The sequence below is a fragment of the Leptodactylus fuscus genome, chromosome 1, assembly GCF_031893055.1.
Source record: "Leptodactylus fuscus isolate aLepFus1 chromosome 1, aLepFus1.hap2, whole genome shotgun sequence".
In the NCBI taxonomy this organism is placed as follows: Eukaryota; Metazoa; Chordata; class Amphibia; order Anura; family Leptodactylidae; genus Leptodactylus; species Leptodactylus fuscus.
This window is the reverse complement of record NC_134265.1, coordinates 309390848-309535026: the sequence shown is the minus strand read 5'-3', so window position 1 is coordinate 309535026 and position 144179 is coordinate 309390848. Positions and strand designations below refer to the sequence as shown.

General features: G+C 42.3%; 3 protein-coding genes across 4 annotated transcripts in view; all 3 read left to right on the top strand.

Moving 5' to 3' along the window:
- Positions 1-8395, top strand: part of TLR3 (toll like receptor 3) — a 14457-nt gene extending 6062 nt beyond the window's left edge. Inside the window, exons 4-5 of the mRNA XM_075258995.1 lie at positions 4389-6220; positions 8089-8395. Of these exons, the coding sequence (XP_075115096.1) occupies positions 4389-6220; positions 8089-8299 (2043 nt within the window). The 3' untranslated portion in view covers positions 8300-8395. The remainder of the gene's footprint in view (positions 1-4388; positions 6221-8088) is intronic.
- A 27432-nt stretch (positions 8396-35827) lies between these two features.
- FAM149A (family with sequence similarity 149 member A) lies at positions 35828-93114 on the top strand. Of its 2 annotated transcripts, none has more exons than XM_075259008.1 (14): positions 35828-36432; positions 63871-63981; positions 65634-65766; positions 68356-68498; positions 71336-71470; positions 73196-73375; positions 73973-74160; positions 75757-75911; positions 76960-77057; positions 78304-78528; positions 79712-79835; positions 80039-80167; positions 84486-84564; positions 92989-93114. In XM_075259008.1, exons 1-14 carry the CDS (start codon positions 35828-35830, stop codon positions 93060-93062), a joined length of 2379 nt encoding a protein of 792 aa, XP_075115109.1. In that variant the 3' UTR covers positions 93063-93114. The 2 variants fall into 2 exon arrangements, with proteins under 2 accessions (XP_075115109.1, XP_075115117.1); XM_075259016.1 differs by lacking the exon at positions 35828-36432 and adding an exon at positions 61312-61643.
- A 15387-nt stretch (positions 93115-108501) lies between these two features.
- On the top strand, positions 108502-131224 carry LOC142184273 (cytochrome P450 4V2-like). The gene is made up of 11 exons (XM_075259051.1): positions 108502-108700; positions 111243-111355; positions 111822-111907; positions 114007-114197; positions 120911-120980; positions 121390-121516; positions 124633-124827; positions 128929-129031; positions 129637-129771; positions 129913-130092; positions 130943-131224. The coding sequence occupies exons 1-11, from the start codon at positions 108502-108504 to the stop codon at positions 131116-131118; spliced, it is 1575 nt and encodes a 524-aa protein (XP_075115152.1). The 3' UTR covers positions 131119-131224.
- Positions 131225-144179: the final 12955 nt, after the last annotated feature.

The following is a 144179-nucleotide window of genomic DNA, read 5'->3' as shown; positions in this document are numbered from 1 at the left end:
TACCCTGCACCTCAACACACCTGCTCCTCTCTCCTACACACTCCTGCACCCTCTGAACTGGAACTGAAAAAGAGAGAGACCCTCTTCCAGTCTGTAGCTCCACCCCTTTTCTTAAAGAGATAATGGCTGTGGAACTTTGTGTATGCTAACAGGTTGACTGGATCTCACTATACCTTCACAGTACACAGTATAGATCACATAAGATGACATTTGTAGTGACCCACTCTGTGGGGCGCTACACATCCCTGTATCTGAAAGCACCCAGTTTATAGACATATAAAAATATTTCTCCCATATGGCAACGCAGTGTGGGAAAAATACGGCATATGGCAAACTACAAAAGAGCCAAACCACCGTTTTCTCACCGATTCACCTACCATAAAAATTTTAATAATGAGCAGTCAAAACTTCAGGGATAATGATATAACTAAAAAGTACATCTGCTGCGCAAAAAAGTCACATGATGCACGGAAGTATAAAAAGTTACTGGTGTTAGAATATGACAACTCCAAGAATTTTTTTTTTTTTTTTTTTGCAAAGTTTGGGATTTTTTAACTATATAAGTTTGGTACCCATGACATCCTAGAAACCCATAGAATACAGATGACATGTCATTTTCGCTGCACAGTGAATGCCGAATAACAAAGGCCATAAGAAAATTACACAAATGCTGATTTTCACCAATTCCGTTCTGAATTTTTTCCAGTTTCCTAGCACAATGTATGGAATATTTATGCACCATTGTGCAATGGGTTTGTCTGATTCCTTACAAGCAAAAAATATATATATATGACATGAGCACCATAAAGTCAATGATACACTATATAGACAAAGCTATAGGAGCCTTTATGACACTACCATTATAAATCCAAGGAATAATATGGAGTTACCCCCATCCTTGCAGCTAAAACGGCTTCCACTGTACTGGGAAGGAATGCCAATTCATCAAGATGAATCAGACTAATGTATATTAGATGAGAGCTTGCAATGTCCATTCTAATTCATCCCATAGATATTTGATGTGGTTGAAGACAGAGCCCTCTGTGGGCCAATGCTGCTCCAAACTTTACAGCTGGCACAATGCAGTCAGGCAGGTGACGTTCTTCAGGCATTAACCAAACCCAGACTCAGCCATGAGACTACCATGTGGAGAAGTACAATTCAACATTCCACAGAACTCTATCATTGCTCTAGGGTCCAGTGCTTTATACCACTCCACCCAACACTGGGCACTGTGCTGGGTGATCTAAGATTTCTATGCAGCTGTTCTGCTATGGAAACCCATGTCATGATCTTTTGGCAAACAATTTTTGAGCTAATTTGAGTGCCATTTAGCAACAGTGGCATCTTATTACAGAACTAGTCAGTACTGTACATTCAACTATATGACACAGAGAATAGACAGTACCTTTGAGGTTAAAACAAAAAACTAAGAAATTCCAAATACAAAAATACAGTTTCATTTCTGTGACTTAGTGGTTTGAACAGGTGCATTAAGTGCAAGTGCAAATTGAGGAATTACACCAATAACTTCGGTTTGACGTTTAGACTAACTTCTGCATTGAGCTTTTGGTTCACCTATAACCAGTAGAAGTAGACATAGCTGGCCTGTTAGTTCTATTTTCTGCAAACTGTAGAGAGAATTATAACTGTAGCAGCTTCTGGGGGCTGTTGGAATAGCTGATCTGTGCGGGTTCTGTGTGTCACACCCCTAGAGATTACATACTGATGCCCTATCCCAAATGAACCAGAAAACCCCATGATAGGGTTTAGATAGGCCACAAGAATGTGACTGGTGGGATTTTAGTCTAATAATGGTCACTCACTTGTTCTTGTATGTTCTCTTAATGTATCACAGTTTTACAATGCGTATATTCTATATTCAAGGGTTTCACTGAAGGGCGGATGACATATCCTACCCACAGAATAATGTACAATATTAAAACATCACTTTTATTAGGCTCATTAAAAACATCAAAAGCATAGGTTTTTGAACCTCCGCGCTCAAAGTGTACTTCAATTGTGAGGAGGAAATTAAGGGAGTGATTATGTTGTATCCTTGTATCACTCCCTAGAAATATAATGTGGCTCAGACCCAGACATCAGAAGCCAAAAGGGAGACCTATGAACAGGCTCAACGATTTGCACTCCCCCCTCTGAGGTTACTAGCCCTGTTTGTGAGGATCATTTGAGACCCCTGATGAATCTTTTTGTATAAGAGGAAACACGTAGAGTTAGTCCCTTTAGTAGTTGTGAGCGTATTTCCTGGCACAGTCCTTAGAGAGACCTGGCCCTCGATACCTCCTTCCTCTCTGTTGGCGTGGCGGTAGGCCAGTAACCTCAGAGGGGGGGAGTGCAAATCGTTGAGCCTGTTCATAGGTCTCCCTTTTGGCTTCTGATGTCTGGGTCTGAGCCACATTATATTTCTAAGGAGTGAGGGTAACCTGTCTCTTAGGGACAAATAGATACAACATAATCACTCCCTTAATTTTCTCCTCACAATTGAGGTACACTTGTATGTTCTCTTATCTTCAGCTTTTTCAGCTTTTTATGATAACTCTATATAACAGCATTTGAAATAATCTACTTGGTGAAACTTTTTGTGATCTTGCTACTAATAAATTGGTGGATATATACCCTGATTTAAAAAAAACAATGTGTGCTTTGTAAGACATTTATTGGATAACTGGTATGTACTGTAAATTCTACAGATATAGTTTGTTTGCAGTGCTTATTTCCTAAGATATGTGTTGGATCAGGAGGACAAACTCCTTCATACATATATATACAGTCAACTCCAATCTGGAGAATTGGAGCTCAGGGACTCCTTGATTTTGGATTGATGCAAAAAAAAAAAAAAAAAATCCTGTGTGGAGAGAATTTATCAAGACTGATGTTTTATTTGCCAGTCTCTATTCTCTGTGCAATGCTTAGTCTATTCACCATTCACTTTTCCGATAAATATGACCGGGGAGTAAAATAGGATTTTCCCCGCTATTCTCTGGTAACACACTGTTACGGTTCTGTATATATATATATATATATATATATATATATATTTTAAATTACAGAACCTCTTAGCTGTAGAACACTACAGCGAGGTCCACAGGCCGAATGGTGGGTGGCTGTATGTCTGAACTCAATGTGAACTACTGCAAAGACACTGCAGCCTGAACTCAATGTGAACAGTGTGTACTGTGTGACACTCCATGTGAACAAGGTGTTACTAAAATCCTGCCAGTTTAGCTCACTGGCCAGGTGCACCAGTACAAGTGAAACACACATGGCTACCAAGGGTTAACACTCATCCCAGGCCAGCAAACACACACACTTACCCCTGCGACAGCTAGGGGCCACCACAGAAGTTTAGAACATTCTCCTGCACACAGCTTGGAGTTACAAGGGCAGTTTGCATGGTCCTGCACACAGCTTGGAGCCATCAAACACCCATGCTCCCACACACAGCTAGGAGCCATACATAAAGTCAGACAGTAACACATAGGCTATCTCAGAGGCCAAGCCTGCTGCAGCTCCACAAGCTGGAACGGCGTCTACCGCTCCTAGCCCTGGTGTAGAGCTGACAGTTCAGGGCTTACAGGTCCTACCTAACAGCACCTAGATTGAAGCAGAGGAACCCCACACAGAGGCCTAGTCTGAAACCTGCCTGAGTACTGGAGCCTATCCCTGCTAACTACTGTCATTCACTCCGTGGACTTTGAGGAAATTTTAGACAAAGTGTGAGCACCCAGCGGGCGTCAGCTCACACTATTTAAAGGGAAGTCCCTGCCCAATAGGGGCGGTGGCCATGACCTCACCGCTCATGCTCAGTAGGGGAGAAATGGCACTTAGCTTGTGAGCAGCTCCAATACGTCTGAGTATGCTCAGTAAGGTGAAAGCTGGATGGTTAGACTGACCCTCAGGTGGCACTGTGCGCTATGATAGTAACCTGCGGGACCCAATCCTAACACACACGTGGGGTGGTTTACCCCTAACCCTCTCGAGTCCATGATATATGTAAATATTGATGTGACATTTTGTTATACCTTTGTATACCTATTTTCAGTGCAAGTTATCTGTATGTAACATCTCCAATGTGGCTTAGGTATCAGGTCTATCTGTAGTAAGAATAGGGCATGGACAGGTCATGTATTATGTTTTTTTGTCCAGTGGGATTTGTTCAAATACAGTGGTGCATTTTTAATTTTTTTCACCATGTAGTAGTTTTGTTCCAATAAACTTTATTTGTATTCTTGTACCTTATGTGATTATATTTTTTGACCACGTATACACCTTCTGGCTGTTTAGTTATAGTCTATGTTTTGGGTATGAGAACCATGCCTTTTGCTTAGTTTGTTTAAAACTAAACTCAATTTTTTTTTATTCCATAGATTCAATCGAACTGTTTTCAACAACTAAGCTCTCTTCATACACTCACAATGGCCAACATGACACTTGGATCCAAGTTAACAGAAGATCTTTGCTCACAGTTGGCGGACACAAAAATCAATGTCCTTATTCTGCTTAACACTCAACTTACAAGAATACATAATACAACATTCAAAGGCTTAGAGTCCACAAATCTAATACACCTTGATATTTCCAAAAACAGTTTGTCACAGATCGATAATAATTCTTTTATCTACTTGCATCATTTGAGAAGCCTAAACTTGGAAGAAAACCAAGTCAGTCATCTCATGTCCAAAGCTTTCAATGGCTTGTCAAACCTGACGTACATGAACTTAAAGAATTTTTTTAGCAGTTCAAAGGATTCTACAATTGATGACTTATCATTCCAATGGCTTCAGAACCTGCAATACCTAAACATGGAACAAAATAAAAAAATGTACTTTTCTGAATATACCTTTACTGGCCTGATAAACTTAACCAAATTAGACCTCGGAGGATGCTTGTTTCCAACTATTACAAATAAAACATTTTCATCTCTTTCAAAGTCTCCCTTAATGTCATTGAATCTGACAAAAACAAGCATAACCAAGATAGAATCTAGAGCTTTTTATGGTCTGGAGCTCCTCGAAGTGCTTGACTTAGGCATCAACCAGATTAACCAATACCTTACTGGGCAGGAATTTGAAGGCCTTCGCAAAATTAAACAGATATATCTTTCATATAACAGACAATTGACTGTAACAAGTAACTCATTTTGTAATATTCCAACCCTTGAAAAGCTGAACCTCAGGAAAACGGCCTTAATGTTTAAAAGCTCAAGCAGGTCTCCTTTTAGCTGTCTACACAACCTAACACTTCTGGATCTTGGTAACAACAACATCGCTAACATAGACGAAGATTTTTTAAGTGGTCTTTATAATCTAAGAATTCTAAGTTTACAACACAACAACCTTGCCCGATTATGGAAAAAGGCAAATCCTGGTGGTCCTGTCTTATTTCTAAAAGGGCTCCGCAGACTGGAAGTACTTGACCTGCTTTCCAATGGTTTTGATGAGATACCGGATGAAGCCTTTAAGGATCTTTCAAATTTAACTATTTTGAACTTGGGGGAGAATAATCTTTACATACTGCCGCCATCTTTGTTTCAGGATCAAAGGTCACTTATTGCACTGGACTTACATAAAAACATAATAACATCAGTGGAAGAAAATATTTTCAAAAATGTTTTTAGTAATCTCAAAAATTTAAGCATGGGCAATAACCCATTTGATTGTACATGTGGAAGCATAGCTTGGTTTGCCAATTGGCTTAATACAACAAATACAAGTGTCCCAGGCTGGGACTCACAGTATATTTGTAATACTCCCACCAATTACCATGGTGTTTTGGTCGTGAACTTTGATAATTCACCTTGCAAGGACCATGCTCCTTTTAAGCCACTATTTATTCTCAGCTTTGTTGTTACAAGTTCCCTTATGATTTTGGTTTTGCTGCTACACTTTCACGGATGGACAATAAGGTTTTACTTGAATGTTTTGGAGAGCAGAATACTTGGATTTCAAGAAACAGACCCAAGTAACCAAAACTTTGAATATGATGCTTATATCATTCATGCTAGGGAAGATGAGTCTTGGGTCCAGCGATATCTGCTTCCATTTGAAAAAGACAACAGCAATGTTAATTTCTGTTTCGAGGGAAGAGACTTTGAAGGTGGATTATCACAACTACAGCTGATTGTCAACAGCATCCAAAATAGCAGAAAGGTCATCTTTGTTATAACACATTATTTCCTAAATGACCCGTGGTGTAGAAGGTAAGTGTACCTTACTATACATAAATATACACACATATACATGTATATTACATCGCTGCCTTCTATATTACTAGTCATCAGTACAATTCAAGTAAGGCATAAACACTAGAAGTATGGCATTCCATACAAATCAATTATCTGGGTCCAAATTGTACCAATTTTATTAAAGGGATTCTAACATTAAAATCGAATTTTTTCTCATTGACATGTAGGAATAGCCTTAAGAAAGGCTATTCTTCTCCTACCTTTAGATGTCTTCTCTGCGCCATTCGGTATAAATCCCGATTTTTGGCGGTATGCAAATGAGTTCTCTTGCAGCACTGGGGGCATGCCCCAGCACTCAAACAGCACTGGGGGGCGTCCCCATTGCCATGAGAGAACTCTCCAGAGCTGCCTCCATCTTCTTCGGGAATGGCCTCTTCACATGTCTTTCTCCGGCGTGGGCGGTCAAACTTCTAGGCTTCGGGCCTAGGGCAGAGCCAACTGCGCATGCCCAAAGACCACAAGAAAATGGCGGCTTACTTACTGTGTAAGCAGCCATTTTTCTTGTGGCTGCGTACCTGTGCAATGAACAGCAGGGACACAGATGTAACAGTAGGCACTGGTGGATCCTCCTCTGCTGTTGGCTATATAACTCCTTAGGTAGTGCAGTCAAGAATCCTCATGAAGATTCACTGACATAAAAATTAGTTTTGGCTCTACATATGCAAGAAGAGATAAAAATAAAAAAAACAAAAAACGTCCTTTTAGGGATACTTTTTGTCAACCGCCAACTCCAGTTCGTTGTGTCCTTTAATAGGCAGCACTTTGCTGATTCCAGTGCCATTGGATTTTTTTCTCTATTTCCTACAGTTCCCGATAAATTGATGCAGTTAATTTTGGTGCCTGATATGCTAATTAAGCTGTCTACTGTCAAGTGGGTGGTTTTCAAAGCAGGTAAGAAGGCGTGACTCTGAGTTTTGATACTGTCTTCCTCTGATTGGACATTTTCAGAGCTCAAAATCATGTCCCCTTGCCTGCTCCTGTCTGTGACAACACACTTCACGGTACAGAGCCTAACTAGTATATGAAGCACTCATTCCTTGGCAACAGTAAGAGATGGAGAAAAAAATTACAACTGTGTCGGAATCAGTGCATCAGTACCTATTAAAGGATGCAAAAAGCTGAATTTGATGGAGGTGGTGAAAAGTCTTTGTTAGACTAACGCCCCATGTTGTGGAAGCAGCTTTTTTTGTTGCAGTTTTTTGAGCCAAAGCCAAGAATGGCTACAAAAGGAATGGGAACGCTATAAAAAGTTATACTTCTCTCTTCTGCTCAATCCACTCCTGACTTTGGCTCAAAAAAACGCAACAAAATCTGCAACAAAAAAAGCTGCGTTTCCGCAATGTGAGGCCTCAGCCTTAAGACTCAAAACATTCCAGTCTATAAGGGGTTAAATGACGTCTACCAACAATGCATGAATAAGTGCCTGGTGCATTTTCTAGGCACACTAACTTATGGTTTAGGAAGCAAATACCCTTTGTACTTTTTTGTTCATTATGTTACACACTACCTCCAATTGACAGGTACTTTACCAAAAATATTAGGCATAACAGAAATTTTATGACTTGCCCTTGCAAAATATCTTGTGTTAGGGATGATCTTTTGTTAATGGTGAAAGACTAACCATACAAAATTAGAAAACCAAGACTGCGTTTTTCCAAAATTTGAACGTCTTAGGATCTGTGCCTTATTGCAGCTCAATTTTCATTTTCCATTAAAGCAATACATGCAGATTATCAGAACTTTCTCATAATCTATCATCTAGGATGATGCCAGAATAATATATGACTTCATTTAAATAAAATATATTGTTTTGTTTCCATAAGGTTCAAGATTCAACATGCTGTCCGGCAAGCTATTGAGCAGAGGCGGGACTCCATCATTCTGTTATTTCTGGAGGACATTCCAGATTATAAACTAAATCATACCATACATTTGAGAAGAGGAATGTTCAAATCCAGATACATTCTAGAGTGGCCTGTGCAGAAAGAGAGGATACATGCTTTCAAACAAAAATTACAAATTGCTCTAGGTTGATCGAATGTTGTAAGTTAAGTATGAACTATATGCACTCATGGGTATGTCTGTCTAACAAGCTATTGAGAACAGTCAAGATATCACAGCCTATACCAGAGAAGAGGGCACGTGAAGTCGGCAGCCTTCTAGAGTGGCCTGGAGGAAACCGGCATCTGAGGGTCCCTGCGCAAGAACTGTTATGTGCCCCTTTTCTCTAACCATCCATCAGAATCATTAACCATAACGTTAAATAGGCATTCATACACAATCTAATAGATAGTAAAAAAAAAAACTGTTAAGGGGGCATTCACACTACCGTCATTGTCCGCTTGAAAAGTCGGACATCTTTACAAACGGACAGTTAAGGACAGGCACGGAGTGTAAGACAACGCACCCGATCGCCATTTAAATGAATGAAAAGTGTCACGGACACAGCTAGTGTCCGCTCCTAATGTCCGTGACAGATTTTGAACAGACACTAGCAGCGGACACTACCTGTCGGACAATGACGGTAGTGTGAACGCCCCCTTAACTTACTGGGCCCATGGCCAGCTGAATAGGTTGCACCAATCGTATGCCCACCTTGACCTAAAAAATGCTTTTTGGTCAACTAATATAGTTAAACACTTATAGACGAATAGACAGAGATATTAGTTAATTACTATTTTTGTTTTTTTTAAATGAAGAATAACAACAATAATGTGAAATGCTTCTGCTATATGTATTGACATGTAAAAACTTTATTTCTTATTCTTTTTGATAAATATTGAGTTTACATTACACTCTGACCCCTTGTGTTTACTCAATTTGCCCACGACTAAACTGACCATAAACATGATATTTGTCTTTTCTATGATGTTTTGGCTAGTAAGATGGTTTTCTGGGATGATATTGTTTTAGCGCCCTCAATGGCAATCAGAATTCCATAAAGGTGGCCACTACTGTATGTAAACATTGCTTTGGTGCTGTCTATACATTACCAGCCTTTCCATCCTATACTGTTATTTGATTTACATTTGCTTGGTGTCATCCACATTTGAGTGTTTATTTCGCTATACTTACATTTTTTTTTTCTTTTTTTCTTCTTCAACTCTTATACAGTCCTATGAAAAAGTTTGGGCACCCCTATTAATCTTAATCATTTTTAGTTCTAAATATTTTGGTGTTGGCAACAGCCATTTCAGTTTGATATATCTAATAACTGATGGACACAGTAAAATTTCAGGATTGAAATGAGGTTTATTGTACTAACAGAAAATGTGCAATATGCATGAAACCAAAATTTGACCGGTGCAAAAGTATGGGCACCTCAACAGAAAAGTGACATTAATGTTTAGTAGATTCTCCTTTTGCAAAGATAACAGCCTCTAGTCGCTTCCTGTAGCTTTTAATCAGTTCCTGGATCCTGGATGAAGATATTTTGGATCATTCCTCTGTACAAAACAATTCAAGTTCAGTTAAGTTTGATGGTCGCCGAGCATGGACAGCCCGCTTCAAATCATCCCACAGATGTTCAATGATATTCAGGTCTGGGGACTGGGATGGCCATTCCAGAACATTGTAATTGTTCCTCTGCATGAATGCCTGAGTCGATTTGGAGTGGTGTTTTGGATCATTGTCTTGCTGAAATATCCATCCCCGGCGTAACTTCAACTTCGTCACTGATTCTTGAACATTATTCTCAAGAATCTGCTGATACTGAGTGGAATCCATGCGACCCTCAACTTTAACAAGATTCCCGATGCCGGCATTGGCCACACAGCCCCAAAGCATGATGGAACCTCCACCAAATTTTACAGTGGGTAGCAAGTGTTTTTCTTGGAATGCTGTTTTTTTTTTGGACGCCATGCATAACACCTTTTTGTATAACCAAACAACTCAATCTTTGTTTCATCAGTCCACAGGACCTTCTTCCAAAATGAAGCTGCCTTGTCCAAATGTGCTTTTGCATACCTCAGGCGACTCTGTTTGTGGTGTGCTTGCAGAAACGGCTTCTTTCTCATCACTCTTCCATTCAGCTTCTCCTTGTGCAAAGTGCGCTGTATTGTTGACCGATGCACAGTGAAACCATCTTCAGCAAGATGATGCTGCAGCTCTTTGGAGGTGGTCTGTGGATTGTCCTTGACTGTTCTCACCATTCTTCTTCTCTGCCTTTCTGATATTTTTCTTGGCCTGCCACTTCTGGGCTTAACAAGAACTGTCCCTGTGGTCTTCCATTTCCTTACTATGTTCCTCACAGTGGAAACTGACAGGTTAAATCTCTGAGACAACTTTTTGTATCCTTCCCCTGAACAACTATGTTGAACAATCTTTGTTTTCAGATCATTTGAGAGTTGTTTTGAGTAGCCCATGATGCCACTCTTCAGAGGAGATTCAAATAGTAGAACAACTTGCAATTGGCCACCTTTTCTCATGATTGGATACACCTGGCTATGAAGTTCAAAGCTCACTGAGGTTACAAAACCAATTTTGTGCTTCAGTAAGTCAGTAAAAAGTAGTTAGGAGTATTCAAATCAATAAAATGATAAGGGTGCCCATACTTTTGCACCGGTCAAATTTTGGTTTAATGCATATTGCACATTTTCTGTTAGTACAATAAACCTCATTTCAATCCTGAAATATTACTGTGTCCATCAGTTATTAGATATATCAAACTGAAATGGCTGCTGCAAACACCAAAATATTTAGAACTAAAAATGATTAAGATTCATAGGGGTGCCCAAACTTTTTCATAGGACTGTATGTAATGTCATTAGCATAGTTCATAATAAAGCAAGATCTCTATGACCTTATACCCCCTGTGGCATAATGAAATGAATGAGTCACCAGCAGCTTGGGGAAGGTAGTTAACTGAGAAATAACCCAAACCAAAATTCAATCCCATTAACCGAATGATCTTGGTCGTGTCAGTTAGTTTGGTTATTATGTTATGCACAGATCTGCACCCATTCACACGGTTGTCAGGAGTCCAACAGGCAGAGCAGGGATTTCTACATTGAGTCACAGATGTTCACACCCTCACCCAGTTGCTGGGACTCCTACAGAGCAGAGCAAGGACTCCTAAGTTGAGCCACAAGCCCCTACCACGTGACCTGCCTACCAGAACTTATACACAGCAGAAACAGTGTACTTTGCCTCTTTTTACATTAAAGGGGTTTTCCTATCCCCTTCTCTCACCAGTTTGACTGCTGTCTCTTCTTCTCACTTCCTGTGTTCTTCCACAAGCTGAGTGTTCTTCCATAAGCTTTGGCTGTTTAATGAACAGGACACTATGAAAATACCTCAGTAGATATAGACATTACCTTTAAAATGAGAGTTTATTTATTATCATTACTAGAAATCTATAATAATACAGATCAAATATGCACAGTAAATGTATATTACATTACAGAGGTTTGTATAGAACTCTGCAGTAAGCTAAATGTTACCTTAGAGTTTACATTAAAAAAATGAAAGGCCAAAGCAACACAGTTAAATAGAACATGTGGGTTCAAATCCAAAAATATGTGAGAGATGGCTTCTCTGCATTTGTCCAAACAAGTAAGAAATGGCAGCACTCTGCTTGAGAAAGGTTCTAGATGGGACCAAAATGTTACTTTGGAATAAAAAAATGCTAATCACTTTACCTTTGAAATGCTGCAATTTTCTACATTTTTTGTGTGTTTACATAGACCAGTGGTCAGCAACCTTCGGCACGCCAGCTTCTGTGAAACTACAACTTCCAACATGCTCCATTCACTTTCATGGGAGTTCCAAGAACAGCAGAGCAACTATGCATGCTGAAAGTTGCCCCTTCACACGGAGTTTATGCTCCGTGTATTCTGTACATTTTACACGTGTAAAAATACACGTGTAAAATGTAGTTAGCCATTGAGTTCAATGGCATGTTCGTATAATGCACGCAAGAAGGCGCGCGTTATACGAACATGCCATTGAACTCAATGGCTAACTACATTTTACACGTGTATTTTTACACGTGTAAAATGTACAGAATACACCGAGCGCATACAGAATACATGGGTGTAAACTCCGTGTGAAGGGGCCCTTGGAGTTTTAAAACAGCTGGAGTGTCGAAGGTTGCCTACTACTGACATAGAGAGATGGCACACACTGTCTGAACCTTAATCAGCAAACTGTAATATGCCGACCTAACTGTCCATGCAGTACAGCACAGACTGTCTGTACAGCAGAAGATAAATAGAAAGAGAACTCAGCTGAGGCAGAGAACAGTGAGTCATCCTCTGACCTGTATGAGGAGGTATAGGATGGGTGCTTTGACAACGATTTGTAAACAATAGGAGGAATTATCTCATATAGTAGGCAAACTAAGCAGCATTGCTAAAGCAATGTAACTAGAAAAGTGCTTCAATTTATATAAACTAGCAGTATAGATAGGATCGTCGTGATGGGAATACCTCTTGAAATCTAGAACCCAGGTCTCTATTATGGAAGGCAGAAAAACTGAATTCAAAAATTAAAGTAGAGATAACCAATGCTACGTGCCCAGTTAATAAACAAAAATTGGAGATAGGTAGGTAACTATCAGGGACATATTTAAAATTTCACTTTTATTGATATGTATTAAAAGCTATACTTAGTACAAGACAACATAACAAAAATGTGGTATAAAATACCCCAAAATTCACAAAGGTAATGATTATGTGCAACCACCTAGCCTGTGGGGGAGTGGGACACACGTCCTCCTCAATCGTTTATTTACCCCACTAGTGTTACACTTCTTATCTTTGTTGTGGATAATGGGTTAAAGAGCAGGGCTGGAAAAACATGTGCTATAGCCGCCTTTGTTATCTATAGAGTACTGGCTGGCAAATAACTCAACTGCTATAGATTTTTCCTTCCCATAAGCTGGAGCTACAGTTAATAATTCATTTTGTTAAAACACTGAAGCTCTCTGCTGTGCATTAAAATGCCTACAAAAGAGGACTTGTTAGCAGGCTGGTATACAGAGTAACTGGATAGTAACACCTATCTAAGGCTAAAGTAGTTATCTGGGTAGAGCTGCTCTGCTGCTGATAAATCACATGCAGCTCAGACAGCTCAATTCTCCTTGCCTGCTTTAGGGCTAAAACAATAGCCGAGATTATCTTAATCTTTGCCTTTGTGATTTAGATAGTGGTCAGTTAATCTCCTGTGCACAACAAAAGCCTCTGATGATTCATGCTGACAGGGAGAGTGTTAGTATGTTGAAACGCAAAGGCAAAGATTAAGATAATCTCGGCTATTGTTTTAGCCCTAAAGCAGGCAAGGGGAATTGAGCTGTCTGAGCTGCATGTGATTTATCAGCAGTAGAGCAGCTTTATCAGCAGCAGAGCAGCTCTCCCCGGATAACTACTTTAGCCTTAGATAGGTGTTACTATCCGGTTACTCTGTATACCAGCCTGCTAACAAGTCCTCTTTTGTAGGCATTTTAATGCACAGCAGAGAGCTTCAGTGTTTTAACAAAATGAATTATTAACTGTAGCTCCAGCTTATGGGAAGGAAAAATCTATAGCAGTTGAGTTATTTGCCAGCCAGTACTCTATAGATAACAAAGGCGGCTATAGCACACGTTTTTCCAGCCCTGCTCTTTAACCCATTATCCACAACAAAGATAAGAAGTGTAACACTAGTGGGGTAAATAAACGATTGTGGAGGACGGTGTGTCCCACTCCCCCACAGGCTAGGTGGTTGCACATAATCATTACCTTTGTGAATTTTGGGGTATTTTATACCACATTTTTGTTATGTTGTCTTGTACTAAGTATAGCTTTTAATACATATCAATAAAAGTGAAATTTTAAATACGTCCCTGATAGTTAAGGCAGAAAAACTGCCAGAAAATCTACAGCTCAAAAGTTGCAAATTTTCTGTGACTAAAACCCTCATAGAAATATCTCTATATGCCAGGACATTGTATGTTTAAACAGGGGCAGGGTCACTTCCAAATCTCAGACATAGGAACTTCCTTCTTGCTTCTCATCTCAAAGATGACATTCCAATTTTGTATTTTAATTTAAAGTTGTTGGAAACTTTAGTTCCGCTTGAAAAAAGTGTGTGTACTGTACATATAAATACAATGGATAGGTACTTGTTTAATTATTAATTGGATAACACAAAACATATTCAATATGAATAGATATATTTGGTATCACTGTACAATCCATATAATATGGTGAACACAATATTTATAGTGATTGCTAAATGGTGTAAATAAATATGGCAAAATGCTTTTTTTAACTGAATAATAAAAGATAATATTTTGTGGCTGATATTGCGGGTCTGAATATATTTAGGCACATACTTCTAAATAAGCCATGTCCCTTCATAAGACCATCTCAGAATTATGTTCTTCATCAATCATCCTGTAAAGGGTATGCAAAATCCAAAAACAAAATAATAGTTCATTAATTGTATTCAAGGTAAAATGGTTAATTGATTTCAATGTAGGTCATAATCGCCCTGCCCTACAACCAGCCCGTTTCATTGTCAATTGCCTCAGTGACAATATTAAGACTGTGATATCTTCACGCACTGTGGACTCTTAAGCAACATGCACATGACGATGTTCATGTTGATGATCCACGAGTGAATGGCATGGACAACACATGGATAGCATCCATGTGCCGTCTGTGCACTGCCCGTGCTTCCACAGCACCAATCATTGAGGCAAGTGAGACAGGTGATTTGCTCACTGCCTCATACCCAGAACGTGAAAATATGCAATCATTTGTAATGGATCACAGAGAATTATACAGCAAAAACAGCATATATGCACTATACCTGGGGTGAAAGTTTAGCCTGCACCCATATAACTCTCAATCATACCAGCAGAGCATTGTAGGGTATTGTCAGGCTGCCTTTGTAGTGAATATACAAAATAATGAATATTGACTTACACTCCCTAAGACACCTACACAACATCTGAATAAGAACTGAAAGCTGTAATGTGAGACTACAGTAAAGACTACAGTAAAGGTATAAGTCATAGCCATGTGCAGGTAGCTGTGCAGTAGCACAGTAGTTCTCAACTGCAGTATGCCCCTCTAACCCCAGGGGTAGGAGACGGCATGAGAGTCCCCCCATGATGGTATCTTGTAGGGTTAACCACCTACAAACTACTATTATACTCTGGGGTTTCTTCAGGCCCAGGAATGGTGAATAAATATAAACTGTGTTACTTAACCTCCCTGTCCTGTTCGGGCCTTTTCCGGCCTCCTGAGTGATGTCAGGGACCGTTGAGGCCCATACACATGTCTTAGCAGTCTCTGATTTCTCTCAGGAGGTTGGAAAAGGCCCGGAGTTGACGATACCAGAACCCAGGAGAGGTGAGTCATTGATGGCAAACCCTCAAATGGGACACTTGATGACCACAACCCGGGATATCCAAAGGGCCTTCACTACCAATCAGAAGCGGTCTGGAAACTTCTGAATTCCATAGAGCTACCCAGACTAAACACTGACCAGATGGAGATGCTGTTAAGCCCTCTTACAGAGGATGAGGTGTCCCATGTCGTTGCTTTCTTTCACAGTCATAAATCCTTGCGCCCCAATGACCAATTGGCCAAATACTAAAAATATGCTAAAACAACAACTTGTACCTGTTCTAGTCACTTACTGATAAGTTATCTGCTCTCAGGGAACAACAACAGAGGATTTCCACAAATCCCAAACTGTGTTAATCCCTAAACCTCAGAAAAACCAGAAAGACATATGGTATCTCTCTTTACTCAACACAGACTATAAACTACTGCCAAAAATGTAGACTTTCCTCCCTGACTTTCTCTTCACTTTACTTAGCTACGTTTCATGAAGGACAGACACTCGGCCATGACAGTGAGGACTCCAATGGCAGCTACGGTTTTAGCAAAACAAACTAGACACCCAACAGCAATGCTCCTCATCTTAGATGCCGAGAAAGCAATATACTCCATTTCTTTGTGGATTCTTAACACTGTGTTACACCATAGAAGTTTTGGGGATGCTTCATGGGGCTACTCCAGTTCCAATTACTTATTAATAGACAGCTGTCTCCTCCTATTGGGTTGGGGAGTGGCACCAGACAGGGATGCCCTCTCTCTCCCCTATCCTGTTTAACTTGGCCCTGGACCCATTTTTGCACCCAACTGAGGTCAAATTGATGGCCTTTACACATGACCTACTCTTTTTTTTATTTCCCGACTATAGATTATCTTGGCCACAATCTAAAGGAGATTGAAGAGAGAGGTGTAATTCTGAGTTTTCTCAAATGCTGCCTTGTACTAATACCTTTAGATTCAAGTTGCACACTTTCTTGCTGACTTATCATGGGGTACAAATTACTAGAAACCCGGTGAAACTTCATATAACAAACCTTTACATCTTTATGAACTCCCTCAACAAGAACATGGCCACATGGGATAGCTTCACCTCTATATTTCACCTCAGACTTTAATGGCAGCTGCAGCCAGTCTTCTTCTATCTGCTGTTTTTCTCTTCTCTTCATGTATTTGATTACCAATGGTTTTAATTATTACTGGCTTAATATGTGATGATTTCCTAATTAGATTGAATGGATTAACCTTTAAGTGATACCTGCAGCTCATATTCCCCTTTTATTTCTGGGTGGCCTTTTCTTTCCCTTACAGGGTGTTCAAATGTGCTCTGTACACGTGTGAGCTGCGTTCTCTCATGCATGTCACACAAACAGTGGTAAAATGACACTGTATCTGTATCCAGAGTGACGACATGTTGTGCTGCTCAGTGAGCGATCCCTGAAGTGCCTGGAGGGATGCAGACCTATCACATGGCTTTTACAGTCTGCGAATCTGACGTATGGCGATTGTATGTCCGTCGCTGTCATAGGTCGTAAATAGAAGTGCTGATACAAATGAGTAAACACTGTTGTTTTGTCAATTGGTAGTAACACTGGGGTAGCAAATGAGATCTAATATACTGTATGACAGGTCCTAAACTCCTTGGAAGAGGTGAGTTTTATGGATACATTTTATGGGGTTTTATCTTATTGTGTGCCATACCACAACTGGGTCTAATATTAACTGATGGGGTTATCCAGTTTCTAGCATTGATGGCTTAACCTTAGGATAAGCCCCCTGAGACCTCCGCAGATCATCCGTACCAAGACAGCGCAGGTCTCAATAATGTTTATATACCTCAAGCTGTACTGTTCACTCACCCGACAGCCTGTAGCAGCAAGTGTAGGTACCGCAGTGCTCACACATAGACTTCAATATGACAGTGCTGCAGTACCTAAACTCACCACTACAGTCTGTGTGCTGAGGCAGTAGCGTGGCTTGCGGTATGTCAACATTACTGAGAGCCACGCGGTCTCAGTACAGGTATTGAACCCCCACAGATCTAATATTGATAGCCTATCCTAAGGATAAGCCATGAATGCTAGAACCGGATAACCCCTTTAATAAAAACAGCGCTGATCTTGCATGTATTTGGGATGTATGTTGTTTGCAATCATATCAAGTTCTTGTTAATTCTTTGTATTATATCTGTGTTGTAAGGAACATTAAATGGCTTCCAGTTTTGAGCTAGAGCTGGTAATGTTGATGGATATATGTGGTATAAGACTGTTTGAAACCTTTGGAGATAGTGTCACGCCCCAAGTCTAACAATCCCAGTGTAAGAATAAGAGCTTTTACTGTATTTGGTACATCTACTATACTATGTATTATTCAAGGTACATACATTGACCTACACAGTCTAAGAATCAGGTTAATATACTAATGCAGACACATTAATCTAATACAAGGCAGGGCTGTTTAGCACAATGGTGGGCCCTGTGCAAAGGTTTCATAAGTGTTTTCCCCCCATCACCACCACCTAGAAATACCTTACCTGCACAAATTTTAATGCTCCCTCGATGGCCGCCACATAGTATAACGCCCCTTAGTGGCTCTCACACGGTATAATGCACCTCATAATGACTCCTCTCAGGTTGCCCCCACAGATTCATATCTCCTCATCCCCCTGGTTACCACCACAGTGTAATTTCCTACCCCTAAAAGTTGCCCCCACACTGTTATGTCTCCTTCAGGTTTCCCCCAAAGTATCATGTCCCCCCACCCCCCAGGTTGCTTCCACAGTATTTCCCCCCACACTGTCATGCCCCCCCCCCCCCAAAGTTGCACCCACAGTTTCATGTTCCCCAGCTTTATGTACCCCTACAGTTCCATGTCCCCCTCAGGTTGCCCCCTCTGTATATAATCAAGGAAAAAAACAACCATAATACTCTCCTTTCCCCGTTCCCCATTCACTCCTCTCTCTGGTCCTGGAGTCTTTGAGGATGAACAGGTGCAATGTAAGTGATGTCACTACACTGCACCTCCTGCTCCCAGGACTCCGGGAGCAAAGACAGCGGCTGGGTGTTGAAGCAAGGAGAGGACGGCTCCTTCTACTTCATCACTATCTGCAACTCGCTGATGAGTTGGGGCAGTCAGGACCCGCTGCTGTGGAAAGCTGGACAGCAAATGTAGGACTGTTCCGCTGTCCAAAGGGGGGCTCCGCTACCATAGGGCCTGGTGCAAATGCACCGTTGGCCCTATAGTTAAATCGGCCCTGTTAGTAGATATTAGTTATCACTTGTATAGTAATGGCATGTACTATAGCTATACATAGATGGTTGAGCTACTGTCCATACATACCTTTGTGAGGAGGAGTAAGTAAAGAATAAAATATTATTGATGCAAAATGAAAAAGTTGTAATATTGATTTTTCATGTCTTTCAACTGAACCACATAACTTCCATGCTACATGGCCAAACTCTATATATGTGTTGTCTGTTGTATTATGCCACATATATCACAGGATGATATACAGTATATGGTTAAAAAACGTTTAACCATTGTTTCTACAAATACACGCAAAAAAACATCCTTTAAAAAGAAGATGTGGTATCATGTGGTGCCTTTAAGATGTGGAAGTGATTCTGTGAGGTTAGGAATTGAGTACACCTGGCTCATAATAGGGCAGATTTAGCAATGTGTTCCTGCCAGTTGCTATATGAAAACCTTATTATTTGATGTGATTTGTATAACTTGCTTTATCTGGCAGGTATAGTTTATTTTTGGTTGGACCCCAATGCTTTTTGCCTTTTTTATTATTAAGGATATGGTTCTAAGTATTGAAACGCTGAATAAATGTTGCAAAAAAACCCTGTGAAAATACAGTATGTTGCTTTTTTTCTTGTACCATTTTTCCTTGAGTTTTTGTTGTTTTACCTCTACATGTTTCTTCTCCTATTAAATCTATAGAAAAAATGCTTGTGATAAAATGAATGTGCTGCAAGCTTGAAAAATGTATATGATTTGGAAAACACAACTTTTCCAACCCCTGCAATATTGTCAATTTACTGGTACTGTAAAATGCACCATTTTTTTTCAACTCGTTTCGACAGCTGCCAAAAATGCTGTTTCCGCAATGTGGAGCCTTAGCCTAAAGTATGCTTCCAGGACTTTAATACTGATAAGATAAGACTTTAATACTAAGGCTATGAATTTGAAGTGGGTATTCACTTCAGATTCCGCTTCCTTTTCCGGCTCTCTGGCTCCTCACAGTGGTAACTGAAAATAGAGTTTCAGCTTTTTGTTGCGACTTTCCCTAACTAAATAGGCTCAGATGACAGAGTCCAATCAATGGGGCATCAATAAGGTGCAGAATTTGCAGAAGGATAGAGCAGCGTGGTTGTTTTTTCAGTGTCCTGCTTTGATCTCTTGAGAATCAGGGCATAAACTGGCGCTGCATTTGCCGCGAAACTGGATCAAAATCAGTGGCTGATTCTGCTTTCCATATTTCCAGCTAGAAGAGCCATTTTGCGATATAACAAGGGAATGTCATGTCACCATCAATGCATTATCCAAAGTAACATCTGATACAGGAAAATTAATAGCAACATTACACTAGAACTACAGAATAATAGAAGAATGACAAATGGAGCAAAGTTTAGTTAGATTTGATCAATTGTACGCAGATGGGAAGAGAAATCATAGCAGTGGGGGAGGGAGAATTTCTTTTTTTTTATGTAGATTGTGAGCCCCTTATAGGGATCACAATGTACTTTTTTTTCCTATCAGTATGTCTTTGTACAATGGGAGTAAATCCACACAAACACAGGGAGAACATACAAACTCCATGCAGATGTTGCTCCTGGCAAGATTCGAACCCAGGACTCCAGCATTGCAAGGCAGCAGTGCTAACCACTGAGCCACCATGTTGCCCCACGAGGGAGAATTTCTGCAGTGTGTTGTGGAGTCTGTGTGAATGTAGTTTTCACTGAATTTCACCTACCCTGGATAATTCACCCTTTCATTGCCAGAGAGCAATGATGCAGAGAGGTGTGACTCAGAGCTGCAATCGGTGGTGGACAGTGTCAGAGCTCAGAATCACACCCCTTGCCTGATCCTGCCTGACACCGCCCTCCTGACAGAACAGAAGCAAAATAATATATCAGGCACCAAAACTAACAGCATTGATTCTTGGGAATGGTGGGGGCTAGGGAATCTGTGGAGCTGCAACTATTAATTGATATAAAGAGATGAACTTGTTGGAGTTGCTGAAAGGTCCTCTATAAAGTCAATCAGTGATCATTACTATTTGTATATTATGCAAGCACAATACAAGAAAATAAACAATGTGCACAAGTGAATAAGGAGCAATAAGTAGTTACTTCTCTTTGAAACTCTCTTAAAACAAGCTAATATTTTAAGAGAATGTTTCTAAGAGAAGGGTTACCCCAGCAGCCTGTCTCGAGCTTTCAACCAAACCAAAGAATTATCAACGATTTCTTGTGTACAAATGTCGAAGGATAGTGAATTCAAACAGAAAAAAAAGAGGAGAAAAAAGAAAGTTTTTAGAGTGATCTCAATTTTGTTGCAACCTTCAATGTTGGACAAAAACAGATGCAACCTATACTTTACATTGGCATCTTCTTGCAATAGATGGTTATCTTAAAGAAATGTATATGTTAGGGGGGCGGAGCCTAACCGTCGGCGCGGATGGAAGCCTGAGCTAACAGCTCCGTCTCTTACCTAGCTAGTACCCGTTCCAGACCTCACCCTCAGTAGCCAAAATGGGGAAATTCGGTAGGGAGAAGACCCTGGACACTCCTGGCACCCCTAATGGGCGAAATTCGCAGGCTGAGATGCATAAATTCTTCAAAAAGAAGATGACCCGGTCTCCCGCCCTGGCTCGCAAGATGGCGCAGGAGGAACAACAAGTGGAGGACGCAGCAGACGAATCCGATATGGACAGTGTGAGCAGTGCGACAAGGTCAGATAATAACTCCTCTACTATATCTAAATCGTTTATGCGAAAGCTGATGTCTCAAACTGTAGCTCCGGTGATGGCTGAACTGGCGGCCCTACGCTCAGATATGCAAGGCCTAGGCCGCAGAGTGGACACTGTAGAACGTACTTGCACTGCCATATCAGAGCATTCTAACGCCCTAGAACAGCATGTTACCCTCCACCATCACCAGTTAAACAGAGCTTGCGATATGTTGGAGGACCTTGAAAATCGCAATAGGAGGAGGAACATTCGACTTAAAGGGCTTCCTGAGTCTTACTCACCTGATGATTTACGTACCATCATGGGATCCATCTTTTCCTCGGTCCTTGATCCTGAAAGGGCAAAAGCTATTCAGATCGAGAGGGTGCACAGGGCTGTTAGGCCTAAGCCTCCAGATACAGAGCCGCCGAGAGACGTCATCTGCGGCCTACTCTCGTCAGTCGACACTGTGGAGATATTGAATGCTGCTAGGGAAAAGAGGCCCCTTTACTATGAACAATCGGAGATTCAACTTTTTCAGGATCTTGCCCCTGCCACGCTCGCAAAGCGGCGGCTCCTCCGTCCTTTATTGGAGACGCTGAAGGAGAAGGGACTGCAATATATGTGGCTCTTTCCCTTTGGCCTTTCCATTTTGAAACAAGGGCGGCGAATAGTGATCCGGAATCCTGCAGACCTGGAGAGGGCCTGGCCCCAGCTGGACATATCACCGATACCTATCCCATCCTGGCAGTCCCTCCCAGTGGACATTACCGCCTTCCCTCCTCTCCCTGATAAAGATTGGGCAAATAGACCGCTTCAAACGAAGTCCCCCAAGGCGAGGAGATCTATTGCTCACTGACGGTCATATCCTTCTTGGTGGAGCTAAGTGGTTTTTTTTTTCTTGACGGGCGGTTCTCCTCTCTACTGAACGTTGGGACTTCTGTATTTGCACCCTCGTGGTGCAGGACGGTTCTTAGGGCCAGCCCGTAGTGTGCGACAATAGCCCACTAATATAGCTCATACGTTTTCTATTTGGACTTCGCATTTGCTGTTTCTATTCCAGTGCTGTCCACCCCTATGCCACTTTTCCATTTCCACTGGTTTGTTCTTCAGGGTGGGGGCTTGTTTGCGGCCCTGGGGCTCAGTGCTGGGTCCCGCGGCCGCGGATGACTGCCCGCCTTGGTGAGATTATACTACCTTTGATCCCCCGTGATTCCTTCCCTCTCTCCCTTCCCCCCCCCCTCCTCCCCTCCCCCCCCATTTTGCCCTTTTCTGGTGTTCGTAGGGGCTGTTTACGGCTACACCCCACACATATTGGTTTTTGTCGCTCGGGGCCCTGGGACTCCCTTAGGGTCCTGCGGCACCGAGTGACTACTCCGGTTCTGGGACAACAATTGGGCTCTCGCTTCCTTAGTGTAATTATATCGCGGTAGTTCCCATGGCTGGAGCATGGCTGTTTTGTTTAGTTTAGTTAATGTCTTAACTTATCTCATGATCTATGTTTTGCCTTTACTTGTCATGCTCGCACGCTGTCACGACCCTCTGACTGAGATAGCCTTTCATAGGTCTCTCTACTCCCTAGTGTTTGCCCCCCCCTCCCTTCCACCCCCCCCCCCCCCGTACCCCGGTCAGTCCCTCTCCTTCCACGCACTGCCCTTGTCCATTGCATTCCCTTCTCCCTTCTCCCCTTGCCGCTGACTGTTTTCTTTTGATTTCTTCCCCATTATCTGTCGCGCAAGAGTCTGGAGCGGGTATCTAGTGTTAGCGATTAGGGTCTCACTCCTACCCCCTCCTGAGCTGTCTATTGACAGTGATTAGATAGATAGCGGTTTCCAGGCTTACCGCTACTAACAACTGGTTCGACTTTTGTTTGTTCATTTTCTATAGTGTGACATTTTTCTCAATTAGCGTATTGTCGACCGTGTGACACGCAGACTTGCTTTTCCTACACCGTCTCTGTCCTTTCCCCTCCCCTCCCCATCGTTTTCTTCCTTTCATCTGCTCTTTCTCCTACCCTCTACCACTTCCTTAATTCTGCCCTCTCTCCTCCCCCCCTCGCTTTTACCCTCTGTCTTATCCTCCTTGCCCTCACTTCTTTTTTCTGTGTCGTTGGCCCCCATTTGTCTTGTTTGTTAGCCCTATCCTATTTTCCACGAGTCCCCCCCCCCCCACATGGCGAAGGTTACTGTCTCCTCCTTCAATACTAATGGGATGAATTCCCCTAACAAGCGCTCTCAGATTTTCACTATCCTGAAGAAGATCCATACCAGTATTGCGTTTCTTCAGGAGACACATTTTAAGTCTGGTTCTATCCCCAAATTCCCCACCAATGCCTACCCACTATGTTTCCACTCGACGAACCCGACCAAACGCACTTGCGGAGTCTCTATCCTTTTCCATAAATCTGTCCCCTTCCTCTGTACTCAGTCATATGAAGATGCGGAAGGGCGGATGCTTTTACTAAAAGGCACTGTAGCTTCTTGTCAATACACGTTTGCAAATCTCTATGCCCCGAATCATGGGCAGGTTGAATGGCTAGTGGGAGCTCTGAGCAAGTTGGAACTTTTTGCGGAAGGTCAGATAGTCTTGGCGGGTGACTTGAATGTCACTCTTAACCCTTCTATTGATGCCTCTTCAGGTTCCTCAGCTATCTCTCATAAATCTTTAGGCAGACTCAACCAGGCGCTGAGCTCCCTGGGACTTGTAGATATATGGCGCACGCTTAACCCTTCGATGAAGGATTATACGTTCTTCTCTAATCCTAGACTATCCTATCAGAGGTTAGATTATTTGTTTATGTCGCAGTCTCTGTTGCCTTTTTCATTGAAATCGCGTATAGAGTCTATAACAGTATCTGATCATGCCCCGGTCTGGGCCACACTGACCTTGCAACAACTTCCCCGAAAGTGTTGGAATTGGCGCTTGAACGAGTCTTTGCTGGATAGGGAAGACTATCGTTCAACGGTTAAGCAACAGTTAGACACATATTTCCAGTTCAATGCGAACCCCGACACATGCCCTGTGATCACGTGGGAGGCACATAAACCGGTTATACGTGGTATATTTATCTCAATAGCGTCTAAGGCTCGAAAACATTCTCAGCGGTGTCTTGATCGCTTACTGTCAGAGATCTCATCCATTGAACGTATTTGCAAACTGTCTGTACACCGCCCACACCAGGACAGGCTTGTCAGATTGAGGGAGGAGTTGAGAGACTTAATTAACGCGCAAACTGCAAAATACTTCCTTCACTTTCAACATAAACTTTATGCCCATGGCGATAAAAGCGGGAAACTAATGACCTCTATGATCAAAAAGCGGAAGTCTCAATGCTTCATAACAAAAGTTAAAGACCGAACTGGGGTTGCACATACCTCCACTCCGGCGATTACCTCTGCCTTCTTGGATTTTTATAGGGATCTTTATAACCTTGACAGTTCTGACCCCCCCCTTGATCAGGTAGATAAGGCGACTAAGCGAAAGGAGTTCCTCGACTCCTTGCCCTTGCCCTCTTTATCGGCAGATGATGCGTCCATGTTGTTAGACCCTATTTCCCACGAAGAGATCGGCTTGATAATTAGCAGTTTCCCTCCGGGGAAGAGCCCGGGCCCTGATGGCTTCCCCTTGCAGTATTATAAGATGTTTAAATCAACGCTGGTACCACACCTTTCCAACTCCTGTAATGCCCTTTTGGAAGGGAAAAAGTTGCCCACCTCAGCGCAGGAAGCACATGTCACCCTGTTGCCGAAGGAGGGGAAGGATCCCCTCTCTTGCGGTAGCTATCGTCCCATTTCCTTGCTCAATTTAGATCTCAAGATCTGGGCGAAGGTGTTGGCCTCCAGGCTCAAACGTCTGCTACCCACCTTACTTCATCCTGATCAGGCGGGGTTTGTACATGGGAGGGAGGGCTCTGACAACTCCGTACGTCTGCTTCACGCCATAACTTATGCTAAAAAGCGTAATTCCCAACTTGTACTTCTAGGCCTAGACGCGGAAAAGGCTTTTGATAGGGTGAACTGGGCCTTCATGCACGCCGCCCTTGAAAAGTTTGGGTTCCCTCCCCGATTTATAGAAGCAATTTTCTCCTTATACGACGCTCCGCATGCGCGACTCAAGATAAATGGTACTCTATCCCCCTCCTTTAGCATTAAGAATGGCACTAGACAGGGATGTCCCCTTTCGCCCTCTCTTTTTATCCTTATTTTAGAACCACTTCTTCAGGCTATCCGGCTTAATCCAGATATACCTGGTCTCCAAATTGGGGAACATCAGCTTCGGACTGCAGCCTTTGCGGATGATGTCCTACTCCTACTATCTGACCCAAAGAAAAGTCTGCCTGTTGTGGTGCAGCTGCTCTCTCAGTATGGCTGGGTCTCGGGATACAAGGTGAATTTGGATAAGTCGGAGATCTTGAACGTCACCTTCCCTAACTCGCAAGTCGCTTCGCTAGCAACCTCTTCGCCCTTCCCCTGGTCCACTAAACCCCTAAAGTACCTAGGGATATTCCTTACTGCGGATCCCTGTCACTTATACACTTCCAACTTCGATCCCCTTCTTGCTGACGTACGTTCCCAACTGTCGACCTACCAGAAACTACCCTTCTCTTGGTTTGGCCGGAAGGCCCTCTTGCAGACCTATGTGCTTCCCAAGATCCTCTATAAACTTCACATGTTGCCTATAAAACTTCTTGCGAGATTTTTTGCCTCGCTCAGGTCGATTTTTAATGCCTTTCTCTGGAAAGGGAAGAAGCCGAGACTTCCGTTTAGTCTACTGGTAAAACGGCGACAGGAGGGTGGGGTAGGTGTCCCTAACGTTCTAGACTATTACAAGGCTATTCAACTGAAGCGGTGGATCGCTCTCACGACTCTGTCACCTCCGTCTCTTATCTCTGACATATCTCTCTCAACCTTTGGGCCACAATCTCAGGTGGACTTGTGGCTTTATGGCTCGGACAGGCGTCATCCTGGTTCGGTGGATCAACTTATCTTAGGAGCTTGTGAGGTGTGGCGGGAATTGAAAAGCAGCTTAGCCCCTGAGGTCTCTATTGCATTCCCTCTAGGTCTCATCCCGGCCCAGTTAGGTCTTCCAAATCCACCATATGTTGACATTTGGGAACGTCTCCTTCCACATAGGGTACTGGATAATTTAAATGACACCCTACAACCTGACATAGCTGCCATAGAGACTCATGTGTCGGGCTCCTCCCTGTCTTTCCTCCATAGATATCACATTTCTAAATTGATCCAAGACTGGCTCAGGTCCCAGACTCCACGTAAATCTCTCACGTCTTTTGAGCGCTCGGTACTGGCAGGGAACAAGTTGCTCAGGAAAACATCCTTTCTGCTCAAAAAATTTGTCAATCCGCCGCGTTCGTTCAAACCGGCCTATATCTCCTCATGGGAACAGGAGCTCGGGGTTGCACTTTCGGAGGAACAGCTTGGTGCTGTGCTGAGACACTCCCAAGGTTTTTCCTCATGCGTCCGCCTCTGGGAGGGCCACTTCAAGCTCTTAACCAGAAGGTATTACACTCCAGAGCGGCTAGCCAGGTTGGGCCTTGCGTCTTCGGACGTTTGTTGGAGATGCAAGACTCAAACTGGCACTTTGGCACATATTTGGTGGCACTGCAGAGAAATTCGTGCATTTTGGGAAGAAGTTCAACGGGTACTCCGACTGCTCACTTCTCCTGCTTTTGATCTCACCCTGCCCATGGTCGTGCTATCCCTCCCTACTGCTGACTACAAACCATCCAGATCCAACCTAGTCTCCCTACTTATATCCGCGGCGAATTCGCTTATTCCTTCCAAATGGCTGAGTACAGAGGTTCCATCCAAGAGCGAATGGGTGGCCAAGGTTAACCAAATTGCCAGATTCGAGGAACTCTCCAGCTGGCAAGCCAGGAAACACCCTCGCTTTATGAAAGTATGGGCACCTTGGAAAGAGCTGAAACTTTGATTTGCGCTATGTTACGGGTCTTCTGCCTGTCCCTTACCGTTTCTCCGTCGCCCCCCCCCCCCTGACCTGCTTGTTGTCTGTATTATCTAATTCCCTCCCCGTCCCTTCACCACCTTTCTTCTCTTTCCCCTCTTCTTTTCCTCTCTCCAACTCCTACTCTGCTTCTCTTCTCTCTCCCTCCCCCCCACCCCCCCCTCTTCCCATCTCCCCCCCTCCCTCTCCTCACCTCCTTTTTTGCTTGTCTGCGTGGTCATCACGATCTTTGCTGTATCATATTGTAAAGATACGTTATCTAACATGTATTTTCATCTTCTACATTACGACTCAGGCACGAACTTGTCACTAAAAAAAAAAAAAAAAAAAAAAAAAAAAGAAATGTATATGTTATACTCATGTTATATTTAGACATGCGCCAACTATCAAAAACATTTTAGCACAGAGCAAGTTAAGACAACATGTGAAAATAAATACTATATTTGCTATAGTAATATCTCTTTTTAGAAGATTAGATAGATGGCCAAAAAGTAACAATACTTTATAGATGTTTCTCTTAACCGCAGACTAATAATACCAAGTCTTATCCCTTAGCTCCTAATAATTGTTGCTTTGTGCCCAGCAGTGCCAGGATAACTCCCTTTCCAAAGCTAAAGCAAAGTTGAGAATTTACTAATTATGTTGAAACTTAGAACATAGTTCCTGACACTTTTAGCTTTCACTTCAATGGTCAATAATTCTCATTACATGGCATGTTTCTTCCCAGTTCTGAGGAATATGAAGCTTATGAAAAATATGAGATGGTCAATAATCAGAGTAATTCCAGCTATGCCTTCCAACTGTCCAAGGTTCAGTGGGACAGTCACGGATTTTGGGTGCTGTGTCACTGTCCCGGTTGGCAGGAGGTAAATCCTGGAGTTGAGTCCTCTTTCTGCTGCTTGCTTCACCATTCAGCCCCTTCCTCTGCTCCCAGTAGGCTGGATGCGATCAGGGTCCATGTTGTAATGTCACTACATCATGTCTGCTGCTTTCTGAATCTGGGACCTGAGGAGGTGAGTATATTGTTTGTGCATTTTTTGTTGAGACCACAAGGAGGGAGGCATTATACTGTGGGGGTCACATGGACAGAGATATGATAATGTGAGGACCACATGAAGGAGGATATTATACTTTGGGAGCCACATTAAGGGGGCATTATATTGTGGGGACCACACTGAGAGGGAAATTATATTATAGAAGCTACAATAAGGAGAACATTATGCCACAGATTTTGTCCCTCTTTCAGTCCACATATTATTTAATATGTGCTAAGCAAACCTGAATATGATGAATGCTCCAGGCAGGTCGCATGGACCCTGCAGCATACTATACGTTCTCTGACCTCTGACTACTCTGGTAGTAGCTAATCTGGTCAGCTGAAGACAGTCCTAGGCTTGCTCATTCCTTCAGCCTCATCCCAACTAATGGTCTGCAAACTCCATTTAGACTGCTACAGTGGGGAAATGTCCCTCCTATATCTTCTTTAGGCTCTACCCAGCAGTGTATTACACGTGTGTGTCTCCTCTACAACCTAGTGCCTAATACCCTCCTAGGTCCTTATTCCTGCCATCAAAAACCATTTTGTGCCCTTTAATATAATTATAACAGCTAAACACGCAATAACTAATCCCACATTACAATATCACTTTTAGTGCATGGAGCTTCACCTAGATTTGCTGTGTAAGATCCTGTTACGAAGTGCTGACTACAGCAGGTTGCAACATCTAAGATGCTGTAATTGTAAATGTCTGCAGGGCAGAGGCAAACTGTGTGAATCCATTTCAGCTACATGTACTGTAAAAAAAATCCCTTGTCCTTGGAATTTGCATATTGTGACTTGTTTTTACTGAGACCACTGAATTGTCATCTTCAGTCTCAACGGGGGTCAAATCACTTCTATCTGTAAGAAAAGTCAAAGACAAACACTTGAAAATAACGTACACCGAGAAGACAAAGAAAAAAAAAAAAACTGCAGAAAATTATAAGATGGCAGATGTCAGACATAGTGCCGAAAACAAAAAGAATAGAAACCGAGACTCAAAAAAGGTTCCGAGCCATAAAAAACTGTTCTCGCAAGCAATAGTTTTGTATAGTATTTTACTATTCAAATCAAAAATATCTTTGTACCGTATTAGCCAGTGGATATGAAATATAAATCTAAAGACTCTCATTTTTTTATATTTCATATTCATATCAATTCAGCCTAAACCATGAAATGAGGCATAATAATGGAATGTCGAGCCTCAGCCTAAAAGTTTTTTTTTCCAGGAACAAAACCATATTTAAATGTTTAGACAATTAAAAGTTAGACATTTTTGTAAATATAAATAACTAAAAATTTGCAGATATTTAAAGCGAACCTGCCAGGCTGCTTGGGACCATTAATCTTCCAGTATGCTGTTTAGTAACTTTTTATACTTCCGTGCATAATGTGACTTTTTTGCGCAGCAGATGTACTTTTTCGTTATATCATTATCCCTGATGTTTTGACTGCTCGTTATTCAAATTTTTATGGTAGGTGAATCAGTGAGAAAACGGTGGTTTGGCTCTTTTGGCGTTTGCCATATGGCGTATTTTTCCCACACTGCGTTTGCCATATGGGAGAAATATTTTTATATGTCTATAAACTGGGTGCTTTCAGATACAGGGATGTATAATTTGTTTATGTTTGTTTTGGTTTATCTTCTTTATTTCAAATCTAGGAATGGTTTTAATTTTGTTTTTTAGACTGAGCCCCCAAATTCTGGAAGTTTTTTTAGCTGAAGATTTTGCTGCAATTTTTTGAGCCAAAGCCAGACTGGCTTGAGCAGAAGGGAGAAGTATAAGTACTTCCCATTCCTTGTTTAGCCACTCCTGACACCTTGGCTCAAAATACCGCAGCAAAATCTGCAACAAACAAAAGCTATGTTTCCACAAAGTGAGGCTTCTGCCTTATTGTTTTTTTTATATTTTTTTGGTACTTGCAATCAAATGATATGTTAATAAAAGAGTAAAGAGCGGGCTATTAAAAGAGTAAAAAAAAAGTTTTATAAAATATTTTTTAAAATTTAAATCATTCCACCTTCTACTTGAAATGAAATCTTTACACTGATCCTGACACAGTAGAAGTGCCAATTCTGGGTACTGAACCATGTTTAACCAAACATATCAAGGAAGATATATGCAGTCACTCATCTTTTTGCAACATGTCAGTATATTAGCCTAGCATTCACTTCTTCAAATGACACAAATTTTGAAAAATGTGGGCTATTATTTCTATAAATGTTGATTTATACAGCGTTTAATTAGGATCTCATGATCCCATTACAGGCCTCATATTACAACACATGTCCTTTTGTTGGGAGACATACCATACATAATGATGACTTACACACATACAAGTACCTACAATAAAGGCAGACTCAGAGTCTACTATAGGGCCGTGGGAAAGAAGGGCCCAGTCCTGGTTGACTTGAATGAGTGGCGAGAACAAGTACAGGGATCCCTTTTTCCCATATGGGTGGACTAGAGCACAAAAATCGGGTTGTTCAATTTAGAAAAAAGACAGCTTAGTGGCTACCTAATTTCAATTTACAAATATAGGAATGGTCAGTACAGAGAACTTTCCAGTGACAAAGGTCATCCTTTATATCTACAGGGAAAACAGGTTTCACCATAGTCATTGATGGGCTTTTCTACAGTGAGACTATGGAGGCTCTCTACTACAGAATCTTCTATTGGTTGACACATTGTATAAGTTCAAGTGGAATTGGATGCCTTTCCATTTTGTTCCAGAATCGCATGCTCTATGAAATGAGTCTAAGTTGTCTGAAGCAGTGCTGGCCGTGCGCTCAGCTTGGCTCATCTCTGGAGTAGCCAAGCTGAGCGCATGGCCAGAACTGCTACATCTCGGCATAGGAATGCATTGACCAGCGTTGATTGGCCAAATGCCATACAGAGTACAGCATTCGGCCAATCAACGCTGGTTCTGCCGGAGGAGGTGGAGTCTAAGATCGATCCACAGCAGTCTCCATTCTGGTCCGATCTTAGACTCCGCCTCCTCACAGACGAGCCTCTGGCAGAACCAGCGTTGATTGGCCGAATGCTGTACTCTGTATGGCATTTGGCCAATCAACGCAGGTGAATGCATTCCCATGGGAAAAAGTCAGCTCTCGCATATCACAAGCTGACAGGGATTCCAATGTAATACAGTGACTTGGGCATGTTAGATGCCCCCAGGCATGCTTCCGCTGCTGTCCAGTTGCATTCCAGGGTGTTGGCATCATTTCCTGGGGTGTCATAGCGGACTTGGAGTCGAAGAGTGGTTTCCCCCTAAATGAGTATTTATTCCCCATAGACTATAATGGGGTTCGATGTTCGATCGAACAGTCGAGTATCGAGCGACTACTGGAATCGAACTTCGAACATTTCACTGTTCACTCATCTCTAGTAGGGAGTGAACTGCAAATAAGCTAAAAGGGAAACACCTTGTGTCAGGAACTTTAGTGAGGTCTATCAAGTAGAAAGCAGCCACATTCTTAATTGAAGTTCATTACATTTTGTTCCAGAATCGCATGCTCTATGAAATGAGTCTAAGTTGTCTGAAAAGTTAGTGACTATTTAATAGCATACTAGCCGTCTGGTAGTCCTAAGAGCAGTCTGACCAGTTCCTTTCAAAGATTTTCTCTAATCTTTTTAGTGGTAACAGTCTTTTGTCTTCATTAGTATCCAGTGGACTTTCTATGATCTGGCACTTGACTGAAACCCAATAATGATTTCCTTATTGGGGCTGGGTCGGGTCATGCAGGGACACACAAACAGACAGGGACAAATGGGGAAGATAACCAAGCCACAATTAGCAAATCATGTTAAGGTTAGCAAAAAGCAAAAAAAAAGCAAAAAATGTGCTTATTTAAGGGTCAAACATAACAACAAAAGCTTTTGGCATATGTTGGGCAGGAAAACATGAGCTGCTATTATTTTGAACGTAACAACATTTATTACAATATCTTGGTTGGCAGCTGAATGCAAAATGCTTTCACACTGAGTAATGCTCTGCTTATTCTGACACGTAAACATGTGTCAGAGTGAGCACAGTAATACAGAATCCCATTGACTTCAATGGGTTTGGTCTTATGTGCACTACCTATTGAACTCAATGGGAGGCATTTTTACCTATTGCTTTCAATGTGATACGCGCGTATCACAAGTGAACTGTTTACGTGTCAGAATGAGCGGAGCGTTAACTCCGTGTGAAAGCAACCTAAGGGATTATCCTTATGATCACAGCACCAAAAAGATTAAAGGGAACCTGTCAAGTGGTTTTTCCACCCTAAACTAACCCCAGCTTGAGAAGCTTCAAGTAATGATGATTCCTATGTTGGCCCTCACTAAGCTTTCCATTTTTGAAAAGTTAAGTTATAATTATGTTGAGACGTTGTGTAAAACATCAATAAAAACAGACTATGATGTTTGCAAATCCTTTTTGACCTATAGTCAATTGAATACACTACAAAGATAAGATATTTAATGTTCAAACTGATAAACTGTATTTGTTTTTTGCAAATATTCACTTATTTTGAATTTGGTGCCTGCAACACGTTCCTATAATGCTATGTCAGGAACAACAAAAGACTGGTACAGGGCCATGTTTACCGCTGTATTACATCACCTTTCCTTTTTACAACGCTAAATACACTCAATAAGCGTTTGGGAAGTGAGGACACAAATTCTTGAAGCTTTGTAGTTGGAATTCTTTCCCATTCTTGCGTGATGTACAACTTCAGTTGCTCAAGAGTCCGGGGTCTCAGTTGTCATATTTTGCACTTCATGATGCAGCACACATTCTCAATGGGAGACAGGTCTGGACTGCAGGCAGGCCAATCTAGTACCTTTTCAGACTCCAGAGTATAATGATCGGAGACCCAGGGGAGGTAACAAACATATGGAACTGTGTTACTTACCTCTCCCTGGCTCCGGCGCACTCTCCACTGATTTTGGTTCAAATATGGTACAGACATCACATGAGCCAAGCCTGCGTCGCAACACGTAACAATGCCAGGCTGACCTACGTGATGTCTGTGACATCACCAAACAGGCCCGCAGACTGCCAGAGCAGAGGAGAGGTAAGTAACAGTGCTTTTTCTGTTCCCTCACCTCCCCTGGGTCTCTGATCATTATAATCAGGGGTCTGACAAAACCCCAGAGTATAATGATAGCAGTGTTTGGGGGGTTCATGGGTCCGCAGCCTCACTTACTGATCCCCCGCTCCTGATCACAGCCGCCTCAGCTTCCAAAGAAGGGGAAGCGCAGGCAGCCAAGAGCATAAGCGGGGATCAGTAAGTAAATAGAGCCCATTACCTGCTGGGGTTACTCCAGCAGATAATGGCCTATTAAAAATAAAAAAATAAAAAATCAGGGGCACGCTGGGCCACCAAATTTCTTAGGCCCTATGGCAGCTGCTACCGCTGTTACCCAGGTAGTTACACCACTGCCCTTGCCACTTACTTGCAAAGATTCGTCCAGATTCTCTGAAACTTTTGAGAATATTATGGACTATAGCTGACGAAATCCCTAAATTTATTGCAATTGTATGATGCTCCGTTTATACCCAGTCATGACACTCACTAAGTATGGGGCCACCTTTTGCCTGCATTTTTAATGAAGGCACTAGCAGCAGTAGTGGAGGTCTTATGGGCCTCTAGTTTTCCAATATCTCAGCAGAAATTGCCCCCCTCTCCCTTATTTCTCTCTTAGGCTGGGTTTACACAGGGTTTTTTGGTCCAGAACCTGAGGCAGAGGAGCCTCAGATTCCAGACCAAAAAGCAGTTAGCCGCGACCGAATGCCGTTGCAGTGCAACGGCATCCAGTCGCGCACACCACTACGGATTAGGCCCAATGAATGGGCCTATTCAGGAGGAGGGTGTGTCTTCAGGCTGATTCGCGAGGCGAATTGGCCTGAAGAATGAGCATGTCAGTTCTTTTTTCCGGCTCCTGGAAAAAAGACCTGACCGGCTCCCATTGATTTCGATGGGAGCCGTCTTTTTGGTCAGGATTTTGAGGCAGATATGGCCTCAAAATCCTGACCAAAATACCCCATGTGAACTTACCCTTACAATAATCATTAGCAATGAAGCTCATTACTTTAGGCATTTACCCACAACCTGAGATTGTAGAAAGTTGATGTTGGTGACAGACCCCCAGACCTTCTGGGCCCCTGTGCAGCTGCACACAATGCACCAGATGTACGTCCACCCCTGACTTGTAATGTTCTTGAAGGGTACTGCCTGGCTTACAGTGTTAATGGATTTACTATTTGTATGGGGTGTGATCTGTATTTAAGGTGTATTAAGATGTATATCCAATAACAATTCTGTAAAGCTTCTCTCTGGTAAATGACCAATCTGCTCATATTCTTCTCTTTCTGCTTTCCCATAACAGATATTCGCCAAGGACAACTTGCACTATGATGATAGCTTCTTAATATTTATTAACCAGTTACATTTTAGTATTAATTATATTGTTTAGTATTAAATTAAACTGCAGTAGGTTGCGCTACCTAAAGAAGAAATAAGAATTTGCTTTAAAAATATTTGCTTATTTCCTAGAAAAGTGGTAAGTACTAAAACCTAAGGGGTGATAGCTGCACAGAAATGTATTTTATAGGCATTGATATAAGACATATGATATATGATATATCCAGCAGTGGTGAGTGACCCTCCTGCACTTTAATGCCATATAGCAAGTCTATAGATGGCACCTCCCTTTGTCAGCAGAGAGTACAATCCTGTGACTAATGTGTTTTCTTTTCCTGTCTCTCAGGGTGAAAGCTTTACCTTCCAAGCCTCATAGCTGGAAAGGCCCAATTACAAGTCGCTCCTTTTTTGTTTATCATAGCAACCACCCGCCCCTTTACTCTTGTGTCAGCTGCTCCAAGCCATTGAATCTAGACATAAACAGGCAGCTTTCTCCTTTCTTCCAGGATCACAGATATGCAGTTTTCTTTCTTTGAAAAGCCTTACTCACTTTCAAATTTTTACAATTTTTTGACAAGTGACTTACAGACAGAAGACTCTTAATAAACTAAGAAAAAGACGAATGAGCCAAACCAGAACATTACATTTTTTAATATGGTCTTTTAGGCTGTGGGACCTTTTCTCGTTACCTAATAGCTTATTGATTTCCCTTTCCTGCAGACATATCTTTCCAGCAGATTTTCGGGATGCACATTTTTTTATCGACCCTTTTTTGCACTGCTGAACAATATTTGCATTGCATACATTGATCTTCTGGTTACTTCTTCACCGTATGAAGATGAAGGTTGCTGTTTTGGACTTGGGAACTGTATTTGCTAAATTCTTCAAATCATCTGTATCCCCTGTAAGTCCTGGGCCGACCAGTAACCCCTTTGCTCAAGGCTCTAATGCATTGAATTCTTCAGGAGCTACAGTCCCTTCCCTGGCTGGTAAAACGCCATTCCTCCTGCTTTCTGCACCACCATCTCCTTTGCATATCCTTACTACACCCACTGCATCAACATCTTCCCTGTCTCGTATTCCCTCTGGAAAATCATTGACTCCAAGTCCTCACTCAAGTGGTATTTCTGCACCCAGCAGCCCTGTCCATTCGGTAAAGCCCTCAAACTCAGTATCAGGCAGTGTGGCACAGCTTAAACAACTCAGTGAGGAATCATGGGCAAATCCACAATCTTCATCTTCTCCACCACCGACATCAATTCTGGTACGACCAGCACCAACAAGTATCAGTACGATAACACCAGCAATGCCGTCTAACCATTCCAGTCGGTCACCAAGGCTTCTTCAAGAGACATCTGGATGGAACACCAAATCTATGCTCTTTACCCTGCCTGATATTGGGGAGGAGAGCACAGATTATGAAGACAATTTCAACACCCATGGGTAAGTTTTCTCTGAAGAGGAAAGCTATGTATCTTTTATAATCACATATGGACAACATTTTGGTTTGTTCCAATGATAGTTAGGCCTTATGCAGATGACAGTTTAGTGCAAATTATGATGGATCTAATATCTGTTCAAAACAACAATGTATGTCCATTTTTGATGACTGCTTTGCATCCAGTTTGCATCCATTCTGTTTTTCCATTTTAGATGGCTTAGTGTCTTCCATTTTACATTTGTTTTTGATCGGCTATTAAAAAAATGGATGAATTTCATTGTTCTTTTTGACCCAACACACTGACCCATCTTTAACAGATGTAACTTGGACTTCAATCCATTTTACATTGATTAAAAATGGATCCATTGATTTCTATCAGATCCATGTGTCCATCAAAATGAACAAGGGTAGACTGCTAGTATGACACTAGTATGACCACTAGTATGACACTGTTACTCCATTTAAGGTCTATAGGACTGATGAAGATGAACAGGTATAGTACCCGACTATCTCCAGCTGTCCCATAGAATTTTAAAGGAATGGCATCACTATGTAAATGGGACCCCTATTCTTGTGATTGATGGAGGTTGCGGCAGTAGGACCTCTATTGAACAAGCACTTATCCTGCAGATAGTTGATAAGTTGCTTTCTTGGAAAACCTCTTGAATATTAAGTCTATATAAGCAATACCTAATACAATACTGAATTATGTGTGATACCAGTTATTTCCAGGTTAACATGACATGCAAAGGTTTTCATTTACAGCTGGGCTCTTTGAATTACTGATACACATGGTTCCAGGTGGTTAACACACTGCATCTTTCAGCAGCACCTAGTGCTTCAATGCAGTCCTCCTAGTTCAGTACAATAGCAGCCCAATGTGATGATAGGTGATGTAATAGTTAAATAACAGCCCTTTGTATGGTCCAACAATCAGTTTGGTTGGCTATTATGCTTTAATGTGTGCAACTAAAGTATAACTATTGTACAAAGTACAAGGTGTGGGCAACACAATGCAGTGCAATCCAATAAATGATGGTTAAAGAAGTGTGTACATGTAACAAATCTGCTTACAATCCAATTAAAAATCTAGACAATCACTTGGAAAATGTGATATAACTCAATCACATAAGATAATGACCTTGTCATATTGTAGAAACGGAATATAAACGTTTAATATCACTACAATAGGAACGGGTTTTAGTTGAAATCGTGTGTACATGGCTGAACCTGAATTAAATATGTATATCATGATGTCTCGAATTAGAAACAAAATCTTTAATTTGTGCAGTTCATTTTGTTAAGGACGCATTCACAAATCCCGTGAACCATTAATACGGTTCAGCAAAACATATGATAATTCCAAGGTTGGTGGCTGTCATTGCAACCAATCATCACATCATCACATCTCCACCTCAAGAGCCCCTACAATATTATAAGACAGAGCTCTTACTCAAATTGATGGCTTTACAAGTGCAAGTAATTCAGGCTACACCTCTGGATCACACTCGCCGACAACATGAGAAGCCGTTGAAATGTTGAGGAGGGAGAATATGGGGATGAGTTCCTTATAAAGTCACTTGAATAAAATAAGTGTAAGACTCAATGGAGAGGAAAGAAAACCACTTGTGTTGTGAGACGTCACATACATAATGATGCAACTTCGTACAGCTACATTGTCTGAGGTTATAGTCACACAACCATGTCCACTTCTCGACCACAAAAACAGACAAATTGGTCCATTTGTAACAGCTGTGCTTTCATTTGCATCCATTCTGTGTCCATTTTTAATAGCCAAGTGTTGTCCATTTTATATCAATATGTTTCTTTTAATGGACGTTTTTCTTTAAACCTTTTTCTTACTCAACCATTAATAACCCATTAAGTACCCATTGGCTGCAATGGGGGCTATGTGGTCATCAAAATGGACAAAGTACATGAACGCATTAAAAAGCAGTGAGCAATGAAAGTACACGAACCCCATAGACTATAATGGGGTCCGTGTGTTTTCTGTGCAGTGTCTGCATAAGTCATGTGGAGAAAAAAGTACTTCAAGCACTACTTTCCTCTCCGCATGATTCGTGCGGACACCGAACACCGACCCCATTATAGTCTATGAGGTCCGTGTGGTTTCTTAGCTATCCGCTTTTTAATGTGTTTGGTATTCCGTTTGAGGGGTCCCCAAGTGGACTCCCCGAATGGAATACTGAAAGCAGATGTGAACCAGGCCTTAAATTGTATGTGTTAATGTTATTATTTTAATTTTTTTTGCTACACTGTATGGTACTGTTTGGTGAAACTACTTGGAATAACATATCTTACACTAGGTTCACATTAGTGTTCAGCTTTCTATTCTTCGGTCTGCTTGGGGATACGAAAAAATGGAAACCCAATGTGCTTAAAAAGACCATAAATAGACTATAATAGGGTCCCCCAGATTTCCGACCAAAAATCCCCTAATTCAAGCGGATTAGGGAACGGAATCCAGGCGCAAATATGAACCTAGCCTAAGTTCCTTTTACTAGAAAACAAGCCCTAAAAAATTATATTTATTATTATTAAGATTAATGTATATGTATTATATCAGTTCTCATTTGAAACAGTTATTAAAGGGAGTCTGTCAGTTATAGCAGGGAGATGGCTCTTTGGTGTGATGAGAATAAGTGGCACAGTATATGATGCCAGCCAAGCTTTGTATGACATCACTTATACACAAATATAGTATTAATATGATAAGCAGGTAGTAAAAGAGACATTGGAAGAAACAAAGGGGAAGCAGCAGATTCTTCCCTGGCACACTGTTCTCCCTAGCAGAATATTCCTGCCCCCTGTTAGCTCCAGCTCCCAGCATGCAACGCCAGTGTTTTGTTCTGCACGGCTGAAAAGAATGTTGTCTGAGTCTCTTTATTTACAGCCTGAATGCAGGGAAATGGGACAGCTAAAAGTGACAGACCGTAGAATGAGACTGTACTCTGCTTCTTGTTTTACTAGAGCATAGGGCTGGAAACACACATTCAGTTTAATGCAGTATTTTGTATCCATTCGTATTTCACATATTCAGAAACAAAATTATAGTGATACAATTCTGTTAACATTTCCTCTTTGGCTTTTTTCCTAAAGGTTATCTTCCCTTATAACTGAGTTACATTCACTATCAGGTTACATGGAAACTTATTGTACATTTAAAGTATGCAAAGCCAGCCCTGTATTCCTATATACCAAATTCAGCTGAAAGAAAAGAGTCTTCACTCCAGTAAAAGTGATTCATTATATAAAGTGTTTACCAGGTTTTGTGCCACAAAGAATCTTGTGGCTGTGGGCGCCATTGGCATAAAGACTTATTGGCACTTGGAATCTTTGCGGTCCTTACTGCCCCTATGATGCCTGCCAATAAGGGCATTACACAATAAGGAAATAATCTTTCAGTTGTGTTTACTTTATGAATAGGTGTCAGAGTCTAAGATTCTCAGGAACTGCCAACTGCTATTTCCACCATCCCCACGCCCATTCTGAGACTGCATGCTTATATCAATAGAGACAATGAGACTAGCCCCTGCCAGGCACGTCTGACAATCACATATCACCTTGCAGAGAGATCTAATGTATGTGTATGTGGGAAACTTTGTACACCAGTTTGAATAAAGTCTTCAAGATGCTCCTGAATTATTTAGAGACTTCAACTTCTTGAGCTACCCAAGTCACCCCATTTTTTTGGCATGAGTTATAGTGAAATTCTTGATTCATCCGCAGCGCTTTATTGCAAAAACGGAAAAACTTGGTGCAACTTTGCCGCAAGAAAGGGCCATGCATCACAGATGCAACATATTTATACCCATCCATTAAAACTGGCATAGATGGATTACTAAAACATAAGGCACAATGTCCAAGTGTCCAGACCAATAACCTAGATCAGTGATGGCGAACCTTTTTGAGACCGAGTGCCCAAACTGTAACCCAAAACCCAATAAATTATCACGGAGTGCCAACACGGCAATTTAACCTTAAAACTATTTGGATCCACAATTGCGGACTCACAAATTACAGTCGTGTGAATTGGGCTTTACAGAGCTTGTACTGAAAGGTCTGTACACAGTACAATCTGCCCCGCAGTGGCCCCCACACACACAGTACAATCTGCCCTGCAGTGGCCCCCACACACACAGTACAATCTGTCCCGCAGTGGCCCCAACACACAGTACAATCTGCCCTGCAGTGGCCCACACACACACAGTACAATCTGCCTCGCAGTGGCCCCCACACACAGTACAATCTGCCCTGCAGTGGCCCCCACACACACAGTACAATCTGTCCTGCAGTTGCCCCCACAGAGGCCCCCACAGACAGTACAATCTGCCAGGGGGCCACACGGTGGCTCAGTGGTTAGCACTGCAGCTTTGCAGCGCTGGAATCCTGGTGTTCGAATCCCACCAAGGGCATAAAACCAACTGCAAGGAGTTTGTATGTTCTCCCCGTGTTTGCATGGATTTCCATCCCATATTCCAAAGTCATACTGATAGGGAAAAATGTACATTGTGAGCTCTATGTGGGTCTCACAATCTACATAAAAAAAACAAAACAAAATCAGTACAATCTGCCCTGCAGTGGCCCCCACAGACACAGGACAATCTGCCCCGCAGTGGCCCCCACACACACTACAATCTGCCCTGCAGTGACCCCCACAGAGAGTACAATTTGCCCCGCGGTGGCCCCCCCCCAAGGGATTATACCTGTATACTCCACAGTAGCCCCCTCTCCACACAGCATGAAATATTCCACAGTAGCCCCCTCCCCACACAGCATGAGACGGTCCTCAGTAGCCCCCTGCCCAGACAGCATGAAATATTCCACAGTAGCCCCCTCCCCACACAGCATGAGCTGGTCCTCAGTAGCCCCCTGCCCACACAGCATGAAATGGTCCACAGTAGTTCCCCCTCCCCAAACAGCACGAAATGGTCCACAGTAGCCCCTTCCCCACACAACATGAAATATTCCACAGTAGCCCCCTCCCCACACAGCATGAAATATTCCACAGTAGTTCCCTCTACCCAACAGCACAAAATGGTCCAGAGCAGCCCCCTCCCCAGACAATACACATATATACTTACCTGAAGGGCCGCCAGGCGTCCTCTCTCTCACCTATTCACTACGGGCGCTGATGACTTACGTCATCATGTCCGCACCAGTGCAGAGGTCACACTCTGTATAGTCAATGTAGGCCGTGCGTACCGCGCGGCCTACACTGACAGCTTTCAGCTGGATGTGCATTTGCACATCCAGCTGAAAGCAGCGATTGCTCACTAACGGGGAATCCTGTACCGGATTCCCCGTTACTGAGCGATCCGGGAGACCGCAACCGTGCCAGCACAGAGGGCTCTGCGTGCCCTCTCTGGCACGCGTGCCATAGTTTCGCCATCACTGACCTAGATAAAGGATAGCAATTGACAGTGCAAAGTATAACATGGCAGGAAAACTTGCCTTCATTCATTTCAATAAGTCTGGAAAGATTTGTTTGGATTTCTTCAATGAAAAGACTGAGCTGTGTGAGGGGCATCCTCTACCCCCATAAAGCAGCGTACAGCAAATTACTCGTAGCCCCATGTCCAGCCCAAACATGAATTTTGCTAAAGGATCACATTGAAATGTAAGTGCAATTGTCTAAGTAACTGGTTACAGTAATGGTTTGCATTATATGACTTTCATGTAGGACAGTGTTTTCTAACCTTTGCAGACTGAGGGCATCACTGATGTAGGAGGTCAACACCAATAAAATTATTACATAACAGATTGAGTATTTTTTTCCCAAAAAAGTACCCTAGACTAAAAAGGTTGGTGATTCCTGTGATGGATTAGAGCAATCGACATTAAATAAAGGTAGTGTGAGCCTGGCCTTATTCAGCCGTGAAGCCCATTTTCATACAAACTATAGAATATGCTTCCTACATACAATCTAATTGTTCAAGTATTGTATTGATTGTTACCATGCATAGCTAACTTGTGTGAAGCTCCAATGGGTTTACAAGATTGTATCTATCTTTAGGATAGGCCATCAGTTAGGCCATCTGTGGGTGACCTTGCTATGAGATCCTTACTGATCAGATATCAATGACCTAATCTTAGGATAGGTCACCAATTTTTAACTCCCAGAAAACCCCTTTGAAGTTGAGCAGTTCTTAAAGAGACTACACATTTCTAACAAGGACATAGACAACTGTCTTAGCTGTGTTGGTAACTCAGCTGTGCAGTCTCAGTATAAAAATATATTAATAGGTTGACAATTATTCTATTATTTCGCTCAGCACATAGCATCTTGGCGCGGATAGAACTAATATTGCTTACCAACATGCTCTATACCTTACCAACATTGCTAAGACATGCTATATACCTGCTGCACACATTGTATGGATGAACTTCGGATCTTTTCCCATAAAAAGATTTCAAAGAGTGAAATGAAGAATATCCCAAGGATCAGTCTCAAGGCCGCGATACTGAATATTTAATTATTTTTCTTCTTCGAAATGGAAACAACTAAGCTAATTAAAAAGAGGTTAAAGTTGCGGTGTAGCCTTTCCTCCAGCGCATTGTATCTTGTTCCTTCCTCAGTGTCTTTTACTTTTCGGGCAATACAATACAGGCATTTGCAGCATGAATAAAAGATTGGTCTGGCATGAGACATACAAAAAGAAAATTAGTGCAAGCTAATGATCTGGCAAATGTAACACAAAAACCAAGAGTTACGGAGATGATATTTTTCTAAAGCTTAAAACAGTAAAAAAAATAAAATATAGGGATAATAATGCATACAGTCCCTGATAACCCATAGACAAAGCAATACTTAAGTAACAAATAAAAAAAAAATAGATAAAAATTAACATTTTATAGAACAATGTGCTTATATAGAAATTTTTTAGTAAGGTAGTGTTCACATCTCCGCCATGAGCATTTTTCTGTTATAGGAACTGACTAAAATGGTGAAACTTGGGTATCCGTAATAATGTCTGTAGGTTTTGTCATTTAAAAAAAAAATAAATTTATGGTTGAAAATTCTACTTCAATTCCACCATAAACACGTCTAACTGTACTATAACAAACCTTCAAGGCACATCTGGCAGCCGCTTATTGCCCACTGAAATAATAGGTGGCTTAAGTTGAAATCCAATATCCCCCATACATATTAGATCACCCGGTGATGCCATCTAAATGAGCATGCTCAGTTTAGTTTTATACAATGTGTATGGCTGCATTAGAGAGAGGGGAGGAGAAAAGAGGGATGAAAGGATTCCACATGGAACAATCATGTTGACAATTTTTACACTGCGTCAAGGAAAATTTCCTCTATACTCCAGAAGTATATGCATAAAGAAGTATCTCCATTCCCAAATGGCTGGTGGATAAGGGATCAGGAGAACATAGGGTTCCCATAAAGATCAATGGTTGCTTTTACCCATTATATCAGTAGAGAGACACCTATGCTTGAAAATGGCGCTTTCCATTGAGGCATATATGGTGAAATTAACATTTCAGTGGTTAGCACTGGAGTCCTGGGTTCGATCCCTTCCAAGAACAATATCTGCAAGGAGTTTGTATGTTTTATCTTTAGGATCGGTCATAAATATGTCATTGATGGCAGTTCAACACCCACGACTATCACAGACCAGTTTATTGAATCCCCTTCCCTATGCTGTTGATGATATCATTGGTTACATGGCATAGCAGCAGACAGGTCCCATTCAAGAGAATAGGGCTTAACTACAATATCAAGCACAGCCCCTATGCAAAGTCCAGTCCAGTGCTTGGTATTTAGTAGGGAGACTGACATGAACACCGCAGAAGCTTCAACCATCTGATCTGCAGGGTTCCCAGGTGTAGGACCCCCACCAATCATAAGGATAGGCCATCATTATGTAAGTCATGGAAAATCCCTTTAATAATATTTCTTACATAGTAAATAAATATTTACATGTATCAAGCTGTATGATATATAGTCACATGTACAGTATGTAGTACAGTAGGACTTGTGAATACCATAATTTAAATGTAGGGAAATAACCATAGTGTAGCAAATAGTTCTGTTGTACTTGCTTTTTTCTTAGCTCATACTTATGATAAAAATTAGTATTATTTCTTATTTATTTTTCATTCAGTTACAACATATGACTGTGTAGGTGAAGATGTCCTCTGTAGAGTGAGGTCACTTGTAGAGCTGACGATAATAGATGGCTTTTAAATTATCATTAGGGGTTTACTTTACTAACTCAGTTATTTACCTGACACAGTGATCACAGCAGATTATACAGTAACCCTCTAGGACCAAGTAGTAATCTACACTGACCTGCTGTAGTAATGTCCCAGAGACTGTGTTTGTTATTACAAAGTACATACGTAAATGCTATAACCAAAGGGTTAAAAGAAGACATCAGTCATTGTCTGTGTACAAATTTGATCTTATGACGTATACATTCATAAACAGTTTTGCAGCAGATAATAGTAAATCTTTTCAAACTTTGCAAAACTTTGGATGTCTGTAGATCGGTAGATTGTTAGTTAGATACTTGGTCAACCTTGGATGCCACTGACTGATAGAAAGATCTCGTAGATGTATGTAGAGTGAAAGGCGTAAAAATAGAAAAACTGCGATCATCATAGTGAGGTCCTACCACATGCTGGGTAAAAATAAACACCTCTCACTTTGGTTAGGCTTACATTTCGGATTTTTGGATGTGGGGAGGCAATGGAGGGGCTCTTGAGAGTAGGTTTGTTGGTATTCATTTTTTATTTTTAAAAAGACCCATTTTGAATAGGCCTAGCCTGTAGGGGTCAGTGTATGCTCATCCAATTCATAGTGCTGGGAGGCCTCCAAATATGAGATCATAGTTCACCAACCAGGTTTGGCTGACGTTTATCTAATGCCAATGATTAGTATTATATCATTACAACTCAAATTGTGATAAAATTATCTAGAATGATGTTAGCACGCGTATTAGGGGGTTACATTTTACCAGGAGTATTGAAGTGTTGAGTTCAGGGCCCTACTTAAGGGTGATGCAGTGACTTATTCAGATAAAGCATATTAACCAGAACAGAACAGTACTCAGTATTGAGATAATGAGCTTGATGGTTACAAACAGTCTCTAGAGATTGACGTTATGGCTACAATAGTCTCTCACAGAGGGCACATGTGTAATTGCAGTGCTATACTTCTTTGTAGGTACTAAGCTTAGTGGTTACACTTCTAATAAGATGCACTATGCTTGGCGGTTACACATCTTGTGGGGATTACACTTCTTGACAAAATGCATTCATCTTGTAGGCAGGTCATTTGTAAAAGGATCTTCATTTATCATGACAAGCGAGCTCTCCTCCATGGTGGTCTATATCTTTCTACAGTTGATACTCTGACAATAAGCAAACCGACTCTCTGAATTAATCCGGCGCTCAGCAATAGATACAAATTGACTTGTCACTTCAGCACAATGCAGTTCTTCCCTCTTGGGGTGGTCACAATCAGATTTAGGTAAATACTAAGGCAGGATGTTACTTTGCATTTTATTGGATACAACTGGGATTGGTCCAGGACTACAACAGACCTGGCGTATCTTCACAGACATTCACAAGTGTCAGATATACCTGCAATTTTCCTATTCCCCATCACAGCTTAGCTAGGCTTGACCCATTTCCCACTGATGCCTGTAACTAAGGACATGTACACTGAGGGCTTGTTCACACAGGGCAAGAGGGGGTTGATTTTGGCGCTGAATCCACCTCAGAATCCTCCCCCTCACAATAGAGGTCTATGTAGACCACTAGCTACCCCCTTCTTCAGGCTGATTCAGCCCCGGCGTCCGCCTTGTGGCAGCACCCTTCAGACTAGGCCCATTCATTTGGACCTACTCCGGAGCGGGAAGCTGCGACTGTCGGAAACCCTGACAGTTGTGGCAGGCGCATTTTGGCCCTAGTGTGACGTGGCTTCCCGCGTCACAATCAGGACCAAAATCCGCCAATCTGTGCCCCGTGTGAACTAGCCCTCAGTGTGTATGCTACTCAATCTTTTACTGTTACTACTGTCACAAGTTGTTATTAAGCGCCTGTCTATGTATGTTATCTATGTATATATATGTTTTATATGAGGCTTGCTGTATGTAAGGCAATTTTTGCCCACCCAACATCTTAAAGGGGACCTTTCACCAAGCACAAAAAACTCAATGAAACACCTCATTTGATCGTCGCTGTGACCTTGGCTTTTCTGTTTTCAAAGCTGTTCAGACTAAATGGCCTCTGGAAGGTTATATGTAAATTAGTTTTTATTTTCCAAGTGGGTGGGAACCTTTTTTTTTTTTTTCTCTGACAATATAAAATGTTACCATCGTACCACCATTCCCTTGGAGAATAGGGGCTAATTTACATATATCGTTTTGAACAAGTACCGATTTAAGCAAATGAGTTAATATACAACCTGCCTTTTGCCCACAAACACAATAATAAAACTTAGAGATGAGCGAACACTATTCAAAACAGCCGTTTTGAATAGCATGCTCGCATAGAAATGAATGGAAGCGGCTGGCACGCAGACTTTGGCGGCAGCTGGCCACTTAACCCACCGTGTGCCAACTACATCCATTCATTTCTATGGGAGCGTGCTATTCGAAATGGCTGTTTCGAATAGTGTTCGCTCATTTCTAAAAACTATATATAGTCCAAGTAAACACAATTGGCAGTGGACTTTACTGATGGTCCAGATTAGCGTTCCACCTTCTTACATGCAGGCATGTTATATAAGGTCTCAGACTTCCTCTCACATTCCAGTGAACAATGTCCTTTTTGTTCTATTATAGACTGATATTTGTAGAGCGGTTGTTGCAATCCCTTCACCAATATGATCAACAGCAACAGTCTTGTTGTGTAAAGCTTAGATAAACAGGGTTATCTCGTTCCCTTGGATGGTATACTATCCTGCATATCATGTATTTCAGTTGAATAGGGAGACTCTAACATATGGGAGTTGGCCTGCTGATAACAGTGTAATATTAACTATCCTATAGCTTCGTTGTTGGTATCTGAACAGACAACGCAGCAATGATAACAAGTACCAGTATTACTTATGCTTCCATGGGCTGGATTCCTGGCTTAGGAGTGGCAGAGTTATACAATTGGGCTTTAAATATGATCTTTTAATATATATACTTAGCAATTATTATATGGCATCACCCAGTGCGATAAGCAGCTATTCAGTATAAGAACAGGATATCTATCAGGTGACTCTTTATGTAGTCTAAACCTGGCAATGCACAATAGAAGATTAAACTAGCCAAGTTCAAAGGCAGATCTAATGTGTATGGAGGCTTTCCCACAGACCAACAGCAGATGAGAGATTTCAACTGCGCAATTTTTTTGTTGGGAAGAAAAGGCACGATTAAGACTAAAGTCTCATGTAGCAAGCTGTGGGAAAAACTGCGTCAGAAATCGTAGCTTTCCCGTAACGCTTTCATTTCGGCTTCAATTAAACTGACGGCGTTCCCATATGAATAATTGACATACTGCGACTTCCAAAACTACGACGTGTATTTTTCTGCAATGTGTGGATGGGATTTGCTAGAATCCCACCCATTTTGCAGGGACTGTAAAATGCTGCAGCTTTTGCCGTGGTGTTTACACCACGTGGGACTCCGGCCTGAAGAGATTTTCCCACGAACATAATCATATAAAAAAGTGAAATATTTTTGCAAATATCAATAATTAAAGGGATTCTACCATTAAAAAACTTTTTTCTGTGGCTAACACGTCGGAATAGCCTTTAGAAAGGCTATTCGTCTCCTACCTTTAGATGGGATCTCCGCCGCGCCATTCCTTAGTAATACCGTGTTTTACCGGTATGTAAATTAGTTCTCTGGCAGCGATGGGGGCGGGCCCCAGCGCTGAAAATGCGATGAGGGCGTCCCCACCGCTGCCCGAGAACAGGATCCTGCGCCGCCTCTGTCTTCTGCTGAATCCTCCCCTTCTTTCTTCAGCAGCGTCACCTCTGTCGGCTCTTACACTAGTAGAGCTGACTGCGTATGCTCGCAATTGCGGCCTCGGAACTATGGTAAGTCTTTTGTCTTAATCAGTTGCCAATGGATATGTAATTTTTATGGTCTGGGAGTTGCCAGAAAAGCGGCCATGATTTCCTTGTTGTTAATAGGTTATCAGGCAGGGTGACTACTCACATGAGAAGATAGCCACAATAAGGACACCATAGCTGGGTTTCTCACAAGCCCCAGACCATAGAAAGTTCCTGTATTCATAATTGTATCCACTGGTAACCAATCAAAACAACATGCTTAGAGAAAATCTTTAAGGCCGGGGCCCCATGTTGCATTTTACATTACCTGAAAAGTGGATGGGAATCTGGCTAATTCCATCCACACATTACAGAAAAAAATCTGCAGCGGAAAAGCTGCATTTTCCATATAGGAATAATAAAGGCAGAAGGTCTGTAGAGAAAAAACCTGTAGACTTTTTGCGAAAAACACTGCGTAAAAAAAAACACACAATGCCTTTCCTCCACAGTCTTTTCCACCTTTTTTGGCTGCAGCTTGCTGTATGAGACCTTAGCCTAAATCTCTGCAAAATGTTTAATTACAGTACCTGCAAAATGAATGGGACTCTAGATAATCCCATCCACACATTGCAAAAAAATATCTGCGTAATATCAGCAGAAATGCTACGATTTCAAAACTGCGCGTGTTCTTGTAAATCACAGCATCTCATCTCATCTTATACACACGTGGACAAAATTGTTGGTACCCCTCGTTTAATGAAAGAAAAACCCACAATGGTCACAGAAATAACTTGAATCTGACAAAAGCAATAATAAATAAAAATTGTTGACAAGCCACAAAGCTTCAGGGAGAATGTCCTATGGACAGATGAGACAAAAATCTAACTTTTGGCAAGGCACATCAGTTCTATGTTCACAGACGGAAAAATGAAGCATATCTTGAAAAGAACACTGTCCCTACTGTGAAACATGGAGGAGGTTCTGTTATGTTCTGGGGCTGCTTTGCTGCATCTGGCACAGGCTGTCTTGAATCTGTGCAGGGTACAATGAAATCTCAAGACTATCAAGGGATTCTAGAGGAGAAATGTGCAGCCCAGTGTCAGGAAGCTTGGTCTCAGTCGCAGGTCATGGGTCTTGTAACAGGATAATAACCGACAACATACAGAATGGCTAAGAGGAAAACATTGCAGTATTCTGAAGTGGCCTTCTATGAACCCGGACCTAAATCCTATTGAGCATCTGTGGAAGGAGCTGAAACATGCCGTCTGGAAAAGGCCCCCTGCAAACCCGAGACAACTGGAGCAGTTTGCTCATGAGGAGGGGGCCAAAATACCTGCTGAGAGGTGCAGAAGTCTCATTCACCGTTACAGGAATCGTGTGATTGCAGCGATTGCCTCAAAAGGTTTTGCAACAAAATATTAAGTTATAGGAACCATCATTTCTGTCCAGGCCGGTTTCATGAGTTTTATTTTTACTCTTTAGGGACAGTTCACACGTGAACTGCCCGCGCGGGTTTTGACACCGAGAGAGACGCGGTGAGCCGCGTCTCTCTCTTGTCAAAACCCGCCTGCTGCGACCATCGCGGTCGCGGCTTTCCCCTCCGCTGTCGGCTCAAATGAATGAGCCGACATAGGAGGGAGCTGCCGGGGGCGGAAGCCGCACGGCTGAGCCCGCGCGGCTTCCGCCTGAAGAAAGGGCATGTCTTTTCTTTTCTCCGCTAGCGGCAGCCCGCCGCTAGTGGAAAAAAAAAGCCCGGTGGTCTACATAGACCACCATTGTAAAGGGGTGGATTTTGAAGCGAAATCCGCTGTCAAAATCCGCCGCTTTGTTCACGTGTGAACTAGCCCTTAAATTCTGTTGAAGCGAAAAGCAATGTCTGACTTTCATTTGTTCATTTTCCTAGAATCTTTATTTATTATTACTTTTGTCAGATTCAAGTTATTTCTGTGACCATTGTGGGTTTTTCTTTCATTAAACGAGGGATACCAACAATTTTATCCACATGTGTATCTATGGAAATACTGCGGTTTTCCATATAGGTATAATAGAAGCAGAAAGTCCGCAGAGAGTTTTCTGAGAAAAGTGCTGAGCATAAAACTTTCTCATGGATTACCACAGCATGACCTGTGATCAACTAATGAGAATAAGGTAAGTAATCAAAGTAACCAGAACCATTTTATTGATGAAAGAAAATACCAATTAAGAGATAAAATAAAACACTATTTGGAGCTGATACGGTATCCCCATGGGCCCCCATATGTAATACTCCTGAGGGCTCTTTCATACAGCTAGTATCGGTTCTGCTCAGCCATGCTGTGGTAGTGCCACAAACAGATGTTTGGTTATTCCCTTCTATGAAAAATAAATAAAGGTGGCTACTTTGAAGAACCTAGAATATAAGACATATTTTCAGTTGCATCACACTTTTTTGTTAAGTATATAATTCCACATGTGTTAATTCATAGTTTTGATGCCTTCAGTGTGAATCTACAATTTTCATAGTCATGAAAATACAGAAAACTCTTTGAATGAGAAGGTGTGTCCAAACTTTTGGTCTGTACTGTATATAGATGGCTTCTGAAACACTCATTAGACAAAGTCTTATAGCCAAACTGCGGGGCGTACGCTATATACTTCCAGCTCTAGTTTGTAGTCACTCTAGGCAGACCTGTCTGAACACCAGGGCCACCTGCTGTCTACTTGGAGGAAATGCATTTATTTATTGTACCTTCAGTTTGCTTGCGAATCGCAACAGCATCCACACCTCTTATTTATTAATGTAATGGTGCAAACATCTTAAAACATTTTCTATAAAGTTTTGGCAGCTTTTTTCAGTGAATTGACCTGAAATTGTAATAATTTTGATTCCATGTGAAGTGGGAACTAATTGTATATCACAGTTAATACTGCCCAACATTTCTCTTGGTGAGTGCTGTAATAAATCAATTTTATTCTGAAAAAACTTTTTTGAGCTTTAAGTATTACAAATTCTAAGCATATTAATATATTCATTGATGAGCCATAACATTAAATTGTGAGTAATAATTATCTAAATACTGTCCAATGCCATGTAACAAGGATGGGATATATTATATGTTGGGGATCAATTTGTATACATTTCACAGTGTTTGAGCGACTCACCCAAAGAAATAGGGTTGTCACAAAATCACAGGGGTGGAATAATATAAATATGTAACTTACCTTCTATTATTACTGGTTAACAATGACAACCAGATATATATGTGCATCAACTCTTAGTTCCACATTATAGATATTAGTATAAAAAGAAGCCATTTTTCAAACTGCCCTTGTAAGAGCCTTTTATGGGGTGTAAGGTAGAGCTGATAAATAAGGGTGGTATCAGCCACCTGGGGTGAATTGGATATTGAGTTAGACATGGCTTTATACTGAATATATATGAGATCCTAATACTACTGTACCCCTACCCCCTGAAATTCCATGACAACTTAGAGCTCTGGTAAGATCCATCTTATATACAGTATATAGTGTTAGATTTGACATGTGGTAGGGTCCAGAGATGAAAGGTTTGGTGTTGTTTTATAGCTTCTTTTTATTGGTAACTAGCTGGTACCCGCGACTTCGTCTGCGGTGATTGTAGAAGTGGGTATATACAGGTGTGGGTAAGGTTTTCGTCCTGTGTATAAGGTATGGGATATGAAATGTAACTTTGTATCTTGTTTTTCCTATAATTCAGAGAATACGTGAGACTTTTATTTTGAAGTTACTTTGTATTTGAGCTGCTATATATACGTTGTTGTGAGAAACTTTACATAGTGACTTTGGGACAGAGGTATTTGAAGTTAACCCCTTCCCGTCGATGGCATTTTTTGTTTTTGGTTTTTCATTTTTGACTCCCCTCCTTCTAAACCCCATAACTTTTTTATTTCTCCGCTCCCAGAGCCATATGAGGTCTTAATTTTTCCTGGGACAAATTTTTCTTGATGATGCCACCATTAATTATTCTATATAATGTACTGGGAAGCAGGAAAAAAATTCTGAATGGGGTGGATTTGACAAAAAAATGCATTTCTGCGACTTTCTTAGGGGCTTTGGTTTTACGGCGTTCACTGTGCAACCAAAATGACATGTCCCCTGTATTCTGTGTTTCGTTACGATTCCGGGGATACCAAATTTATATGGTTTTATTTACATTTTGACCCCTTAAAAAAATCCAAAACTGTGTTAAAACTTTTTTTTTTGAAAAGTCGTCATATTCCGACAGCCGTAACTTTTTTATACGTCCGTGTACGGGGATGTATAGGGTGTCTTTTTTTGCGGGGTCGGGTGTACTTTTTAGTTCTACCATTTTCGGGAAATGTTATTGCTTTGATCACTTTTTATTCAAATTTTTATCAGAATCAAAAGAGTGAAAAAACGGCGGTTTGGCACTTTTGACCATTTTTCCCGCTACGGTGTTTACCGAACAGGAAAAATATTTGTATAGCTTTGTAGAGCGGGCGATTTCGGACGCGGGGATACCTAACATGTATGTGTTTCACAGTTTTTAACTACTTTTATATGTGTTCTAGGGAAAGGGGGGTGATTTGAATTTTTAATCCTTTTTATTTGTTTTTATATTTTTTTTACTTTTTTTTAAACTTTTTTTTTTTTGCATTTATTAGACTTCCTAGGGGTATTGAGATGGGTGGGCGGTGTCGCGGATTGTCAGAGCGGTGGGGGTCGGCAAACATGGCTGCTCCGGAGCGTTAAAGAGAGCCTCCTGGAGTATCATTAAGGTGAGGGGCAAAGTGGTAAAGTATATGTATATGACATTGTGTGGGGTTAGGGGCTAGGCAGCAGAGGGCAATATGAATTTTGTGGCTTGCTATGGTCCAAAGTGTGTGAGATTGCAGAGATGGTGGTGTGAGTTTGGGTTTTGTGGGGGTCCTGGCACAAACGTATGTGCGCTGTTGTTACGAAAAGTAGCCTATTGCGCAATCGAGTGTAGTGACTATGTTTGTCGAAAATTTCAGCCAAATCGGTCGAGCGGGTTTTGCGTGATTGAGGAACAAACATCCAAACACACAAACCCACAAACATCCAAACTCACAAACTTTCACATTTATAATATTAATAGGATACTTATGATGTGGAACTAAGAGTTGATGCACATGCATATCGGAAGGTCACTCTTTAAAAGTTATATATTTGCACATATGGACAAAATTGTTGATACCCCTCGTTTAAAGGGATTCTACCATTAAAACACTTTTTTTCTCACTAACACATCGAAATAGCCTTAAGAAAGGCTATTCTTCTCCAACTTTTAGAAGTTGTCTCCGGCCCACCGTTCGGTTGAAATCCCGTTTTTTGTCGGTATGTAAATGAGTTCTCTCACAGCACTGGGGGTGGGCCTTAGCGCTCAAACAGCACTGGGGGCGTCCCCAATGCTGCGAGAGAACTCTCCAGCGCTGCCTCCATCTTCTTCAGCAACCACCTTTTCACTCGTCTTCTTCCGGCTGGGGTCACACTTCGACGCTTGCGCAGTCGGCTCTACCATTGCGCCCCTGGCAGAGCCGAGTGCACATGCCGACGGCCATTTTTTTGTGGCGAGCATGCACAGGACGCTCTGTAGCTTTTGTGGTGTGTTCCCAGTATGCAATGGTTAATACCACCAAAATATAGTCCGGAGAAAGGCACCCAATGATCTAGTCACAGGGTCTGCAGAGCCCAAGGTTAAAGATACATTTGAGCAAGAATGTTAACCCATCTACTATCCTATTAATATTATAAAGGTGAAAGTTTGTAAGTTTGGATGTTTGTGGGTTTGTGTGTTTAGATGTTTGTTCCTCAATCACGCAAAACCCGCTCCACCGATTTGGCTGAAATTTTCCACAAACATAGTCACTACACTCGATTGCGCAATAGGCTACTTTTCGTCACAATAGCACACATACGTTTTTCCCAGGACCCCCACAAAACCCAAACTCACATCATTATCTCTGCAATCTCACACACTTTGATCCATAGCAAGCCACAAAATTCATATTACCCTCTACAGCAGAGGTCAGCAACCCCTGGCACACGTGCCAAGAGTGGCACTCCTGCCATATTTCACTGGCACGCCAGCAGCACAGGACCTGCAAGAGTTAAATGAAGTCGGAGTCTTCAGTGCTGTTCTAGAGCTGAGGCATAAGGACACTCCCCTTTGAGAGGAGTGCAGGAAACCCAGGGGGTGGAGCTTAATCGCAGGTCTCTACCTGCTATAGTGGTCTGCATCCTGCAAACATTCCCCGAGGAGGAAAGGAGCTGTTAGCAAAGTGAAACTGAAAAACACACAGGTACATAGGATTACTGTTCTCATTAATGTCAGGCATTTGGGGTTATTAGTTTAGTGTTAGTAACTCCATGTGCCTCACATTAATAGGAATAACCCCCATCATGTCCCTCATATTAACCCGTGCGCCTCACATTGATAGGAATAAACCCCATCATGTCCCTCATATTAACCCCTGTGTGCCTCACATTAATAGGAATAAACCCCATCATGTCCCTCATATTAACCCCTGTGTGCCTCACATTGATAGGAATAAACCCCATCATGTCCCTCATATTAACCCCTGTGTGCCTCATATTCATAGGAATAACCCCCATCATGTCCCTCATATTAACCCCTGTGTGCCTCACATTGATAGGAATAAACCCCATCATGTCCCTCATATTAACCCCTGTGTGCCTCATATTCATAGGAATAACCCCCATCATGTCCCTCATATTAACCCCTGTGTGCCTCACATTGATAGGAATAAACCCCATCATGTCCCTCATATTAACCCCTGTGTGCCTCACATTAATTGGAATTACCCCCATCATGTCCCTCATATTAACCCCTGTGTGCCTCACATTGATAGGAATAAACCCCATCATGTCCCTCATATTAACCCCTGTGTGCCTCATATTCATAGGAATAACCCCCATCATGTCACTCATATTAACCCCTGTGTGCCTCACATTGATAGGAATAAACCCCATCATGTCCCTCATATTAACCCCTGTGTGCCTCACATTAATAGGAATAAACCCCATCATGTCCCTCATATTAACCCCTGTGTGCCTCACATTGATAGGAATAAACCCCATCATGTCCCTCATATTAACTCCTGTGTGCCTCACATTGATAGGAATAAACCCCATCATGTCCCTCATATTAACCCCTGTGTGCCTCATATTCATAGGAATAACCCCCATCATGTCACTCATATTAACCCCTGTGTGCCTCACATTGATAGGAATAAACCCCATCATGTCCCTCATATTAACCCCTGTGTGCCTCACATTAATAGGAATAACCCCCATCATGTCACTCATATTAACCCCTGTGTGCCTCACATTGATAGGAATAAACCCCATCATGTCCCTCATATTAACCCCTGTGTGCCTCACATTAATAGGAATAAACCCCATCATGTCCCTCATATTAACCCCTGTGTGCCTCACATTGATAGGAATAAACCCCATCATGTCCCTCATATTAACCCCTGTGTGCCTCATATAAAGGTTACTACTATGTGAGACATATGGCGCTACTAATAAAAGACCTCAATAATGAAGATACTTAATTATTACCTCCAAGTCTCTCACATATCAGTAACTCTTACACAGGGGTTAAAGTGAGGGACATTATGGGGTTAATTGCTATTAATAAGAGGCACATGGAGTTACTAAACTGTCATGCACAGGGCCAGACTTTATGTTGCTTGCTCAAGAGTATCCTGTGCCCAAAACTTACATATACTGGCGGAAAATAACAAATCATACAATGTCGTATATCCAAGTATATTAACCTGAAATACCTCAGTCTCACGTATTCTCAGAATTACAGCAAAAACAAGATACAAAGCTACATTTCATATCCCATCCCTTATACACAGTACGAAATCCTTACCCGCGCCTGTATATACCCACTTCTACAATCACCGCAGACGAAGTCACGGGTACCAGCTAGTGCGACATATTGCCAGAAAACTTCACAGGTTTCGTGGAGTCCATGCCTTGACTGAATAAGAAAAAAGCAGTACAGAGCACCTCTGTGGCATGAGATTGGGCATATACCCCTGGTGCACAGTGGTAATAATACCGCTGAGCAAAGGAGCACAACATAAATACATATAAAAAATACTTATTCATTTGTAGGATAAATACTCAGTCCACACAAGACAAACTCTCCACCATTGATAAATGACCAGCAATTTTGCAACATCTACCTAACTGCAATCACACCGTGTGTGACCCCGGTCTAAGAATATGCCTTGACAAGTCTGTGGCTTAACGTTCATGTTTCTAGAGAAATAGTCGTATTCTATATATTTGACAGTACAAGTCTACAATCATCAATCTGGAAGCAGAATCACTGTTAGAATATTCTCTGCACTTCATGACCTTCACTCTTCTTTTTTTTTTTTTTTGAAACCACAAAGGGCTCAGGATATCCATGTTTGCTTGCTTAGCATCTGTGCCATTCCTCCAGAGGCTGATACAGGACGTTGCAGCAATTAGTTCCTTCTGCACATATGTCTCCAGACACATTCTCTATTCTCACTACTGTCATTGAGGGTTACCCAGCATTTCAAGAAAACTGCACAGTCTCATTTTTTCTTCAGCAGGAAGTATCACTTCCCATTGCCACCTTTATGTGTAAAAAGAAGATCGTGTACAACAATTTAAAGGCACAATTCTACTTATATATTATTAGATTGCAGTAGTGGACAATCACCCACAATGCTCACAGGTAGCACTTTAAGGAGGACCTTTTTGGGGATTTTTTTTTCTAGCCCCCACTGTTCCTGAGCAATCAGTGCTGTTAGTTTTGATGCTTAGGTTCTGTACTGTTAGGTGGGCGGTATCAGACAGGAGCAGGATAGAAGGGAGTGATTCAAAGCTCCTATCAGAGGAGGACATTGTCACAGCTCAGCATGACACCTCCTGCCTGAAACTGCCCACCTAACAGTACAGAGCTTATACAGCATACAAGGGATCAAAACTCTTATTACTCAGAAATGGTGGGGGATAGAGAAAAAGTCCCAATTGTTCTGGAATCATTGGTGCAACAACTATTTAATGATATGAAGAGCTGGGCTTGGAGGAGATAGTGAAAGGTTCTCTTTAAAGGGGAACTTCCTCCACCAATTCAAGTTCTTAGCATTTGTTTGAATTTTTTTCTGTTTTCCACACCATTCCCAAGCAACAGGCATATGATAGTTTTAGTGCCTGATGTGCTATTTAAGCCCCTGGAAGATTATATGTAAACTAACTCTGATTATTAGAGATGAGCGAACGGCGTTCGATTAAATTGATATTCGATCGAATATCAGGCCGTTCGAGGTATTCGATTCCAATCGAATACCAAGAGGCAAACGCCCTAAAAATTTGTATCCACCTTCCCTGGCGTTTTTTTTGCACCAATAACTGTGCAGGGGAGGTGGGACAGGAACTACGACAACGGAGGCATTGAAAAAGAAATCTGAAAAAGTAATTGGCTGGCTAAATCAGGTGACCTCCACTTTATACGAATGGTCAATTTCAGATTCGGGTAATATGAGACCGTGAACTATGTGAATGTGAGACAGGGATAGATGTACAATCAACCAGCGTTGATTGGCTGAATGCTGTACTCTGTATGGCATTCGGTCAATCAACGTTGGTCAATGCATTCCTATGGGAAAGAGTCAGCTCCCACATATCGCAAGCTGACAGGGATCCTGACGAGATAGTGGCGTAATACAGGTACTTGGGCATGATGTAGCAGAGCTGAGTGTGCGCTGAACTCTGCTACACTCGAGATGTGTGTGACAGGAGGAGTAGATGGAGGGATGGTTGGGTGTAGTGCAGATCTGTGTGTGTGAAAGGAGGAGTAGATAGAGGGGTGGTTGAGTGTAGTGCAGAGCTGTGTGTGTGACAGGAGGAGTAGATAGAGGTATGGTTGGGTGTAGTGCAGAGCTGTGTGTGTGACAGGAGGGGTAGATGGAGGGATTGTTGGGTGTAGCAGAGCTCAGCTCACAGCCAGCTCTGCTACATCTGAGATCGGACCACATTGGAGATTGCTGTGGACTGATCTTAGACTCCGCCTCCTCACAGACGAGCCTCCGGCAGAACCAGCGTTGATTGGCCGAATGCTATACTCTGTATGGCATTCGGCCAATCAACGCTAGTCAATGCATTCCTATGGGAAAAAGTCAGCTTCCGCATATCGCAAGCTGACAGGGATCCCGATGAGATAGTGGCGTAATACAGTGACTTGGGCGTGTTAGATGCCCCCAGACATGCTTCCCCTGCTATCCTAGTTGCATTCCAGGGTGTTGGCATCATTTCCTGGGGTGTCATAATGGACTTGGTGACTCTCCTGAGTCAAAGTGTGGGATCCCCTGAAACAAAGCATTTTTCCCCATAGACTATAATGGGGTTCGATATTCGTTCAAATAGTCGAATATTGAAGGGCTATTTGAAACGAATACCGAATCTCGAATATTTCACTGTTCGCTCATCTCTACTGATTATCCATGTGGGCGGTACCCTTTTATCTTCTCATAAAGAAAAAAACCATACACAATGGTTACCTCCCACTTGGAGAATCAGAAGTATAACCTTCCAAGGGTAATATCTTTTGAACAGGTGGACGGATTGTAAAAAGAAAAACTCCAAATTAATTAGGGGCACAGCGAGAATCACATTATGCATGGCATTTTTCTTTTTGTACTTGGTGACAGATCTTGTTTAACAGCATTTATGGCTCAGGAATACTGGGGGCAGAGCAAAAGTTCCAACTGTGCTGGAATCATTGCAGTGGCATCTATTAAGTAATACAAAGAGAAGGACATGGAGGAGATGGTGAAAGGTCCTCTTTAAATCAAAGTAGGTCCTGACTCCTTGCCAATGGACTCTACAGCAATCTTGCTACTTGGAGGGTATTTTATTGTACAATTTAGGATAGGTTCACACTTGCGCTGGGCTCTCCGTCGTTTGAATCGAGTGGGGGACCTGAATAACCGAGGGCCCATCCACTAAAACAGGCGTTGCCCACGAACACCCATACAGCCCCTAGACTATAATAAGAACCACTGGTTGTTTGTTGGGTTTCCGACATTTTTACATTGAAACCAGCTGAGAGAAAAGTCCTGTATGATTATCTTAAAATGTCCACACACATAGAAACGTATGAGTGGGCAAGTATATTTTGGCTGGACCAAACATTCATCTCTAAGTGTATGAAGCCCCCTCAGCAAATGCCTTGGAAAAGATGTTCTAGGCAGTTGAATGTTCACTTGCCTGATCCGATTGTTGTCAATGAGATTAACCACTGGCAGATGCATGTGTAAGGGGGAAGGGAGAGATACCCGTTGGCTGAATAAATGTTTGTTTGCCAGCTTTCTAATATGTATGACCAGGTCTAGTTTAGGTTAAAGGGATTCTATCATTAAAATCACATTTTTTCTCGATCACACGTGGGAATAGCCTTAAGAAAGTCTATTCTTCTCCTACCTTTAGATGTCTTCTCCACGCCGCCGTTCGGTAGAAATCCCGGTTTTATTCTGTATGCAAATGAGTTCTCTCGCAGCACTGGGGACTGCCCCCAGTGCTGCGAAATAACTCATTTGCATACCAATGAAAACTGGGATTTCTACCGAACGGCTTTGCAAAGAAGACATCTAAAGGTAGGAGAAGAATAGACTTTCTTAAGGCTATTCCCACGTGTGATCGAGAAAAAATGTGATTTTAATGATAGAATCCCTTTAAGCAAAATAAGCGTTATACTCAAAGGGCTAGTTCACACGTGAGTATAAGGGGAGGTTTTTGACAGCGGATTTCGCGTCCAAAACCTCCCCTTATAATGGTGGTCTATGGAGACCGCCGGGCTTCTGTTCTCCGCTAGCGGCGAGCTGCTGCTAGCGGAGAAAAGAAAGGACATGTCCTTTCTTCAGGCGGAAGCCGCGCAGGCTCAGCCGCGCGACTTCCGCCCCCGGCAGCTCCCTCCTATGTCGGCTCATTCATTTGAGCCGACAGCAGAGGGTTAAGCCGCGACAGCGATGGTCGCGGCGGGCGGGTTTTGTCTCTCTCTGTGTCAAAACCCGCGCGGGCAGTTTACGTGTGAACTAGCCCAAAAAGAGCAGTGGACTTCAATAGCCCATATAGCAGGGCTCAGGGTGCACAAAAAATGACTGTGGGAAAACACGCGGTGGAAACGCATCACGTTTCTTTCCACAGCACTTTTAACAGAAAGTCTGCAGTTTTCCTCTGCGCACTTTCTGCTTCAGTATAGGGAAATCGCCGGCATTTACGTAGGTATAATTGACATGTTGCGATTTCCAAAACCATGCCTTATCTTTGACTTGCACGGCTGTAGTTAGACTTTATTCACGTGACCATGGTACACAATGGCTGTGAAAAATTGCCATTTTTTTTTTTTTTTTACAACAGATTTATATCCATGCGGCACCTGTTTTTCCAAAATCCAAGTTTTTGAATGATTTTTTTTTTTGTTCTGTCAGAAGATTGCCACGTAAATAGAGACATAGGAATGCACTGGTTTTAGAGCAGCCCTGTGTTCTGTTTTTTTTTCATGCATGTACTACTATTATAATACACTGCCCCTTTAAGGGCTTTCTCTCTATGGTTAGGGAGATCCATTGTTTGCCCTGTGTGGCAGAATCTGGGGCAGATGTACATTCTAGTAGATATCTATATACACATTAGACACCAGGGCACCGGCCTGGTCTATTATTTACAGGCTGAGGGTGGGATTAACCACTGCCCTGCTGTATGCAGCATCCATATTGGCTGTAGCACAAATCTGTGAGCATGGCTGGAGTGCAGGTGGAGAACCCTCACTGAGCACTACAGGTAACTGCCTAATAAGCACCTCCTGATGACGTCACCAGACCGGAGGGGAGCTCCCGAGGACCATCCGCCGGTACAATCACCTTAACCCCTTCCCTGCTGCAGCGCTGACTCCGGGAGTGGCACCTTGTGCATATGTCGGCGCTCTCATCACTTCATAGAAGGAAATGAGCGCTGCCCTCCATTGTGCCCGGCTGGGGACCTGCCCGTATCAATGCCCACAGCTGCCCATTCCTCCTCATCCTCCGGCAGAGTCAGGCGGGCATCTCGCCAACAGCAGCCGCAGCCACCGCACAATCTCAGCCCCGACACTCAGCTTGTGGTCATTGGGTAAGTGACAGCCCATAGTGCCCTGTGCCTACTGAGGGCTCCTTCTATACTGTTATATTAAATTACAGTCCCTAGTCATTGCCTGGCATTCCTCCTGCTGCCAGATCTCTGCCATGACAATGCCCTCCCACACAGTGTAATATACAGAAATAGACATGTGCTTACATTGTAAAGATTCTTATCACCATGGTTTGTTTTCACCTGATCATAATACTCTGCATTATATCTGAAATTATTATTGTTCATTAAAAATGTTCCGTCACATAGAACAATTCTCATAGGTAAATGTCCCTGGATATCCTCCTATGTAAATGTCTTGTGAAAAAAAATCTAATTTGCATTAAAAAGTTTGGACAGGTGTGAGGATAAGGTCACACGTTGTGGAAAAAGTGTGGGGGGTTTTTGTCATAGATTTTGCTGCATTTTTTGCGCCAAAGCCAGGAGTGTATTTAGGAGCTTTGAGAAGTAGAAGAACTTCCCATATGATTCCTTTTTGAAGCCGCTGCTGGTATTGGCTCAAAAAACGCAGCAGTGTGTCACTGTGTGTGACCTCAGCCCAAGGCTTCATGCACAAGATCGTGTGCAGTCTGCGGGTCAGTGAAATGTAATTTCCTCCCCACATTACCTGTTCATTTTGCCTGGGTAAGGCAAAAATGCAGTGGAAGAGCAGTTTTTATCTGGAGCATTAGAGCTGTCAGAGTACATGTGAGGTCAGGACTGGCAGAGTTCATGCAAGGCGAGTAAACAGGCAGACAGTTAAGGTCGTCAGGAAAATATAGTCAGAAAATAGTGTCAGCAGGCAGGGAACAAAATGGTTAACATTAGCGTTTGGGTTTCCGTTCTTCAGGTACGCTTTGGGACCTGAAAGATGGAAACTCTTTACGCTTATATGGGGTTCATCGGGTTTCCGCCCGAAATTGGCAGAGAGAAAAGTCCTCTCCACATATTTTAAGTGGAATAGGGGACAGCGTCCCCAAACGCTAGTGTGAACTGACCCTAAATAGCTGGATTTTAGCAAGCTAGAAGTGAAATGTGTCCAGTGAAGCAGATGTTGGTACCTGCAGACTAAGTAAGATAGGTGGTGGATGGTTTACTGTCATGTGTGCTAGCCCTTGAAGTAGTAGGAAGGCTCTGCATGGCCACCCTATAGGCTGACGCAGCAGCAACATCAGGAACTGTATGTGCACATCAGCATGGAGGAACAGCATTTAGAGAAGGTTATTTGGCAGCCATGCCTGCTGGGAGAAGTACTATGCCAGCGACACCCCCCATTGATGTTACACATTGACAGGGCAGTGGTGTACCTACCATTGCATCAGGGTAGGCAGGGTCTATGGGAGGTGAGGTTCACATGTCAAATGGGAAATGTATTTTGTTGCGGATTTCTCTCCAAAATTCACATATAATCCAATGACAATCCTAATCCTATGCATTTGAATGAGGATTCTGTAACCTCATTCACAGACTTTGGCTGCATTCACACAGAGTAACGTTGGCGTTTTTTGTGCTTATTTTGGCACATAGCGCTGCGCTATTTTGCGGTTGCGTTGAATGGCGTATATGCGGCGTTACGTGGCGCTATGTGCCAAAATAAGCACAAAAAAGGCCAACGTTACTCTGTGTGAATGCAGCCTTTGAATGATTTCTGTATAGAAAAAAAATACTATTTATTCCCTGCCATTCTGCACTAAAACAATGGGGCTAATTTTTGTGCAGATTTCTGGCTCCATAAACTGCATATCCAGTGTCAGATTTTCAGTTTGCAGTCCAGTATACTGTACCTATGAGGTTACCCGAGGCTGCAGAGACTTTGGACAATGATTTTGTTAGATTGTGAAGGACGCAGCAGCTTTGAGCAGTTAATAATTCCTCCCCGAGTCAGTCACGACGACCTTGATAAGCTGCTTGTAATGTTAATAATTGAGCCAGTGTATTGGGCGCTGATGTTTATGTGCAGTAATGACTGTGTTTCCCATGCCAAACAATAGAGAAAAAGTAGCCGTATACGGAAGTGTTTTTTTTTTATTGTACATGTGATAACTATAATGTCAGACTGACTTTGACACACCTAGAAGTGGTTCTATCATGGCACAGACATAACATTCATGCTCAAGAGAGTAAACAGTATTGCCTCGCATGCCATAGTGCCCATAGAACGTATTGTAATAAATATACAGTTGACGTCATAGTTTCAGACCTAACGTTTAGCATTTCCTCTCTTTTTTAGAAAGGGATTGTCTCGAGGAAACCCCGACCCTCGATTGTCAGATAAAGGAGGAGACCCCCTACCAGTGCATTTTACACGGCCTGTGCAGGAAGCGATCCATAACTACACCTGGTACAGTATGCATGTTATTTTTCTAGTATTCTTATCAGTAATGAAGTGATTTCTGAATATTAATGATATTAATTAATATTATAATTAATATTACTTGGAATAATCTTACCAAAACGGTATTACTACTGAGGTCATTGATGGTCGCAGCGATCATATGGCTAGATTACTTATTGTCAGCTGCAAGAAAGAAATCCGAAACCAGCAGGGAGCACTGGAGTGGTGGTGCTGGAGCAGCAGGGTATTTCGTGGGTATTAGTTATTTTATTGTTTTTAAGCATCCCCTAGTTTTAGAAAAGAATTTAGACTCTGACAACTCGGTAACACAATACAATGAACATACTGTCTACTCTGTGAGCAGTATGCTACGCTAACATTTCATTAAAGTAGTCCATTGTTCAGACCCATCATGGGATGAGAGCAACAGACTTAAAAATGCTGGAATAAATGAGTGTTCTGTATTGTTTACCTTCCAGGTAGAAGCAAAAGTCCTAGAGGTCTTGGTCAGATGAAAGCAACAAACTAAGGCCTGGTTCACATCTGCATTCCGTATTCCGTTTGGGGAGTCCGCTTGGGAACCCCCCTGCACGGAGTACCGAACGCATTGACAAGTGGTAAGCTTATGAAAGCACATGGACCCCGTAGACTATAATGGGGTCCATGTGTTTTCTGCACAGCGTTCGCACACAATATGCGGAGAGAAAATTACTTCATGAACTACTTTCCTCTCCGCATGACGGAAAACACACAGACCCCATTATAGTCTATGGGGTCTGTGTGCTTTCATTGCTCACCACTTGTCAATGGGTTCGGTATTCTATTCGAGGGGGGGGGGTCCCAAGCAGACTCCCCAAACAGAATACCAACACAAATGTGAACCAGGCCTAATAATGGAAATGTGAACTTAGCCTCATAGAGCAGATAATTTTGTAGCAATAGAAATGTAACTTGTTTTTTATTCATATAAATCCCTGCACATGCCGGGCTTTAGGTTAACTGGCAAACCTTCTCAGTGGGGAATATTTATGAAGACTGACATATTCTATGCTTGTCTTCATATCCCTTGCGCAGGCAAAAGAGCTGCCTCTTCAATGAGGAGGTGCCCTCCTGTTTATAAATATGGCTGCTCCTTCGTCAGGCCATGTGCCTGACCTGAAATCTATGCCAGCTTGTAACTTTCGTTGTGACAATTATTGTTGCAAGTGGCATTTTAAAAATCCAAGCCATTTAAAAAAAAAAAGCCACGGCAGAAATGCGTTGTGGTTTTTCAAGCAGCGCTTTTCACACAAAGTCCGCAGAGGTTTCCTCTGTGCACTTTTCACTTCAGTTATGCCTATAGGAAAACTGCCAGCATTTCCATAATTGACATGCTTCGATCTCCAAAACCACAGTGGTTTTGGAAATCATAATGTTTCCATTGCGCATATTTTTCTGCAATGTGTGGATGGGAACTCCTTCTATTTTTCTGCATTGTGTGGATTAGAATACACACAATGGCCTCGGCCTTTAAGTCAATAATGAATCTCTGTCATTTTGTGACATTTATTTGTGTTTGCACCCTCACACTAGGGAAGTTGCTGGATGTTACTTAGTACGTAGATGGAAATGATAAGTCAATGTTATTAAGTTGTTTTCACTTTTTTATGTTTCCACAGTGAATCAGTCTCTTCCTTGTCTTCCAGTGGACAAACCACTCCAACAGACTTGAATCATTCCTGGTCAGGAATACAGAGCTATACTACTGGACTCTCCACAGAGAGGAGCTCGGTCTACTCCTGGAGAGATGATGTATGATTCTCCTCAATGTCACACTTTTATAGGATGTTTTAGTCTAGTAGTCCTCTAATTCAGTGGTCCCCATCCTTTTTTGCACTAGGGATCGGCTTCAAGCAAGACTATCTTTCCATAGCCTGGCAGGACGGTGTGGAATGGGGTAGTGACGGGGCTTTGGTCATATGGGAGCGGGGTTATAGGCGAGCTCCACCATGTGGACGGGAAACTCTCTCTGCCAGGATGCTCTGAGTGGACATGGCGAATCGCTGGACACTGAGGCTGGATACTTCTCACTAGGCCACGCTGCTATGGTAACTTGTAAACTATTGGGTAGCGTGGCGTCTTTAGCATCTACAGCAGAGGTTCTCAAACTTATTTTGTCTACCGCCCACTTCAAGAATTAATTATTTTCTAGTGCCCCCCCCCCATTTTTTTTTACTTTACTACATCTTAAGAATCACAATCGCAGTCATTATGTTAATAATTAAATTATGTGTGTTATGTGAAAATAAGACTTAGTCATCCCATAGCGTGATCCTATGGGATGACTGAAGGGCCTGTGATGTCATCAAAAGGTCCTGTAGACTTGGATTTACCTTGTACGGAGTTTCCTAAAGGACCTGGCTCCTCTGCCCACTAGCAGCCTGCTCTATATAATAAAGCTTTATCCTAGTGAACAGAGAGACCAGGTCCTTTAGCCCAGTAGGATTTAGACTGCTTTATATAAGAAAGCAGCACTTATTCCACACCCCCCCCCTCTATCTCACAGCAGGGAGCTAGGTGATGTGTATGTGATGTGTATGTGTGGTGCAGACACAGGCTGGCTCTGTACACTCAGCCCCCCCTCTCCCCCCACACAGCAGGGAGCTACGTCATGTGGCTCCCTCAGCAATGAGCAGGGGGCCAGGTGCTAGTGTCCATAATGAAGTGAATAAAGTAAGATAGTGGACAAACAAAGCAGTTTTGCTGAAGCAATGTATTTAGGAAAAGTCTTAAATCCACATTAACAAGCAGTATAGATAGAATCATTGTTATGATACCACCCCTTTAAATTAGCCATCGCCCCCCTAAACCGGTTCAACGCCCCCCAATCTTCTCTGTGCCCTTTACTGCCCCCCCTATAGGCCTCCAGCGCTCACAAGGGGGTGTTATCGCCCACTTTGAGAAAGACTGATCTACAGGATGCCACACTACCCAATAGTTGACACGTTATCATAGCAACGTGGCCTAGTGCGAAGTATCCAGCTAAGACTGAGGCCAGCCCGCTGCCCCGTCCCTGCGGACTGGCAAAAAACCTCCAACGGCCCAGTCCTGGTCCACGTAATGGTGATTGGGGACCCGTGCTCTAATTTATCTAAAAGGCCACCTGATACATTTGGCATTTGCTTACATTTTTTGCACCAGTGGCTGCTTTAGTATCTAGAGATCTCAAAAATTCAACTTCAGTGTCAGGACCATCTTTAGGCTAAGACCCCACGTAGCTATACACAACAAAAAACATTGTGGAAAAAAATGCAGCAGAAACTCGCTACTCTATTTCTGTCCTTATTATACCTATATGAAAAACACCAGCATTTCCACAGGTATAATTGACCCGCTGAGATTTTTTTTGAAAATGCTACTTTTCTGCTGCAGATTTCTTTTCTGTAATGCGGGGCCCAAATCCAATTCACTTTTTAAGTACCTGGGGCTTCATCCTTAAAAATTGTCAGGTCCTATTCTGCCAATCTTGAAAATTCTAACAGGTCCTGTTTTAGGGGAGAGGTAAACTTGGCAATTGCCTAAGGAACCATATCTACCTGGAGATCCTGAAGATGAACATCCTAGTATATCATCCAATGTACTCTACTGTTTTGTAGTGGTGGCGTTTTGGATGTTGGTTGAAAAGATGTAGGAACTAGTGCATATGATAGTATTATCTTTTACATGATATAGTAGTATGACATTATGTAGGCCAAACTTACAAGAAGCACTGGGGCAGATTTACTAATAATATCCAAATTTTAGGTAGAATAGACAGTGTTAAACTGCGCCAGATTTGTAAATGTGTGATGCTGAATAATAGGTCACATGCATTATTAGTATAACGTTACATTTCTTATTACTTGGCTTAGTTTACACCAGAAAATTCTGCAAAATATGGCCCATTTCTTGTCACACAGTAATCCTTGCCCACTATCCACAAAGCCAAGTCGTAAAAGTGTTTGATCTGAAACACTTGATAAATGTGGTACAAAACATATTCAACAATATTTTGCCACACATAATGCCAGGACTTTGCTTAGTAAATTTCCCTTGCTGTCTGATAATGGTAAGTGGGTCAGTGGTTGCATATTAACCTTGAAATTGATAGTCACTGTCTGTAGAGGGATAGAACAAACACTATAACAATGGATACACAAAATAAAATGAATAGTCAATAATCTAAATACATTGATGTACAAACTGGCGCTGCATAAATGATCTTACAATAATTTACTCTGGAATTGTATTGTGAGGAAGCATAACAAAGTGATCCATTTATCTTCCACGCACGACGCTATTCAGATGTGTGTCTGGTGGTGATGTCTCAGTCATGTTCCCATTCTCTGCTATATCTGGCAGGAGTTTGATAAAGCCAACACACAGAGAGTGCATCAGTTATTCTGGGATGTGGATGAAATGCTTTTTGAAGGCAACGTTACGTCTCAAAATAAGAATTTGCAAGCAGAATGCAAGGACTGGACCAAGAGATCTCTTCATCTTAGGTAAGATGTGACATATAATACTATTGTATCAGCATAATGAACTTAAAGGTAGCGTGTCACCAGGGAACCGGATATCAAATCATCATCTTGCATAGTGGGGGACATTATGCGGAGCACCGTCATACTTTTAGGCTAAGGTACCTACATTGTGGAAACACAGCTTCTTTTGTTGCAGATTTTGCTGCGGTTTTTTTGAGCCAAAGCCAAGAATGGTTACAAGGGGAATGGGAAATATATGGGAAGTTTTTATGCTTCTCCCTTTTGCTCAATCCACTCCTGGATTTGTCTCAAAAAAACGCAGCAAAATCTACAACAGAAAAAGCTGCGTTTCTGCAATGTGGGGCCTCAGCCTTAGATGGTCCAATGCACCATTTTCTTGAAAAGGCCTTACAAATGTGCAATTAAAGCTTGAGTACATGGCACCACAAACATCCATGAGCTAAAAAATCCTGTATATAAATGCATATCTAAAAACCATAAATATAATAAATCAAAACACAGACACAAGTTTATAATGGTGAATATTGACCACGGTCCTTATTAAGGTAAACCAAGTGTTAACAATCCATAAATAATCAATTACTAATTAATAAAATTAATCATAAATAAATAAATTCAGCATTAGGCTCCATTAACACTGAGTAACGCTGGCGTTTTTTGCGCTTATTTTGGCACGTAGTGCCGCGTTTGCGCTGCGCTACGTGCCAAAATAAGCACAAAAAACGCCAGCGTTACTCAGTGTGAATGGAACCTTAAATAATAAAAACAGTCCTATCAGCATTAGCTGATAGACTTACCCCTACAACAAACACCGTGATGAAATTTGAAATAGCAGAACAATAGGGAGGATGGGATAGCGGCTTCTTGCTTGAAGATCGCAAACGGACCGCTAACAGCCGGCTATTTATATTTGAAATTCCCGCCTAAACAAGTCGGCCAGCCAATCAGCTGCTAGCGGTACACAGAAACAGCTGGAAGGAGTGACATGTCGATAACTCTGCTCACTAGCTGAGGTAAAATGGCGGGAATATATAATTAAATGATTATTTAATGTACCTGAAGGGGAAGAAACTGTGAGAACAATTGATTAAATATAAAAAAAATCATAAAAAACATTAACATAGCAAAATAGTTAAATTTTACCCAATTTAAAGGGACTCTATCAGCAAAATTATGCTGTATGAGCCCCACATATGCGTGAATAGCCTTTAAAAAAGAAATTCAGGCACCACTAATCTTATTTTAAACTCCCCAGCGTTTTAAAATAAAACTATAAAAACATATATATAAATCATACCTTAGCGCAGGGGTCTCAAACTCGCGGGCCGCATGTGGCCCCCCCGAACAATTTTGTGCGGCCCGCACAAGCCTAGGGATGCCGGATTCGAGTTAAATACACTAGTCGCTACGTTCCGGCTAGTGGACATATAGGTGCGATGTGATGACGTCACATCATCACATCGCGCCTACAGGTCTATTAGTGCAACTGCAGAGCGCGGTGGGGGAGCGTTGGATGGTGAGTATAAGTGTTTTTTTGTGTGTTAAAGAGGACCTTTCACCATTTTGCCCACAGGCAGTTCTATATACTGCCGTAAAGCTGACAGTGCGCTGTGCTGTGAGAGCCGGGAGGAACGCCCCCCTCCCTCCCTGATAATGGTCGTCTATGGACGAGTACTGCGAGCAGAGGGCGGGGGCGTTCCTCCCGACTCTCACAGCACAGCGCGATTGGCTGTGCTGTGAAGAAGGACGTCTCTGACTGTCAGAAACGCCCTTCTGACCATAGAAGAGCTACGGTACCGGACCGTAAGCTCTTCACACTGGGCCCACATCGGGAAAGCCGACAGTGCACTGAACTCAGCGCACTGTCAGCTTTACGGCAGTATATAGAACTGCCTGTGGGCAAAATGGTGAAAGGTCCTCTTTAAACATTGAGGTGGAATGAAGGGGCTCATGACACTGGGGGCAGACGAAGGGAGGAGGGAGAACGGCATGACACTGGGGCAGAGATGGAGGGACATGAATCTGGAGGCAGAGATGGGGGGACATGAATCTGGGGGCAGAGATGGGGGGACATGAAACTGGTGGAAGAGATGGGGGGGCATGAATCTGGGGGCAGAGATGGAGGGACATGAAACTGGAGGCAGAGATGGGGGGACATGAATCTGGGGGCAGATGAAGGGTGTATATGTAACTGGGGGAAAGATGAAGGGGGGACATATAGTTTACGGGTGACTGTAGGAGGATTATACAGTGTGGGGGCACATGAAAAATGAATGGGCGGAGTCAACATAAAAGTGGGTGGAGCTAAATTTGCCTCGGTGCGGCCCGCCGACTGGTTAGGATCTTGCTCTGCGGCCCACATGCTGAGTTGAGTTTGAGACCCCTGCCTTAGCGTGTACGCTGGGCGGTGATTCACAATCTGACGTGATCTTCTGGCACGCCTTCCTCTTCTTTCAGCGACGCCCTCCAGTCCTGGTTCTTTCCCGGCTTCATAGTCATCTTCTTCCGCGCGGTTCAAATCCAATTGGTTGAAATCCGGCACGTGCGCAGTAGCGCTCCCTCTGGAGCTACTGCGCACGCTCCGGTGCCATTTTTCTCAATGGCAGTGCGCACGCGCCGGATTTGATCCAATCGGATTTGAACTGCCGGAAGAAGATGACGATGAAGCCGAGGAAGAGCCAGGACCGGAGGGCGTAATATAATGTGTTCAATGTCTGTTTAGAAACACAGACTTTGTGGATTTTGCATAGATATATGTTTTATTCATGTAAAATTGTAGCTGTAAAGTTTAGGTTTCACTCTAAATGCCTTTCTTTTGTCTTCCTGACATATATTAGAATATTGGGAAAACAACTTATATTTCCGAAGGATGAAGGTTTCCAGCACTTTCAGGGCAGGACTTCAAGTTCCTCATCTTCCAGTTCTTCTGCAGGTTCCCAAAGTGTTGCTGAGAGCTCCAGCTCCTTAGGACAGTAAGTTGAGCAGTCTTCATACCTCTTACTGGAAAGTCATCTCTTGAGAATTAGAAGTCTTTTTAATTTCAGCCCTGGGGACAGATCAGTTGGAGCTCACTGAAGCATTACATACAAACACTATTATTTTCATTGTGCCTGTGATATTATAGGTGATGATTTATATATAAGGCAAGGGAGTGCTTTGTACTAGAGATTGTTCTTTATTCTTTATCTAGGTTATTTTGTTTAAGAAACCATTAGAGAGAGTTTAAGCTTCCATTTAAAGGGGTTGTCTGGGTTTTAGGATATTATGGCCTATCTTTAGTATAAGCCATAAATTGTGATTGGCGGGGGGCTCCAATCAGTTGTAAGGGGACACTTCTGATACCCGTAGTATACACTGTACCGTACCCCTGTATTATACATTGCTGTAAGCAGGTAACTTCATGCCCTGTATAGTGGTCAGGAGCAGCTACTGCAGCTTATATCCCATTGATATCAATGGGACCTGAGTTGTAGTACTGCCACATGCCCATTTTAAAGGGAGTGCTCCATTATACAGGGCTTTTTCCAATATACAGGGCTTGCTCCAAAGAGCTCATTTATCCTTTAGACACATATATTTTTAGCTTTCCCTATGTTAAAAATTGCTCATTTACCTATAAAAAATCACCTCAGACGTTTGTATGCAGATTAGCTGAGAAGATTCACTTTGGCGTGTTTTCTGAGAAGATACCCTACTTGATAGTACTGTGGGTTTAGTGGTGAAAATCCTGGTGACAGGTTCCCAAAACCCATGACTAGTATTATCAAACCAATGACTAGTATTATCAATGTTTAACCCATTCAGGCTACAGTCACATGTTGAATGGTTTTAGCAATGGGTTTGATCCTGTGGCTTGAGAAGTTCCTTCTAAAGTGACCTGCCATTGGTTCTAACACTGAGGGCATTGTCCATATTGTGCGGATGGGATTTGGTTAAATCACATCTGATGCTGTAATTTGTAGTTGGCTAGCTGCAATCTCTCATCGTGTGGCCCTGACCTAAATCTGGTTGAAGGCAATCACCACCAATCAAAGCCATTAGATTATATGGAGGTCACCATCTTTAAACTGATTGGTGCCCTTGTGACATCATAGGCCACAGGCAGGGTATAATAGAAGTGCAGTATATTGACAATGTTCTACAATGCTGACATTTTTCAGTCACCTCACATCAAAAAAAATATTAATGATAAAAAAAGTCTTTTGCACCCCATGACGATACTAATAAAAATTACAGCTTGTCCGGCAAAAAAATATCCCTTTTAATCTTGTTTACTTGAATGTAAGAAAATATAAAAAAAGCAGTATAAATTTGGTGTCTCTGTAGTGTACTGACATGCAGAATTAAAGGAAACATGTCATTGTTACTGCACAGTGAATGCCATAACAACAAATCCCAGAAAACAATGAACTGTGTTTTTTTTCCCCATTTTTACCCACAAGTTTTTTTTTTATACCAAGTTACAATACGTTAGATGATGCAATTAAATAGTACAACTTGTAGCACAAAAAACAGATCCTCATGCATCTATGTTGACTGTAAAATATGGATATAGATACAAAATGGAAAAGCTGCTATACTCCATTTGTTCAAGAGATATGTTCAGTACGTTACTTGTGCTGTAACTTATAACTATGCTAGTATTACCGTATATTGACAAAGCATTAAAACCTTATTTAACATCTGATTTATTTCAGGCTCTGTGTATCTGGATCTCGGCTTGTGCCTACAGTATCACCATTACAAAGAGCCGATGAGTCTACATTTAGCACAAGTTCCTTGGGGTCTGAGTCATCAGTGTATTCATTCCTGGAGGAAGAGATCTATGATGTGGAAGGCACTATCGAGGAATTCCTTGCCTATGACAGCAGAGATCAGTAAATAGCACATTTTCCTATATCAGGGTACATTCACACTACAGATACGCTGACTGATTCTGAATGTTAAAACACGTTCAGAATCAGCGCGTATACTATGGGAGCTGGCATACAAGCGCCCCCCATTGAAATGAATGGGCTGCTTTTTTCTCTACGAGCACTCCCATTGAAGTGAATGGAAAGCGCTCGTGTGTACGGCACGCCGTGTGAAGGGGCCCGGCGCTCGGCTCATTCCGAGCCGAACACGCGAGCGCTTCCCATTCACTTCAATGGGAGCGCTCGTAGAGAAAAAAGCAGCCCATTCATTTCAAAGGGGAGTGCTCGTATGCCGGCTCCCATTGAAATGAATGGGATCTGCTTTATACGCGCTGATTCTGAACATGTTTTAACGTTCAGAATCAGTCAGCGTATCTGTAGTGTGAATGCACCCTTAGTCAAATCATTTGGCTATTATAAAACATTTTTTATATAATGTGAACTGTCTTCAATAACTGATTATTTCAAGCTAAGGCATCAAGTTCCTCGGCTGCAGATGTTAGTCGTTGTGGGAATTTTTGATGTTTAAGGTTTGTAAAATGAAATCTACTTATTCATTAGTGATGATGAGGGGCTGGATCAAAAGAAAATCCAAATTTACCAAAAGAGGACGAAGCGTGGCATTCCTCCGGTCTCCCCTAATGACTGCATCAAGGACACCGTAGCTGCTGAAGTTTTTGATGATACTTGGAGGACAATAGTGGAATCCATGCAAGAACTCCTCATTAAAGCATGGGAAGTTTCCTCAGGTGAGCAAATGATATTAAGTGTGTGTTAAGTGAAAGGGATTTTCCAAGGTAAGTAAAACATCAGGAAATGGCCTATAATAAAACAATACCTAGTCTTACCTGTTCTATTTCCCCCTGGTTCAGGTGAGGCTGCTATATCCAATCCTATCCTATGACCTATCCTAAGGATAATCAATCAATTAATGAGCCCCGTAAATAAACCTTTTATGGAGCACTAGGAATGAGTTGGCACAAGGCATAGTGAAGTCCAGCGCCAGTGGATATCAATAAAATCTTACCTTTTTAATGGCATATGGTAAAATCAAAATAACATAACAAGACATAGTACAAAAGTCCACTCATACGTGTGAGACATAGAAAGTGCCCTTTCATAGTAATTGATGACGTGACTAAGGGCACTCTTCTTGCCTAAAACAAGGAGACTTTTGTACTGTGTCCTGTTATTCTCTCTGGATTACAACGTTGTGCTATTATATAAAACATTATGGTTTTATTGTTATCCTTTGGTGTCAGACTTATTTACTGCGTACCATTAGATAATTTTAAATAACTGCAAATATCTGTGACCTGAAAAAAGGGCACAGATGGCGGTAAAATATCTTCCATTTGTTACGAGACCTCATATGTTACTAGACTTCATATTAGGTCAAGTTAGGCTGATGCTTCACCAGGGGTTCCAATCCATGCCCACTGAAAAAGAAAGATGGTGTCGTCCAGGTTCAAGATTGATTTGTGATTTTTTTTTTTTTAGAGAATTTATTGTTCTAATACTGCGGTCATGCGGGAGACTCCCTACTGGATTTTTCAAGGATGTGAAATTAAAGCCCCACTCCTATAAGTTGTAATAATCTCTAGTCCTGCAGTACAAGGCATTTTAAGATACAGTGAGCAATGCAGGCACTTACTGGGTGCACTGTTCACTTTATACAGCTCCGGAACTGGTCCTTGGCTGGTCATGTGACTGGCAGACTGACCTGTAATTAACACATTATTTACATTATTTAGAGATCCCTCCTTTCTATGATAGGGCTGCCAAGGTTCACAGGTGAGTGTTACCTGTGATCCATGAAAATAACATGCACAGTGAAACATTCTCTATTGCTGCTTTTTCATGGACTCACCTCTCCTATTTAAAGTTAATAGGTCCATGAATAAAAAAAAGTTCACCATGCTGGTGCATTCGTGTGAATATAGCCTTACTGTATGAGACTGTAACATCCAGACTTTCATAGATTTGTTCAAAAAAGTGACTACCAGCTAGTGTGTGAAGAGAGGGCTAGAGATTATTACAATATACTGCAGTGGGGCTTTACTATAAACTATAACTATAAAAAATAGTAGAAATTAGTAACTTTTTTTATATAAATAAAAAAATTTTTTGTATTTGTAAGAACAGATTAAGTGTTTCTAAAAACTTATAAAATACAATCTCAATATAAAGATCCCTGCTAATTCTTATAATGGAAGGACTTCTATTGTTCATTTTAATCTCCATGATAATATTTTATTATTATTATTATTATTACTAATAATAATAATATATAACAGAGGACTTTATAGTACACCTTATAACTAAAGTAAAATTTCCAATTTCAGTGGAAATAAAGCAAGCAGGAAAGATCCATAATTCTGCAAACCACTATCTTCAGCTTCCTGTTCCACGGATAACATCAGGAGCAACAGGCGTTCCTCCATCACGAGGCTCTGAGGCGCGGAGCATTTCATTTGGTGCTTATGCTTTTACGTCACAGGTACAAACTAGATACTGTATAACATACACACGTGGACAAAATTGTTGGTAGCCCTCGTTTAATTAAAGAAAACCTCACAACGGTCACAGAAATAACCTGAATCTGACAAAAGTAATAATAAATAAATAGTCTATGAAAATAAGCAAATGAAAGTCAGACATTGCTTTTCGCTTCAACAGAATTAAAAAAAAAATATAAAACTCATGAAACAGGCCTGGACAGAAATGATAGTTCCTATAACTTAAAATTTGGTTGTACAACCTTTTGAGGCAATCGCTGCAATCACACGATTCCTGTAACTGTCAGTGAAACTTCTGCACCTCTCAGCAGGTATTTGGCCCAGTCCTCGTGAGCAAACTACTCCAGTTGTCTCAGGTTTGAAGGGGGCCTTTTCCAGACATTGTGTTTCAGCTTCTTCCAAAGATGCTCAATAGGATTTAGGTCCGGGCTCATAGAAGACCACTTCAGAATAGTCCAATGTTTTCCTCTTAGCCTTTCTTGGGTGTTTTTTAGCTGTATGTTTTGGGTCATTATCCTGTTACAAAACCCATGACTTGCGACTGAGACCAAGCTTTCTGACACTGGGCAGAACAATTCACTCTAGAATCCCTTGATAGTCTTGAGATTTCATTGTACCCTTCACAGATTCAAAACATCCTGTGCAAGATGCAGCAAAGCAGCCCCAGAACATAACAGAGCCTCCTCCATGTTTCACAGTAGGGACAGCGTTCTTTTCAAGATATGCTTTATGTTTCTGTCTGTGAACATAGAACTGATGGGCCTTGCCAAAAAGTTTGATTTTTGTCTCATCTGTCCATAGGACATTCTCCCAGAAGCTTTTTGTCTTGTCAACAATTTTTATTTATTATTCCTTTTGTCAAATTCAAGTTATTTCTGTGACTATTGTGGGTTTTTCTTTCATTAAACCAACAATTTTGACCACGTGTGTAGCTGCTTCTACTACAGACCCAGCCTGCCTCCGGCCTTTATCTGTCACTATACGTAAATTGTCAAATATCACTTCAACCATTTCTATTCTGTTTTGCAGACAAGTCGTAATTTCAGTAACGACTTGAATGGAGTAATGACGATACAAGCTAAACCTCTACAACACCGCCATGCTGGGCTTGTAGAGAAGACTCAGTGGTGTGTATTGTTTACTATTTTGCGCTTCAACCTAAAAATACTACAGGCGCAGGTGTAGCTGAGCTGTCCCTTGTGCAGAATGTTATGACATATTTCTCTCTCGGGTGTATACATTTCTCTAGGACCACTGGGAGAGTGTATGAATCTCTGGTTAGATATTTGGAGTATTTGTGCAGTCACTTTCTCACTGTCCATCTTTATTTAAAGATACAAGGGAGAAAGGGGGAAGAAATCTTAGGCAATTTAGAGAAAAAACTGGGGCATATGCCTTGCACTAAAAGGTTTTAACTAAGGCAATAAATATGATTTGTAAAGTTATACCAGATAGTGTAAGACACGACCAAGTGAGCGTCCTATATGGGGCCGAGTTTGCCACAGAATGCAGTTGGATAACATACCAAGTGACATCTGAATATCATCCAAGTGCATTCTTTGATGTGTTCACATCTATGAGGGCTTCTGGTCCGTCCCGTTTTGATGACACAGAACATGATAGATCTTAGAAATAAACAGATTGCAAGCCTCTGTATCACAGAATGCATTCAGATGATATTCGGATATCACTCTGAGTGTCTGCATTCCGCGGCAAACTCGACCCCACATTGGTCGTAAGCATAGGGTCTTAACATGAGCAACTGTGATGAATCTTGCAAAGTTTAAAGGGATTCTCTCATTAGAATCCCTTTTTCAGATAGTATCACGTCGGAATAGCTTTAAGCAAGGCTATTTGTCCCCTATCTTTATATTTCTGCTCCGCGCCGCCATTCCGTTGATATACTGGTTTTTCCCAATATGAAAATGAGTCTCCAGACAGCACAGGGGGTGTTCTCTATGCTGCCTAAAGACTCTCCAGCGATGCCTACATCTTCCTCAGCCGTGCCTCCTCGCCATGTCCTTCGTGCAATCTTCTTCTGGCAAGCCTGGGTTTGGTCTTAATTATGTGCAGTCGGCTCCGCCATCAGGCTTCTGGCAGAGCCGACTGAGCATGTCTATTTGGCCATTTTACTGTGGCCGCTTACAGGAATTGTACGCACTTGAGCCTCCTTTGCATATTTATAGAAACAAATAAATGTTGTATCTACTCGATCATGTATGATGGTGGTCAGTATATTGTCCCATACAATGCACTGAGGCTGGTTTGATAGTGACTCTCCTGGCCACACCCCTTTTAAAACCTGAATGAATATGATAATATCAATTAATAATAATTATAGTAAAATAATTATCTCTTTTCTTTTGTATTAAGTGAACAAGAAGATAAATGTGTAACTGTTATGCCAAGAGTATTAAACTCTGCACGAAACCGACTTGGAAGATCGAGTGACAACAGTATTTTTTCATCCTCTCGGATTCTGAACACTCCTTCTAGGAAAACACCCACTCAGCGTAGACTGCCTGCTCTTACATTAGATCCAATGCGGTCTAAAACACCCAATGTTTACAGTGATGAAGTCCTCAGGGGTACAAAGCTGTGAGTATCTGCAGGGAACATCCAGTTCTTGTTCTTGCTTTGTGGCACGTCTATAGACAGTTTGGCACCATGGTGAGAATGGCACATTGACTGGGTTATGGCTCAGTTCCTTTCCCGGCTCACCGACTCTTATAAACACAAGAGCCATGCTATACAATGGAAATTAAAGGGGCTCTATCAGCAAAATGATGCTGTATGAGCCCCACATATGCGTGAATAGCCTTTAAAAAAGCTATTCAGGCACCGCTAATGTTATTTTAAACCCCCCTCCCGTTTTAAAATAAAACTATAAAAACATATATGTAAATCATACCTTAGCATGAACGCTGGGCGGTTGTGCACGATCCGACATCATCTTCTGGCACGCCTTCCTCTTCTTTCGGCGACGCCCTCTGGTCCTTCCTCTTCATCGTCGTCTTCTTCTGGCGGTTCAAATCCGATTTAAAATAAGATTAGCGGTGCCTGAATAGCCTTTTTAAAGGCTATTCACGCATATGTGGGGCTCATACAGCATCATTTTGCTGATAGAGCCCCTTTAAAGGGATCTGAGTTATGACTGAATAATATGGCTCTTAGCCCAGTATGTCAAGTTAGACTAGAATTCACAAATCATGGCCCATCTTACAATGCCTATGAAGACCCCATTAGATTTACATTATATTACATTACATTTACAGTGGCTAATGCAGCAGAGATCCTATCATGAATCCCTTGGGTACATGATCATTGATCACGGATCTGTAATAGTAACAGCTCCAGGATAATCTTCCCAGGAATGCATCATGATAATACTGCACCATTGCCCTTCCATTCAAACTTGGGGGTAGAACAAACTAGTTATTGTGATTGAAGTGGGCCAAATGGTAGGACTTTCAGCAAGTTCTACCCTGTCTTTTGCCAAAGGGGTAAGATCTTGTGACGTGGCTTAGGCCCCACGTAGCATCCCGCAGCAAAAAAAATGCAGAAAAATCGTGGCAGCATCGCACCGTGGTTTTTCCTGCAGCACTTTTCACAGAAAGTCTGCAGACGTTTCCAGTTCAGACCTTCTGCTTCTATTATACCTGTAGGTAAACCGCCGGCATTTCCATAGATATATTTGACATGCTGCGATTTCCAAAACCGCAATGCCGCACATATTTTCCCTTTCTCTGTTTTCTAATTTTTCCTTTTTTTTTCACTACAGATACACTGGACTAGACAGGTTGTCTTCACCATCTATCCAGACCAGCAGGAATAAATTGCCACCTATTAACTCAGTGGAAACAGTGGAGCAACACTTGTCTGTGCCTGGATCTCGCCATTCTGCTGTACGATAAAAATGTTCTTCTTTACAAATAAATTTGTCCTATTTAATATGTTACTACTAACATCATTAAGGCTGTGTTCGTGCATTGGGGCGATGTGTTTTTTCTTATTATTTTGCATTATGTATGCACAGCCTTGAGGAAAGCATGTCATGTGTTAACATAGTGCATGAAAATACAAATCTCTTCCGGTTTATTTCCAACAGAACAAAGCCAAGCAGCCACACAGCCGGGTATCTAGTGCAGTACCCGACACCACAGGACGGCGCCCCCTGCGGGAGAGAACAGTAGTAATGGAACAGTTTTCAAGACCCAATACAACGCATACCTTCAGGGTAAGTTTCAAAATTGTCTGTGTAGTTGTAGTAATGAAATAATAGTACTTTAATGACCATGTAATGTGAATCAAATGGGATGTAGTCTTCATATTTCACAATATTGATTTATTTTGGTTAGTTGTACAGCGCCATCATATTCTGCAGCGCTTTATAGACATTGTCAATCACTGTCACATATACGGCTCAGAATCTATCACTATGTCTTTAGCGTGTGGGAAGAAAGCCTTGCAAACACTAGGAGAACATACAAACTCCATACTTGGGTTTTGAATCTTTGACCCCAGCCCTGTAAGTGCTAACCACTGAGCCACCGTGCTGCTGTTCACTAGTGAAATCCAGTTGGGTATGACATTGCAAATTATGATGTAGAAGACTCAGAAATAAGTCATGTGAAACGGCTTCTTATAAAAGCAGAAATGGCAGATGCCATTCCTTTGTATTCATAACATGGTCTTGTGGCGCCACCTACTGTACAGTTTGTGAAGTGCAGTGCGTCAGTGATTTTCTTCATGTTACACGGTTTCTCTACTGTAGTGCATACTATCATTTAAGAAAATGTAACATCGTACTAAAGCTCATCACTCCTTATATTCCATACTATGTTACAACATATACAGTTTGACTTACTCTTTTTACTAACCTGCTACAGAGTTGTGAAGATCACATTTATAGGGGGAATGTCACATATGCTTATATGACATGCTCAGGGAGCCTTCACACAGAGTTTACACTCCGCTCATTCTGAACGAAAACTCGTTCAGAATAAGCGGCGTTAAAACAGCTCCCATTGATTTCTATGGGTGTCAGCATACGCGCATATCGCATTGAAAGCAATAGGCATAAAGCCTCCCATTGATTTCAATGGGTAGCGCATGTATGCCGGCACCCATAGAAATCAACAAGTTTACGTTCAGAATGAGCAGAGTGTAAACTCCGTGTGAAGGTTCCCTTATTGTGTATCCATCCCCTATTTTGGGGCTTAAAGGGGTTGTCGAGGTTTATTTTTTTTACGGCCTATTCTCAGGATAAGCCATATATGTATGATCAATAGAAGGATAATTCCCGATCAGCTGTATGGAACTAGATGATGCGCCTGATGCTTTAACCCCTTCCCGACATCCACTGTACTATTATGGTGGATGCTGGGTGTTTAAACTTGACGGCCGCTCGGGAGTCGGGTGGCTGCCATAGCTGCCGAGTGTCTACTGTTTTATACAGTAGACACCCGGTGCTGATGCCGACGATCTGTGCACGCACTGATCGTGGGCATTAACACCTCCGGCGCCACAGTCAAAGCTCTATGTAGCCTGTAATAGAAGCCCCGGTATTTCGCAATGTATTGTAATGCATTGCATTAGTGATCAGACCCCCTTGCGTTCAAGACCTCTAGGGGGTCTAATGAATGCATAAAAAAGTAAAATTAAATATAAAAAATAAAAATTCAAATCACCCCCCCTTTCCCTAGAACATATATAAAAGTACTGAAATACTGTGAAACACATACATGTTAGGTATCTCTGTGTCTGAAAAATGCCCGCTCTATAAAAATATATATAAAAACACTGTAGCAGGAAAAAAATGTCAAAAGTGCCAAACCGCCGTTTTTTCACTGTTTTGCCTCAGATAAAAAAAATTGAATAAAAAGTGATCAAAGCAATAACAATTCCCCAAAATTATATAACTGAAAAGTACACCCGGCCCAGCAAGAAAAGACATACATCCTATACATCCCTGTACACGGCAGTATCAAAAAGTTACAGGTATCAGAATATGGCGACTTTTAGAAAAAAAAAATTTGGCACAGTTTTGGATTTTTGTTAAGGGGTTAAAATGTAAATAAAACCATATAAATTTGGTATCCCCAGAATCGTACCGAAACATAGAATACACGTGACATGTAATTTTGGCTGCACAGTGAATGCAGTAAAAACAAAGCCCATAATAAAATTGCACAAATACACTTTTTTTTACAAATCCCCCACTTTCTGAATTTTTTTCCAGTTTCCCAGTACATTGTACAGAATAATTAATGATAGCATCATGAAGAAAAATTTGTCCTGCAAACATTAAGGCCCATATGGCTCTGAGAGCAGAGAAATAAAAAAGTTATGGGGTTTGGAAGGGGGGGGTCAAAAACGAAAATCAAAAAATGCTGTTGGCGGGAAGGGGTTAAACAATACAGGGCCAGAAGCAGCTATATAGTGGCCCAGCACCTTCATTGCCGCTCAGCTCACACTGACTTCAATAGGAGCAGAGCTTCACTGAAGGAGATGAGCTGTATTGTGCACTGGACGGGCGCTGGAAGCGGCTGCATGTAGTAAACAACCTGGACAACCCCCTTAACTGCAAAATTGAGGCTCTGTACACAGTAAACATGTCATATAAGCACATGTGCCATCCTCCCCTCAAGGAGTGATCTTACCAATTTTGTAGCAGCTTAGAAAGAAGAGAAAGTAACTGCTGTATCAGACTCTGAGGATTTCCATTATTTGTAAATTCTTGGATAGTCTGTGAAAATGGTAAATTTTTGATGTATTGTCTGTAAAAAAAAATATTATTATTATTATTAATAATTTATTTATTTACTTATTTTTTAACCCCTTAAGGACCAGGCCATTTTTTGGTTTCGCATTTTCGTTTTTCCCTCCTCACATTTCAAGAGCCATAACTTTTTCATTTTTCAGTTCACAGAGTCACATGATAGCTTATTGTTTGCGGGACAAATTGTACTTTGTAATGGCACCATTCAATATGCTGTGCAATTTACTGGGAAGCTGGAAAAAAATTCAGAATGAGGCGCAATTGGAGAAAAAATGCATTTGCGCCATTTTCTTATGGGTTTAATTTTTACAGCATTCACTGTTTGGTACAAATGACATGTTACCTGTGTTCTACGTGTCAGTACAAACGCGGTGATACCAAATTTATATAGTATTTGAAATTTTTTGATACTTTTAAAAAAATGATAAACTTTGCAAAATAGAAAAAAAAATTTGTGTCATCATGTTCTAACACCTGTAACTTTTTCATATTTCCATGTATGGAGCTGGTTGTGGTGTCTTTTTATGCGGGACAAGATGACGTTTCTATTGATACCATTTGGGGAAAGATCCGATGGTTTGATCACTTTTTATTCAATTTTTTATAGGAGGCAAAGTGTTGAAAAAAACGCTTTTTGGCTGTTTTTATTTTTTTTGCCGCTACGCCGTTCGCAGTACAGGATAAATGTTTTAATATTCTAATAGTTCAGGCATTTTGGAGCGCAGGGATACCTAATATGTTTATGTTTAATGTTCTTTAATTACTTTTATAGCTGATCTAGGGAAAGGGGGGTGATTTGAACTTTTATATTTTTTTTATTTTTTTAATACTTTTAAAAACTTTTTTTTTTCTTCTGTTACATTTATGATCAGACCCCTTAGGTACCTTGAAACCTAGGGAGTCTGATCGCTCATACTATTCACTGCAATACTACAGTATTGCAGTGAATAGCAAAATCGCAGGACTTCTATTAGACGAGGCCTCTGGCATCGTCTAATAGATCTCATGCAGAGACAAGCCTGGAAGCCTTCAATAGGCTTCCGGCTGTCATAGCAACCGATCACCGCCCTCTGGTGACGTTCAGGAGGGCGGCGATCGGCGAAACATGGCGGCGCCCATGCCGCCGGCGCCGTTTACACACTGCGGTCACGTTTGACCGCAGTGTGTAAAGGGTTAACAGCAGCGATCGGCTCGGGCACCGACCGCTGCTGTTAGTGGCAGGTCCTGGCTGTATTATACAGCCGGCATCTGCCGTGTATGGAGCGAGCTCAGCGTGTGAGCTCGCTCCATACATCCCCATGCGACCCATGACGTACAGTTACGTCAAGGGTCGCTAAGGGGTTAATCTCAGCCATGGACAGCATTAAAGAGCCTCTATCAGCAAAATTTTGCTGTATGAGCCCCACATATTCAAATCCCGCGTCTGCGTAGTTGTGCTTCCCTGCGAAGCGCTACTGCGCAGGCTTCGGCGCTCAGGATGCTCAGTTCCCCTTACAACTTCCCAAGTGTTCTGCGCATGCGGAGAACACTCGCGAACTGCCATTGCTAAAAATGGCGCTGAAGCCTGCGCAGTAGCGCTCCGGAGGGACGCACTACTATGAAGGCGCAGGATTTGAAACCATCATTCATGTGGCTTGTATTATGTTTATATTGTCTGTAAGAGATAGACTATATTGTATATGCTGTGAGTAAAAACCGCCATGTTATCAGTTAGTTACTACTATTAAGAGTCTATGTTTCCATACTTTATTCTTACACCATTTTTATTTACCAGTCAGAGACATCGCACAGAAGATCTTTTACTCCGCTGGATTTTGCTAACCACACATGGACAGGACATTCTTTCCTGACAAGTAAGAAACCATATAGCATCTCTGGATCAGTGTTTCACATTTTCTCTTTCCAAAGAGGTTCAAAACCAATTTCAGCCATTTATAGCCACATTATAGCCTAGCTTGTTTGGGGCATATAATATTGTTTAACACTATCCCGAATTCACCACAATCTTATGAATGATAATGTATTAACAAGTATAAACCAGACACTTGTAACCACTCAGATAACCAAACTAAATATTTTTCTGTAAAATTACATAGTACAGTAGTAGTGTGCTGGTATAAAGTCCACGTTGTAAAGTGTTCTGTCCCCACATGAGGCGAATTAAGCTGTGGTAAGTGGGTAGGGGCTGGGAGAGGTCCTACCTTCATTTCCTCAATGCAGGGCAGACAGGACCATGTCGCTCAGCGTCCGGAGAGATGATGCACATCGGGGATTGTGAAGTTCAGACTTGTTTATTTGGAAGGCTGGACATACAGCATGTGATGGTAATGCAGCATTTCTCCAGGAATACAGGTGTAACAAGCAGGATGGTACAACAAGTGTGAGCAACTAATTATGTGTGTAAGTGGTCGAAAACTGATACCTTCTACAGCTCAGTCCAAGCGTGTCTTTCCAGAGAAAATGGAGACTAATAACGTCTGTAAACAGAAAACCGTAATGGCTTGTTCACACAGGGGGCGGATTTTGACCATATTTTGACTCGGGGAGCCAAGTCAAAATATGGTCAAAACCCGCCTGCCACGATGTCGTGTTCGCGGCTTCCCCCACCCCGGAGTTGGCTCAAATGAATGGGCCGACGCCGGAAGTTGCGGCTGCCAGGCGGAAGCCGCAGCTCAGCGAGCCGCGGAATCCGCCTGAAGAAAGGGCAGCTCGCTAGTGGTCTCCATAGACCACCATTGTAAAAGGGCGGATTATGACGTGGATTCCGCTGTCAAAATCCGCCCCTTTGGCCCCGTATGAACTAGCCCTTACTCTTGAATAAGGAAGTGAAGGTATGTACAGAATTAATTAACTGTGGGCTGCCATACAAAAAAAGCACAGTAGGTGGCAGCAAAGAATACAATCTATATGAACCGTATGATTACATCTAGGTGAAACAAAGTGCATGTTATAAAATCCTGAACTAGGAGCCAAGTGTTACTGATATGGTCCTAGGCTGAGTGTTAATTGTTGGACTTATATCTACTGTACATATGTAACAATACAGATCACAAAGCAGGTTGTCAGTACCAAATATCATTCAGGTTGGCAATAATTCTTTCAAGTGAATGTTTCCCAGTAGCCCTCACATGTCATATGTCCAATGATAATGGACGCAAAGGGAGGGTTTTATTAAGTCTGACACATTAGGCTACACAATTTTAGCCACCGCGACCAAAAATCGCCATGTCACTCTGAAACTTTTTACACCTTGGAGTGCAACTTCATTCACTTACATTAGTGAGAGCAAGTCTCAGAGCAAGACTGTATTGTTTGGCAGGGTGATGAGAGTAGCAGCTAAAGTCGCAGTGTAGTTCTCAATATTTCAGGTATAATTTACTCCAGTTTTCTGGCATGAGCTATAGTAAATAGATAGGTCACGGCATTCCCATGCATCCGCCATTATCGCCAACCTGCTGTGCCCATTTTTCTCCAATGTGGCAAGCATGTCGTAAAACAGATAAAGTGGCAGATATTTGCTGCAGACAGCTGGGGCAAAAAATATGTCATTTTGCACCAAAACACGGGGGTACATAGATCAGTAAGTTCTTCACATTTGGGTGGTTATCTGGTGCTTTACAGTATTCAGAGATAGAGATATTTTGCCTTTAATGATATTTCAGATTGTTGCCATCAGCATGGACTCTGCACTTACACATGGAGATGTGGTAAGAGCTCTGTAGAGGAGGGTTATTTGAGGATAACCTAATCTATCCAGTCTCTACACAGTTAATCAACTACAAGCTAGCAGCCGGTCTGAGACAAGGTATTTTGGTGCACAGGCAGAATACGCAAATTGCCCCCCCCCCCTCTTACTCTGTAAATGGGTTGTCCAGGTAGAAAATGGGCAATCCTTTTAACTTTTAAATCCACTGGCATTGAAAAAAATAATCAGATTCACCTGTCCCTGTTGCTCCGGGGTCTTCCTGGCATATTCTGGCTCTTCTGCTTAAGCAGAAGAAGTGGGAGGCACGAGAGCATAGGGGACAGGTATCATTTTTTTTAAATTTTTTTTCATTACCCGGCAGATTTAAAAGTTAAAAGGGTTGTCCATTTTTGCCTGGACAACCCCTTTAAGACTGTAAGCTGCGGACATGCTGTATATGTGGCAATCTCCATTCATTTTCACAGAAGTCATGGTTTGGCAGTTGTACAATTTCAAGAGGGGCATGTCATATGTAAAATGATAATGGACACAATGTAGTGATTTTATTAAGACTACCAAATTGTGCACACGTCTTAGGCTGGGACTACACAGTCACTGTGGTTGCTATGACCAAAGATCGCCATTTCACTAATGTAAGTGAAAGGGATTTCATTCAGGGCACTGCAACTTTAATTTCTAGGAGTAAAGAATCGAGTAGTGCTCCCCCTCAGGGTCGCAATGCTACTTCACTTCCTTACATTAATGAAGGAGTCACTTGGAGAAGACATTGCATTCTTTGGTACTGTGATGAGAATCTCCATGTAGTCAAAGCCTTAATATTTTAATGCTGGTGGCAGATAAACCAGAATCATTAAGCTTTGGTCTCTGAAGTATCCTGGTGCTCTATAGGAGGTCCTGTGCACCCGATTTGAAATCTATCCTAGTTAGGGACTTGCATAGATTTTAGGCTAACTTACACAGTTTTCTGGCATGAGCTATACTAAATAGACAGACCAGGGCATTCTCATCCCAACCCACCATTATTCCCTGCCTGCTCTGCCCACTTTTCTCTAATGTGGCAAGCAGGTCATAAAATGGACAAAGTGACACATTTTTGCTGCAAACAGCCATGCGCCAAAACTGCATAATTTTGTATAAAAAACGGAGGTGCAAAGATTGATAAGTTCCCCCCAATAGGAGGTTATCTGGTGCTTTAATAATATTCCTCAGGCTGCGTTCACACGTAGTAAAGTGGAGTGCAATCTGGCATGTATACGGCGTGTCAGAGTTTGCACGCGCAAAAAGATCCCAATGATTTCAATGGGAGTTACGAGCATATACGCCGCGTAATTTTGTGGCCGCAAAATTACGCGGCGTATACACTCGTAACTCCCATTGAAATCAATGGGATCTTTTTGAGCGCACAAACTCTGACACGCCATATACGTGCCAGATCACGCTCCACTTTACTACGTGTGAACGCAGCCTCACTGTTATCCTTAACATGAACTCAGTACTGACGTGACCTTGTGCTCTATGTGATAAGAACTCTGTTTTAATGATAGGATAATCTACTACGTAATTGAACCTTCACTTCTACTTCATTAATGAGTAGAGTTATGTCAGGATAACCTACTGTATCCATTTTCTACAGTGAATTAGCTATTAGCAGCAGGCTTAGAACAAATTATTTTGGTGCCGAGGCAGATTATCCAAATTGATCCCCACTTTACTCCTCTCTTAAGGTTGTAAGCTGTGGACATGCCTTATACTTGGAATTCTCCATTCACTTCTACAGAAGTTATGGCTTAGGTGTTGTTGGCTGTTTGTGTGACTTTCATAAAAGTAGATGAAGAGAGCAGCACACATTTTCGGCCACCTCTCTACCTAATGTGAATGCCTCACAAGGAAAGGTAGGGGTTATGGAAACCCCATTCTGGAGACAAATGTCCCGAAGATGCAATCCTCATGTACAGTGCCTTGCAAAAGTATTCATACCCCTTGAACTTTTCACATTTTCTCACCTTTCCACCACAAACTTAAATGTATTGTATTGAGATTCTAAGTGATAACCAACACAAAGTAGCAGATAATTGTGAGGTGGAAAGAAGATGATACATGGTTTTCAAGATTGTACTCAAATAAAAATCTGAAAAGTGATGTGCAAATGTCTTCAGCCCCCTATATCAATATTTTGTAGACACACCTTTCGCTGCAGTTACAGCTACAAGTCTTTTGGGGTATGTCTCTACCAGCTTTGCTCATCTAGACACTGAGGCTTTTGCTCATTTTTCTTCTCAAAATAACTCAAGCTCAGCCACATTGGAAGGAGAACATCTGTGAACAGAAGTTTTCATGTCTTGCCACAGATGCTCAAAGGGATTTAGGTCTGTACTTTGACTGGGCCATTCTAACACATGAATATTCTTTGATCTAAACCATCGCTGGCTGTATGTTTAGGGTCATTATCTTGCTGGAAGGTAAATCTCCTTCCCAGTATCACGTCTTTTGTAGCCTTCACCAGGTTTTCTTCCAGGATTGTCCTGTATTTGGCTCCATCCATCTTCCCATCAAATTTGACCAGCTTCCCTGTCCCAGCATGATACTGCCACCACCATGTGTCACGTGGGGATGGTGGGCTCAGGGTGATGAGTAGTGTTATTTTTCCCCTATGTGTCTTGTGGCAAACGGCAAATGGCACTTCTTATGTCTTTCTTTCAACAATGGTTTTCTTCTTTCCACCCTTCAATAAAGACCAGATTTGTGTAGTGCACAACTTATAGTTGTCCTGTGGACAGATTCTCGCTTCTGAGCTGTGGATTTCTGCAACTCTTCCAGAGTGACCATAGGCCTCTTTGCTGCTTCTATGTCCAGTGCTCTCTTTGCTTGATCTGTCAGCTTATGTGGACAGCCATGACTTGGTAGGTTTGCAGCTTGTAGGATACTTTTTCCATTTTTACATGATGGATTGACCAGAGCTCCTTGGGATGTTCAAAGCTTGGGATATGTTTGTATAACCTAACCCTGCTTTAAACTTCCTGTTGGTGAGTTCCTAGGTCTTCGTGATGCTGTTTGTTCACTAATGTTCTTTAACAAACCACTTAGACCTTCACAGAACAGGTGTATTTATAGTGAGACTAAATTACACACAGGGCCGGTCCCAACCAGCCTCATACCTTTAGGCTGGGTTCAGACATGTTTTTTTTGGTCCAGAATTTGACGCGGAGGCCTCCTCAGATTCCGGACCAAAAAACGGCGAGCCGCGTCTGGATGCCAGTGTAGTGCATCGGCATCCAGTCGCGGCATTCTGCTCCCAATCAGGCCCATTCATTTGGGCCTAGTCGGGAGGGAGATGAGGTGAGGCAGATGTCTGCAGCTGATTCAGCCGCGGAATCTGCCTGAAGAAAGGACACATCGCTTGTTTTTTCCGTGAGTGGAAAAAACGCTCACGGAAAAAGGAAATGACCTTATCCCATGGATTTCAATCAGAGGCGTTTTTTTGAGCAGGATTTTGATGCTCAAAATAGAAAAACACAACAAAATCTGCAACAAAAAAAAAGCTGTGTTTCCATAACGTGGGCCCTCCCTTAGCTTTAAAGAGACACAATTTGCAGCTGTATGAGGTATGTTATTAGCTTCAGGAAGGGGCATGGATTGGCCCTCCAGCATGTTGTCTAAGTCCTTTTCTTTCCTATAGGTTGGTGCACTTTAGGCTTCTTGATTAAATATTGAGGAGGATTCTGCCACTCCGCAGGGTAAATGCCATGAGCTATATAGCTTCCTAATGTGATAAAGCATACAGTATATACAACATCCATCAGTCTGTAGGTTGAGGTAGGCTATTGTACTATGTTCTTTTTAATATTTTATTAACGATCTGGTAGAGAAGACCTTAGCAATGTCCGGCCCGCAGGCCATATCCGGCCCTCTGACTGATTCTGTCCGGCCCGCATAGCTTGTGGTATAAAAGCATAGCTCCCAAGTGTCCTGCTTTTATACTCTGGTCCCACACAGCTCCCTAAGAAACTTTTCTCCCGATCACCCCCCTGCTCTTATAACTGCGATAACAGCAGGGAGTGACTGGGGAAAGCTTGTACTGCTGTACTGGCAGGATCTGTGTGTGACGTCAGACATCACGTTAATAGGGAGGCGTGTCTTAGTGCCGGCAGGACAGTGCAAGAAGATGGAGACATGTGTGGTGTGTGTCCTAAGGTACTGAGAGGGGAGGGGAATGTGAGGTGCAGGGTGGAGAGTGTGTGTGTCTCAGTAACCTAGGGGCAGAGATGGAAGGGGAATGTTATACTGAGGCAGAGATGGAGGGGGGGGCATGAAACTGGGGGCAGATGGAGGAGGGGGACATGAAACTGTGGGCAGATGGAGGGGGGACATGAAACTGGGGGCAGATGGAACGGGGGACATGAAACTGGGGGAGAGATGGAGGGGGGACATGAAACTGGGGGCAGATGGAACGTGGGACATGAAACTGGGGGAGAGATGGAGGGGGGACATGAAACTGGGGGAGAGATGGAGGGGGGACATGAAATTGGGGGAGAGATGGAGGGGGGACATGAAACTGGGGGAGAGATGGAGGTGGGACATGAAACTGGGGGCAGATGGAGGGGGTCACAAAACTAGGGGCAGATGGAGTGGAGGACATGAAACAAGGGGTAGATGAAGGGGGGCATTTAAACGGGGGGGACATTAAACTGGGGACAACTGGAGAGAGCATTAAACCGTGGGAGTAGCTGTAGGGGGACCTGTCTGCCTCATGTTGTCCCCAGCTTAATGTCACCCTCCAGCTACCATTAATTTATTGCCCCCCTCCAACTACCCCCACTGTTAATGTTCCCCTCCAGCTGCTCCAGTTTTCTGTCCCCTCCAGTTTCCCCCCAGTTTATACTGGGGTACCAGGAGAGGGACGTAATACTGTGGGGCAGTTGGAAGGGAACATTATAATGAGGGGACATATAATGTACGGGTGACTTTAGGAGGATTATACTTTGTGGGGGCACATGGAAAGATGATTGGGGATGGGCGGAGTCAACGTAGAAGTGGGTGAAGCTAAATTTGCCATGGTGCGGCCCTCTAGAATAGTTTTCATTTCTTATGCGGCCCCATGGGAAAATGAATTACCCACCCCTATGGTAGAGGATTTAGAGAATAGAAATACAATATTTGCAGACAGTGCTAAACTCTGTTAGGCCGGGGTTCTGTGTGGCGTAAACATTGTAGTTTAACAGAAACGCTGCGGCAAAAAAACGTGGTGTTTTAGAGTCCTTGCAAACTGGATCCCATCCACACATTGCAGATAAATACACGCAGCGGAAATGCTACGGTTTGCTAAACTGTTGCGGTTTTGGAAATCGCAGCATGTCAGTTATACCTACGAAAATGCTGGCAGTTTCCCAAAGGTATCAATGAAAGCGTTGGGGGGGAAAAACCAACAATGAGTTTCCACAGTGGTTTTTCCCACAGCGCTTGTTTTGCTGCGGCCCGCTACGTGGGGCCTTAACCTAAAGTAGTAATTTTTCCAGCGTACTGCCATCAGCTATAGTAAATAGGTCAGACCAAGGTGTTCCCATTCCAACCCGCCACTATCCCCTACCTGCTTTGCTCATATTTCTCTAATGTGGCAAGAAGGGTGTGAAATGGGCAAAGTGATACATTTTTGCGCCATTTTTGCTCCATAAAACTGGGGTGCAAAGATTAGTAAATTCCCCCAATGGGTGGTTGTCTGGAGCTTTACAGTAATCAGAGATAGATGTATTTTGCCTTAATGATATTTTTCACTGTTATCATTAGCATGGACTCTGTACCGGTCCTTCCAAAAGATGTGATAAGAGCTCTGTTTAATGATAACCTTTATTTCATTAATAAGTAGGGTTATTTGGGGATAACCTTATGTGGCCAGTTTCTACAGTTTATCATCAATAAGGTAGCAGCAGGACTTGGACAAGTTAATTTGTTGTCTTGGCAGATGACAGAACTGGGGCTGTCCCCAATGCTGCTTCAAAACTCTTCAGCAACGGCCTCTGTCTTCTTCACCGCCTTCTTCTCTCGCACTCCTCTTGTCTTTGTCCAAAAGCACCGACTGTGCATGTCCATCGGCCATTTTCCTGTATCATCACATTTCCATCACACCATGGATCACACATTTATAACAATACCAGTGGATATACCATAAATGTCTAAGATGGGAAACTCCATTGAAAGTTCTTGTCAAACAAAATAAGCATATAGGACCCATTTAAAATGTGGAACTTATTATGGAACCCTGGTCTAGCCCTATGACTATGTCTAAGTTCTTGTCTTACCTATAGATTGGTGCACTTTAGGAGAATACCAATTAAATGGAATAATACTCATTAAAAAATGTATAACATAAGAACAAAGAGGGGATTAATAACCTCAATGAGTGTGAGGTCCACTGATCCACACTCTGGACAGATACCAGGTATTGATACATAATGAGCCAATGCCTATTTGTCCCCAGACACACTGGTATATTGCATGTATTAAATTAATAGTAGGTCTGATAACATTTTATTAACCAATTTATTAATGTGCTTTCCTTCCTTTTTTCTTTGCAAAGGTTCACAGTATCAACCAAAATCTTTTCAGAGGAATCCAGCGAATACAAGGAGAAAAGTTCCCGTGCCATCTTAACAGGGAGTGATAAAGGACAATGAAGTGATAAAGGACAATAGGAAGTGATGTTCTGTATGTTTCATAGTATGTGTTCTTAGACACATGCCCTTTTATGTGCAGAATTGTCACAGAGTGGATTTCATCCTTTGCAATGTATACACAGTATTTTGCAAAATCCACCCTTTTACATCCACGTTGTATGTGTAATGATGTAGTCCGGCATTACTGAGTCAGACACATTGGACCCCTGGTCATCACCAATGTGCAGTTTTAGAGAAATGGTAATATATGGAAGCCAGAAGTACTGGTAAAAGGAATACCCAGCCCCTTCCTATTTATCGGTACTCCTATCTGCCTAGTAAATGGTGGTATCAAATACCCCTTTTTCATCTGGCAAAATAAATGTTCTTATTAATGTGGGGCCTAAGATATCCCAGACAGCAGTACTAGTTTATTATAGATTTTTCAGTATATTGCAGGAACTCAAAATGACAAATGTTAAACCTATCTACAATTCTGGTTATGAAAAGATTCCTTCAATTCTAGATGCCGTATGCAGTACATATAGTTATATGGCCAGTAGTATTTAGAATACTGTATATACTTTGCCGGCCTACTGTATAGGAGTCATCAGGATGACATTTTCCAATAAAGTCTAGAACAGCAAGGTGCGCTAAGGTATTAAAGGGAGTCTGTCACAGGCAAACTTCACATCAAACCAGTCACAGTACATTGCAGGGGGCATAGTGATGCACCAATGCACCATTTCCTTGAAAAAGAAGTTAGAACTATGCAATTGAGGGTCAAATGAAATGGGTTCATGCCAGAGCCACCAAGGGCTCTGACTAAGAAGTGCCTGGCGCATGAACAGAAATTTAACAGCATTCTAGCTGTAGGATAGGAAGAAGCTGTGAGTACGATAAGATAATCCTTTAGTAGCCCCACCATGGGGAAATTCAGTGTGTTACAGCAGCATTATAATACAGTAATATATTACAAGAAGGAACGCATACAAGCTCATAGTAGAAAAGATACTAGGAGTCATAGCAACTAAGGAGAAAAAGAAAGACTCAGGATCATTTAGTTCTCTGTGCGGAGTGATCTGGGTATACAGGTGCATTGATTTAGACTTGGAGACCAGGCCCTTGAGGGTCCGTTCACATGGAGGGAAATGGGGCTTTATTTAGCGCAGCACCCATTGAAGTCAAAGGGAGGCTTTATTTTCAGCGTGAAAAATTCAGCAGTAAATAAAGCACCATTTTCCTCCGTGTGAATGGACCCTGAAGGTACTGGCACTCCCTCATTGCATTTTAGCCTCATTTGCATATTTCTAAAGCCAGCTTTTTCAAGGTAATGGTGCATCTATTGGGCGGTCTAATTGTATGTAACTTTTTAGTATAATGCTCTTTTACAATGACCTGTGGGTGTTGGGGCTAAGTCTTGTGCAGGTAGGGAACATGACTAACTCTAATATCTGCACCAGTCAGTGTATCTTTTCAGGTCAGAAGATCAGTGGCATAATATATATTTAAAGGAATGCATCTGACTGTTCCACAGTTACATATTCCATTGATTTATTTGGAATTTGGATTCTTTGTCTGAACATGACCCAAACGAAACTCTTGCAAAGCTGTTTTCATAATTTCTGTTTGTCTAGGCATTGTCTGATGAGCCCGGCATGCTCACAGAACTGGCAGAACAGAGGCAGCATTTGTTCTTTCCTTTCATTTCCCCAGTTGACATCAAACATTAATAATGTAATGGATAACTGAACCCCCCCACACATTAGAACCCTAAACTGTAAAGCTGAATAAAACATATTAAGGGGGCGATCGCACTAGCGTCTGCTGTCCGCCCAGGGGTTTCTGTCCTAATCCCTGAATAAACTGGATAGAGGACGGCTTCCCGGCGGTCAGTTTTATAACCCATTCATTTGAAGTGTCCGTATGCAGCCTCTCTGCGGGGAAACCGTTTTTTTGCACGGACACAAAGTTGGACATGCAGGATTAGGGGTTTAGGACGGAAACCTCTGGGCAGATAGCAGACGCTAGTGTGAAAACCCCCTAACTGGAATGCACTTTAACACATACAAACACAAAATTCAGATGATTTATTGTCTAGTAGTTATGTGAAGATAATTGATAATGTTTATAATTAGAATATGTATTTATATCAGTACAACATTGTCATGTACCCAAACATATCATTATTGTTTGGACACTCCTTGGAAATCAAAGCAAGTTTTGTACCAGTTCTATACATTTTTTGAGCCAAAGGGAGAAGGAATCAGAACTATAAAGGAAGTAGATATATTTCTGCTGGACCCACGTCTGGCATTGGCTTAAAAACAGCAATAGTATATTTCCCCAAAACACTGTGCGAAACCGCACTAACAAACCCGCACTAGTCTATGTGCAGAAAGTTTCTGTATAATAAAACTGTAAATGTATTCGATATATGAACTGAACTGTTATTGAGGACTTTTCGTGCGGTCACATTTCTGAGTTTACCTTTTGTTGACATGGTGCAGCCAGATCTTGCATTTTCTCTGTTTTTTTATGTCATTTTACAGCATTCTTTTGGCATTGGTTCCTCTCTCTTTAACAGTGCTCCAGTCATAATCTGCAGGGCTGTGCACATTTCTCAGATATCCCGTTTTTTGACTCCAGTGGTGGCACAGCTTCTCTGAGAGCAAGGGATCGTGTATGTTGAAATTGTTTTTGCCTTCCATCAAAGGAAAGTCGATACACCCCTATACACATCAAGTAGTTGGCTTTTCGGTGGATTTGGCCATTACTATTATAAAATATATGGTCAGCTTTAGTATTGATAGTTAAAAGGGTTATCCACTTTCTACTATTGACATACATAAGTCATACCCTGCAATCCTAAATTTGCAATGATTTACAGTATGTAATAATGTAATATTTATCATGTCTTTATTCTTACTACCTAATCAATGTGTGTCCATACATAATGTATATGCTTGTATTTACTTGCCAAATTATATTTTTATATCCAAGTATGGAATATATTTGTCTTTTTATATTATTCATTATTGTTATGTGTTTAGTTGAAAACTAGTACTCTGTATTACTTTGTGTAAGCTGGAAATAAATTGTTTTTGTTTTTTTTGTACCTGTTGTTTCTGTTGCTTGTATCATTGTGCCGTATAGGGTTCTCCATTACATTCAATAGCTATACATTCAGTAGCTGAGTATGAGCGTGAGCTGTCTGAGCATATACAACTGCATATACAGTGACCATACCTTACTGTGTCTTAAATTGGTGATATCTCTGGTTTTGTCACAGCTAAAAGTACAGCCCTGGTGACATAAGAAAGCTAAGAATCTCACCTTTTATAATATGACATAACTGCTCTACGTGCTATAAGTGACCTCACCCACCAGCCACTTCCTATATATAGCATAAGTACATGCTATGCAGGAAACACACCATCCGTACTGACGGTAAACCTGCCCCATGTACTACTAGCAAGAAAGAAGCCGGAGATCATAAGGCCTCCTGCGCACAACCATACAGCATCATGGCAGATTGACCAATCAATGGCGTGCAGGGCAGTGTAAACTTCGGGCACTGCTCTGCTTACATCACTCCCTCTGGGAATTGCGAGCAGAGCAGAACCCGTGCTGCCCTGTGAGCCCTGTGCGTGAGATTGCTGCGTTACCGCTGCGTCATACCTCGATCAGATTCTGCCAGACGTCCTAGGTCCTCTCCCAGCCAGCCCTCTACTGCCCATCTCTCCCCTCTGCCATCTCCCGTCCCCCCTCCCATCTCCTCTCCACCCTTTCCTGACCGAGGCATCTGAGACTGTCTGGCTCCTCCAGCTTCTGGGTCCTAAACTCTGCATTCTGTGCAGAAAAGAGACTCACCTCCCTCCCCTTTTTGAGAAAGCCCTTTTTGGCATTTCTCCAAATTTTTTTTTTTTTTTTTTGTTAGGTTTTTTTGCATTTTTGCATTTTTTTTTCCTTTTCTTTTTTTTTGTTTGTGCACAAGCTTTTTTTTTTTGTAAAACTCGCCACCGCAAATTGACCAGTAATAAAATATACGTTATTGGTCACATTTGTGATTTTTGGCTCAGTTTTTTTTTCTAGTAGGTAGAAAAGAGAATTTTGTTTGTGCACAAGCTTTTTTTTTTGTAAAACTCGCCACCGCAAATTGACCAGTAATAAAATATACGTTATTGGTCACATTTGTGATTTTTGGCTCAGTTTTTTTTCTAGTAGGTAGAAAAGAGAATTTTGTTTGTGCACAAGCTTTTTTTTTTGTAAAACTCACCACCGCAAATTGACCAGTAATAAAATATACGTTATTGGTCACATTTGTGATTTTTGGATCAGTTTTTTTTTCTAGTAGGTAGAAAAGAGAATTTTGTTTGTGCACAAGCTTTTTTTTTTTGTAAAACTCGCCACCGCAAATTGACCAGTAATAAAATATACGTTATTGGTCACATTTGTGATTTTTGGCTCAGTTTTTTTTTCTAGTAGGTAGAAAAGAGAATTTTGTTTGTGCACAAGCTTTTTTTTTTGTAAAACTCGCCACCGCAAATTGACCAGTAATAAAATATACGTTACTGGTCACATTTGTGATTTTGGGGGCAGTTTTTTTTTCTAGTAGGTAGAAAAGAGAATTTTGTTTGTGCACAAGCTTTTTTTTTTGTAAAACTCGCCACCGCAAACTGACCAGTAATAAAATATACGTTATTGGTCACATTTGTGATTTTTGGCTCAGTTTTTTTTTCTAGTAGGTAGAAAAGAGAATTTTGTTTGTGCACAAGCTTTTTTTTTTGTAAAACTCGCCACCGCAAATTGACCAGTAATAAAATATACGTTATTGGTCACATTTGTGATTTTTGGCTCAGTTTTTTTCCACTCTATATATAGCTCCATTTTTGATAGAAGGGAAGGTTTTTTTTTTGTTTTTTTTTACATAAAATACACGTGTTAAAGCACAACACACACCCCACACTGAAAAAGTTTCAAAGAAATAAAGTTTCAAAGAAATAAAGTTTCAAGAAATAAAGTTTCAAGAAATAAAGTTTTATATACTCAAGTAAAACACCACACACACACAAAAATGTCCCAATCATCCCAAAGAAGGTTTTCAGTAGAAGAGGCGTACGCCATACTGGCCTCTGACACTGATACCGCCAGCGAGGGAGAAGAGGAAAATGCCCCATTCCTTTATTTTTCCTCTTCTTCCTCCTCCTCCTCCTCCAGTGATGAGCAACCCCAAAGGAGGCGCCCCAGAACAATTGCTGAGTTAGTTGCCCCACCTGTAGAGCCCATGTGGACCCCACCCCCAGAAAATTATGAGCCTCAGCTTCCTGACTTTGTTGCCCGGTCAGGAATACAAATTGAGACTGAGGGCTTCAGAGAAAATGACTTTTTCAAAATCTTTTTCTCTGATGAGTTTGTAGATCTTATGGTGGCCCAAACGAATTTGTACGCTGAACAATTTTTGGAACAAAATGCCACCTCTTCCTATGCCAGGCCACAGAACTGGACCCCAGTAAATGCAGCAGAAATGAAGATTTTCTGGGGTCTTATTCTGCATATGGGCATAGTGAAAAAACCTAAAATTCGTCAGTATTGGAGTACAGACGTCTTGCACAACACTCCAATTTATCGAATGGCTATGTCCAGGAAGCGGTTTGAAAGTATCCTAAAGTTCATTCATTATAATGATAATTCCCAGTGCCCGCCCCAAGATGCCCCAAATTTTGACCGCTTATACAAAGTTAGGCCAGTCATTGACCACTTTAGTTCCAAATTTGCAGAGTCCTACATCCCTGATCAGAACATTGCAATTGATGAGTCTCTGATCAGTTTCAAAGGGAGGCTAAAATTCCGCCAATACTTGCCCAGTAAGCGGGCACGGTATGGCATTAAAATGTATAAGCTATGTGAGAGCAGTTCAGGATACACTTATAAATTTAGGGTGTATGAAGGAAGGGACACAAGGATTGAGCCCCCAGACTGCCCCCCAATCCTAGGAGTTAGTGGGAAAATTGTGTGGGATTTGATGCACCCACTGCTGGACAAGGGTTATCACCTCTATGTAGATAACTTTTACACCAGCATCCCACTCTTTAGGTCCCTGAGTTCTAGAGGAACTGCAGCTTGTGGGACTGTGCGCAGAAATCAAAGAGGCCTCCCTAGGGCACATATTGAGCAGCGCCTCAGAAAGGGTGAGAGTAGTGCCGTCTGCAATGAGAATATGCTGCTGGTCAAGTATAGGGACAAGAGGGATGTCCTTGTACTGACCACAGCTAATGGCAGCGGCAGCACCTCTGTCCCTCTGCATGGCACCAGTACCACTGTCTCCAAGCCAGACTGCATCCTGGCATACAATAGGTACATGGGAGGGGTTGATCTATCTGATCAAGTCCTAAAGCCCTACAGTGCCATGCGAAAAACAAGAGTGTGGTACAAAAAGCTGGTCGTGCACATGGTTCAGATGGCATTGTATAACTCTTACGTGCTATCACGATGTGCAGGCCACACAGGAACTTTCCTTGAGTTTCAGGAAGCAATTATCAAGTCCCTGATATTTGGGGACCTAGAAGTGCCAGGCCCCAGTACTTCTGAAACTCATGGTTCCCGTATTGTACCAGGGCAACATTTTCCCGGTGAAGTCCCCCAAACTGCTAAAAAAGGGAAAACTCAGAAAAGATGCAGAGTGTGTTACAAAAGAGGAATAAGGAGAGACACCATTTATCAGTGTGACACCTGCCCTGATAAACCTGGCTTGTGCATGAAGGAGTGCTTTAGATTGTACCACACTTCCATGGAATATTAATTTTAGAATTTATTTTCCATGGAATAACGCCTCCTTATACCATCACGTACTCTGCACACAATTACTTTCATCCGGTTATGCAGTAATTTCTGGATAATAAATTATTGCCATACAAGCTGCATCCAAATGTTTGCTATACTTCTTGGTAAATTTTTTAAGAGGTGTAATTTAACACTAACGTCACTGAAGTCAAGGGGTCTAGTTTCCAAAATGGGGTCACATTTTGGGGGTTTCCACTGTTTTGGCACTTCAAGGCCTCTACAAATGTGACATGGTAACTAAAACCCTCCAACTATTGTTCTATCCCACTGTGTGACCATACATCACTTTACGTCCACATGTGGGGCATTTCTGTAGTTGGGAGAAAATGCTTGACAATTTGTGGGGTGCATTTTCTCTTTTAACCCCTTGTGGAAATGCATAATTTGGGGTTAAAGCTACATTTTATAGCAAAAAAATGTCACTTTTCCTTTTGTTGGGCCAATTCTGTTACACTCCTGTAGGGTCAAAGTGCTCACTATACCCCTTGATAAATTCCTTGAGGGGTCTAGTTTCCAAAATGGGGTCACATTTTGGGGGTTTCCACTGTTTTGGCACCTTGGGGGCTCTGCAAAAGGAACATGGTGCCTGCAATCTATTTTAGCAAAATCTGGCCTACAAAATCCAATTAGCGCTCCATCCGTTCTGAGAGCGACCGTGTGCCCGTACATTAGGGTACCAGCACATATGGGGTATTGCCGTGTTCGGGAGAAATTGCGTAACAAAATGTGGGGTGCAATTTCTCCTTTAACCCTTAGTAAATGTGTAAATTCTAGGGCTAAATGAATATATTAGTGATAGAAATTGAAAAATGTAAATTTGACCTCCATTTTGTTTTAATTGCTGTGAAATGCTGAAAGGGTTAAGAAACTTTCTAACTGCTGTTTTGGATTCTTTCAGGAGTGCAGTTTTGAGAATGGGGTGACTTATGGGGGTTTTTACAAGAGAGGCCTCTCAAGTTCCCTTCAAAACTGAACTGGTCCCTTTAAAAATGTGTTTTGGAAATTTTCTTGAAAATTTGGAAAATCACTGCTTGACTTGTAAGCCTTATAATATCTGAAAAAAATGAAAGGGTGATTAAAATTTGACTTCTACATAAATCAGAGACATGGTTAATTATATTTATCAAAAAATTTGGGTAGTATGGCTTTCCATTTGAAAGGCTTGCAATTTCAAAGTTTGAAAACTGCACTTTTTTCCAAATTTTCATCAAATTTCCTATTTTTTCATAATCAAAGGCAAAAAATATCGACAAAAATTTTCTACTGACATGAAGTACAATATGTCACAAAAAAACAATCTCAGAATCACTTGTGTAAGTTAAAGCGTCTCAAAGCTATTGCCATTTAAAGTGACACATGTCAGTTTTGAAAAAAAAAGGCCTGGTCCTTAAGTCACTTTTGGGCTGTGTCTCTAAGGGGTTAAGCAAATAATCTACTGTGGATCACCATTAACAACATTGAAACTTGAGGCTGTTGAGATACAGAAATATCTTGAAGAATTTGAGGGTCATATCACATTTTGATCTTCCTGAATTTGAGAAGGTGAATACTGATCTTGGGGTCATGAAAATGCCAGATGTATCTATCATAACATGTACAGCCATGAGTCATCATACTATGATGTAAATATAGTGTAAATCCTCGTAAAATCTAGATGAAATGAATAGGTTTCGTAATTTCCTCTTTATTTGTCTTCCAGTTCTTCATATTGCTTCTTTAAATATGACCTTAAGCTAGTCATTTGATAAGGCACCTTGACATTGAGTCATAAGTGAAGTTGTAGGAAGTATTGGAGTCTTGTCAGTGCTCGTGGCCAGATCATGATAATCGAATGTGAATTGTGTCTAATTGCCCAGTATACTTTAACTGTAAGATAAGAGTACAGTTATACAGTTCTTTTATGACAATTACCACAGTAGTCTAGTCATATATTTAAAGAGGACCTTTCATGGTTTGGGGCACAAACAGTTCTATATACTGCTGGGAAGCCGACAGTACGCTGAATTCAGTGCACTCTCAGCTCTCCCAATCTGTGCCCTGGGTGATGAGCTAGCAGCCCCAGTACCGTAACGCTTTACAGTCAGAAGGGTGTTTCTGACACTCTGTCAGGACCGTCCTTCTGTAAAAGCAGCACCAATAGCGCTGTGCTCTGAGACCAGGGAGGAACGCCCCCCCTCCTGATAATACTCGTCTATGGACGAGCACTGTGAACAGAGGGAGGGGGCGTTCCTCCCCGCTCACACTGTACAGGAACGCCCTTCTGACTGTGAAGAGCTACGGTACCGGGACAGCTAGCTCTTTACCTGGGGCACAGATCGGGAAAGCCGACAGTGCGCTGAAGTCAGCGCACTGTCGGCTTTCCAGCAGTATATGGAAGTGCCTGTGCCCCAAACCCATGAAAGGTCCTCTTTATTGTTTCAAGTTAAAGCAGTTTTCCCATGAAATACATTTATGGATTATCAACAGATGCCAGATATATGCCATAAATGTCTGATAGATCGGATCCCACCTCTGGGACCAATATCTATATCTAAAATGAGCTCCTGAGCCTTTCAGCTATGTTTGGGCTTTGAGATAACAGCATAGCTAATAGAAGTGAACGGGAGATACAGAAACAGCACAGAACAGTGAGCAATGTAGGCTGGGGGCTTATTCTAGAGACTTGTGCGGCTCCCAGAGGTGAGAATTGCATAATCAGACACGTATGGCATATCTGAAGGAAAATACCTTGAGGCTATGCGTATGTTCACATGGAGAAAAATGAATAGAAATTCCTCTTCATTTTCTACCGCCGTATTCAGTCACGGTCTAGCCGAAAAACAATGCCGATACAGGGCATCGGCATTCCAACATGGCTTTCCATGGATGGAAGTCTCAAGCCACAGAATCTGCTGAGTTTTTCAGTGTCCTGCTGCAATCTGTGCCTCCCATTTAAAATAATAAGTGGCAGATTAATGGCAAAATCTGTCTCCAATTTGGGAACACAATCTGCCCACAAATCCTTGTGTGAAACTACCCTCACTCCCTATGTTGCAGAATGCAGCTAAAAAAACACTACCAAAAAACACATTTTTCATTATGCATTTGTTGCGTTTTTCTCTGCAGTTTTTCTTCCCTTTTTAAATCTATAGAAAAAAAACGCATGCATTTCCTCAGTTGGGCTGGGGCCATCTGTGATGTAAACTCTGCAATTTGCCCTTGGTGGAAACACTGTGGAAAAAATTGCAACGTTTTACAGTCAGTGCAAGGTGGATGGGATTCTAGCGAATCCCATGCCCACTTTACGATAACAACTGCGGTGCAGACATGAGGCGATTTCCAAAACCAAAATAAGAGGGGATTATCCATGATCTCATTGACATTACTGGTACTGTAAGGCTAAGGCCTCGCAAAGCAAAACACTGTGAAGGAAACGCATTGCTTTTTTTTTCTGCAGGGTTTTTCATTGCATTGAGTTTTCCTCTGCGGATTTTCTGCCCTTATTATAGCTAAACAGAAAAGGCCAGGTATAATTTTTTTAATGTAGATTTTGAGCCCTACATAGGGATCACAATGTACATTTATTTGTATTTATCAATATGTCTTTGTAGAATGGGAGGAAATCCACACAAACATGGGGAGAACATACAAACTCCTTGCAGATGTCATTTCTGGGGGATTCAAACCCAGGACTCCAGCACTGCAAAGCTGTAGTACTAACCACTGAGTCACAACGTTGACCCAAAAGGGTAGGTATAATTGACATCCTGCTTCAAAAAAATCTGCCACACACAGATTCAGTCTTAGTTATCTCGTTACTTACATGTAAAATCTATCTTTTATCAGGATAGAGTTGTGCTCCATCCTAGTCACAAAAAGTATCCTAAAACTTGATGCAACGTTTTATGCCAGAAATTGAAATCAGATAATCCCGGTAACCGAGCTATTATATCATAATGCTTTATTAATGAATCATTGATTATTGAATTTTTGGCCAAGGATTAAAGAAAGTTGTGGGAATAGTCTGCAGAGAGATAGCAAATATTCATATCTCTAGATACTGTATACTTGAAAAAATATCAAACAGCAAGAAATATCTCAATAGATAAAGGTGTAAACGTCTAATATGTGTAATAAACAAGTACAAAAGGGCAGATTCTATATTTATCACAGTGAATGTCTTTTTAGTAGCAAAACACAATTTATCATAAAGTAATGTCATATTAAAATGATCCAAAGTGATTAAATAACAATGCATATAATTTATAGAAGATGACTCAACGAGTTCCTAAGAAAATCTAAGTACCCCCAAATGACCAGATTCAATTGAACACAAGCATGCTAGACCGCAACCCGCCATATTTAGCCTAAGCGTCAATATACCGTATTTTTCGGACTATAAGACGCACTGGACTATAAGACGCACCTAGGTTTTAGAGGAGGAAAATAGGGAAAAAAAATTTTGAAGCAAAAACTGGTAAAATATTTAATATATGGGAGTTGTAGTTTTGCAACAGCTGCAAGGCCACATTGACAGGTGACCCTGCAGCTGTACGGGGATGCATAGAGTGTTTTTTTTTGCGGGGCCAGAAGTACTTTTTAGTTATACCATTTTGGGGAATGTCTATTTCTTAGATCACCTTTTATTGAAAAAAAACCCGGTAGTTTATGATATATGATTTTCTACTTTTATATATATATTCTAGGGACAGGAGGTGATTTAGAACTTTTATTTACTTCATATTTTTAAAGCTTTTTTTTTTTTTTTTTACTATTTTTTTTACTATTATTATTATTATTATTATTATTATTATTTTTTTTTTTTTTTTTACTATTTTATCCCCCCCCCCCCCCCAACTGTATTGCCGTCTATGGGACATTCTGTGTATTAGTATTACGGCTGGTCATAGACCCAGCCGCAATACTAATATATAGCAGTGACAGGCCCGGGAGCCTCATTAGGCTCCCGGCTGTCACCCGAACAGGTCGGCTCCTGCGATATCGTCGCGCAGGAGCCGGCCTGCAACTTTACAGGTACGGGGCCGGTGGGGACCGGCCCCGGGGGAGAAGGGGCCGCCGATACTGACTATTGACCCGGCATCCGCTGTACTAGAGAGGCGGATGCCGGGGAGGGATAGACGCCGGGGCCTGAGACATCGCTGCGCTCCTCTGCCCTGCATGAAGCCAGCGGGGGGATGGAGGAGCGGAATAGCATCACTCCTCCCGCTGCTGGCTTCATGCAGGGCAGAGGAGCGCAGCGATGTCTCAGGCCCCGGCACCTGCATCTATCCCGTGCCGGCTTCCGCCTCTCTATTACAGCGGATGCCAGGCGCCACATTCAGCCTATAAGACGCACCCTTCTTTTCCCCCCAAATTTGGGGGAAAAAAAGTGCGGCTTATAGTCCGAAAAATACGGTACTCGTAAAGCTTACCAAACCTTCCTATTAAAATAAAGTAGTCACCGCAAAGTTTCTATAAGGCTAATTATAACCAAAGCATTTACAGAGAAAATTTAAAAAAAAAAAAAAACCTTTGAAGCATCTCTAACTTGGTTATATGGCTCTAGGACTCCATCAAGAAGGATTATACCTGAATGGAGAACATTTACAACAAAGGTAAATCTTAGCATGAGTGATCCAAGAAATGGCAGCAGTGTAGAAATCACTAACAAAAAGTCTAACAAAAATTGTATCCAAACTGGAACTGTGAAGAATGCAGGTACAATTATGTTTGCATCAAGCAAAAACTTCCCATAATAAGAACCCCACACGAATAGTAGTGATAGGTAGCACCAGCGTACATGATTCTCATGTGGCCTGTACCATGGAGCCCAACAAACTCCAATGGCACTGTAACTTGCTCTGTCAAGTGCTAAATATATATAGAGCTATTCTACACTTGAAGGAGAATATATCTGCCCATATGGCACGTGATAGAGCATGCAAAAAAATCTAAATATAGGGAGATATAAAAATGCCTCATGCATCTGTATGGGTGGCCTGTGGTAGTACTCTACAAACCATAACAGATCTGATTGCATAAGATCTATTTCATTTTACCAGTTTTTTAAAATGTATTTGGACTATTATAGTGATTTTTTGGTCTTCATGACTGAGAGGCTGCCATTGTTACCATTCTGCACACATAGTACATATATTTTGTTTTTTAACATACTTTTTACAAAATAAAAAGATTCTTTTAGGCTAAGGCCCACATTGCGAGCGGCGGTGAAAAAAATGTTAATACTAAATTAGGACAAGTGAACTTCTAACAAAAAATGCACACATTAAAAGCTTACCGTATATACTCGAGTATAAGCTGAGTTTTTCAGCCCAGTTTTTGTGCTGAAAAAGTCCCCCTTGGCTTATACTTGAGTCAAGCAAGAAATTTTTTTTTTTTTTTTTTTTTTTTTTGGGGGGGGGGGGGGGGGGGGGGTCTTTGACCAGCCGCAATAGTAATGTATAGAATCTCCCATAAAATAGTGAAAAAAAAAAAGCTATAAAAAAAAAGAAAAGAAAAGTTTTAAATCACTCCTTTCCCTAGAATACATATAAAAGTAGAAAATTACTGTGAAACACATACACATTAGGTAACCCGGTGTCTGAAAGTGCCCGGTCTACTGAATATAGGGGATCTGCAGTGCTCCTGTTCCGTCGGGAAGGGGTTAATAGGAGCACTGCAGATACTCTATATTCAGCCAGGTTGAATTCCAAGTGGGGGAAAAAAAAATTGTTTATTATAATTATTTAAAGAATATCAACAACATATATTTTCTGATGAAACCATAATCAATGGTAGTTAGATTTATGGTAATATAGGGGTCACTAGTATAAATACTAGAGGATCCACCCACAACCCCAGTATCTTCACCGCCTATTTCTTGCAGTATATCTCAAATATGGTTTACAATCTCATATTTGGTTGTTACTATAACACCATCATGAGGATTAGTGACGCTGGCAACATACATGGATCATAGCCAGTGTTAACTCCCTATAAACCTGACCAGATAATCAGACCAAATGGGCTATAATATTTGTCAGCCCTGGTTGATAGTTATAGGGATGTTAAGAAGGGTGCAAGAAAAACAAATGCTTGGCTTGCTGCCACAAGACAGCTCCTCAAGGTTACCATGCAGGACCGGGAGTAGCTGGCTATATATGGAACTGCTTAAACTTTTTCTGTTTGATTGAGATGTACCATACCAATCAGGAATGAGTATAAAAACTTATGTTGTTGTTATATTACTTCCTTTCTCTGCGACTATTTAACCCTCGTGTTTTTTAAAAAAAGTTCGTCTGCACACATTCCTTAGCTGAGAGAGGAACGAATACCAACATATAGAGTGGTGTGAATTCTTTACCGCCTGGCACTCAGCCTAATTAATTAGGACGACAACAGTTACCCAGGATTATAGGTCAAATAGTCATAAACACCATCAGTCCTCCAAAAACATCCCCTCTCAGTAGTGCATAAACCGCACTTCCTCATAAGCATGCAAACTTATGCTGAGAACTAGTGCCGATGGGGAGCGAGGTGGAATGATAGCACATCTGAGATACTCTGTTGCCAAATAGAAACTTTAAACCTTGGAGACTTAGTGCATCTTTGTCCTAGCTCGTTCAGCATTGTGTACCTCTGATGATGTGCCCTGGTACTAGATAGCCAGTGGCATTAGGTAATGTACCATTAGCTTTGTTCAGTCATTTATTTTGGATTATATGGGAGTGTTTGTAGCGCGGTATAACTATCCCTCCACTACTTGGAAGGAGGTTTAGTGGACTGGCAAATGTAGGCATTAATGAACAGCCAGGGTTAATGGTTAGCAGCTTACTTATTTGTGATCCCATCTTGCCCAATTTCATCTGAGGACTATTATTTACTCTGCCTTGACTTGAGGGATATGTAGGACTAGCGGTGACCAGCTAACATATCATACCCTCTGGCATGGTTTTAAGGGATATCTGCTCATATACATAGCTCCTGACATCTATTTTTTCACTCATTGGTCTGAGTTATATTTTCCATGTCCCTATACATGGGAGCGTTTTCTATGGAGCAGTTCTTTTTTTTTTTGTTTTTTTTTTCTTTTGTCTGGGGGATATTTTGGTGTATTTTAATCAGTACGTAATACAATTTATAGTTTTAATATGTCCTATTATAGGTTTCCCTCTCCTATATTCCCTTAATGTAGACACAATTTGTGCCTCACATGACATAGAGGTCAGACTTAACAGGAAAGAAATAAAGAATAAAATACATCAATGTTCACTTACAATGTTAGCTCCAGGGGCCCAGTGCAGAATATGTGATGTACGTTTATAATACTGGTGATTTCTTAGTTATAGAAAAACCTTTGAGCCCCATGAAGTTCCAGAGCTAGTTAGGGATTGTTACCTCTACACCCCCCTTTAGCTATGCCCCTGAGGTGAGTCCTGATTTGCAGCAATGTGTCAGCCCGCCCCTCCAGCGAGCATTGGCTGAAAGCTGACTGGCTGTGTATGCCATTAAGGATGTAGAATAGAGATAACTGGGGATCTTATAAATACTAGGGCACATTCACCATCATCCACAACAGGCTATATTCATTCTCTGACATCACTGTGCAGGGATACATGGAGCTGCTGCGGGGAGAGGTGCGTCTGCTGGTCTGGGTCACCGCAGCTGTTGTGCTGCTGACCCTCATACTCTTCTTTGCTGTCCCTTTCTTCATTGACTATTATAGGAAATGGAAAATAATGAAGCCAATCCGAGGAGTGGGTCCCAACTTACCCCTAGTGGGGGATGCAATGCTGCTGATACCAACTGCTGAAGGTACAGTATATTTGGGGATATTGAGTGTCACAGAATAAAGTGTATTAAAAAAACTGAATATCACAAAAATCTCTTAGCAAATGATACAGATACGGATCCTAAAAAGGGTGAGAAGATATCACCATATTATACACTTAGGAAGATCATAATTTAAATGCAATATAGCAGCATACACAAAGTATCAGGGTCAGTGAGATATAATGGGCTGTGCCCCAGCATGAGAGGAGGTCAACAAGGGCAACTAGACCTTCTGTAAGGTAGAGACTTTAATACTTTTAAGGTACGGTGTTTGCTTTCATAGGTAAATAGGTTAATTTATAGTTTCTAAAATCACATGCAGGTACATTATAGTAGGTTATAAAACGCAGCAAAAACGCTTGTGTTTTTCACTGCTATTCAACTACATTTTTCATTTTTACCTTCCTCAACCAATATAAGTCTATGGAATAGTGCAGGTAAAATTAGCATGCTATTCAAAATGGGTTTGTGCGCACAATCATGATGTTTTACACCACAAAACTGTCTTAGTGGCTATAATATCCCCTCCACAATGCTTTTCTTTTGCTGTAGTATTAAAGGTACTGCTGGTAGATATCTTGGCCTGTATCACTTACAGTAAATACTCAATGTTGGTTCAATGACTTGGCACAAATTCAACAAGTGAAATATTTGCAGATGGAATTTTTGTAAGGGCAGGTTCACATCTGCGCCTGGTCTTCAGTTTAGCCAATCTGTCCGGTTTCCATCTTCTGCCCCGGAGACTGGACAGGAGACGGAAACCTGGCGGTCAGGTTTCAAAACAATTCAAGTGAATGGATTTGTAAAGGTGATTGCCCACGTGCGTCTTCTGCCTGTCCATGGACAGGCCTGGACTGCCTGTTGGACATGCAGAACTTTGTGTCAGGTTAAAAAAAAAGGGTTTCCCTGTGGAAAAGCAGAAGACGCACATGGCCAGTCACCTTTACAAACCTGACCGCCGGATTTCCGTCTCCTGTCACAGACAGAAGACGGAAACCAGCCAGATTGGCTAAATCGGAGACCAGGCGCAGATGTGAACCTGCCCTAATCCAAATATGCCATGTCAATGGTCTTGCATAACAGATATAATAAAAGGTACAATGTAGGCATAGTAAGGTCTCAGTGCTGGTTTTTTACAGACCTAATGTCCATGAAATCAGATGTTTCTGTCTATACAAATCCACAGATGGCAATTATTCATGTGCTCATTATGGAACCCATGAATTTCAATGGGTCTATTCACATTGCACAATCATGTTTGTGTTGATGGACCAATATAGCGCGTTTCAGTTTTTCAAAAAAAAAAAAAGGTATGTGAATATACATACTGAATTCAAAACGGCAACATCACACAGCCATTTTTCACGATTGTGTGAATACACCTAAGGCCTCAAATGAAACGAATATGTGACAACTGTCTTTGTAGCATCCATCACACGTTGAGAGCACTTGGAATACAATGTATCTATTCACATATCTTTTTTTAACAGTGTGTTCTTAATGGTTGTCAAAAAACTGACCTGCACTGTCTATGTCCGTTTTCATGTCACACGTACCCATGATCAATCAATGGATCAATTTTTAACTGATTGTCATCCATTTCATGTCTATTAAAAATGGGTCAGTTAAAAACTAAGTTAATGAAACTCAGCCATCAAAAACTAATGCACAACTGATGCAAAACTGATGATTAAAGTCAGAATTTAACGACGTTTAGATCTATAAAATTGTCACTGTTGCGTACAAGAGACCTGAGACTAGGATATTAGTTATAGAAATAGTTAACTTATAGGGAGTTTGTCACCAGAACTCAGCATATCACACGAGCAGTCTTTGAAGCTACAATGTCACAGGTAGACATCCCAACAACAGCAGTCACATTCAGGACCTGAAGGACACCATCGACTATAATAGGATCTGTCAGATGTCTGTTTTTTTTTAACTGAAACCGATGACCATAAAGTCAGACAACAGTCGACTCATACTGTGACAGAGACTCCAAACTCAGATGTGAATGTACCCTTACCTCTTTGGAGCAATGGCAACCCTCCTTGTTGCTCCTACAGAACTCATTTGCATATTGACAAAACACTTTGATTCAGGTGACCTTAACCTACCTATATGAGTTATATGCGGATTCAGGCAAATAAGAAACACCAACATTCTAAACAACTTCTAATGGGTTACATTAGCCCTTAGGCTGAGGCTTCATGTTGCAGATAAGATGATTTTTGGATTAGAGATTTTGCTGCATTTTTTTCCCACCAAAGTCAGGAAAGGAAAAGCCTCCTTTATAATTGCCATTCCTTTTAATTAGAGATGAGCGAACACTGTTCGGATCAGCCGTTCCGAACAGCACGCTCCCATAGAAATGAATGGAAGTACCTGGCACGGCGACCGGCCGCCGGCAAAGTGTACGTGCCAGGTGCTTCCATTCATTTCTATGGGAGCGTGCTGTTTGGAACAGCTGATCCGAACAGTGTTCGCTCATCTCTACTTTTAATGCCACTCTATGTTTTTCCAGGTTTATTTGAGCAAATCGTTGTATTCTGTGAGGTGTTCAGAAAACGTCCACTGATAAAAGTTTGGATTGGACCTCTCCCTTTCTTAATGTTGTATCATGCAGAAACTATAGAGGTGAGTAACATATTGGGGATAAGTGTTTTAAGGAAATGAAAATGCGGAGAACAGCAACAAAGATATCTCTGCATGTTGTTAAGTGTCCTACTATGTACTGGGAGTTACTTGATAGACTATGTTTAAAGTGACCTTTGTTTTTTTGTAACATGGGACACCTGTACCGAGCAAGCACTGACCACATGCCCATCTCATAGCATGGTCATATTAAGGCTGGGTACACGGAGTGAGGTACAGAGCTGTATTTCTGTGGTACCTCTATAGGCCCCTCATATAGAATCTGTAAGAAGACAACATTGTACATGCTTTATTGGATGCTACGTCATGTAGATGTTCTTCCCTAGAAGCATTGCTGCATTGTAGAATACAGAGGAGCTATATAGTGTCTTGTAGGATAGTAATGTATGTTGCTGTGCATGAATATCCATCATTCCAATGTCTACGCTGTTTATTTTCTGTCTTCTAGCCAATACTAAGCACTTCAAAACACATGGACAAGTCCTTCATTTATAAGTTCCTTCATCCTTGGCTGGGTTTAGGTCTTCTAACAAGGTAAAAAAATGAAATTAAAAAAATACAATCTCTCGTGCTGTTAGCTATAAAAAGAAAACTTACCTGTTTGTGGCTTTTGTATCAATTGTACTTAGTCACTGCAGTCACTGAGTGTATTGAGGACATCTGGTAGTCACATAGTTAACTACAAGATAACAATAAGAATATCTAAAGGGGTTGTCCCATGTGTAGACACTAAGATTAGCTATTGCTGTTAGATACTTGTTATGGTGCCCTCTGGTGTTCTTCATTTCATTCGGTCACATCCATATTTGTACCATGTTGGGACCTGTTTCTAGTGAGCTGTTCCTTCCTATGTGTATTTATAAATGATTGCAATATGACATGTTTCTGACTAGAATGGTCTACAGAATTGTCTTATTTCAGTATGGGACAAGACCTTTTAGATCTCAGAGAAGAAATGATAAAGGCCCCTTTTACTGTGGTACATTGAAAATGCTGCTGAGATATGAGACATGAAGTTACAGGACAAAGTCAGTGACTTGATTCAGATAAATATAGATTCAGAACTGAATATAGTCTCTAGATACAGAAGCCACAGGGGAAGCATAGGCTATTAGCAGTGACGTAACTAGGAATGGCAGGGCCCCGTGGCTAACTTTTGACATGGGGCCCCCCCCAACCGACACCGAAGACCTCGACCGACCGCCTCCTACGCATTCCTGCACGCTCTATTATCCCCCATAGTGGCCCCTGCACACAGTATTAGCCCCAATAATGGCCCCTGCACACAGTATTATCCCCAATAGTGGCCCCTGCACACAGTATTATCCCCAATAGTGGCCCCTGCACACAGTATTATCCCCAATAGTGGCCCCTGCACACAGTATTGTACCCCATAGTGGCCCCTGCACACAGTATTATCCCCAATAGTGGCCCCTGCACACAGTATTGTACCCCATAGTGGCCCCTGCACACAGTATTATCCCCCATAGTGGCCCCTGCACACAGTATTATAGCCTATAGTGGACACCCATAAACAATTATTATACTCTGGGGTCTTTTCAGACTCCTACAGACTCCGGCTCCTACAGCACTTTCGAATAGCATGCTCCCATCGGAATGAATGGGAGCGGCTAGCGTGCAGGGGGTTAAGCGGCCGGACACCGGCGCCGGCTGCGTCCATTCATTCCTATGGGAGCGTACTATTCAAAACTGCCATTTTGAATAGTATTTGCTCATCGCTAATTGCAACATGCTAGGAAAACCATTAACAGGATTGAATTCACAATAAAACCACTCAGTGACCACACATAGATGAACATATAGGACATTCAGTCAATTCATGGCAACATATATCCAAATCACCTATTTTTTTTCTTTAATGCCGGTCATCTCATGCCTCACATATCAGGATATATGTTGAGCCAAGAGGAAAGCAGTGAAGTACATTTTTCACATACGCTAAAGAATCTTTTGTATTTTTTTAAAATCTTGTCCTTTTTAGAGATGGACAAATTTTTTAATGGTTTGGCACAAAGATTCATTTTGGGTCACGAGCTGGAAGTGAAATGATGTACTATGGGACCTAATCTTACTCACCTCTCCTAGCATTCTCACAATGTCCAGTTCTTCCTGTGGATCCTCTTCTGGTCTCTTCTGGCCTATTGAGAGATACAATGCACCCATGGTCACAGCTGAGCTGAGGTCACATGGGGTGGTCTGACGTCATGGCACTTTAATACTGTGGTGACTACACTGCATATGATGTTACCCAGGAGGCCAGAAGGGAGTGCCAAATGTGATGAGGCTGCCGAGGAGAGGTGAGGGAAGGTGACTATAACTGTTTATTATGTTTCCACCGCCCCTTGGCATGCACTTACCATACTCTGGGGTCTGAAGAGATCCTAAAGTATAATAATTTTACTTCCGTTTCTTGGGTGATGATCCAGCAGAGATTCGGTTTAGGTCTAAATTGAAATATTTGGAAAATTCAGGTCAATTCCCATCTTCTACAAATGGTTTGCTTATCTCTAGTGCTTTTTGTTATATTAATCATGTCCCTAATATTGTTTGTCCAGTGTATTAGTTTCTGTTATTGCTATTAATAATTAGTATTGTCTATTATAACCTTCTAGCACTGGAGATAAGTGGCGATCCAGAAGGAAGATGCTAACACCCTCGTTCCACTTTGCTATTCTTGCGGAATTCTTAGAAGTTATGAATGAACAATCCAAAATATTGGTGGAGAAGTTCAGCAGTCATGTTGGCAAAGGATCTTTTAACTGCTTCATGAAGATAACGCTCTGCGCTTTGGATATAATATGTGGTATGTGAGAGTATTGATAATAACACATTAAAGGGGTAATACACCAGCCTCCATAGTTAAAATCCTACAACAGTCCTGGGAGCCTTCATTAGGCTTCTGGCTGCCATAGGAAGAGGACAGCTCCCAGGATTTTGCCATGCGGGAGCAGTCCATCAAGGTACCAAGGACTGGCCCTAGGGGGATACTTTTCACTTTCGGTGGAAGGGCATCACAAATAATAATGTCTACAATCAGAGTGTATTCTGATCGTGGGCATTTACTTTGGGTCTTCGCTGTGCAATACAGTGGAGAACTGTTTTCACTGAAATATATTAGGAAGACTCTGATATACTGTATAAAACTTAGATTTTAATTATTTATTATATTAAAAGTATCTCAGCACAACGAGTGGTCAATATTTCTTGTCACACTCAAGACCAACAAAATTGCCGTAGCAGATGAATAATTGCCTATAGACTTTGGCATATCATTCCCACCCACTGTACCTCCTGAGGGGAATAGATTCCAATTACAGGGAAAGGATTCTGGCTGTTTCTGCCAAGCTTCCTGACCCTTCCTCCCTGTACATAGCATGTCATAGCAAATCTTATGGGAGTTAAATAGAATAGTGTTGGACTCCAAATGAATCACACAGTCTTCTCCAAAGCACTCGCACCTGAGGATACTGGCCTTGTGCCACACCAACAGGACTCGTGCCAGATGAAAACTGAATTTGGATTCACTAAACTCCCCATAGAGAAGCTATTATTGACATGTAACTAGATAGTAGAGATGAGCGAACACTAAAATGTTCGAGGTTCGAAATTCGATTCGAACAGCCGCTCACTGTTCGAGTGTTCGAATGGGTTTCGAACCCCATTATAGTCTATGGGGAACATAAACTCGTTAAGGGGGAAACCCAAATTCGTGTCTGGAGGGTCACCAAGTCCACTATGACACCCCAGGAAATGATACCAACACCCTGGAATGACACTGGGACAGCAGGGGAAGCATGTCTGGGGGCATAAAAGTCACTTTATTTCATGGAAATCCCTGTCAGTTTGCGATTTTCGCAAGCTAACTTTTCCCCATAGAAATGCATTGGCCAGTGCTGATTGGCCAGAGTACGGAACTCGACCAATCAGCGCTGGCTCTGCTGGAGGAGGCGGAGTCTAAGATAGCTCCACACCAGTCTCCATTCAGGTCCGACCTTAGACTCCGCCTCCTCCGGCAGAGCCAGCGCTGATTGGCCGAAGGCTGGCCAATGCATTCCTATGCGAATGCAGACTTAGCAGTGCTGAGTCAGTTTTGCTCAACTACACATCTGATGCACACTCGGCACTGCTACATCAGATGTAGCAATCTGATGTAGCAGAGCCGAGGGTGCACTAGAACCCCTGTGCAAACTCAGTTCACGCTAATAGAATGCATTGGCCAGCGCTGATTGGCCAATGCATTCTATTAGCCCGATGAAGTAGAGCTGAATGTGTGTGCTAAGCACACTCATTCAGCACTGCTTCATCACGCCAATACAATGCATTAGCCAGTGCTGATTGGCCAGAGTACGGAATTCGGCCAATCAGCGCTGGCTCTGCTGGAGGAGGCGGAGTCTAAGGTCGGACCTGAATGGAGACTGGTGTGGAGCGATCTTAGACTCCGCCTCCTCCAGCAGAGCCAGCGCTGATTGGCCGAATTCCGTACTCTGGCCAATCAGCGCTGGCCAATGCATTCTATTAGCCCGATGAAGTAGAGCTGAATGTGTGTGCTAAGCACACACATTCAGCACTGCTTCATCACGCCAATACAATGCATTAGCCAGTGCTGATTGGCCAGAGTACGGAATTCGGCCAATCAGCGCTGGCTCTGCTGGAGGAGGCGGAGTCTAAGATCGCTCCACACCAGTCTCCATTCAGGTCCGACCTTAGACTCCGCCTCCTCCGGCAGAGCCAGCGCTGATTGGCCAAAGGCTGGCCAATGCATTCCTATGCGAATGCAGACTTAGCAGTGCTGAGTCAGTTTTGCTCAACTACACATCTGATGCACACTCGGCACTGCTACATCAGATGTAGCAATCTGATGTAGCAGAGCCGAGGGTGCACTAGAACCCCTGTGCAAACTCAGTTCACGCTAATAGAATGCATTGGCCAGCGCTGATTGGCCAATGCATTCTATTAGCCCGATGAAGTAGAGCTGAATGTGTGTGCTAAGCACACACATTCAGCACTGCTTCATCACGCCAATACAATGCATTAGCCAGTGCTGATTGGCCAGAGTACGGAATTCGGCCAATCAGCGCTGGCTCTGCTGGAGGAGGCGGAGTCTAAGGTCGGACCTGAATGGAGACTGGTGTGGAGCGATCTTAGACTCCGCCTCCTCCAGCAGAGCCAGCGCTGATTGGCCGAATTCCGTACTCTGGCCAATCAGCGCTGGCCAATGCATTCTATTAGCTTGATGAAGCAGAGTGTGCACAAGGGTTCAAGCGCACCCTCGGCTCTGATGTAGCAGAGCTGAGGCTGCACAAGGGTTCAAGCGCACCCTCGGCTCTGATGTAGGAGAGCCGAGGGTGCACTTGAACCCTTGTGCACCCTCAGCTCTGCTACATCAGAGCCGAGGGTGCGCTTGAACCCTTGTGCACACTCTGCTTCATCAAGCTAATAGAATGCATTGGCCAGCGCTGATTGGCCAATGTATTCTATTAGCCTGATGAAGTAGAGCTGAATGTGTGTGCTAAGCACACACATTCAGCTCTACTTCATCGGGCTAATAGAATGCATTGGCCAATCAGCGCTGGCCAATGCATTCTATTAGCGTGAACTGAGTTTGCACAGGGGTTCTAGTGCACCCTCGGCTCTGCTACATCAGATTGCTACATCTGATGTAGCAGTGCCGAGTGTGCATCAGATGTGTAGTTGAGCAAAACTGACTCAGCACTGCTAAGTCTGCATTCGCATAGGAATGCATTGGCCAGCCTTCGGCCAATCAGCGCTGGCTCTGCCGGAGGAGGCGGAGTCTAAGGTCGGACCTGAATGGAGACTGGTGTGGAGCGATCTTAGACTCCGCCTCCTCCAGCAGAGCCAGCGCTGATTGGTCGAGTTCCGTACTCTGGCCAATCAGCGCTGGCCAATGCATTCTATTAGCCCGATGAAGTAGAGCTGAATGTGTGTGCTTAGCACACACATTCAGCTCTACTTCATCAGGCTAATAGAATACATTGGCCAATCAGCGCTGGCCAATGCATTCTATTAGCTTGATGAAGCAGAGTGTGCACAAGGGTTCAAGCGCACCCTCGGCTCTGATGTAGCAGAGCTGAGGGTGCACAAGGGTTCAAGTGCACCCTCGGCTCTCCTACATCAGAGCCGAGGGTGCGCTTGAACCCTTGTGCAGCCTCGGCTCTGCTACATCAGAGCCGAGGGTGCGCTTGAACCCTTGTGCACACTCTGCTTCATCAAGCTAATAGAATGCATTGGCCAGCACTGATTGGCCAGAGTACGGAATTCGGCCAATCAGCGCTGGCCAATGCATCCCTATGGGAAAAAGTTTATCTCACAAAAATCACAATTACACACCCGATAGAGCCCCAAAAAGTTATTTTTAATAACATTCCCCCCTAAATAAAGGTTATCCCTAGCTATCCCTGCCTGTACAGCTATCCCTGTCTCATAGTCACAAAGTTCACATTCTCATATGACCCGGATTTGAAATCCACTATTCGTCTAAAATGGAGGTCACCTGATTTCGGCAGCCAATGACTTTTTCCAATTTTTTTCAATGCCCCCGGTGTCGTAGTTCCTGTCCCACCTCCCCTGCGCTGTTATTGGTGCAAAAAAGGCGCCAGGGAAGGTGGGAGGGGAATCGAATTTTGGCGCACTTTACCACGTGGTGTTCGATTCGATTCGAACATGGCGAACACCCTGATATCCGATCGAACATGTGTTCGATAGAACACTGTTCGCTCATCTCTACTAGATAGCCCTGTCATAATGGTTCTGCCCTATGCGTTTCCACTGTTCAAAGTATCATCAGGGGCTGTCTCAGGACATTCACTGCAACAGTAGATACTATTGCTGGAAATCAAATTGTATAGCGTGACCGCTCTGATGCCGCTCTAAGTTTTATACAGTATATCAGAGTCTTCCTAATATATTTCAGTGAAAATTGTTTTGATAGGTGGACATAATATTTTCAGGTTCAGTGAGTTTAACAGTGGAGAACTGGTGGCAAAAGTGGCTGCCATCTTTAAAGTTCCGGCATGTTAGGAATGGGTTATTACTGGGGGGATGTTTAATGGGGGGGCTCAGTATATTACAAAGGTTACTCAGTCATTGACTGATGATCGAATATAAAACTTCCTAGCGAGGGGAATTCAGCTCCCTGTTGTAGCCAACCATGGCTACATGATATAATAATATATATCATGTGATCCTGGTTGCAGTATAAAATTTAGTTTAGCCAGAGGTGAAACAATAGCACTCACCTCTCTCCCCATCTGCTGCACTGCTCTTTTACAGAGCCTGGGGGGGAGAAGAAACAAGTTTGGCGGTGGCCTACAGAGACGCCATGCACATGACCAATTGTACAGGCCAAGAGGGGGCAATTTTATAGCGGAATACATGAGGCCTTAGAGTTCTATACTCCTATCTCAGCCATCACTGACTGACAGTAATAACCCTGTACATCAATAGTGTTCTTAGGAGTCTAGGTTGTTATTTCACCAAACCTTTACACCTAAGACTCTGCTTCTTAGCGTCATTACCTCAGATGTGTCACATTCCTGACCTTGAGTCATGTAGACAATGCTGTTAACTGATCCCCAACAAGCCAAATGGGATCTACTTTACAATTGTAAAAAAAAATTGGAAAAATCTAAATGATAAACATTTACACACCTAGAGAACGAGGAAAGATTGCTTAGTGTTATAGTCAGAAGCAGACTGAATACATGACACGTACACTATATGAAAGTATATAGTAGGAGAACAAACAATAAACGTCTAGGAAAGAGGCCTGAGGCTGCTAAACTTCTTTGATATTCATTATGATTCCCTTTGATGGCTGCCTGTCTATACAGAGTAAACTTATTACCCCTGGAGCAAGACATGTGAAGAAGGTTTAGGACGTGCAGACTATTGCAGTCAGGGTGAAGAAAATGTCCCCCATACAGTATAATATGCTCCAAAGTTGCCCTCACACAGTATTATATGCTCACAGTGGCCTACACACACAGTATTATATGAGCCATAATAGTGGCCCCCCACACAGTATTATATGCTCCCAAGAGTCCCCCCCCAGAGCCAGTGCTATTATTATACTCTGGGGTCTCTTTAGACCCTAGAGTATAATAAGTAAAGGCCCAGTAGAAGTGATTAAAAATAACAAACGCTTATACTCAACTTGCCTCACCTCTCCTGGGAATCCTTGGTCCCTCTGTGCATCTTTTCCATCTTCCTTGCCCATCTTCTGCTGGTGACTAAGGTCCTGCTCCCCAGACATCACTGCTGGGGCCTGTGATTGAATCTCAGCAGTCACATGGGAAGCGATGACCTCATGAATGCTGAGGCCCAATCACAGGCCCCAGCAGTGAGGTCTGACCTCAGTGACCATCCGGAAGAGTACGGGAGAGGATACTGAGCCTAGGACTGGTGAGTGTAAGTATTTTTTTGTCACCTCCCCTGGGCTGGCATCTAATGGGGCTTTGTCCATTTACAACAGGTATAGTGGTCGGGGAACCAGGCTTTCCCCAGTCACTATGATGGTGGTAAAGCACCCTGGCCATTTCATTATGCCATTGGTTACCCCCATGCAGGGAGCCCTAACTATACATAGACCTTTGCATATTGATGATCACTGCATCTTCATAATTTGTGAGGGTACTTGAGTTAGATGACTTAGACTAAGGCACTTCTTAAAGAAACCCTTACCATAGAAAATCTCTCTGGTCACTTACTTGTGTTTAACCTAGTTTTCTTGTTTTGGTTGTTCAGAACATGGGTGAGATTTACAATGCAAAATGCACTGGAATTTTGATGTAATTTGTATCAAAAAATCGTACAAATATCTACATTGCAGTACATTACTCAAGTGTTTTAGACACTTTATGGACACCTTTGCCACTTGCATGGAAAGGAGAGTGGTTCAGTTGGAAGTGGATGTAGCTTAGGTTGTGGCTCCGTTTTTCCAAAATGCTCTATTTTTCTGCCATAAAATAAGCCAACTAATAGAAGCTGCAGGACTAGGCTAGTGTAATAATGTGATTTCGCTAACAACATTAGACACTTTGATGAATCTGGGGGAGTATGAGACTGTCTAGTCTAAGGCTACATTCAGACAACTGATGTGCAGTAAAAAAAACATACATTTGAGTATATGGAGGGATCAGAGAAAACATACAAATACAGGACATGACCTATACTTTGATGGTCCGTTACAATGGACTGCCAAAATAATGGTTATGTGAATAGCCCCCATTCACAGACATTGAATTTAATAGCCAATAATCACTGTTGTGAATGCAGCCTTAAGTTTGCACTTTCAGTATTTGTAAACTGGGCAATTATGATAAGACTATATATATTTTTCCTTAATACATGACTCTTTGGTGTGTGTGTGTGTGTGTGTGTATAATAATGTGTTCTACTTTTTTAATAGGCCCGAGCCCATTAATCTTTTGTATGTTATAAATTGACATTTCTACAGATTCAATTATTTTCTGTAAACATAATTTTTCTGCTCTGTAGAGACAGCCATGGGAAGGAAAATTCATGCACAGAGCAACAGTGATTCTGAATATGTCAAAGCTATTTATGAGTAAGTATTAGGTAATAGAATTATCTTAATATGTAGATTGTGCCTGGTCCCCACTTGACCTACATTGATTGTGTACATACAATCATGACTGTATTCAAGAGCACAGCTTCTTCCCAGTCTCTTCTGCCCACTTCACCTATAATTGAAAAGCATGGGTATATATACCTGTATACAGAGCGCCATGAATCATTGTTGAGTGGTAGAGGAGAGTTGGTTGAGTGCCAAGGTAATGAATGAATCCCGCATAATAATAAGACAGCTATATTTGTTTAGCGTCCACTGACAACACATAACAAGTCTGTATATATCTAATGATGGGCAATTTTGGTAATTGTTGAGCCTCTATCTTGTTAACCTAAGGTTATAAAATGTTCAATGTATCAAACACACATATATTTTTTTCCATTAGAATGAGTGATTTTGTTCAACGTCGTCAGAAGACGCCCTGGTTATGGTCAGATTTTATTTTTTCTTATTTAAAAGACGGAAAAAGACAAGAAAAAAACTTAAAAATTCTCCACTCATTTACTGAACAGGTTAGTTATGTTGTCATACATCATATAAGGCTTTTAACATTTTTTAGAACTGTCCGAGATACTATTTCAAGGAATCTCTTTATTCACATTTATTTTTAGAGAGTTTGTACAATCTGAACCTAGATCTCAGCTTTGTTGTAGTTTCCTCAAGTTATCATCTGATGTAATGTTTTATTTGGACACCACAACCCTTTTTTATTACTCTAATGCATCTATAACAAAAATAACAATAAATGCGAAAAGGAGAAGCAGGATGGCACTGCTGGGTCTGTAAACGTAATGGCTGGTAGGTTGGAGGTAGATTAGAGGCGTTAAACCTTTTTCATATAGAGCCGTGGGGGTGCTCAGCAACCAGAAAAAAGCGTTGAATAACAATTTACAGGGAAGAAAATAGGAAGGGCAAGAAAGGCAACAGCCGTTTCGCGCTACCACATGCGCTTTTTCAAGCCTCAGAATGCCATTCTGAGGCTTGAAAAAGCGCATGTGGTAGCGCGAAACGGCTGTTGCCTTTCTTGCCATTGATGCTGTACTTCCCTCCCTACAAGGACTGCTTTTAAGATGTAATACCCTAATAAAGGAAATTCTTTTATGAAGATGAGCCTCTGAGTGGGTGAGTGCCCTTCCTATTTTCTTCCCTGTAAAAATAACAATAACCTTTATTAAAAATTCCTTATCATATGAGTCTACAGGTGCAATGCAAACTTATACATCTCAATGGTAACACAACAAACCCTGTTTAATTTGACCATGCAGTCATACTAGATCACTTTTATAATTGGAAGAATAAGGGGCTAATAAAGGGGGGGTTGACTACGGGATCATTCTAAACAGGGTTTGTTTGTTGTCTGTTTCCATAGAAATGCATAAGTCTGCATGACAGCTGCAGGTAGAAAATGTTTAATGAAAACTCTTTACAAAGTTGTTTCTTTTCATTGGAGAAGAACTGGAGCAAAAAATAAAAAGTGCCCATGTAAATCGGTGGACTGTATATGTAATGCAGGATGGGTCCTCTAGAGAGAGAGAGACGCTGTTTGCAACTGTTCTCGTTCATGGCCAAAAGATGAAGTTTCTGAGCAAGGGAACCCCCTCTATTCATTCAGAATTTCTCAATAGACTGTAGGAAAATGAGTTGTTCAAACTGGACCATTTAAGACGTATATAAGAAAGCATTAGTGTAGTAGAATTTAGTAAATTTAGTAAATTTTTAGAGATTTTTTCCCCCACCCACTTATATACTATTGCTAAGTTGTGAAATTAATCCTCACCATGGAGATCCTTGTAAGATAGGATGTGTGCATTATGTTTAAACTTAGGATGCAGAATGAATTCCTTTGATGTATATTGGATATGTTTTGTTATGTACTTGCCTGCTTGCATTGCATTAGGCTCAGATGGGGTTTTTGGGCAGGATTTTGACGCGGAATCCGCCACATGGATTTTCCGCCTCCCATTGACTGCATTGGTATTTGCAGGCGGAATCTGCCTGAAGGAAGATTTTTTTTCCGCTAGTGGAAAAATTCTGTGCGTGGAAAAATAAAGCGAGCGGAACCCATATAACTCTATGGGAAGATGTTTTTTTCCACGTGGATACTGATGCAGATTCAGCGTCAAAATCAGCGCCCAAAAACTCTGTGGGAATGGACCCTGAGGGAACCTGCACACGGATGCTTTCCATTGATTTCAATGAGTAGCGCACGTATGCCGGCACCCATAGAAATCAATGGGATCTGGTTTTTACGCGCTCATTCTGAACAAGTTTTACATTCAGAATGAGCGGAGCATAACTCAGTGTGCAGGCTCCCTTAAAGAGGTTTTTCCAGTTTTATGACCTTATCAGTCGGCTGTTTGAAGAGTTTGCAGCACTTGAGTGAGCTCAATTTCCTCTGGACAGTATTATACAATGATCTATTCTTCTCACCAAAACTTACAAACATTAACATTAAAGAGGACCTTTCACCATATCCGGGCACAGGCAGTTCTATATACTGCCAGAAAGCTGACAGTGCGCTGAATTCAGCGCACTGTCGGCTTTCCCAATCTGTGCCCGGTGTGAAGAGCTTACAGCCCGGTACCGTAGCTCTTCTATGGTCAGAAGGGCGTTTCTGACCATTAGCCAGAGACGTCCTTCTGCCTCGCGGCGCCAATCGCGCTGTGCTGTGGAGCGGGGAGGAACGCCCCCTCCCTCTGCTCACACAGCTTGTCCATAGACGAGCATTATCAGGAGCGGGAGGGGGCGTTCCTCCCGGCTCCACAGCACAGCGCGATTGGCGCCGCGAGGCAGAAGGACGTCTCTGGCTAATGGTCAGAAACGCCCTTCTGACTGTAAAGCGCTACGGTACCGGGACCGATAGCGCTTTACACCGGGCACGGATCGGGAAAGCCGACAGTGCACTGAATTCAGCGCACTGTCAGCTTTCTGGCAGTATATAACACTGCCTGTGCCCAGATATAGTGAAAGGTCCTCTTTAAGTTCTTAGTATGCATTTTAATCAAGGTGTATAAGCCCACTACTCACTTACCTGTAAAACTGGTTGTACCCTTGCTTTGAGTGTGCAGATGCATTTGGAGATCCAGACCAATGGACTGGAAGTTATGCGACAAAGCGCATCTACATGTGCTAGAATTACTAAGAGCCCAGAGCCTTTTAGTAACTTTAGCAGGCAAGTTATGACAGGGAATGAATTAAGACTGTCATAGAGATCACCAGTCTTAATAAATTTCTCCTTATGTGTCATTGTTGTGTACATTCTATATAAGACCTAGCAGCAGGAAATAGAATACAATGTTGATGGATCACATGGCAGGCTATGGATCCCCATACCTGGTCAAGTTCAGCCTGGAATATTCCAGGGAGGTCCGAGCTCCTGCGACCATCCTGTGAGAGCAGTGGCAGGAACTTCAGATGGGACAGTGGTCATGCATGGTGCCTTGGTGGAAATGTGTGAACAGTGTACCAATACTGTGGAGACGGACTTGGCCGAAAGGCCCGTGACGAGACCATAGTAATCAATTTCAATACTATAGTAGCTAGACATAGCCTTCTATTCTAATACACAGAGACTCGTGTCATGTTTAATAGCTGAAATGGAGGTATCATTGTGATTTTGTGTTTTAAGACAATTATAGAAAGAGCGCAAGAACTGAAGAATGCAAAAGCCAACAATGAACAAGACAATAATAAAAGAAAACAAGATAAGAAAACCAAAAAAAAGTGTGCCTTCTTAGATATGCTTCTGAAAGCAACTGATGAGGAAGGGAATACAATGAGCCTTAAAGACATCCGTGAAGAAGTGGATACGTTCATGTTTGAGGTAGAAGTATGTTATATAATGATATCACTATTGTCTTTGTACATCTTAAAACACACTGGGGGCCCTAGAAGGAGTCTAAAAAAATCTGTTTTCTGTGGTCAGTGCAGCACTTTACAAATGAAATAAGCCTCTCTTTATCTCCATGACCTCCTATGTTTCTCCTATGTTATTTTGCTTCACTGCATGATGATGTACTGACCATGGAGTTGTCATATGACCCGTTCACCCAAATCACATGACATTCCGTTGTTGAAAGGAAGGATATGTTTCATACACTACATATTGTACATTTAGAAGTTCTTTGTCATGACCCAGGAAGTGGTGATGGTGGATTCATTAAACAAGTTCAAAGAGGGCATGGATGCCTTTCTTGAAGAGAAAAATATAACAGGTTATGGACTCTAGATTTTAAGGACACGTTGATCCAGGGTTTTTATACTGACTGCCAGATTGGAGCCGGGAAGGAATTTTTTCCCCTGAAATAGGGCAATTGGCATGAGCCTCATGCGGTTTTTTGCCTTCCCCTGGATCCAATGGCATAATTAAGATAAGATAAGATAATCCTTTAATAGTCCCACATTGGGGAAATTTCAGCGTGTTACAGCAGCATAGTAATACAGATACAGGATAATACAGAGTAAGGCTGCATTCACATGGAGTAAACGCTGGCGTTTTTTGTGTGTTTTTTGCACATAGCGCCGCGTTTACGCCGCGTAGCGTCGCGTTAACGCCGCGTATACGCCGCGTTAACGCCGCGCTATTTAGCGGTGGCGTTGCCCGGCGTTAACGCGGCGTATACGCGGCGTTAACGCGACGCTACGCGGCGTAAACGCGGCGCTATGTGCAAAAAACACACAAAAAACGCCAGCGTTTACTCCATGTGAATGCAGCCTTATATGTTACAGACGTAGACACACATAAGCTGAGGAGAGAAGATATACTAGGAGGCCATAGCAGCTAAGGAAAAACAGAAGAGAAAGAGGAAGACCTCATGGTCATCGTCATAATCATTAGTTCTCTGTGCGGAGTGATCTTCGTTTGGTCTGATGTAGATTATACAGCCTGGTCGCGGTTGGAAGGAAGGACCTGCGATAGCGCTCCTTCTCACACTTGGGGTGAAGCAGACGGTCACTTACAGTGCTGCCAAGTCCCATCAGGGTCCCATACATGGGGTGGGATTTGTTCTCCCGCATGGAGGTCACCACAGACAGTATCCTTTTGTCACCCACCACCGCCATAATTACCGCCATAGCAGCAGAGGCAGCTGCCACAGGGCCCGGGTCATTAGGGGCCCAGTGACAGGCGCTACCGCTGCTATCATTATACTCGGGGGGGGGTCTTTTCGGACCCCCGAATATAATGATTGGCGGACCGGGAGAGGTAAGAAATATAGAAAACACTGTTACTTACCTCTCCACGATCCTGGCCAGGCCTCCTTCCTAGTTGACTGACGTCTCTGACGTCACATGAACCCGGTCATGTGACGTCCGACGTCATTGAAGAAGGACGGCAGCGGAGAAGACAGCGTAGGAGCCGGGGACAGGTAAGAAACAGTAGTTTATGTTTTTATTCCCCCGGGTCTCCGATTATTATACTCTGGGGTCTGAAAAGACCCCAGAGTATAATAATTGTTTATGGGTGTCCACAGTGGGACATAATACTGTGTGCAGGGGCCACTATGGGGGATAATACTGTGTGCAGGGGCCACTATGGGGGATAATACTGTGTGCAGGGGCCACTATGGGGGATAATACTGTGTGCAGGGGCCACTATGGGAGATAATACTGTGTGCAGGGGCCACTATGGGGGATAATACTGTGTGCAGGGGCCACTATGGGGGATAATACTGTGTGGAGGGGCCACTATGGGGGATAATACTGTGTGCAGGGGCCACTATGGGAGATAATACTGTGTGCAGGGGCCACTATGGGGGATAATACTGTGTGGAGGGGCCACTATGGGGGATAATACTGTGTGCAGCGGCCACTATGGGGGATAATACTGTGTGCAGGGGCCACTATGGGGGATAATACTGCATGCAGGGGCCATTCTGGGGGATAATACTGCGTGCAGGGGGCACTATTGGGCATAATACTGTGTGCAGGGGGCACTATTGGGCATAATACTGTGTGCAGGGGATAATACTATGTGCAGGGGCCACTATGGTGGATAATACTGTGTGAAGGGGCCACTATGAGGCATATTAGAACGCGTAGGAGGGGGGTCGGTCGAGGTCTTCGGCGTCGGGGGGGGGGGGGGACCCCATGTCAAAAGTACGTCATGGGGCCATTCCTAGTTACGCCACTGCCTGGATCAACACTGTAGGGGATTGTAGGGTTATAGGTTGGACTTGATGGACTAATGTCTTTATCCAACCTCATCTACTATGTAACTATGATCCAAGCATCATTGGCGGTGGAGGACAACGAGAAACAACCCCCAGTAGGTGCACTTATATAGACTTGTACAGTCGGGGAAGAGATGGTGTTCCTCACCGCCAACCAATGGCGCTGAGATGCGAGGCTGAAACCACTCGATATCGGTATGGAAATTATGGCACCAATATCTCTGGAACCAAGACACACATCTGTAAAAACTGACAGTGTACAGAATTCATCACGCTGTCAGTATTACAATTTGGTATCAATGTAGTTGTTTTGACTGAGTGAATACATTTATCAGGTTATATAAGCCGTACTGTTAATGGCGCAAAATGGGTTAAAATGCAAATCAAAATAAATACATCTGTGTATGATCCCTTATTTATTAAAGGGATTAATATATTATTATTTTTTTAATCTACACAATTATGGTAAATATTGTTTTATAACTATTCCAGTGTAAATTTCCAATGGTATTATGATCAGTGGTAAAACGACCGTGGTCGCAGGGAGTGCAACCGGACCTGGGGGGAAGGGGCGTACATGGGTACTATGGTAGCAGTCGGGAAAAGCCTGGTTCCCAAACCGCTATACATACTGTAAATTAAAAGGGGCCCCGGCAGGTCACCAGGGCCCTTTTCAAAAGATGCTAGTTTAGGGGAAGTGACTTAAAATAATACTTATTCTCACCTCTCCTGGGCTCAGCGTCCTTTCCGATGCTCTTCTATCATGTGACTGAGGCCTGTGATTAGGCCCCAGCAGTAACATGGGGCGCAGCGGTGTAATGATGTCAGTGTGCCCCCACGTGACCACTGAGGAACAACCACAGGCCTCAGCAGGGACATCTCAAGATGGCCGAAGATGCTGAAGACAACTGGAGAGAGGATACTCAGGCAAGGTGAGTATTAGTGTTTGCTATTTTTATTCACCTTCTCTGGTCCTCTGATTATTATACTCTGGGGTCTGAGGAGACCCCTGAGTATAACAATAGCACCGTAGCAATGGGGGTCTGTTTGGAGCATGTAATGCTGTGTGTGGGCCATTGCTGAGTATATAATACTGTTTGAGAGCCACTACTTGGCATATAATATTGCGGGAGGGGCCACTGCTGGGCATATAATACTGTGGGAGGGGCCACTGCTGGGCATATAATACTGTGTGGGGCCACCGCTGGGCATATAATACTGTGAGGGGCCACTGCTGGGCATACAATACTGTGTGGGGGCCCTTCACTATTCACATCACACGCCATCTGTTTTATAGCAGCTGTGCACTATTACTACAGGCTGTAATAATATTGTTTGGTGGTTATAAAACTGATGCTGTGCAATGTGAATAGGGAAGGAATCATGTCGCTCACAAAACTTCAAAGAATTGATCAGGAGGCGCCCCAGGTGTTGGACTCCCACTGATCTTTATATTGCTTAGACTGTTAGGATCCTGCAGATCAGCTGTTTCCCAAAGCACACAGCTCCAGTGTTTTTATATGCCAGGGTCTGCGCTGCTCACTCATCATATTCTTGATAACTGCAGTTTTCTGTAGCTGTATCCTTTTCAAGTATCTGAGATACCGCTGCAGCACCCATAACCATCACTGTCAAAAATTTGCTGGGGTAGGGTGCCCTGGACAAAAGTTTACACCCAGGCCCACTAGTTTTTTTTGTTACACCACTGATTATGATGCAACAAAGCAGTAACATTCATACATTTCTATATTTAGGGCCATGATACTACAGCGGCTGCACTTAACTGGTCCTTGTTTTTATTGGGATGTTATCCTGAGATTCAGGAAAAGGTGCACAAAGAGCTAGATGACACATTTGGTAAGACTTGGTTATCTAAAAAATATTCTTTAGCTAAATTCATATGTTGCTCTGTTTATAAATAACACATGATATGGCTCTGTGAATGGAAAAATAAAAAAGTTATGGCTCTTGTTAGGCAGGGTGTTAAAAACAAAAATGTAAGAATTACTGTGCTGAGTAAAGGGTTATAGTATACCCTTAGTTACAAACAAATTTTCATAAATTACATATTAGTCTTAGAAGATGGGAGGGGTGTTAGAAAAGACACTCTATAGAATTCTTGCTCCTACACTCTGTATATAATTTTTGCTTCTATGCTGTACCACTCTGTACAATTTTAAAACTGCTAGGTTTGCAGATAGGAGGCTGCTAGCACACAGAATAAGACAATAAGTGAATTGGCCACCCCAGGAGCAGGAGAGCAGCTTAATAAGTGGAGAAGAAAACAGATCTCCTTTATAAGATATATTACAAAGTTTTTCATTTTCTCCTGTATTATTCATTTCTGAAAAGCTGTTTATAACTGGACGTATGCTTAAACTCATGATGTGTCAACCAATCATCATCAAGTCATCATTCTTTCTTGTATCCTAAAGCTATTTTCATTGTGTTTTCATCTTTAGGTCAGTCTGACCGGCCAGTGACAATGGATGATATGAAGAAGCTGCGATACCTTGAAGCAGTTATTAAAGAATCGCTTCGACTTTACCCTTCAGTGCCATTCTTTGCACGCACCATTACTGAAGATTGCACTATTAGTAAGGAACCTTATCTTAGTAGGAATGTCTGTCTTCTACCATGCACATAAAATAGGGGACAAATGGGTTTGTTTTAGCACACATACCATTTGCCTATAAGGTAGCCATAAATAACGTGTGTGCTTATGTTTCAATTCACAGGAGGTTATACCATACCAAAAGGTGTGGATGCAATGATTATGCCTTATGTTCTTCATCGGGATCCAAGATATTTTCCTGAACCTGAAGAGTTTAAGCCAGAAAGGTTTCTGCCTGAGAATGCAAGTGGTCGTAATCCTTATGCGTACATCCCTTTCTCCGCTGGTCTTAGAAACTGCATCGGTACGTTGCAAAATGCTGAAAGAGAACCTGTCAGGTGGCTTTTAGAACCTAAACTGGTCCGAGTGTGCAGTGTCAAGTAAATTCCTTTCCTATGCTGACCCTCACAAAACTTTCTGTTGCTGAAAAGTCAAGTAATAACCTTTTAGAACCTTATGCACATTTACTCTAACTAGTCCCTGGGTTGATATAGCCATGTAGTCATGGTGCTAAGTCATACCATGTGGGGCTGGCAGTCAGGTAAGGTATCAAACTGAAGTCAAACAGTGATGAACACGTCAATCATGATGTTACAGGATGAAAAGTAGGGCAGTAACTGCATGACTCAATGAAGCTGCACTCAGTTCCTGTGACTGTGATCCAAAATAAATTTTCATATGCCAATCTAAGGTTACGTTCACATTTGTGCCGGACTTTCAAGAGTCTGTATCTGCCAAAAATTGTCAGTGTTTTTTCCATGGAAACCTATCGACCCATTATAGTCAATGGGGTCCACCCAGCTGTGTTTATACCTACTCTTTACTGTTTATGTATGTAGCAATTGTGTAGTCATGGCGGGGTAAACCAAGGGATTATATTTTCTACTTTTTTCTGGAACAGCGCTTTACTCGACCATAATTCAACAGTACAAAACCAGAAATGGGGCCACCATTGTTCATGACAATCTAGAAGAAATAATCAGAATATAATGGTGTTTAGAGGTCATTCTATAATAACACATGAAAAGAAATCCATTGTACATGGCCAAATGACTGAGCTTTTTGCTACTGGTTTGTGACCGTCAAGTTATTTACTTACTAGGTTGTGTTTATGATGTAACATTCATCTCCTACTTATGTCTTATCATACACAGGCCAGCGCTTTGCTCTAATGGAGGAGAAGGTGGTGTTATCGGCCATTTTGAGAAACTTTACTGTAAAATCAAGCCAGAACCGTGAAGATCTTATTCTGTTGGGAGAACTCATTCTTCGTCCAAAGGATGGTATATGGATTGAGCTGCAGAAAAGACAACCCAACTCTTCTATATAAACCTTACCAAACAAGCTCCATGTGTGAAGATGACACATTTTATCTCAGATTTTTATTAAATGTACATAGTTTGATGCATAGGCCCAGTGAGGTCGAGAATATACTGGCTGGGAACTAGCTGTATATTTCAATAGTATTTGAGGTTGATAGAAGGGTTGACTTTACTTTACTTGTATGTGCTGCTCAGGACATTTAAGTCAGTCTGCAAAAGGCATGGGCAAAACTCAAAAAAGACTGTAGGCCTCATTCACTAAAATTGTCAGACAGGCCTGGGGACCCATAGTAACCGAGGACAGTGTGGTTTTTATTTGCCAATACCATTTTATGACATGAAAGTTGTTGCGTGTTTGGTTGTGATAAACATAAGCCATGTCTGAATTGCTCAAGCTTTCATTCCTACATTACAGTACAGTTTACAGATGTTTCTCCTGTATATATTTTATAATTATATACATACCTGTACCATGTCTTTTTATTCACCTGAACATGTTGGGCTAAGACCTTTCGCCACCTCTGTCAATGCAAGTTCCTAGCATATGTTAATAGGCGCCATTGCATGGAATTTTTTTTCTCTAGTCCCGACCATTCCTGAGCAACAAGTGTATTTAGTTTTGGTTTCTGATGTGCTGTGTAAGCTCTGTAATGTCAGAAGGGAGGTTTCAGGCAGGGTGTGTGATTCAGAGCTCTAATCAGAAGCAGCCAGTGTCAGAGCTCAGAATCACACCCCTTGTCCATTACAATATCACTGCCTATCTGACAGAGCAGAGCCTAAATAGTATATCAAGCAGCAATGCTATCAACATTGATTGCTTAGGAACGGTAAATGCTAGAGAAAAAATTCCAAATGTGCCAAAATTAGTCGAGCAGCAGCTATTAAATGCTATTAATGTAAGGAGTTGGACTTGTTGGAGATGGTGAAAGGTCTGTCAACAGGTAGAAAATGCTAAATAAAACACATCATTTGATTTTTGTTGTGCCCCTGAACAATCTGGTGTTTTTCTTTTTAAAATCCGCCCACCCATCCAAAAGATATAGCAGATTATATGGGATATTATACGTAACCTAGTTCTGTTTCTCCATATGGGCGGTACACTTTTATTTTTATCAGAGAAAAACATAAGGTTGCCGCCCACTTGGAGAATCAGAGCTATAACTTTCCAGGGGTCATACCTTTTAAATGGGTGGATGGATTTTAAGGATGAAAACACCAAATTGATCAGGGACACAGCGAGAATCAAATAATCTATGGGATTTAGCATTTCATACTTGGTGACAGGACCTCTTTCATGGGAACCTGACAAGTCTAAAATGCCTCTAAATCTAATTTTAATTCTGCGTAGGAGCCATTAATAGAACCAGAAAAAATGCATAGGTGGCCACAATCTGATGAAGTAATGCAGATATAATCATCTTTTATTGGAAATGCTTGTCAGCCGCTAGTACATGAGGGCAGAATTGATTTGCCAGGTTTGCCTAGAGATAGCCACAAGTGCTCTGAATATCCTTTAAAATTGTTGCCCATATGGCAAATTGGGAATTATCCCAATGCGCTTAACAGGGTTGTCCATGCAAAAATGGACAACCTATTCAAGTTCTAAATAGGTTGAGGGCAGTGAAAAAAAATAATAATAAAAAATTCATACTCACCTTTCCACAGTGCCTCTCTGCGCGACCCGGTCTTCTTGGTCCTGTGACCACTGAGGCAAATCACCAGCCTCAGCGAAGGCTTGTGAGGTCACTACCTGTGACATCGCGGGTCTTTTCCTAAGGCCGTTGATTGGCTTCACTGGTCACCCGCTGAGGCCAATCCATAGCTTCAGCGGAAGAGATCTATGACATCACAGCCAGTGAACAGTTTCACTTTAAGAAGACGCCAGAGCAGAAGGAACGGCAGGTGCCAGTGGGACACCAGAGCACCAGGAACAGATGAGTGGGATTTGTCTTTGTTTTTTTTAACCTCCCCGATTGTCCAGGCATTAAAAACAATGGCTGGACAACCTCTTTAAGGCTGATTTTCATACCCATAAAAAGACGATTATCTCTATATTGCTTCATTGGTCTGTGGATACAAAGGTATGTTTTAGCTCCTATTAAAGGCTGCTACTCAAAATTGCTGGTTTAGGAGACTTTTTGGACTTGACAGACTCCCTAAAATTGCGATACAGCCTATCGCCGCGAGATGCATTCTAGAATCTTGCAAATACTTTCTATAAATGTAATGTATTATATTCTTCAATTATGTAAATTTTTATTATTCAAAATTCTAATAAAATTTGGTAATGTCTTTTAGTTATTGCGCTGTTCATTAATTATCATATGGGTGAGTGTTAGTGGTGGACAAACTGTGCAATTGCCCAGAGCCCCCATCCACTAAGGGTCCCTTCATAACAGTTTCCAGCCATGTCGCTTGAGAAATCTCCCGCATTATACATAGTACTGCAGTAGAGTGGTGACCATGCTATTCACTTACAAACCTGACATTCTCCTGTCTATACCTTAGCCTGTACAATCAGTGTAGCACCTCCGAGCATCTGCATTAGATTCTTATGGGTGGGGAGGTATAATGCAGCCACAGGTGGATATATAGGCCGGCTGTGGATTCTGAGTTACAGATAGGAGGTCAGTTGTACTGCTTGTTACACCACCATACATTGTTACTTAGCCTGTCCACTTGCAGAAAGGTCCTAAATGAGGGCCCCTAATAAGGCTTACAGCATGCTGAACATTGGAGAGCAGAGGAACCTTGGTGTCTTACCTTGGTTCATAATGTGACAGGAAGCTGTGAAAAGATAAATTTTTTTTTCAAGCATTGCTTGACAAAGGTGTAAGGGGTGCAGGTGAATGGCGACAAACTCACTCAGACAACTGAGTAAAACAGGAACAGCTTTACTGATTATGATTCTGGAACACAGCAACAGACTCTTGAACTATTGCAACAGGCAGATCATATATAGTTTTATAGAGACAATGCACCGCAACAGGAGGTGACGCCAGAGAGCACTGCCCCCCGGAGCAGCACACACAGTGCACATCCATGTGAGGCGGCGCCAGGGAAAACACCCAGCGGCACCAACCCCCAGGGACCAACATATACTCCTGTGGGGTTGGATTCATCATACCACAGGAACATAAAAGTGTCTGTTTGTGTCCTTAAGTGTCCGTTTTCTCAAACGGACAGAAAAGTCCTGCATGTCGGATTATTTTGTCTGCTTGTAAAAAACGGACATAGGTGTAAACGGACACTTAAGGACTAGAGATGAGTGAGTGGTATTCGATCGAGTAGGTATTCGATCGAATACTACAGTATTCAAAATATTCATTCTCGATCGAATACTACTAGCTATTCACAGTAAATATTCGATTCAGAACCAGTGTTGATTGGCCGAATTCTATACAGTGTATAGCATTCGGCAAATCAACGCTGGTTCTGCAGCAGGCTCGTCCTTGCTAGTCGAGAGAGCTGGCAGTTTACTGTTATGAGGGAGCTGAGTTTTATCAGCGCAACTGCAAGCATTGTGCAGTTAAAGCGCATGAACCCCATAGACTATAATGGGGTCCATGCGCTTTAACTGCACTCCGCTCCTCCTAAACACACTCCTCCTGCTATTCATGGACTTGGTGACTCTCCTTTAGTCGAATAGTGGTTTCCCCTGAAATGAGCATTTTTTTCCCATAGACTATAATGGGATTCGATATTCGATTCGAGTAGTCGAATATTGAGGCTCTACTCGAAACGAATATCAAATCTCGAATATTTCACTGTTCGCTCATCTCTATTGAGGACACAAACGGACACTAAAGGACACAAGATAAAATCCCATTTAAATTAATGGAAATTGTAAACGGACACAGCTAGTATTCGTTGCTAAAATTTTGAACGGACATTCGCTATGGACACTAGCTGTCGGACACCTATGGTAGTGTGAAGGTTCAGGGTTCAGGATTAATCTTCTCAAGTGATTGCATGTTTCATGAAATTGGTTGCTCCTGCGGTAGAAAATTCTACATATTTATGTGTTTTATTATTTGAGTATTCACATGTTACTCATTTTTAATACAAGGATTAAAAGTTAGGTTTTATCCACTCTGCTGAGACCTTCTGTAATTGGGGATTGGCTACTGAAGTTTGGAAGCTCTTTTATACCCGTATTTTGTGCTGTTTTCGATGTTTAGGGTGGTATAGGAGTCGTTGACATCAAAGGAAGCCCGGGTCCATTGGGAACTGCTGTCATCTAAGGGGAGGGGGGGGGGGAGGGGGTCTTTGGTGTACTGCTGGCATCTAAGGGGGGGCAAGGGATCATTGGGGTAATGCTGGCATCTATGAAGGGCAGGTAGTCTTTGGGGTACTGCTGGCATTTGAAGGAGGAACAGGGGTCTTTTGGGTACTGCTGGCCGCTAGGAAGGGGGGGGGGGGCAGCCAAGGGGTCTTTGGAGTGTTTCTGGCATCTGAAGGAGGGGCAAGGGTCCTTAGGGTGTTGCTGGCATCTTGGGGGAGACAGGGATCCTTGGGGTGCTGCTGGCATCTGAAGGAGGGCAGGGATCCTTGGATTGCTGCTGGCAGCTAGGAGGGGGGGTGTCTTTGGGATACTGCTGGTATTTAAGGGCAAGAAAGGGGTCTTTGGGGTACTGCTAGAATTTACAGAGGGGCAGGGGTCCTTGGCGTGCTGCTGGCATTTGAAGGAGGGTATGTACCATCGGGTTGCTGTTGATATCTAAGGGGAGCATGGGTCTTTGAAGTACTGCTGACATCTAAAGAGAGAAGGGGGTCTATGGGGTACTGCAGGCATCTGGGGGGCAGGACAGGGGGTCATTGTGGTACTGCTGGCATCTAGGGGGGCACGGGATCCTTGTGGTGCTTCTGGCCTCTGAAAGAGGGTAGGGATCCATGGGTTGCTACTGGCAGCTAGGGAGGGGGTGAGCAGGGAGTCTTTGGGGTTCTGTTGGTATCTGGGGAGGCAGGGGGTCTTTGGGGTACTGCTGGAATTTGAAGGAGGTGCAGGGACCCTTAGGGTGCTGCTGGTATCTGAAGAAGGGCAGGGGTCCTTGGGGTGCTGCTTGCATCTAGAGGTGGCAGGGGGTGTTTGCGGTACTGTTGGTATCTGGGGGGGCAGGGGGTCTTTGAGGTACTGCTGGCATCTAGGGGGAAGATATTTCTCAGGAACGGTGGCGCAGATCAGATAAGGTAAGATAAATAAAGGTAAGAGAAGAATAGCCTTTCTTAAGTCCCTTTAACTTGTTGTAGGAAAGGTTAATGCATAGTTTTTGTTTTTTTTGTGATGAATTTCTCACATCCTATTCAGTTAATTTGTACATGGATTAAAAGTTAGTTTTCCCAGCAGCAAAAGATTTTGATGGTCATAGATGATGACTTTAGTAAATTTCTAATATAATATGTTCAATTCAAATGTCTGTTTAGCAACATAGCCTATGCAGATTTTGCATCGATATATTTTTTATTCATAGGAAATTGAAGCTGTAAAGATCAAGTTTCACTCTAAATGCCTTTCTTTTGTCTCCCTGGCATTCAGTAGATGGTGCCACTATTTCTTGCAATTGTGCTTTGAATTTCTAGCCAAACAGTGGTTACACAATGGTGACAGGTTGATGCTCGGGTGTGCATTCTAAAGAAACCACAAACATCTTCAAAATGTAATTGACCAAAGATCTGTAATAGTAACAGCTCCAGGATAATCTTCCGAGGAATCCATTATGATAATACTGCACCATAGAATGTCATAGTAGAGTCGTGATATTTTAGACTTGCCACTCCTTTTTGATCTTGGGGGAAATACCAAGGTTAGAAAAAGAGAAAGTAACTGCTAGATCAGACTCTGAGGATTTCCATCACTTGTTAATTCTTGGAAAGTCTGCGAAAATGGTATTTTTTTCTGTATTGTCTGTAAAAAAAAAAAAAAAAAAAAAAAAAATATATATATATATATATATATATATATATATATATATATATATATATATATTTTTAATCTTAGCCATGGACAGCATTAGCATATTGTTACTTATGGCGATAATCTGCCTGTCTATAAGAATTTGTGGGTGGTTTGGTGCCACAAATAGCCCTGACAGGTTCCCATTAATGTTACAAGCCTAGGAGTTCACATCTGCTATAGAACTGTTCTGCTTTTACTATAGTTTTGCTTTATATCATTCATATGGATTGTATTATATTATATTGTCTGTAAGAGATGGACTATATTGTATATGCTGTGAGTAAAAACTGCCATGTTATCAGTTAGTTATTACTATTAAGAGTCTATGTTTCCATAAGTTATTCTTACATCATTTTTTTTTACCAGTCAGAGACATGGCACACTCCATTGGATATTGTGAACCACAATTTCAGCCATTTATAGCCACATTATAGTCTAGCTTGTCTGGGGCATATAATATTGTTTAACACTATCCCGAATTCAGCACAATCTAATGAATGGTAATGTATTAACAAGTATAAACCAGACACTTGTAACAACTCAGATAACCAAACTAAATATTTTTATGTAAAATTACATAGTACAGTAGTAGTGTGCTGGTATAAAGTCCATGTTGTAAAGTGCATGTTATAAAATCCTGAACTAGGAGCCAAGTGTTACTGATATGGTCCTAGGCTGAGTGTTAATTGTTAGTCGTATATCTACTGTACATACTGTATGTAACAATACAGATCACAAAGCAGGTTGTCTGTACCAAATATCATTCATGTTGGTAATAATTTTTGCATGTGAATGTTTCCCAGTAGCCCTCACATGTCATATGTCCAATGATAATGGACGCAAAGGGAGGATTTTATTAAGTCTGACATCAGACTCCACAGTGACTTTAGCCACTGCGACCAAAAATCGGCATGTCATTCTGAAACTTTTACACCTTGGGGTTGCAGGGCAACTCATTCACTTACATTATTGAAGTAGTCTCAGGGCAAGACTGCGTTATTTAGTAGCGTGATGAGAGTTTCAGCTAAAGTCGCAGTGTTGTTCTCGATATTTTAATGCAGGTGGCAGAAGCTTTGGCCTCTGAAGTGTTCCGGTGTAGAGATGAGCGAACAGTGTTCTATCGAACACATGTTCGATCGGATATCAGGGTGTTCGCCATGTTCGAATCGAATCGAACACCACGTGGTAAAGTGCGCCAAAATTCGATTCCCCTCCCACCTTCCCTGGCGCCTTTTTTGCACCAATAACAGCGCAGGGGAGGTGGGACAGGAACTACGACACTGGGGGCATTGAAAAAAATTGGAAAAAGTCATTGGCTGCCGAAATCAGGTGACCTCCATTTTAGACGAATAGTGGATTTCAAATCCGGGTCATATGAGAATGTGAACTTTGTGACTATGAGACAGGGATAGCTGTACAGGCAGGGATAGCTAGGGATAACCTTTATTTAGGGGGGAATGTTATTAAAAATAACTTTTTGGGGCTCTATCGGGTGTGTAATTGTGATTTTTGTGAGATAAACTTTTTCCCATAGGGATGCATTGGCCAGCGCTGATTGGCTGAATTCCGTACTCTGGCCAATCAGTGCTGGCCAATGCATTCTATTAGCTTGATGAAGCAGAGTGTGCACAAGGGTTCAAGCGCACCCTCGGCTCTGATGTAGCAGAGCCGAGGCTGCACAAGGGTTCAAGCGCACCCTCGGCTCTGATGTAGGAGAGCCGAGGGTGCACTTGAACCCTTGTGCACCCTCAGCTCTGCTACATCAGAGCCGAGGGTGCGCTTGAACCCTTGTGCACACTCTGCTTCATCAAGCTAATAGAATGCATTGGCCAGCGCTGATTGGCCAATGTATTCTATTAGCCTGATGAAGTAGAGCTGAATGTGTGTGCTAAGCACACACATTCAGCTCTACTTCATCGGGCTAATAGAATGCATTGGCCAGCGCTGATTGGCCAGAGTACGGAACTCGACCAATCAGCGCTGGCTCTGCTGGAGGAGGCGGAGTCTAAGATCGCTCCACACCAGTCTCCATTCAGGTCCGACCTTAGACTCCGCCTCCTCCGGCAGAGCCAGCGCTGATTGGCCGAAGGCTGGCCAATGCATTCCTATGCGAATGCAGAGACTTAGCAGTGCTGAGTCAGTTTTGCTCAACTACACATCTGATGCACACTCGGCACTGCTACATCAGATGTAGCAATCTGATGTAGCAGAGCCGAGGGTGCACTAGAACCCCTGTGCAAACTCAGTTCACGCTAATAGAATGCATTGGCCAGCGCTGATTGGCCAATGCATTCTATTAGCCCGATGAAGTAGAGCTGAATGTGTGTGCTAAGCACACACATTCAGCACTGCTTCATCACGCCAATACAATGCATTAGCCAGTGCTGATTGGCCAGAGTACGGAATTCGGCCAATCAGCGCTGGCTCTGCTGGAGGAGGCGGAGTCTAAGATCGCTCCACACCAGTCTCCATTCAGGTCCGACCTTAGACTCCGCCTCCTCCAGCAGAGCCAGCGCTGATTGGCCGAATTCCGTACTCTGGCCAATCAGCACTGGCTAATGCATTGTATTGGCTTGATGAAGCAGTGCTGAATGTGTGTGCTTAGCACACACATTCAGCTCTACTTCATCGGGCTAATAGAATGCATTGGCCAGCGCTGATTGGCCGAATTCCGTACTCTGGCCAATCAGCACTGGCTAATGCATTGTATTGGCTTGATGAAGCAGTGCTGAATGTGTGTGCTTAGCACACACATTCAGCTCTACTTCATCGGGCTAATAGAATGCATTGGCCAGCGCTGATTGGCCGAATTCCGTACTCTGGCCAATCAGCACTGGCTAATGCATTGTATTGGCTTGATGAAGCAGTGCTGAATGTGTGTGCTTAGCACACACATTCAGCTCTACTTCATCGGGCTAATAGAATGCATTGGCCAATCAGCGCTGGCCAATGCATTCTATTAGCGTGAACTGAGTTTGCACAGGGGTTCTAGTGCACCCTCGGCTCTGCTACATCAGATTGCTACATCTGATGTAGCAGTGCCGAGTGTGCATCAGATGTGTAGTTGAGCAAAACTGACTCAGCACTGCTAAGTCTGCATTCGCATAGGAATGCATTGGCCAGCCTTCGGCCAATCAGCGCTGGCTCTGCCGGAGGAGGCGGAGTCTAAGGTCGGACCTGAATGGAGACTGGTGTGGAGCGATCTTAGACTCCGCCTCCTCCAGCAGAGCCAGCGCTGATTGGTCGAGTTCCGTACTCTGGCCAATCAGCACTGGCCAATGCATTTCTATGGGGAAAAGTTAGCTTGCGAAAATCGCAAACTGACAGGGATTTCCATGAAATAAAGTGACTTTTATGCCCCCAGACATGCTTCCCCTGCTGTCCCAGTGTCATTCCAGGGTGTTGGTATCATTTCCTGGGGTGTCATAGTGGACTTGGTGACCCTCCAGACACGAATTTGGGTTTCCCCCTTAACGAGTTTATGTTCCCCATAGACTATAATGGGGTTCGAAACCCATTCGAACACTCGAACAGTGAGCGGCTGTTCGAATCGAATTTCGAACCTCGAACATTTTAGTGTTCGCTCATCTCTATTCCGGTGCTCTCTCAGAGATCCCCTGCATCAGATTTCAAATTAGGGACTTACATAGATGGGCTAGATTTTCTGGCATGAGCTATTGTAAATAGATAGGCCGCAGCATTCCAATCTAGCCCATCATTATCGCCTACCTGCTGTGCCCGCTTTTTTCTATTGTGGCATGTATGTTGAAAAAAGGACAAAGTGATAGATTTTTGCTGCAGACATCTGGGGGCTAAAAATGTGTAATTTTGCACCAAAACACTGGAGTACAAAGATTAGTATTCTCCCCAGTGGGTGGTTATCTGGTGCTTTACGGTATTCAGAGAGAGAGAAGTATTTTGCCTTCAAGGATATGCCTTTAACTTTTAAGTCAGCCGGTGGCCTTGAAAAAAATAAAAAAATTCATACTCACCTGTCAACAATGCCCTGGTGTCTTCCTAGCACATCCCACTTTTTCTGCTTAACAGGTCTCTTCTGGAGGTCTGCTGAAGCCGCTGATTGCCCTCAGCGGTCACGTGACCGCTGAGGCCAACCAGTGAAGAGCCTGCAATGTCACTACTTGCCACAGGTCAATTTGTGGCTTCAATTTGCGGCTTCGGAAGAGACTCGGGAGAAACCGCCGGGGCAGAATAACTGGGAGGGGCTGGTAAACACCAAAGCATCTGGGGCAGGTGAGTATGAATTTTTTAAATTTTTTTCATTGCTGATTTAAAAATTAAAAGATATGTCCATTTTTGTCTGAACATCCCCTTTAAAAGGCTGTAAGCTGCGGACATGCTGTATATATGGCATTCTATAGTATATAGATGGCCAGGGCATTGCCATTACTATCCACTACCACCATTATTCCCTGCCTGCTGTGATCAATATTCTCTAATGAAGCAAACAGGTCATAAAATGGACAAAGTGACACATTATTGCTGCAGACAGCCATGCACCAAAAATGCATACTTTTGCATCAAAAACTGAGGTGCACAGATTGGTAAGTTCCCCCAATGGTTGGTTATCTGGTGCTTTACAGTAATCAGAGATAGATGTATTTTGCCTTTAATGATATTTCATAGTTATCCTTAGCATGAACTGTGTATTGGCATGTCCTTGCTTTCCATAAAGTTGCGATAAGAGCTCTCTTTTAATGATAATTTCCCATGTACTCCATTTTATTAATAAGTAGGGTTAGTTCAGGATAACTTTCTGTATCCACTTTATACAGTGAATCAGCTATAATGTAGCAGCATTACCAGGACAAGGTATTGTGGTGCCTAGGTAGATTAAGGAAATTGGTCCCCTCTTTACTCCTTTCATAAGGTTGTAAGCTGTGAATATGCTTTATATGTGGCAGTCTCCATTCTCCATATAGTTCTAGCCTCAATATTCAATGCTAGAGGCAGATGCACCACAATTATTAAGAGGTTCTGGCCTCTGAAATATTATGGTACCGTAGAGGAGGTCCTGTGCACCAGAATTGAAATCTATGCCAGTGAGCACTAACTGCTCTGCCCACTTTTCTCTAATATGGCGAACAGGTCGTAAATTTGACAAGACACACATTTTTGGCACAAACAGCTGTGCACAAAAAAAAAAAAATGGGTGAAGATTAGTTAGTTCCCCCAATGGGTGGTTATCTGGTGCTGTACAGTAATCAGGCGTATGTACAGTAGATTTATTTTGCCTTTAATGATATTTTGCACTGTTATCCTTAGCATGGACTCAGTACTGACGTGACCTTGCTCTCTATGTGATAAGAGCTCTATTTTAATGATAGGATAATCTGCTAAGTAATTGAACCTTCACTTCATTAATGAGTAGGGTTAGTTCAGGATAACCTATTATAACCAGTTTCTACATTGAATTAGCTATAAAGTAGTAGCAGGTCTGGAACAAATAATTTTAGTGCCTAGGCAAATTATTCAAATTGGTCCCCGCTTCTGGCCTCAGAAATATTCTGGTACCGTAGAGGAGGTCCTGTGCACCAGAATTGAAATCTATGGCATAGGTTTTCTGGTTTAACTTGCATCAATTTTCTGGTATGAGCTATATTAAATAGGTCAGGCCAGGGTGTTCCCAGACTACCACTAACTGCTCTGCCCACTTCTCTCTAATTTGGTGAGTAGGTCGTGCACAAAAAAAAAACAGGTGAAAGGTGTTAGTTCTCCCAATGGGTGGTTGTTAGAGATGAGCGAACACCGTTCGATCGAGTAGGTATTCAATTGAATATGAGGCCGTTGGAGGTATTTGTTCCCAATCGCAGTGACATACAGAACAGTTACTTGTTGCTATATTCATGTACACCAGCTTTTGTTAGGGGTGGCCCCACACAAAATAGCAAGAATCCACAGCAGTTACTTCTTGCTATATGCGTGCAAGCCAGCTTTTCTTTGGGGTGTCCCCCCCCCCACAAATTTGCAGGAATACAGAGCAGTTACCTCCTGCTATATACGTGCAAACCAGCTTTTATTAGGGGTCCCCCCCCCCATAAAATAGCAGGAATCCACAGCAGTTACTTCTTGCTATATATGTGCAAACAGGGGCGTAACTACCGTAGAGGCAGGAGGCAGCTGCCACAGGGCCCGGGCCATTAGGGGGCCCGATGACAGCCGCTACCGCTGCATTTTTTTTTTTTTTTTTAATAGGCCGTTACGGACCCTATTCACTTGCCCATCCTGGCTGGGCCGGGATCGGTAAGTGACACCGCAGGCCCCACAAATACTATCATTATACTCGGGGGTCTTTGCAGACCCCCGATGTATAATGATCGGCGGACCGGGAGAGATAAGGGAACGTAACAAACACTGTTACTTACCTCTCCACGATCCTGCCAGGCCTCCATCCTGATGTCCTTTCTGACGTCACATGAACCCGGCCTGCGTCCCGGGTCATGTGACGTCTAACGTCATTGCAGAAGGACGGCAGCGGAGAAGACAGCGTAAGAGCCGGGGGACAGGTAAGAAACAGTAATTTTTTATGTTTTTATTCCCCCGGGTCTCCGATTATTATACTCTGGGGTCTGAAAAGAATATAATAATTGTTTATGGGTGTCCACTATGGGCTATAATACTGTGTGCAGGCGACACTATGGGGGATAATACTGTGTGCAGGGGCCAGTAAGGGACATAATACTGTGTGCAGGGGCCAGTAAGGGACATAATACTGTGTGCAGGGGCCAGTAAGGGACATAATACTGTGTGCAGGGGCCACTAATGGACATAATACTGTGTGCAGGGCTTACTTAGGGACATAATAGAGTGTGGAGGAGGGGGTCGGTCGAGGTCTTCGACGTTGGTGTCGGTTGGGGGGAGGGCCCCATGTCAAAAGTTCGCCATGGGGCCCGGCCATTCCTAGTTACGCCACTCCGTGCAAACCAGCTTTTATTAGGGGTGTCCCCCACAAAATAGCAGGAATCCACAGCAGTTACTTCTTGCTATATACGTGCAAACCGGCTTTTCAGGCTGTGTAACCCCAAAACAGGGATACAGAGCAATTAGGTCAGGCTATGTACGCTCAATCCAGATATCCAGGGTGTGTACCCCCAA

Coding starts and splice junctions, on each gene's coding strand:
- FAM149A (XM_075259008.1), top strand. CDS start 35,828: ATGAAGGTTGCTGTTTTGGACTTGGGAACTGTATTTGCTAAATTCTTC. Junction 73,376..73,972: donor GCCTATGACAGCAGAGATCA/GTAAATAGCACA, acceptor CTTATTCATTAG/TGATGATGAGGGGCTGGATC. Junction 79,836..80,038: donor CTGGATCTCGCCATTCTGCT/GTACGATAAAAA, acceptor TATTTCCAACAG/AACAAAGCCAAGCAGCCACA.
- LOC142184273 (XM_075259051.1), top strand. CDS start 108,502: ATGGAGCTGCTGCGGGGAGAGGTGCGTCTGCTGGTCTGGGTCACCGCA. Junction 111,356..111,821: donor ATCATGCAGAAACTATAGAG/GTGAGTAACATA, acceptor TCTGTCTTCTAG/CCAATACTAAGCACTTCAAA. Junction 121,517..124,632: donor TCCACTCATTTACTGAACAG/GTTAGTTATGTT, acceptor TTGTGTTTTAAG/ACAATTATAGAAAGAGCGCA.